The 127,179-nt window shown below is 52.4% G+C and overlaps 14 protein-coding genes and 2 long non-coding RNA genes across 42 annotated transcripts; 9 read left to right on the top strand and 7 right to left on the bottom strand.

Moving 5' to 3' along the window:
* Positions 1–2,440: 2,440 nt before the first annotated feature.
* LOC144084958 (beta-1,4-galactosyltransferase 3-like) lies at positions 2,441–5,949 on the bottom strand. Of its 2 annotated transcripts, XM_077613842.1 has the most exons (7): positions 5,455–5,949; positions 5,168–5,369; positions 4,733–4,971; positions 4,045–4,235; positions 3,589–3,711; positions 3,415–3,543; positions 2,441–3,253 (listed from the first exon to the last, which is right to left on the bottom strand). In XM_077613842.1, the coding sequence occupies exons 2-7, from the start codon at positions 5,364–5,366 to the stop codon at positions 3,115–3,117; spliced, it is 1,020 nt and encodes a 339-aa protein (XP_077469968.1). In that variant the 5' UTR covers positions 5,367–5,369; positions 5,455–5,949; the 3' UTR covers positions 2,441–3,114. The 2 variants fall into 2 exon arrangements, with proteins under 2 accessions (XP_077469968.1, XP_077469969.1); XM_077613843.1 differs by having other exon boundaries at positions 3,415–3,519; positions 5,168–5,945.
* A 2,051-nt stretch (positions 5,950–8,000) lies between these two features.
* LOC144084975 (uncharacterized) lies at positions 8,001–8,725 on the bottom strand. The gene is made up of 3 exons (XM_077613872.1): positions 8,556–8,725; positions 8,267–8,368; positions 8,001–8,124 (listed from the first exon to the last, which is right to left on the bottom strand). Exons 1-3 carry the CDS (start codon positions 8,602–8,604, stop codon positions 8,039–8,041), a joined length of 237 nt encoding a protein of 78 aa, XP_077469998.1. The 5' UTR covers positions 8,605–8,725; the 3' UTR covers positions 8,001–8,038.
* An 835-nt stretch (positions 8,726–9,560) lies between these two features.
* On the top strand, positions 9,561–22,576 carry arfgef3 (ARFGEF family member 3). Of its 2 annotated transcripts, XM_077613779.1 has the most exons (43): positions 9,561–9,710; positions 10,192–10,294; positions 10,508–10,559; positions 10,651–10,732; positions 10,821–10,961; positions 11,028–11,096; positions 11,167–11,283; positions 11,367–11,412; positions 11,653–11,737; positions 11,842–11,946; positions 12,012–12,100; positions 12,291–12,481; positions 12,700–12,815; positions 12,887–13,019; positions 13,111–13,221; positions 13,446–13,672; positions 13,930–14,201; positions 14,314–14,459; positions 14,581–14,737; positions 14,884–14,982; positions 15,137–15,325; positions 15,396–15,473; positions 15,661–15,799; positions 15,906–16,082; positions 16,214–16,586; positions 16,705–16,884; positions 17,198–17,315; positions 17,381–17,503; positions 17,563–17,720; positions 17,796–17,907; positions 18,043–18,171; positions 18,241–18,429; positions 18,580–18,694; positions 18,766–18,868; positions 18,953–19,084; positions 19,197–19,327; positions 19,558–19,636; positions 19,708–19,823; positions 20,157–20,328; positions 20,426–20,539; positions 20,607–20,797; positions 22,018–22,126; positions 22,222–22,576. In XM_077613779.1, the coding sequence occupies exons 2-43, from the start codon at positions 10,210–10,212 to the stop codon at positions 22,411–22,413; spliced, it is 5,742 nt and encodes a 1,913-aa protein (XP_077469905.1). In that variant the 5' UTR covers positions 9,561–9,710; positions 10,192–10,209; the 3' UTR covers positions 22,414–22,576. The 2 variants fall into 2 exon arrangements, 1 of the variants encoding a protein (XP_077469905.1); XR_013303955.1 differs by lacking the exons at positions 20,157–20,328; positions 20,426–20,539; positions 20,607–20,797; positions 22,018–22,126; positions 22,222–22,576 and having other exon boundaries at positions 19,431–19,636.
* A 202-nt stretch (positions 22,577–22,778) lies between these two features.
* Positions 22,779–31,460, bottom strand: eml4 (EMAP like 4). Of its 7 annotated transcripts, none has more exons than XM_077613787.1 (24): positions 31,112–31,460; positions 30,276–30,434; positions 30,012–30,114; positions 29,627–29,758; positions 28,914–29,030; positions 28,766–28,794; positions 28,632–28,670; positions 28,392–28,515; positions 28,099–28,248; positions 27,956–28,025; positions 27,640–27,750; positions 27,456–27,551; positions 26,965–27,099; positions 26,745–26,877; positions 26,494–26,642; positions 26,287–26,412; positions 26,087–26,218; positions 25,200–25,267; positions 25,052–25,140; positions 24,807–24,904; positions 24,577–24,664; positions 24,391–24,489; positions 24,167–24,297; positions 22,779–23,800 (listed from the first exon to the last, which is right to left on the bottom strand). In XM_077613787.1, the coding sequence occupies exons 1-24, from the start codon at positions 31,134–31,136 to the stop codon at positions 23,231–23,233; spliced, it is 2,973 nt and encodes a 990-aa protein (XP_077469913.1). In that variant the 5' UTR covers positions 31,137–31,460; the 3' UTR covers positions 22,779–23,230. The 7 variants fall into 7 exon arrangements, with proteins under 7 accessions (XP_077469913.1, XP_077469914.1, XP_077469915.1 ...); XM_077613788.1 differs by having other exon boundaries at positions 28,632–28,667; XM_077613789.1 differs by having other exon boundaries at positions 28,766–28,791.
* Positions 31,461–33,139: 1,679 nt separating this feature from the next.
* On the top strand, positions 33,140–37,495 carry ncoa4 (nuclear receptor coactivator 4). 3 transcript variants are annotated; one of them, XR_013303957.1, is made up of 11 exons: positions 33,141–33,313; positions 34,718–34,841; positions 35,057–35,197; positions 35,310–35,398; positions 35,530–35,638; positions 35,710–35,835; positions 35,896–35,986; positions 36,023–36,582; positions 36,758–36,883; positions 36,952–37,160; positions 37,229–37,495. XR_013303957.1 is itself a non-coding variant. In XM_077613823.1 (10 exons), the coding sequence occupies exons 2-10, from the start codon at positions 34,719–34,721 to the stop codon at positions 37,232–37,234; spliced, it is 1,500 nt and encodes a 499-aa protein (XP_077469949.1). In that variant the 5' UTR covers positions 33,143–33,313; position 34,718; the 3' UTR covers positions 37,235–37,495. The 3 variants fall into 3 exon arrangements, 1 of the variants encoding a protein (XP_077469949.1); XR_013303956.1 differs by having other exon boundaries at positions 33,140–33,313; positions 35,896–36,582; XM_077613823.1 differs by having other exon boundaries at positions 33,143–33,313; positions 35,896–36,582; positions 36,952–37,044.
* Positions 37,496–38,140: 645 nt separating this feature from the next.
* LOC144084951 (uncharacterized) lies at positions 38,141–42,141 on the top strand. The gene is made up of 4 exons (XM_077613831.1): positions 38,141–38,296; positions 39,532–40,144; positions 40,333–40,651; positions 40,804–42,141. Exons 2-4 carry the CDS (start codon positions 39,579–39,581, stop codon positions 41,212–41,214), a joined length of 1,296 nt encoding a protein of 431 aa, XP_077469957.1. The 5' UTR covers positions 38,141–38,296; positions 39,532–39,578; the 3' UTR covers positions 41,215–42,141.
* A 762-nt stretch (positions 42,142–42,903) lies between these two features.
* prph2b (peripherin 2b (retinal degeneration, slow)) lies at positions 42,904–48,225 on the bottom strand. Of its 2 annotated transcripts, none has more exons than XM_077613839.1 (4): positions 47,967–48,225; positions 46,932–47,526; positions 44,397–44,643; positions 42,904–43,865 (listed from the first exon to the last, which is right to left on the bottom strand). In XM_077613839.1, exons 2-4 carry the CDS (start codon positions 47,510–47,512, stop codon positions 43,671–43,673), a joined length of 1,023 nt encoding a protein of 340 aa, XP_077469965.1. In that variant the 5' UTR covers positions 47,513–47,526; positions 47,967–48,225; the 3' UTR covers positions 42,904–43,670. The 2 variants fall into 2 exon arrangements, with proteins under 2 accessions (XP_077469965.1, XP_077469964.1); XM_077613838.1 differs by having other exon boundaries at positions 48,034–48,224.
* On the top strand, positions 45,344–54,327 carry tspan14 (tetraspanin 14). Of its 2 annotated transcripts, none has more exons than XM_077613840.1 (9): positions 45,344–45,497; positions 51,008–51,088; positions 51,417–51,467; positions 51,537–51,683; positions 51,863–52,033; positions 52,111–52,236; positions 52,317–52,367; positions 52,434–52,547; positions 53,130–54,327. In XM_077613840.1, the coding sequence occupies exons 2-9, from the start codon at positions 51,008–51,010 to the stop codon at positions 53,193–53,195; spliced, it is 807 nt and encodes a 268-aa protein (XP_077469966.1). In that variant the 5' UTR covers positions 45,344–45,497; the 3' UTR covers positions 53,196–54,327. The 2 variants fall into 2 exon arrangements, with proteins under 2 accessions (XP_077469966.1, XP_077469967.1); XM_077613841.1 differs by lacking the exon at positions 45,344–45,497 and adding an exon at positions 49,691–50,015.
* Positions 54,328–54,480: 153 nt separating this feature from the next.
* On the top strand, positions 54,481–59,668 carry yipf3 (Yip1 domain family, member 3). 2 transcript variants are annotated; one of them, XM_077613834.1, is made up of 9 exons: positions 54,481–55,742; positions 56,396–56,608; positions 56,802–56,908; positions 56,984–57,029; positions 57,103–57,192; positions 57,266–57,397; positions 57,619–57,732; positions 58,525–58,648; positions 59,060–59,668. In XM_077613834.1, exons 1-9 carry the CDS (start codon positions 55,449–55,451, stop codon positions 59,158–59,160), a joined length of 1,221 nt encoding a protein of 406 aa, XP_077469960.1. In that variant the 5' UTR covers positions 54,481–55,448; the 3' UTR covers positions 59,161–59,668. The 2 variants fall into 2 exon arrangements, with proteins under 2 accessions (XP_077469960.1, XP_077469959.1); XM_077613833.1 differs by having other exon boundaries at positions 57,100–57,192.
* Positions 59,669–59,783: 115 nt separating this feature from the next.
* LOC144084962 (uncharacterized) lies at positions 59,784–92,282 on the top strand. Of its 9 annotated transcripts, XM_077613855.1 has the most exons (6): positions 59,793–60,064; positions 60,595–60,657; positions 65,966–66,015; positions 66,106–66,267; positions 67,098–67,305; positions 86,672–86,829. In XM_077613855.1, exons 3-6 carry the CDS (start codon positions 65,979–65,981, stop codon positions 86,730–86,732), a joined length of 468 nt encoding a protein of 155 aa, XP_077469981.1. In that variant the 5' UTR covers positions 59,793–60,064; positions 60,595–60,657; positions 65,966–65,978; the 3' UTR covers positions 86,733–86,829. The 9 variants fall into 9 exon arrangements, 8 of the variants coding, with proteins under 8 accessions (XP_077469977.1, XP_077469975.1, XP_077469976.1 ...); XM_077613851.1 differs by lacking the exons at positions 60,595–60,657; positions 86,672–86,829 and adding an exon at positions 91,585–92,282 and having other exon boundaries at positions 59,784–60,064; XM_077613849.1 differs by lacking the exon at positions 60,595–60,657 and having other exon boundaries at positions 59,784–60,064.
* Positions 68,876–71,272, bottom strand: LOC144084390 (selenoprotein F-like). The gene is made up of 4 exons (XM_077612760.1): positions 71,154–71,272; positions 70,429–70,547; positions 70,184–70,233; positions 68,876–69,613 (listed from the first exon to the last, which is right to left on the bottom strand). The coding sequence occupies exons 1-4, from the start codon at positions 71,270–71,272 to the stop codon at positions 69,482–69,484; spliced, it is 420 nt and encodes a 139-aa protein (XP_077468886.1). The 3' UTR covers positions 68,876–69,481.
* Positions 86,163–103,747, top strand: dnph1 (2'-deoxynucleoside 5'-phosphate N-hydrolase 1). Of its 4 annotated transcripts, XR_013303960.1 has the most exons (8): positions 86,163–86,337; positions 99,607–99,628; positions 99,819–99,910; positions 100,167–100,252; positions 101,274–101,417; positions 103,061–103,123; positions 103,189–103,299; positions 103,368–103,747. XR_013303960.1 is itself a non-coding variant. In XM_077613864.1 (5 exons), the coding sequence occupies exons 2-5, from the start codon at positions 101,354–101,356 to the stop codon at positions 103,484–103,486; spliced, it is 357 nt and encodes a 118-aa protein (XP_077469990.1). In that variant the 5' UTR covers positions 100,013–100,252; positions 101,274–101,353; the 3' UTR covers positions 103,487–103,747. The 4 variants fall into 4 exon arrangements, 3 of the variants coding, with proteins under 3 accessions (XP_077469990.1, XP_077469991.1, XP_077469989.1); XM_077613864.1 differs by lacking the exons at positions 86,163–86,337; positions 99,607–99,628; positions 99,819–99,910 and having other exon boundaries at positions 100,013–100,252; XM_077613865.1 differs by lacking the exons at positions 86,163–86,337; positions 99,607–99,628; positions 99,819–99,910; positions 100,167–100,252 and having other exon boundaries at positions 101,258–101,417.
* LOC144084979 (uncharacterized) lies at positions 88,797–89,785 on the bottom strand. The gene is made up of 3 exons (XR_013303968.1): positions 89,707–89,785; positions 89,216–89,326; positions 88,797–88,872 (listed from the first exon to the last, which is right to left on the bottom strand). It is a non-coding gene; the product is annotated as an uncharacterized LOC144084979 (long non-coding RNA).
* Positions 91,006–94,500, top strand: LOC144084965 (transcription factor Sox-2-like). Its single transcript, XM_077613858.1, has 2 exons — positions 91,006–91,079; positions 92,594–94,500. Exon 2 carries the CDS (start codon positions 92,631–92,633, stop codon positions 93,285–93,287), a length of 657 nt encoding a protein of 218 aa, XP_077469984.1. The 5' UTR covers positions 91,006–91,079; positions 92,594–92,630; the 3' UTR covers positions 93,288–94,500.
* Positions 103,748–103,872: 125 nt separating the features above from the next.
* tjap1 (tight junction associated protein 1 (peripheral)) lies at positions 103,873–110,534 on the bottom strand. Of its 2 annotated transcripts, XM_077613819.1 has the most exons (10): positions 110,237–110,534; positions 108,978–109,151; positions 108,118–108,146; positions 107,246–107,407; positions 107,006–107,072; positions 106,291–106,320; positions 106,018–106,125; positions 105,751–105,834; positions 105,012–105,596; positions 103,873–104,712 (listed from the first exon to the last, which is right to left on the bottom strand). In XM_077613819.1, exons 2-10 carry the CDS (start codon positions 109,134–109,136, stop codon positions 104,407–104,409), a joined length of 1,530 nt encoding a protein of 509 aa, XP_077469945.1. In that variant the 5' UTR covers positions 109,137–109,151; positions 110,237–110,534; the 3' UTR covers positions 103,873–104,406. The 2 variants fall into 2 exon arrangements, with proteins under 2 accessions (XP_077469945.1, XP_077469946.1); XM_077613820.1 differs by lacking the exon at positions 106,291–106,320 and having other exon boundaries at positions 103,875–104,712; positions 110,237–110,531.
* Positions 110,453–113,985, top strand: LOC144084978 (uncharacterized). Of its 2 annotated transcripts, none has more exons than XR_013303967.1 (4): positions 110,453–110,638; positions 112,082–112,154; positions 113,708–113,761; positions 113,834–113,985. It is a non-coding gene; the product is annotated as an uncharacterized LOC144084978 (long non-coding RNA). The 2 variants fall into 2 exon arrangements; XR_013303966.1 differs by lacking the exon at positions 110,453–110,638 and adding an exon at positions 110,646–110,833 and having other exon boundaries at positions 112,075–112,154.
* The last annotated feature ends 13,194 nt before the right edge of the window (positions 113,986–127,179 follow it).

Raw genomic sequence — 127,179 nt, 5'->3', positions numbered from 1 at the left:
GACTGGGCTTTCATTTCAAACGATTCCACAAAATGTTGGCTTTCATAAAGAGCAAGGCTTTCCGCAATACTAGTGTCCTGCGAGTGCAATCAGTGGATTGGCGTCAGGTGCTTGTCGCAGCCCAACCCCCGTCGCTTCAAGTTTGTCAGTCAGCTCAGCTCGGTGGCTGCTGGATGACTTGAACGGAAAGCTGCTCTCTCCCCTCCCTCCCTCCCTCCCTCCTCCCCTCCCACAGCGGCCCAACCAACCCCCGTACGGCCATTCAACTTTTCCACCTATGTATGTGCCTTTGTCACCTTTGCAAAGCCAGCCCTGCCTGCCTGCCTGGTGTAAACTGTCAAGAGCCAGTCCAAGACTTTTTCTGGACCTATTGAAAACGTTGGCCATCAAAGCGCAGACTTTGGACCATTTGGACTCATTTAAGAGCACCTTTGTTGAATGATATTTCACCCATTTCATTCTACGCAGCTGTGTATGATGATAATAAAGACTTTTGATTTGATATAAAGGCGTAGCATCCCATAAGACTAGGCTTTCCTTTCAAACGATTCCACAAAATGTAGGCTTTCATAAAGAGCAAGCCTTTCCACAATACTAGTGTCCTGCGAGTGCAATCAGTGGATTGGCGTCAGGTGCTTCTTGCAGCACAACCCCCGTCGCTTCAAGTTTGTCAGCTCAGTCGGCTGAACGGCTTGAACGAAAAGCTGCTCCCTCCCCACCGACACTGACCCAACCCCCGTTGATTCAACTTTGTCAGCTATGTCTTTGCTGAATGACTTGGAGAACACAAAGCAGCCACTTCAACACTTTTTTTGGACCTATTTCAAACGTTTGACCTTTGAAGAGCGAGCGAGCGCCTCGAAGAAATTGAAGCGTTGGACATATGAAGGATGACAAAGCATCCCATAAGACTAGGCATTTATTTAACAGGGCTGGGCAAAATTAAAAAAAAAAAGGGCAAAAGTGAGTGCTTTGGTTTCAACCTGGACAGAGCAAAGCTTTCCACAATACTAGTGTCCTGCGAGTGCAATCAGTGGATTGGCGTCAGCTGCTTCTCTTGCCCAACCCCCGTCGCTTCAAGTTTGTCAGTTCAGTCGGTTGTTGCTGAACGGATTGAACGAAAAGCTGCTCCCTCCCCACCGACACCGACCCAACCCCCGTTGATTCAACTTTGTCAGCTATGTCTTTGCTGAATGACTTGGAGAACACAAAGCAGCCACTTCAACACTTTTTTTGGACCTATTTCAAACGTTTGACCATTGAAGAACGAGCGAGCGCCTCGAAGAAATTGAAGCGTTGGACATATGAAGGATGACAAAGAATCCCATAAGACTAGGCATTTATTTAACAGGGCTGGGCAAATTAAAAAAAAAAAGGGCAAAAGTGAGTGCTTTGGTTTCAACCTGGACAGAGCAAAGCTTTCCACAATACTAGTGTCCTGCGAGTGCAATCAGTGAATTGGCGTCAGGTGCTTCTTGCAGCCCAACCCCCGTTGCTTCAAGTTTGTCAGTCAGCTCGGTCGGTGCAGGATGGCTGGAACGAAAAGCTGCCCCCACCGACACTGACCCAACCCCCGTTGATTCAACTTTGTCAGCTATGTCTTTGCTGACAAAGCAGCCAGTTCAACACTTTTTTGGACCTATTTCAAACGTTTGACCATTGAAGAGCGAGCGAGCGCCTCGAAGAAATTGAAGCGCTGGACATATGAAGGATGACAAAGCATCCCATAAGACTACTATGAAGACCCGAATAATAGTAGGCACTGGAATAATAGTAGGGAGTGGAAAATTCCAAATGAATTAATAATAGTAGGCACTGGAATAATAGTAGGCAGTGGAAAATTCCAAAAATAATGAATATTAGTAGGCACGAGATAATTAGTGTCTAAACAGATTCGATGCATAGAATTAAAGCTATGATGGAATGTTTATAATGTATATTGCAACTCTACCAGTGGCAATTGCATACCTGTCAACTTATACGTTTTTTGATCATTTCAAATTGTGTACGCCGTATAACAACTTTTGTACGGGATTTTTTTAAAGTACGTTTTTTGTAAAACGGATCTGGTTTGACGCATTTCGGCTCTAATCCGGATCGTCTCGGTCACTGGTAGCAGACGAAAACGTCATCGTCAACTGCTAATATAGTCATGCTTTAAGCATGATATGCGCACACGCATTCCCCTTTCACACGAAACAGGAAATGATTAATGATCATTTCCTGTTTCGTTATTTAAGCAGCTATGAGTCATAGTGCTTGGGTCCGAATACATTCACGGTCGCGTCACGACAACGCGGCGCGACCATAACACTTTTACGTGCAACCTATGTGAGTAAATATGTGCCGCGTTGCATTTGTACGGTTTTCTATTGCTTAATACGGGGAATTCCAATCATTAATACGGGGAGGAATTGGCCCAGGTTGACGGGTATGAGTGATGTAGAAATGTAAAATATTACACAAACACATCAATAAACTCGGACGTTTTGTAAACGGTCAAACGTTCCAAAAATTCCCATCACACAAGGAGCCCTTGGCTTTTGGGGGCAGAATGCAGCAAAAATCACAGGAAAGCCATCGAACGCAAAGAGACCGGAAAATGAACAGGTAGTGAAAGTAAACCCCAAACGCCCCGTTTCAATAGGAAGGGAGGACAGCGGAAGGAAGTGTGCAGTGAACGCAGCACGAGGCCACGTCGATCGGGATCGCCGTGGCTTTCGGCGTCTGCCTCGTCGACTCGCAAAATACAAAGACATTTAGGCTCCGTGGAGACATTTCCATGTCACGCACGGACGACGATATTCCCGATAAATGACTAGATGTTTAGCTGTTGGGAACCGAGTCAGTTGGTAAATTCGGTCAGTGGTGTAGCGTTCCCACATCCCATTTCTTAACCAAATGATTGAACGTCCACCCACATCTGCCGCCAGATCTTTGTCTTAAATCCGATTTTGTGGATTTCATGTGCTGTTCGGTTCAATAGTCCTAAAAAACAAAACGACAAGAACCACAATCATCTTTTGTCTCTTCCATCGTCCCAATGGAGAAAAGGCCGGACGTGCAATGACGATGATGACGCCGCCGCCGCCGGCGACCACCACTTTGGATGGCTCACGTGGCGCGCTCTTCTCCAATGTCCACCGTCATCTTGGTGTAGAGTGCTTCCAGCTTCTTGGAGAGGACTTTGTAATTGATGGAGCTGAGGCCGTCCGAGCGCCAGTTGCGCCCACTTTGTCTCAGGAGATTCTCCCTGCAACGTATGGGGATGGGGGCGGCGGCCAAGACAAAAATCCAAATCAAAAAGAAGCCCTTCAACCATCCGAATGGAGTCTTGGTCCCGGGTTCCGACCAGAATTGAGGCGGACGGCGGGACCGCCCTGCCCTCCCTCTCTTTGCCAACGGCTTGCCCACCTTCTTGGGTTGGGTTCGTTGCCCCTGTCGTTTGTGTGCACGATCATTTTGTAGCGACCCACGGCCATCGGGCGTCGCACCACCTTCATGCCGGACAGAGAGAATCTGCTTGCCGGGACGCAAGCGAGGCTTGGGTTAGATTAGGTTAGGAAGTTAACGATTGGCGCTTCTCACCTGTTCCACAGATCGTCATCCTCCCCGCCCCAGCCCCAAAAGCGGTTGGAGTAGCCGTTGATCGTCGTAAAGTGCTCCGGCGTGGCGGCCACCACTCCGCCCAGGAGCGTGACGTACGGCAGTCTGGCGGGCGTTCACCATCGGGAGTGAGACGGCCGGTGCCCGCCGACAACGAGGACATCCGGCGGCGTGGCGGTGGCGGTGGCGGCGGCGGCGGCAGAGGCAAAGGCAGAGGTATGAGTACCGGGTTTACACCAGAAAAAATACATCAAGTGGTCCAAGGTCCAAGATTCATGTTGTCAAATTGCATAGACGCATGCACGCACGCGGCTAAATTAGCCACCATTCGCTAAAGTACGCTCATTCGCACCATTCGCCACGTAGCGGCTACCGCTGCTAAATGAGCCTCAGCGCAGGCTTCTGTCCCTATTTGGTGGCGGCGGCGGCCCATCCTACACGTAATGAAACTTGTCCACGGCCGCCGACATGTGCGTGGGATGGAGCGGGTCGCAGCCGTAAGTGTTGCGGTCGTCCTCGGGCAGCAGGTCCACGTCGTGGGTGATGACGCAGCTCCAGTTGCCGTCTCGCAGGGCTTCCCGCACGCCGGCGTTCAGCAGCTTGCCGCGGTTGAAGGTGCCTCGCCCCCACTGTGGGACGTATCGGGGGCAATTAGCGGGACGTGGGGCCGAGAGAGAGCCGCGGGAAGGCATCCCAAAGCCACGGAAAGCGCCCCTTCCCAAGCGGCGGCCCACCGACGGGAGCCGGAGAGGCCCCCAAATCAAGAGGAGGGGAAGCCCGGAGGAGCGGCGAGGGATCTGCCGGGATCCCAAAGTCAACCTCCACCCAGCCGGAAGTGCCCCGCTATCCACGGCAAGGCAGAAGAGGCCACCTAGCGTTGCCCCCAAATGCGCAGAATGTGGCCTCAAATGAAAAGCAAAGTATACGAGGGCAAAAGCCCCCCCCGAGTGGTCCAAAATCAACAGGAGGTGACCGCTGAAGAGGAAAAGCCCACAAAGTGCTCCCAGAATGGAATGAAAGTGACACCGAGAGCCGGTACCGGAAGAGGCGATTCTTTCAACCGAGGATGAGCGGCAGAGGCGGCGGTCAATCTCGGGACCCCATCCGTTTGGACTCCTTGCCTCACCTGCTCCACGACGTAAATCCTGTACTCAATCTGCTGCCTCTGCAGGAAAAGGTGGAGGTGGTCCAGGAACGCACGCAGGTGGGCCGACCGATCCCGGTACGGCACCACGATGGCGCTGCGGTGGCGAGCTCGGCACTCCGGCGGACTGTACGCGCCTCCCGGAGACAACGGGGAGCTCTTTCTCCGGATCTCCTCCAAGCTAGGCGGCGCCGAGGAGAGGTTGGGGGGGCAGGGCCCCACTGCGCCCCCAAGAAAATCAAAAGAAATGCTCCGTTCAGCTGGGCTCAGCCCATGCTCAAAGGGCCGTGAGCGACGAGCAAAGGGAAAATCCATTCCACTCGTACGAGAATAAATGATGCGAAGATTTCGATTGCCATCTTGAATTCACGGTTGGAGCGGCGGCGTGAAAGCTTTCATCTCGACGGCCGTTCTTACCTAGCAGCGGGGACACCGCGCGGCATTCCGTCGGGTCGGCGGAAGATTGGGCCGGGTGGGCGGCGCTGGGGAGCGCGTGACCGCCGACGGTCCAGGGCGCCAGGGCCAAGACGTAGCGGATGGTCAGGGTCAGCGCCGCCAAGGCCGCCAGCGAAAGTGCCCAGCGCCCGCACTTGAGCAGGAGGCCGAAGCGGGCCATGGGCTGGTCGACGGCACAAAATCACCAGGAATTTAGGTCTGGCCTTCCAAAGTCTTGGCTTGCTTGGCTTGCTCGCTCGCTCGCTTGCCTGCCCCGGTCGTTGCTTTTCCTGGATTTGGTGACCTTTGTCGGGGATTTTCTAGCCTTTCTACTCGAGGCCGTTCACCTTTCGGCGCTTTGTCCCGACGGCGATGGAGGAACTTTTCAGGCGTACTTCATCCTACTGCTTCAACCCATTCCAACTTTTTAACATTCCTTCAACGTCTCGGGGCCTTTTTACATCCCGTTGGGCAGGTCGAGCAGGTCCGGTGACGCGTTTGTCAAAAGTTGAAGAAAAAGCCAGGCAGCCTCCCCGGGAGAAATGGCCAAATGGCCATCTCTCCAGCCTCCTCCACCTTCTTTGGAAAAGTCGACGGACCGACGGACGGACGGACGGACGGACGGACGGACGGACGGATGGGAGAATAGGCCGCCACTCGCGCTTTTGGCGAGGAGGACGGCGCCGTGGAAGAAGACGAGCGCCTCGGGAAATTGCGCCAATGACTTTTTAGCACGCCGCTTATCTGCGGCAGCTGGAATTTGGGCTGGAGGCGGAGCCCTACATCTTGTCTTGATGACCAAAGATGCACTTTGCTGTGGGAATTCTGCCAAGTGAAGGTTTGCATCATCACAAAGAGGAAGTTTGCGCCAAACGCTGGCTCGGCCCGCGGCTCTTTGGGAGTGCTTGATAAACCTGATCTTTTTTGACGGAACAACGGCCGTTGCCTTGCCATCCTCTTCCACCGGGAGGATTGGAGCTACCGAGCTTGCTCCATGTATCACTTTTGAATTGAATTGAATTGAATTGAATTGAATGCTTTTATTGTCATTATACAGGGCTGTCTTATTTTGCCATTCATGGAAAACTACTACACCGGGCAGGATCTATGGCTAAAGTTTGAACACCCCTGCAGTAAGTCACGTGTCGTAGCTACCGATGTGGTATGTGGCAAGTGCAATCAACGGATTGCAATCAGGTGCTTCTCGTTTCATTCAGCACAACCCCCGCTGCTTCAAGTCTGTCGGCTTGGTCCGTGCCGGCCGGATGCCTCAGAACAAAAAAGTTGCACCCGCCCGCCCATAGCGGCCCTCAAAGACCGCTTTGCCCGCCGCCCCTGCCTGGTGGTGGAGAGAATCCAAGGCGCTCCAAGACTTTTTTGTAGACCTAGGCATTTAAAACATGGGCGATCAAAGCGCACACTTGGACCATTTGGACCCATTGAAGAGCGCCTTGATGAAATTGAAGGCTTGGACAGATCTAGCATCCTAGCATCCCATGCGACTAGGCCAGGGCTGGGCAAACGGGTCCTGGAGGGCCGCTGTGGGTGCAGGTTTTTCTTCCAACTGTTCTGTGCTGCAAGCGAGATCCGTGAATTGGGCTCAGGTGCCGCTGGTTGCAGCACCCCGGACCCCTCCCCCCCGTTGCTTCCACTCTGCGTCGGCGCTGGAAGGAAAAGGTGCAGCCACCCGACCGTGGCGGCCCTCCGGGGAGCGCTATGCCCAGCCCTGAATTGCAACCCGGACTACCAAGTAGATGGCGGGAGGTGGGCTCCTTGAAAAGTAGATCTTGAAGCAAAAAAAAGTCCCAGTGCTCCTGAACGACACCCTTCCTTTGGGTGCACAACCCGTGTGCGGGCGATTGGTTGCCGGTCTTTTGGTCGCCCGTTGTTGCGGTCGGGGCGACCAAAAGACCAGCGACCAAAAGACCGACGACCAAAAGACCGGTGACAAAACAAGGTAAAAGAACACGGTCTACGCATGAATAAAAGCCAACAATGGCCATGAGCACTTTCACTGAGCCGACGTGTGAGTGTAGAAGACTTTGTATGTACGTGCGTTGTCCCTTTAAGAAGCGACGTCAGTCAGTCAGGGTCTGAACAAGTTCTCCAACAAAAAACAATACAAGTCCGGGAAATTTGGAGCTTTTCTTTAGCCTAATAATTAATAGGGCATTAAGTATGACTAAATAGTCATTCGCAGTTTGTATTTCTTTCCACGGCAACGTACTCGTAACAGAACAAACACATTTAAATTCACTTGGATTAATATATACAGACACACTCAAGCATACATTTAATGTAACTTTCCACAAAACTGAATTCTAATTTTGTTTGAATGTTTTTTACCTTTGTTTTTTACCTAAAGAGCCTCTCATGTCTTGGCCACCTGGCTTTCTCGCATCTCCAAATTTTTCTCGTATCTAGAGATCATTATTTGCTTGAAATGTTCCTCGTATTTCGAGCTGCTCGTATGTAAAGGTACCACTGTACTAAACGGGCAAATTTCCATCTCCTGAGCGGCCTCGACCTTCTTTGGGAGAAGTCAACGGACTGACGGACGGACGGATGGGAGAAAAGGCCGCCACTCGCGGCTTTTGGCCAGGATGAATGACTACGACACGGAAGAAGACAGGGAGGTTGCCCATCTGATTTTGCACCACGCCGCTTATCGGCCGCGGCTGGAATTTGGGCAAGAGGCGGAGCCGTAGGTCTCGTCCTCCCTCCAACCTCAAGCCTACGCCCCTAACCCGATGCAGTGGATGAGTCCAAATTCTACACCTCCCAAAGACGAGGAAAAAATAAGGCAGACAGCGGGTGAGATGAATCCACGTTTATTGGCCCGGAGGCGCTCGCTCAGTTGTTGCAGAGGTCGGTGGCGCAGCAGCGCGTCCCGGGCCGCGAGCAGTTCTCCTCGGCAATGCAGCCTTTCTCACCGTTTTCTGTCAAAGGAAGAAGGCCATGGTCAAGAGGCCGGTTGGCGGTCGGAGGACGGGTGGCGGCCGTGGGCCGTCAGAGGCCAAAGTCAAGAGGCCCGGCGGCCGGCGGCCGGCGGCCGGCGGCTCCCGGCGAGCGCCCGCCCACCTCGGGTGTAGCAGGACTGCCGTTGGCGGCTGGTGTCGCACGTCAGGATCATGTCGCGCACCATCAGGTGGTCTTCGCCGTGACAGCGGATGGAGTCGGCCGCTGAAGCACAGACGAGGCGTGCTCGCTAGATTTTGGCACCAAAAAGCCATCGGGGCAAGCAAACAAATCCGACAATAACCGGCTCAACCGTTGACCGAGCGACGTATACTTTTGGCCCCTATTATTGGGAAAGGGAAAAAGGCGCGGGCGATCGGCGATCGACGAGCAAACGGGCGGCCGGCCGAACCTGAGCAGACGGGCAAGAGGAGCATCAGCAGGAGCAGGAAGATCTTCATGGCCGCCGACGTTCAGGAAAAGCAGCTGACCTTAACCCAATAATCGGGCCCCCTATTTATGGGCCCCGGCCTACGCGCACGCACGCGCACGCTCGCCGCTGGACAAAGTGTCTCCGCCGGTGGTTTGTTGAACCTTTGAGCATGTTAATCATTAGCTTTGGAAAAGCACCCCCCCCCCAAAAAAAAAAAAAAAAAACAAGTGCGGCCAGCCCGATTTTTGGAGCGAGAAAGAGGGTTAGAGTTAGGCTGAACCTTAACCCGTATACCAGGGGTAGAGAACCAATGGCTCGGGAGCCATATGTGGCTCTTTTGATAGGTGCATACGGCTCTCCGCAAAAATGTGAAGTAAAATATGGTAACCGCTGTTGAGAGCTCAGTCCTGAATGCATCAGTAGGAGCGTTATGTGATCATTGTGGCGCCGACACTACTTCTAGTGCGGCTTTAAACATTTTGAGATTCTTCTGGATGCATACTCCCATTGATTAGCATTGATTAGCAACAGCGCGACAATGTTGTCAAAAGATCTGAGAACGTTTGTACTTTAAAAGTGGTGACATTACTACAAATAGCACACATTTTAGTGTATTTTTCCTTTTACATTTTGAGTATGGCTCTCAAGGAATAACATTTGAAAATATGAATTCAATTGTTTATGGCTCTCTCCGTCAAAAAGGTTCCCGACCCCTGCCGTATACTACGTATTGGAAAAAGAAAGACTTCTTCTGAACGTATTTCCCTGACGTGACACGCTACCTCCAGGCAGAGGCAGCAATCCGCTATCCTGTGTGCAAGTCTACCGTAAGCAGGAAGCAGAAGAAGAAGAAGAAGAAGAGGAAGAAAGGCGGATGTTAGAATACGCCCCGCTCGCCCGCCCGCTCCATCCTCGATTTTGCATCGACACCTGCTCTTTTTCCCCCCCTCGTCCCGGATGCGAACATTTCGACACGTTTATTTGCGAAGCGAGCGCGGACGAAAACACGAATATTGATCTGGACTTTGATAGCGTACGAAATGCTAGAAATGGGCAAAGTCCGAATCGGCGACGTTCGTGGGCGGCGGCCATCTTAAAGCAGTGGCCTCTCTTGATCGAGACAGCCCACCCGAGGTGAGTCATTTTCCCCGCTAATTTAGTATACTCCTTATTCCTAGTTTTTTTTGCAATGCCAACGGCAAATGTCGTTCGAGATGAATAGGACAAAAAAACCCTCGCCCTCGATTTTTGGGGACTAGGCAGTTAGTTCAACGCATCAACACATCTAGAATTGGATAGATTGGTATCCTCCTCATTGTCCTCCTAAGACGTACGTACAACCAAATGAAATTGCCAGGCCAGGGCAGAGCACAGCAGAGCAGTCTGGGGTGACTTGATTTTTTTGGAACTATGAACCTATGAACACAACGTAGCGACTAAATGGACAATTCCTGGAGGCTGGAAATACAGCTTCCTATTTGCGCTAGTTTGAAGAAAAACAACAGAGCAACGCCCCCCCCCCCCCCAGTCCTCCATTAATCACGAATCCTGAGATAAATAGATAGCTAAATATTGAGCATGTGTGTATAAAAAGTGCATGGTTGTCTTGCGATAGAGCCTTTGGCGGACCAGCATGGAGGATGTCCTGCGGAAGATCCAGCGAGACGCGGCCGGACACAAGCACAAGAGCCTCCGCGACGCCTGCGCACACGCCCGCGGTGGGTCTCGGCCGTCGTCCACGCCGCCACCGCCGTCCCCGCCACCATCCGCCACCTTCCGCGACGAGTGGAGGCCACGCGGGGCTCCGTCAAGTGTAGACCCAAAGAGAAACTTTAGTCCGCTTTCCCCAAGGCCAGGGCGGTGGCGTGTTTTGGCGGCGGACGATATTTTCATCATTTGACCCTAAGCCCTTCTCCCTGCTCTCTCCCTAGAAAGTCTGCAGTCCCGGAAGGCGGCGGGCCTCCTCTCCCCGTCGGAGTTGCGGTAAGAACTGGAAAAGCATCGGACGTCCGCCGGTGAAGAGCGTGTCGCAAGACCTTTCAAGTCGTCGTCGTCGTCGTCGGCCCGTTGGCAGGGCGCGTTGTCTCCTTCCCCTTCAGGTGGCGCTAGAGTCCAAAAACCTCAAGCTGGCTCAGACGGCGCTGAGCGGCATGCAGGTGCGGAGGCCCGGCCCGGCCCGGCCCGACCCGGCTCGACCCGGCTCGACGGCTTTGCCGTGACGCCGCCGCTGCCTCTTTTTGGCAGACGCTGCTGTGCGAGGACGGCTTGGCGGGCGGGGCCGGCGAGGAGGCGGAGCCCGCAGAGAGGCGGCCGCTGAGTCAGGTGCTGGCGGCGTTGCGCGCGGCGCCGGAGCTGCACGAGGACCTGCAAGTGGAGGTCATGAAGGTAAGGCTGGCCAATCCTAACCCCATTTGGGACCACTCGCCATGGATTGGCCGTCTTCTCCGACAGGTCCTCCTGTGCTTGACGTACTCGCCCTCCTTCGAGGCCAACGCGGACTCCGTCCTACGCGTGGCCCAGGTAGCGCGTCGCTCGGCCCCGTCGCCGGGGGAGCGCGCCGCTGACGTGTGGCGCGCGCACACACGCGTAGGTTTGCGCGGAGATGTACGCGCGCGGCTGTCATCGACGGAGCGTGGACACGGCCGTCCGAGCCACCCTGGGCCAGATTTTGGGAGATCTCACGCTGCAGCTGCGACGGCGACAGGAGGTAGGAGGTGGCCGGCCGACCCGCCGAAGCTCTCCCGGGATCTCAGCGGATATCCGATGGCGTGTAACGTCTGTCGTCTGCAGGGAGCGGATGGGGAGGAGCTGACTGCGCCCCCTCTGGAGAAAAAAGGTACACACTCAATCCTCTCCTTTCTGTCCAAATCCATTTTTCACAGCCTTGATGACAAATAGCCTATTTTTTTGCGAGCAATGCGTTCGATGGGGAATATTTTTTTTAAAAAAAGGAACATTTGCAAAGGACAATAAGTCAGTCCAATGTTTGGAGCAAAAGGAGCGTTTTAGCAGAAAGCGTGGTGCCGGAGTACCGAGGTAGGTCACGTCGGTGAGCCCTCTGTTGGCCGGCTTTCAGACCTGTCGCCCGTCAGCCAGACGCTCTGCCACGAGGTGGTGACGGTCCTGACGCTCTTTTGCGACAAGCTGGAGTCGCTGGATCGGTAAGTGGCTAATGTCGCTAACGTCGCTAACGTCGCTGGCGTCTCGCCCGCTCTAGTCCGGGCTCAAAAGTGGCCTCGAACGCGGTTCACCTTTTTTTCCTCAGCGACGAGCAGATGCTGCGACTTCTTTACCTGGAGAGCGTCTTGGCCGTGCTGAGCTCCTGCCCTCCCAGCGTGCACCTGTCCGGACGCTTCACCGACCTGGTCTGGTACGTGCTACGTACGCTAACGTTGGCGCCGACGGCGGCGCTAATGGCGCCTCTCGTCCTGACAGGAAGCGGCTGTGTCCGGCGCTGGCGGCCGCCGCGGGAGAGCCGCTAGAGGACAAAAGCGCACCGGGCGAGTGGGAGCGGCTCCGTCCGGGTGATTTCCCGGCCAAATCCGCGCCGCCGTTCGGTCCGGCCGCTTGGCGTGCGCCGCTTCTTCTGGGCCACGTGTCCAGAAGAAGCGAGCGGAGCGTCTCGGCGTCCGCACGCCAAAAAGAGGGTGTCCGTAACCGCGGAGTAAAGGGAAGCGGCCCCGCGTCCCGTGGCTAACCCCGAGCCTTTGGCAGGCGCCAAGGAGACGGCGCCTCCGTCGGGCGGGACGACGGCGGCGCGCGCCGTGTGCTACGCGGCCGCCGAGCTGGTCCGGCTGGTGGGCCGCCTGGAGTCCATGAAGCCCGTCTTGCAGTCGCTCTACCACAGGATCCTCATCTACCCGCCGCCGCGCCGGCGTGCCGAAGCCATCCGCGTCATGAAGGAGGTGCGGCTTAAGTCATCGTCGTCTTTCCTAACCCTCACCCCCCCAAAAAAACTGGAAGCCATGTGACACCACTGGAGTGTTCTTTTGGACTCCAGTGAATTTTGGGGATTGCCGGTTGCGTTTTCACCCCATCCTTTCCCGCAGGCGCCGGAAGCAATATCTTAGCGACACTGGGTGCGGTCTTTTATTTCTTTTTTTTCTTTCTCTCCTGCATTCAGATGCTGGGTTGTCCTCAGAGGCTGCTGGAGCTGGCCGCTCCGGGCCCCCGTCCCGACGGCGAGAGGCGCTCCTTCTCCGGCGGGAAGAAGTGGCCGCGCCTGGACCTGCTCAGACTGTCAGTACGGCTTCCTTCCACGGACACTTTAGCGTCGTATCCAATCCATGGCCAACGGCCCGCCCTTTCAGCATCCTGGACGGCATGACGGAGGCCTGCGCCGAGGGCGGGGCCGAGGCCCGCTACCGGAGCGTGTCGGCCGCCTGCGCTCTGCTCGGCGCGCTGGAGGAGCTGTCGCGGGGACGGGGCTTGGCGCCGGAGCAGGTGCGTGGCGCCGCCGCCGCCGCCGAAACCGGGCCGGGCTCTGCTATTTTCTTCCCTCTAACCGTGACGGGAGAATCCGTGCGGCCCTCAGGCGGCTCTGCTGGACGTCGCCGAGCCCGCCGATCTCGCCGAGGGCGCCGGCCGGTCCGAGAGCGACGAGGCCGACTTCCCGCGGTGGAGATGCGGCCCGTCCTCGACGGAGGTAGGCAATAGATTTACCATGTTGACCCGAGTCACTTTTGGAGGGAAGAAAAAGCCACGATACTTGACACTAACCCTTGATACCGTTGGCATGAGAGGGTTGGGGTTAAATCCCCCTAAGCCCAAAATAGTGGATCCATGACTTATTGTATTGGCCGCTCTATAGCCCGTATGCGTACACGACTTGATTTGAAAAACGTCCCTTTTTTGGCACCACTACCAAAGTGGCGTGATCCCGACGGGCCGCACCGAGACGTCGGCGACGATTGGGATTCGGAGTCGGCCGGCCCCGAAGGGGAGGAGCCGTGGGCGCGGCGGGAGCGGCGCGCGGCCCCGCCCGACGTGGTGCAACGCAGCCGCGCCTCGGTGTACCCCGACGTCACCGGCTTCCTCTCGCTCCCGTCCAGAAGTGGAGGCGCCGGCGCCTCGCGATACAGCGAGAGCAACTTCAGGTGAGTCGCTACCCACTTCCCCATTGGAAATCCGTCAAAAGGCGTCCGGGCTCCGTCCGGACGTAGCGTGGCGCCGTCTCTCTTATTGCTTTGTCCGCGTGCCGTCCATTTGAAGCGGAGGGCCCGGTTAAGCCTCCCGCTCCAGGTGGACCGCACGTCCAGCCGAGACGGAGACCGCTCACACCGGACGGCGAGTCCGGAGCCGCCATTCGTCCGAGGACGCCTTCCATTTTGTTTTGTTTTTTCTGGCCGCGCAGCACGGACGAGCGGGACCTGTCGCGGACCGACTTGGACTCGTGCGACCGCTACTCGGCGGCGGCCGAGAAGGACTCGGGTCGCTCGGACGCGTCGGACGCCGGCTCGGACGAGGAGGACGGCGGCGAGCCTCGCTCGCCGGCCGAACGGCGCGGCGCTCGTCTCCTGGCGCGGGCGCTGGCGGCGCTGCTGCCGCGGCTGCTGGCCCCGGACGCCGCCGCCGCCGCGCAAGTGGACCGCCACCTCCTGGACTTTGCGCACGCCTTCTGTTCCGGTCAGCCCGCCTCCGCAAAGTTGGAATGCTCACGGCAATCCGCTCAAAAGGGCGCACGGACGCAGAAGAGCAAAGTGTCAGACGAGCTGACTCTCGGCGCCGTCCCGCACAGGGGTCGGGGAGGCGCCGTTCGGGCCCGGCCGCCCGGCCGACGCCGAGGCCGTCTACCTTTTGACCTTCTCCGCGCTGCTGCTCAACCTCAAACTGCGCGACTGCGACTTCTACCGGCGGGGGGTGCTACCTCCGGCCCTGGGCCCGGTGAGCCCAGCGCATTGAACTTGTCGGTCCGGGCCACGTCACGCCGGTGGGCCACGTCACGGGGGTGTGCCGTGGTGGCGGTGCCGGCCCCGGCCGGGTCCCACTTCCTTTTGCGCGGCAGGAGGAGTTTGCGCGCGGGATCCAGAGCGCCGGCGCCTCGGTGTCCGCGGCGTGGACGGAGGAGCTTCACCGTCAGCTTCTGGAGCGAGACCTGCTGGGCCAGGCGGGCTACCGGGAGGCCACGGCAGCGCCACCACCTCTGGTGGCCATGCTGATGGGTACACATTTGTTCCATTTCCCCATTTTCATTTGACGCCATCTCCGTAGTGGGCCAACTTACACGAGGACCAACGGCTCCCTCCCCTTTTCCTTTTTCGGCCAACCAAAACCCCCCACGGTTATCGCCGCCCCTTTTTGCTCCCAGACACGGACGCTCCGGGCGGCGGTGGCGCTCGGGCCACGGTCAATTCCCGACGATCGAGCGGTGAGGACGACGACGACGACGACGACGTGGTCGCGGCGGGTAGGTGCCTCTTCCCCTTTTCCAGCGTGGAGGCCACGTTTGATTGGCCCGCGCCGTGTCGCCGCTCTTCTTCCGGCGATTTGCCAAACCGGCCAGCTCGTCTTCGTACGTGGAATGGCGCCGTAAATCTAATCTCTAATCTCTTTTCCCCGAGGCGCCGCCTTCTCGCGCTTCCTGCTGACTGGCTTGTGGAGCGAGCTGACGGAGGTTCTGTCGGCGCCGTTGACGGCGCCCGCGGCGGGCGGCGGCGGCGGCCGGAGCTCGCCGAGCCGGCGAGAGAGAGACGCCGTCTACCTGAGCCTGGACGGGCTCCGTAGGGCCGCGGCGCTCAGCCGCGACCTCGGTAAGGCGGCGCCGGGGTACGCCTCTCGGAGTCCGCCGACGCCCCGGCCTTGAATCTCGCCCGCCTTCAGGAGTGGCCGGCAACTGCGCGTCGGCCTTGGCGCGGATGGCCGCCGCCTCCTGCGCGAGGGAGGAGCCGGAGGCGCGAGGTGAGGAAGGGGCGGCCCGACTCGCTTTTGGGGTTCCCGTAGATAGGTGGATAATACAAGACCCCCGGAATAACGGCAATGTATTTTTTTCCCCTCACGCTGTCACCCCTCGACTAGACGTAACGGCACGTCCCGGGACGTCCCTCCGTTCTCATAGCGCGGCCTTTTTTCTATCACGCCCCTTCAGGCAAGCAACGTCCGGAGCGGACCTCGGCGCCCGCGGGCGTGCGCCTGCACGCGGCGCACGTCTTGTGCATGGAGGCCGTCTTGGACGTGGGCTCGGAGATGGGCGCTCACCACCACCAGTGCTGGACGCACGTCTTCAGGTGAGCGCTGGGCCGGGCGCCGGCGAGGAGTCGCCTCACGGCCGTTTGAGAGACCTCCGCCACGTTGACCCGCCGCCACGTCAGACGACCCTAACCCTATTCACAGGGTGACGGAGTACATCAGTTCTCTGGAGCACGCTCACTTTGGCGACGGCGAGCCCCGAGCGGAGGGCCGGGCCCCGGACCCCGCCCCGTCCGTCCGCGACCGGCCCGAAGGCGGGAGCCTTTTGAGGGGGCCCGCCGCCGCCCGAGCCGCGTGCGCGCTGTCCGCGCGGGCCGACAGGTGGGATTGGAAAAGCGCCCGCTAAGCATCCTGTTCTTTTTTTGGAGGGGGGGCTAGGATTAGCAAGTGGAGGGCTTCGGTGGTGTTTTTAAGGCATCGGGCGCCGTTTTCCGCCTTTGTCTGGCGTGCAGGTTGCTGGAAGACGCGGCGCTCCAGCGCAACCTGCCGTCACTGCTGGGCTTCCTGCAGCAGCTGCGCAAAGCCTCCCGCCGTCAGCTCTTGGGCTGCGTGGACCACGGCGAGGACCTTCGGCCGGCCGCGCCCGGTAGGGCCGCGCCCGGTAGGCCCCCGCCGAGCGAGCGCGGGCCGGCCCGGACGGCGCCCGGCACTCCCTTTCCGGCCAGAGCGAACGACGACGCTCGGGCAGGAGGCGCGGCGTTGACCTCGGGGCACCCGCACCTCTTCCGCTTGGGAGAGGCCACGCTGAGGATCGTGCGCGACGGCGACCGGCCTCTCCTGCACAAGATGCGGGCCTGGAGCGTGGTGGCGCCGCACCTGGTAGAGGTAGGGAACCTCCCCTCCCCTCCCCGCCCCAAACGAGTCCGGTGGTCAAGGGGCCACGGTGAGCCGAGCCGGGAGCGCTTTCCTTTCCCGCCGCGTCTAACCCTCGCCCCGTCCGCAGGCGGCGTGTCACGGGGAGCGGCAGGTGTCGCGCAAGGCCGTGTCTCTGATCCACGACGTCCTGACGGAGGTCCTGAACGGGCCCGGCGAGCCGCCCGGCTTCCGCTACAACGAGGCGCTCTTCCGACCTTTGGAGCACATCATGCAGCTGGAAGCGTGCGACGACGACGTTCAGGACCAGGTACACCCACGCCGGCTTTCCAAACACCTACGATGACACATTGGAATTGGAAGAGCCCGCCCGTCCATGACGGAAAAAGCATAACACGCGGTGACGTTCGGCGCTTAAAGCGGCGGCGGTGGTAGTACGACGGGGGGAAAAATGGTCGCGTTCCGAGTGCCGGAGCAAAAAAAGGAGCTACTTTTGTGATATGAAAGTGCTAAATGTGGTACCAGGAAGGGAAGGACAGATTCAAGTTGAAAAAGAACGAGTTTGAAACGGTAGGATTCAAGTCACACGGCGTCCGTCCTCCGTCCTCCGCTTTATCGCGCAGGTGGTGACGTCCATCGGCCAACTGGTGGAGGCGTGCTCGCCCGCCATCCGCTCGGGCTGGCGACCGCTCTTCAGCGCCCTGGGGAACGTCCGCGGCGGGGCCAAGGAATACCGTGCCGGTACGTAGGCCGCCGCCGCCGCCCGGCCATTTGGGCCCCGCCACGACGTTCCGCGCGCTCCGCAGACGGGCGTCGCCCGCCCGTTTTCGACGTCTTCGAGGCCTTCGTCGGCACCGACGACGTGCAGGTTTTCGCCAACGCCGCCGCCGACTACGTGGCGTGCCTGGTCAAGTTTGTCAAAGGATGGGGTGAGTGGCACCGCGCCGTTGGCCGCTCGCCGTTTGCCACATTGCTCTTTGGACGGCAGGGGAGCCGGACGGCGAGGCGAAGGCGGAGGTCGAGGAGGAGGAGGGGGAGGGGGACGAGGAGGAGAAGGAGGAGGCGGGTGGCGGCGGCGGCTCCGGCTCCGGCGGCTCCCTGGACCTGTGCCTGCCGGCGCTGGACTACCTGCGGCGCTGTTCGCAGGTGAGCGGCGTTCTCTTTTTCCTCGCTCTCGGCGTTGATGTATTTGCTGGCGCTTTTTGCCCGCTTTCTCTTTAGCTGCTGGCTCGCATCTACCAAATGCCCTCCAAGCCCGTCTTCCTGGGGGCGCAGCTCGCCGGGAGGAGGGGCGAGGACGCCGTGGCGCCGGACTTTGACGACGACGGCACGGGTGAGCGCCCCGGCTCGGGAAGCCACGCATAATGACGATAAAATTATTCAGTTCCATTGAATGGAGTGGAATGGAAGGTGCCCCGCCCCGCGGCGTCACCAATGTCGCTTTTCATTTCCTTTTCCGTCCCGTCAGGCCCGATCCAGGTGTGGAGCCTCTTGCTGGAGCGGCTGGCGGCCGCCGCCTCGGACTGCCCCCGCCGCCACCAGCCGCCCGCCCTGGAGACGCTCTTCGGACTGCTGCGAGAGACGGCCGTCGTGCCGGGTGAGCCCGGGGGGGGGGGGGGGGCGCGGGAAAGAGCGCCGGGGGACTCACGACCCGTCCGTTTTGCAGGTCCGCTCTTTGCCATCTGGGCGCTGGCCCGGCTGCTGCTCCCCGTGGCTTCGCTGTGGCTGAGGCGGGTCGGCGGCGGCGGCGGCGCCCGGGGGCCCGCCCGGCGGGACGGGGCCGCCGACTTCAAGCACGCCATCGGACTCTGCTGCGAGCTGGCGGTGGAGCACGTCCGCAACTTTGCGGACGCGGGTGAATTTACTGGCTTTCTTACTTTGAGCCGCTTCCCGTCTTGAAATTGGCACCCCTCCATCGGTGTGCGTTGGCTTGGCGGCGAGGAGTGAGGGCAAAGGAAGGGGCCTTAACGCCGCTCTTTTCTGTCCCGCCCGGCGCGCCCGTCAGACGAAGGCTGCGACTTTTGGATCGACGCCATGTTGAAGGAGCTCTTCCGGTTGCTGGTGGCGTGCGTGTCGCAGGCGTCCGAGACCGTCTCCAGAGCGGGTTGTTCCTGCATCAGGTGACGTGACGTGACGCCGCGCTAGGCCACGTCACGCCACGCCACGCCGGGCTAACGCGGACCGCCCACAGGTACGTTCTGGTGACGGCGGGACCGGTCTTCACCGAGGAAATGTGGAGGTTGGCCTGCCACGCTCTGCGGGAGGCCTTCTCCGTCACCTTGCGACCCGTCAAGGTGAGTCGCCGGCATTTTTCCCGGGGAAGCCAGCGGCGGACGGCGTGCAAACCCTAGGCTTTGCTTTGGCCGGCCCCCGCCCAGGCGCTGCTGGCGTCTTTCCACAGCGGCACGGACAGAATGTGCGGCGACGCCTGCCAAGTGAAAATGGCCGCCCCTTCGCCGTCGGCACGGGCCGAGGCCGAGTGCCGGCGCATCCGAGCCTTGGCGCGCCAGGTATGTCCGCCGCTTGCCCCCTCTTTCCTTTTCGGAAGCCCCGACTCGTGGCGCGTGGCGCGTGGCGTTACTGCCAGAGGTCGGGATGAGTCCGTCCTTCCGTCCCCTTCAGGTCTTTGTGTCGGACGGGCAAGTTTCTCCCAAGACCCCCGACAACGAGGACGGTTTTGAGCAGGCGCAGTCGTGCGTTCTGATCGTGGAAGCGGTCCCGGACCCGCGGGCCCAGACGCCGCCGTACGACAGGTCGGCGCCAATCTCCGCCCCCCCTATCTGAAATGCTCCCCTCGACATTAGGACGCCGACGGCCGTCGGAACCCGATCGACGTTTGTCTTTTCTGTCTTTCAGGAGAGTCAGGTAGGCTTTTTTTCGTCCCCCCCTGCTGTCAGCGAGCGAGGAAACTGGCCACCAGCTCCAGACGCTGTCCATCATAAGCCCGCCAGCCCGCCATTCCTTCCTTCCTTCCGTCTTTCAGCATTCCCTTCCGTGATGTGGTGGTGAGCCTCTTGTCCCATCAAGTTCTGCTGCGGAACCTGGAGGACATCTTGCTCGAGGTACGCGCAAGGACTCGGGTCTTCTGCCGACGGGGCCGCGCCCCTTGACCGCTCCACCTCGTCCGCGCCAGGAGGAGGCGGGGCCGGAAAGGCGAGACGGCCGGCGCCTAGAGGCGGCGGGCTTCCTGCCTCACTTGTCGGCCGCCAACCTGTCCGTGGTCCTGGACCTGCTGCTGGACTCGTACAGGTGGGCCAACTGTCAAGTAAGCGGCGCGCGTCACTTCCCTACGCTTTGCGTCAAAGTGAAAAAGTAGTCCGCCTGCCGCTGCGCCGCCACCGAGGATGTCTGGCGACGTGGGGCGGGGTCAGGGGGCCCTCAAAAGTCCCCCAAATTTTCAAGTACCGAGGAAGCGCCGATGGGCCATTTGTCGGATGTGGGAAAATTGGACACCGGAAAGAGTGGCGTTGCCGCCAAATGGGCTCCGCTCCAAAGCCATAGTCGGTCGGGCTATTTGGGAAAAAATGCAGCGAGAATGCCAGGCATCTCCATCTCCGTCTCCGTCCGTCCGCCCTCCCTCAGGACGGCGCGCGACTTCGACGCCCGCCCGGGTCTCAAGTACCTGCTGATGAAGGTGTCGGGCCTGGGGGGCGCGGCCAACCTGTACCGCCAGGCGACCGCCGGCCTGCGGCTCTACTCGCGGGCGCTGCTGCGCGCCGTGGCCGCTCGCGCCGACGGGCTGACGGCCCAGCAGGTACCGCCCCTTTGTTGGCTCTCCCCGCACTTTTGTTCGCCGTCGCCGTCCCCGCCCCCTTCGCTCTCTCTCTCTCCCACTAACCCGCCGACCTCAGGTCGTGGCCGCCGTCTCCGAGGACCGGGAGCGGGAGCGGGACTGGAGCTCCGACTCCTCGCGTCCCGGATCGCCGTCGGAGGAGGACGAGGACATTTTCGAGGAGACGGCGCAGGTGCGTGCGGCTTAGCGACGACAGACGGAAGCTCCGAGTCTTTTTCTCCATTTGTGCCTTTTCCCAGGTGAGCCCGCCCCGCACACGGCGCCGGCGCCACCGCTGGCGAACCCCGTCGTCCCCGAGCGCGGGCCCCGCCTGCGAGCGGGCGCAGCTGCTCGGGCGTCTCCGCCGGCTGAGCGCCGAGGTGTGCGCGGCCGAGCCGGAGGATCCCGCCGTCATGTCCGAGGCCTCGGCGCTCGCCGAGGGAGCCTTCGGGTAAGGCCCTCGCCGCTCCGGTCCAATTTGAAGCCATTTGCGGACGGCGACTCCAACTCGAGGGAGTGACTAAGTGTAACCCTCTTCTGCGGTAGTGCTTCTATGCCCCGTTTGAGCTACCGAACCTGAGCAAATTTCTTGTGCCCTTTGACCCAAGCCCAATGATGTGGCACAATCAATTCCTCGCAGCAGTGTCGATTGTATAGTAAGGCTTTTTTCTTTAAAAAACGACATAGTATAGTAAGGCTTTTTTCTTTAATTGATTGATTCGATCCCGCTACCTGTCGCATGGCAAGCGAGTGCTCTACTAGTTGAGCTAAGTGTCCCACCGACTTCCTTACTTTGCAATCGTGTGCGGTTGATTGCTCGCCGTCCTTTGGTCGCCGTCCTTTGGTCGCCGTCCTTTGGTCGCCGTCCTTTGGTCGCCGGTCTTTTGGTCGCCGTCCTTTGGTCGCCGTCCTTTGGTCGCCGGTCTTTTGGTCGCCCGTTGTCGCACTCCGGGCGACCAAAAGACCGGCGACAAAACAAGGAAAAACAAGACGGTCTACGCATGAATAAAAGCCAACAATGGCCATGAGCACTTTCACTGAGCCGACGTGTGAGTGTAGAAGAGTTTGTATGTGCGTGCGTTGTTCCTTTAAGACGTACTGACGTACGTCGTCAGTCAGGGTCAAGAACAAGTTCTTCAACAAAAAACAATCAAAGTCCGGGAAATTTGGAGCTTTTCTTTAGCCTAATAATTACTAGGGCATTTAGTATGACTAAATAGTCCTTCACAGTTTGTATTTAGGGAATTTCAGCAACCATTTAAATGGTCATTATCAATAACCTTCCGGGCGACCAAAAGACCGGCGACCAATCGACCGTGTACCCTTTGCAATGGACAGGCCAACTATGTTTCTATTTGACCTGACGAGTTACAACTAGGAGAGTGTGGGAATCGATCCCACTACCATTCACTCTACTTATTGAGCTATGTGTCCGACCCACCTCCTACTTTGCAATGAACAGGCCAACTATTTTGAAGTGACAATAGGGAGCATGTTGGAATGGAACCAACTACTAACCCGCTCTACTGGTTGAGCTAAGTTTGACCTGTAAAGAGGGAACTTGTGTCAATAGACAAATGGTGTGAAAATGGTACATTCCACGCTGGCTGGCTGGCTGGCTGTTTCTTGACATAACCACTCCAGTGTCGTCCCTCCCTCTCCTCCCCGCAGCGGGTCGGGCGAGCCGGGCCGGGTCCAAAGCGGGGCGCGGCCCCTCCGGAGCGCCGAAGGCAGGCGGGGCCGCCACGTCGACGAGGACGAGGCGCGGGCCCGTGCGCAGGTGAGGTCGCTACGGGCGGACGAGAGGTTACGGAAAGCCTCACCTTACCCACCCACGCCACGCAAACGCCGTGCCGCCCGCCCGCCCGCCCGCAGGCGTGGAGCGAAGCGGCGGCGGCGCTGCTGACGGAGGTCCTGCGACTTCCGGACGCCGCCTTCGTGGCCCTTCAGCCGGCGCTCTACCCCGACTTGTGTCGGCTGGCGTGCCGCGCGGGCGACGCGCCACTGCGCCGGGCCCTGCGCGACTGGCTGGCGCGCGTGGGAACGCTCTACCGCATCGTGGCGTGACCTTAGCAATTGTTCCATGATCTGCGGCCAGACACGCGCCATTCTTCAAGTTTGCTGGCTTCCTGTGAAATTGTGGCTCAGCACCTGTACATTTTTTTCCATCATTATTCCTGGTCTTGGAGCTCTTTGTCCATTCATTAAAACAAAAAACAAACCCCCCAAATCTCTCGTTACTATCCAATTGACAAAACATCTTTTGGAAGCGCCTTGAGACCACTTGGACTTGAAAAAGCAGGGCAAATTTAGCAAAGCCATCCAAACGAAATTATAGAAGTTGAAGTTCCGCTTTTATCTACAAAAGTTGAGCGCTCTGACTAAGCAGATGAATGAAAAGAGTCAAATCTGGCAGACAAAAACCCAAGCCGTCATTTTTTGCTGTTCTTATTTGTAAATCAAGGCAGAGTGGGGGGGAAAAACAAACAAACAAAAGTCAAGAAACAAGTTGGGGTCATCAGGAGATAAAATGGGAAAATGGGGAGGCTTTTTGCAATTGATGATTTTAGCACCATCTAGTGGCCCCTCTTACAAAAGCAATTAGCCCAAGAAAAATGACGTTTCTAAAGCAACATTCTTCGAAAAAAGAAAAAAAATCAACAGTCTTGAGAAAAACCCTTTGCCTGCCCTTCCTTCCCCCCAAAAATGATCATCAAAAAGGATGGGAAATTTTAAAAAAGAAAAGAAAAAATATAAAATGACAACAACAAAACCCTCACTTCTGCAAAGTGGGCAACAGAACGGTCGCTGGACCCCACCTAACCCACTCCCACTCCCACCTGAAGGCAAAGCACATTTGTTGGGACATCTCACCGAACCCTTTTCAGACGGTGAGAGCGCCGTGGTCAACGAAGGGCGGGGGGGCGTGGCCGACAGGCTCTCCGTCGGGGGCATCGCCGGGGGCATCGCCGGGGGCGTCGTCAGGGGTGTCGCCAGGGGGGTCACCAGGGCCGTCGCCAGGGCCGTCGTCAGGGGCGTCGCCAGGGCCGTCGTCAGGGGCGTCGCCAGGGGGGTCACCAGGGGGGTCACCAGGGCCGTCGCCAGGGCCGTCGCCAGGGCCGTCGCCAGGGCCGTCGCCAGGGCCGTCGCCAGGGCCGTCGCCAGGGCCGTCGCCAGGGGCGTCGTCAGGGGCGTCGACAGGGCCGTCTCCCGAGGCCTCGCCACCGGGGACGTCACCAGGGGCGTCGCCGCCGAGGGCGTCACCCGAAGCCGCGCCGCCGGGGCCGGACGGGCCGTGAGCGGCGAGCTCGGCGCAGGCGTTGCTCTTGTCCACTAGTCGCCACTGCAGGATGCTGGTGTCCTTTCCGCCCGTCGACACCAGGTGAGCGTCGTCGTGCAGGAAGCTGACGTTGGTCACGTGACTGCTGTGAGCGCTGTACTTGTGACTGGGAGCCTGAAAGAAAGCCGGCAAAGACGGCAAAGACGGCGGGGGAGATGAGGTAGGAACTGTGGCCGGCCCACGCAAATGACTTTTTTTTTTTTTAGCCCCGGCGATGATGGCAAGGCGCGCTTTTTGGCCCACGGGGGTGCCCGACTCGGCTCCTCTGGGGCCCCCCGTCCGCTCCGTTCTTCACCCTCTTTTCCATCTCTACCGCACCTGAATCCAATCGGTCGATCGTTGGATTCGGGTGTGCCAGAGGAGGGTGGGACTTTGGAGAAGGGACTGGGCCACGCACGCAGCGGTCGAGGCACCCCGGGACCGCCGTCGGGCACCCCCGAGCCAGTGGATCTTGAATTCTTTTCCCCTCTTTGAGCTCACCTTGGCCGTGGAGCACGGGTACGAGAAGAGGTGAACTTTGCAGAAGTCGTCGGCCAGAGCCAAGACCTTGCGGTTGTGCGAGCGCGCCAAGGCGTTGATGTCGGTCCCGTCCGAGCCCTCCGGCCACACGCCTGAGGGCGGAAGGGTTAGCGCTGGCTGGCTGGCCGGCTGGCTCGCCGCACGCTTGAGGGAAAGGGGCGGAGCGACGGAGCGGGCGCACCCACCGAAGACGTGATAGCCGAGCACGCACGTGTACGTGGCCCAGTCGATGTCTTTGCAGTCCGAGCGGTTCCGGATGTACTTGCAGCCGTTGGCAACGTCCCCTGAAGCGACGTCAGCGCACTTTAGCCCGGCGCCGCGTGGTGCGGTGCGGTGCGGTGCGGTGCGGCGAGAGCCGAGGCGCCACTCACAGTAGAGAATCTCGTAGTCTCCGGAGTTGGACATGATGAACTTGTTGTCGGGCGACCAGTCCAAGTGGGTGATGTAGCTGGAATGACCCTGGAAGCGGCCGTCGTCGTCGTCGCGCCACCGGGTCCCCGTAAAAGGTACGACCGGGCATCAGGCCCAAACAAAGAAAGAAAACAAAAATTGGATTATAACGAGAGCCATGGCAACAAAGCCAAACGGAGGTCGGACTCACGGAGCATTTCCCGTAGCGGGCGTACTTGCGTCCACGCTCCCCCACGTTGTACACGTAGATCAGGTTGTCGTGAGAGCCCACCGCCAGCAGGGCGCCGTCTGCGTGTGGCAGAACAACCCCAAATTTAGCGGCCCGGCCGGGCGTGGCCGAGCAAAGAAAGCCAGCTCGTCTCGTCTCCGGGTACGGCTCGGAGAATGGAGCCCGCCGCCGCCGCCGCCGGCCATTTGGACGGCCGCCTTCCTCACCTGGCGAGAAGCGCACGACGGACAGCTGCTCGTTGCCGTCCGTGTGGATGGCCACCAGGTCGGCGGTCTGGGCGTCCAGCACGAACCACCTGCGTGGCGGGAGTTAGCCCCGCCTAGCGGCCCGCCCCCTCCCCGGCGACACACTGACTTTCCCGAGTGCGTTCCTATGGCGACCACGCCTCCGCCGGGATGAAAGTCGGCGCAGTGGCCGTGCTCCTGGAGAAAGGGCAGATTGGTTAAAAAAGAAACGTGGCTTGTCAGGAGCGGCCCGTTTGTCCCTCCTGGCTTGCCGTCAAGGCAGAGCAGCTGCAATGCAATCAATCTGGGATTACTTCCTGACTTTGTATTGAAACACCAATGTGTTTTAGTAGTATCGGTGTCGGATCGTCCCGCATGCTCCTGCAAACTCCTGGATGTCACCGCCTAAACGCTACCCTTCTCCTCGATACCACTTGTTTTCCAGTTTCCGGTTTGGTTTCGTTTACGTTTCACAAGTCCTCGTTGTTTTGTTAAAGTCCCTCCTAAGTTAGTAAAGTTGTGGTTTTGAAGCTCATTGCCTCGTCAACACCTGCTTCCCCGCGACTGGGTCCTAATCCTTTCCCCATCATAACATCGCTACGGAGCAGAAGGCCCAAACGAAGGACAAAAAAAAAGACCGCGGAACCCAGGTGGGGTTTTTTAAAGGTGGCATTTGTGATCATTTCCTTTGGGTTATTTATCTGACAGTCACGGTGACGTTGATTCCGTTTTGGATCAGATTCCACTGTGATAATCATTTTGTTCTGGCACTCGAATTCTACACACGCAGTTCCCAGCCCGTCCGCTGGTGGGCGTTAAACCGGCAGATATGGAGGATGTCAGAAAGAGAAGAAAAAAACAGCCAATTTGGTCAACAATGGAAGTTTTGCCTTCCCTGGCTGGCCCCGAGGCCTCGGCCCATTGCTCCGGCGCTCCCTCCCTCTCTGTCTCTCTCTTTCTCTCTTTCTCTCCCTCTCACCCTCCCTCCCTCCCTCCATCCCTCCCGCCAGGGCTCACCTCCACGCTGCGACTCCACTGCAACTTGTGACGGGCGGCGTCCCACAGACACACCAGGCGGTCCTGAGCGCACGTCAGGAACAAATCCTCGGATGGGTGCGAGGCCAGGCCCCACAGCTCGTCCGTGTGGCCCTGCGGGAGACAGCCACCAGGCGTCGTCACGCTCTGGAGGGCCGCTTTGGGGGATGGGCTTGGCTAACCTGCACCTCCGCCGTCAAGCCGTCGCCGAAGGTCCCTCGGAGGATGAAGTTTCGCGAGGTCCCCACCAGGATTTGCTCTCCCTTCCCTTCGGCCACGGCCCTGATGCTGCCGTACTGCTCCGGAACCTTTTGGAGGTATAAAATGAGTGGCCTCTCGGTTTGGGTCGGCGGCGGCAGCGGCGCAAAGGGGCGAGCGGCGAGGCGGACCTCCAGCTCCCGCTGGGCTCGGACGTGGGCGTCCCACAAGATAACTTTGCGGTCCTTGCCGCCGCCGCTCAGCACGCCGCCGTTCCTGGTCCGGCACAAGCAGAAGACGCTGCCCTCGTGACCTCTCAGCTGCCGACTGATCTGAAAGGCTGCCATCGGGCCGAGAGGACCCATTAGCCGGCGGGGCTTTTTGGAAAGCCAGCAAAGAGGGCGGTCTTGCAAAAATGGAAAAGACTTTTTCCCCGTTGTACCTCGAGGGCCTTTCCCGGGGGTCTCTGCCACGTTTCTGGTCCACACCAGGAGGACGCCCCCCGAGTCTCCGGTCAGAATGTCGCCGTTGGTCAGGAAGGCCAAGCACTGAATGAACTTGGGCTTCTCGTATTTCTGGACCGGCGCCCGTCGTGAGAGGAGAGCGGCAAGTGAGCAGCGGGCGAGCGGCGAGCGGCGAGAGCGACGCCCACCGCCACCTACCCCGAAGATGCCCTGCTTCCGAGCCAACGAGTTGCCGCTCCAGGCCCAGAAGAAGATGTGCGACTTCCCGCAGGTGACGATGGTGTCGCCCTCCGCGGGGTGGAAGTCCACCACCAGGACCACGTCGGTGGTGGTCTGGAGGAAGACACGAGCCTCACTTTGCTTACCAAAGGGGGGGAAAGGCAAAAAACACCCGGCAAAAAAAGAAAAATACCAAACTGCGGGAAAATGACGACCCAAAAAAATCTAATCATCTGAGAAAATCATTTTAAAGACCAAAAATATTTCAAAACAAAGAGAGCTAATGAATCCGAGGCAAAGGGCCAAACTAAGATCAGCGTGGAAAAAGAACAGCGAGGGGGGAAAAAAGCCAAAGACTTTGGAAAAAGACCGGTAAAAACAGCACGCAAATGCAAAATGACAAAACGGCAGGTAGAAAAAAAACTCAATGGAAAAACCCTCCGCAAAAAAGCCGACTTTGAGTGGGGCACCTTCATCTCGGCCATCTTGGACTTCTTCTGCCAGTCCCAAACGGTCAACATGTGGTCGTTGCAGTCGTCGATGACGGCCAGGTGCTGACCCGAATCCTGCGCCGGTTGAGTGGCGTGAGCGAGGGAGGGGGAGAGAGGGAGGGGGGGGCAAAGGGAGGGAGGCTGGCTTTGGGTGGGCACTCACGGCTCGGGAGAAGGCCAAGGAGCCCACGCCTCTCTCAAAGGTTCCCAAGCCCAGCACCTGCAGCGTGGACAGGCTGACGCTGTCCCAAACGCGGACGTGTGGCTGCACGGCCTGAGAGAGTGACAGAGAAAGAGAGAGAGAGAGAGAGAGAGAGAGAGAGAGAGAGAGAGAGAGAGAGAGAGAGAGAGAGAGAGAGAGAGAGACAGCCAGAGAGAGAGAAAGAGAGAGTGAGAGAGCACAAAATGGCACTCAAGCACCGGATTTCAAAGAAAAGTCCCACATTTCAGCCATCCCTTTTAAAAGCGGCCCCACTCACCCTTCCGTCTTTGTCCACGCCGGCAATTTGTCCCGTGGCCACGCGGATCTCGTCAGGGTGGAGGGCCAGACTTGGGGCCGGAAAAAGAGCGGCGGTGAGCCAAAGGGTCGGCCGGGGTCAACCGGGCTCGGCTCGTCACCCACCATTTCACGCAGTCGCTGTGGCCCAGGTAGTGACGCTGCGTGCGCTCGTCCTGGTTGAAGAGGACCACCACGGAGGCCACAAAGTAGACCGTCTCGCCGGTGGGCAGCAGGCACACGTTGGATCGGCAATCTCGCCCCCGGTAGCCGTAGCTGAGGGTTGGGCGCTCAGGGACAAAAAAAAGAGGAGCGCCGGGAAGCGCGCGCCAGAGCGGCCGGCGCTGGACAACGGACGGACGGACGGACGGATGGAGATTTCCTTGGCCAAGAGAGCCACGCCACGGAAGAAAGGATACACCCATTCCAGTTTCAGCTTCTCCGGGGGAAGTTCGGTGCGGACGTCGTCGTAGTTTTCCACATCGGACGGCAGGAACATGGTGATGGGGCGTCCGCGCATGAACATCTTGATGTGGTTTCCCTCTGCCCATCCACGCACACACACACAACATTTGCAAAGACCGGTGAAGAAAAATTCAGTTTGGGACGAAAGGCCATTGAAAAGGGTGCCATTTTTTCCTTCCGTCTCTTCCACTCACCCGCTTGGCTGTTTTTCTCCCGGGTGGACAGTTTGGCTGCTTTGAGACAACGAACACGGTCACGGTCAGCCAACGGCCCCCCGGCACCGGGCGCCGCTCCGTTTCGGGCGACGGCGGCCACTTCCCGCGTTTACCTTGACCGAGCGCCACGTCTTTAGTTCTGCTGCAAGCAGAGGTGGCGCCAGCGCCCGGGTCGGGGTCAGAGCAAAGCACACGTGCGGCCAAGCACCTCGCCACCCACCCAAAACCACGGCGGACTTCCCCGCGGGGACGGCCGGCTACCTGTCGGCGTTCTTGCTCGCTTTGGCCGGCGGCCTGGAGGAGGAGGGCGCCTTGACCGGCGCGCTTCGGCCGTCCTCGCCGCCGTCCCGCGCGCCGCTTCGGGAGCGCCTCGGACCCCTGCGGTCGACACGCCCGTGAGAAAGGCGCGGCGGCGGCTCGGCGTCGGGAATCCGGCCAAACACGGTGGAAGGGAAGGACCCGAGGAAAGATGGAAGGAAGGAAAACCGGAAGGACGGGAACTCTCGGCCAAAAAAAAAAATGTTCTTTGCGCTTTTGTCCCATCCATTGGGCCTAGCGACGCGTCGCAAGATTGGAAATCGGTCGATCGATTTTCAGAGGATGGGGGAAATTTAAAAAAAAAAAAAGATTTTTGATGCATTGATTTATTTTCACGTCCAAGTATTGCCCTAACCTCGAGAAAAGAAAAGAAAGACACTCGTCCACATCCCATCCATTTTGAGCGGGAGGATTAAGCTCAAAGTGGATCGGACGTCGCCGTCGCTCCACGCCGAGCTTCCCGGTCCAAAGGGGCGGAAGGGGGATCTCGGCAGGCGGGCCCCCGCCCCGAAGCGAGGAGACCCCTTAACGTGCGGCGGAAGGCCAGCTCGATTCCCGTCAGGGGCGGGAATCGAGCTGGCCGGCAGAAAGAAAGGCGGCCAAGGCGGCCAAGGCGGCCAAGGCGGGTTAGTGGCTTCGGCCGGGTCAAAGGGGACCTTTTGGCCGGGGGCGGCAAAGGCTGGCTTTTACTGGAGTCCCCGGGCCGGTTTCCGTGCGGGGGAGGAGCTTCCTCGCCAGCGCCGCTCCTCCGCGCGCCCCGCGCCTCCTTTCTGGGGTCGGACACTCCGCTGTGGACACACGCAGACGGGGGTGGGGCGGAGCCGCGGGCACGGGCGGCGGCGGCGGCTCAGGGCCCGCCCGGGTTACGGGACCAGCGGGAAAATACGCTCTTCTCCTTTCCAGAATCGGATCTCTCATCCAGTGCAACGCGGCTAGCTTTTGTTCATTTTGGCCATTTTTTTTCCTCCACGATCCTCCGATTTATACTGCGGATCGAAAAAAGCCAAGGCGCGAGCGCGCTCCCCTCTCGCTTTGCGTTACCTCCTGGCGGTGGCGGACGACGACAGCATCTCCTTCCTGGAGTTGGTCTTTCGCAAGGCGGCCGTTCCTCCGTTGGCCACGCACGGGTTCGACGAAGTCCCGCCTGAAGCGCAAGAGCACGTCGTCGGGCACACGGACGGGCTTGGGCCTTCCGGATGGTGCGATTTGGGCACAAACCAAGGGGAGGAGCGATCGCTCGCCCGTCCCGACGATCGCTCCTCCGCAAAAAGGGAGTCCCCCCCCCTCGCCCCTTTGGGCGCCCACCTTTGGCTTTGCCGGCGTCCTCGGAAGCGGCCAATCGGCGAAGGACGTCGGCCAGGGCCGCCTTCATCACCGTCACTTCGTCTTCTTGCTGCTGCACGCGAAGCTCCAGCGCGCAGAGACGCTCGTGGACGTCCGAAGCGCCCGACGCCGCGCTGCCGTCTGCACGCAAAAAACGTAGGCGGGCTCGGTGAAGGGGCGCCGGAGCCGTCGGCCCCCCACTTTCGGCTCGGGGCGCCTCCGCCCGATCCCTGGCTGCATGGGAATTCAACCATTCTATTGGATCAGGGGTCCCCAAACCGGTCCCCGAGGACCGGTGTGGGTGCAGGTTTTTGTTCCAACCGATCCAGCATAAACAGTTTGACCAATGAGATTTGAGCAGAAAACAAGAAGCACCTGACTGCCATCCACTGATTGCACTTGTAGGACACCAGATTGGTGAAAAGGTGTCCTCTTTATGGCTTGGAATGAAAACCCGCACCCACTGCGGCCCACAGTGGAATAGTTTGGAGACCACTGTATTGGATACTACAGGCGGATTCGTTTGGGCCGACGGTTCGTTTCGGTCGGTGGTCGCGATGGATCCGCTCGTCTGGTACCGGGGGAGGGGAGAAGAGGAGAAGAGAGGAAGGGAGGGGAAAGGGAGGGGAGGGGAGGGGAGGGGGCGGAGGTGACACGTGGAAAGGAATGCAGCTCGTCTGGAGTGCGCGTGCGCGCGCATGCACGCACGAGCGAGTGAGCTGGCTGGCTGGCTGGCAGGCAGGCAGGCTCCCTCTCTTCCTCCCTTCCTCCCTCCCTCCCTTTCCCGCGCGCGCGCGAACTTTGACCCTTGGACTCACCCAAACTGCCGCCGAACGCCTCCATGTCCCCTCTTCGGACGGACGGAAACGGGGGAGCCCCGGAGTGGCGCGTCCCAAGCCGAGCCGACCCACCGGCTTCCCCCCTGGCTTCTGTGGTGGTGTGGTCGACGCTTTCTTTCCCTCCGGTCGGAGAGGAGCCAAAAGGCCAAAAGGCCGAAGGGCCGAAGGGCCGAAGGGCCGAAGGAGCGCGGAAGGAGCGCGGAAGGAAGCCGCCCCTGCTGGCGACGCCTACGCTAGCTAGTTGCGTCGACTCGAGCGGGAAGACGGACGGACGGAGCGAGACCAACCAGCGAGCGAGCGGGCAGGGAAGTGCTAACTCGGGCTTCCGACTCCTCCCGCATCCGGGAGGGGGCCAAGCGCGCGGCTGGCGCCCCCTGGTGCCCGGCGGTGGGAGAAGGCCTTCTCGACGGAGCTCCCACCGACTCACCGACTGGCCAGACGGGAAAGGCGTACGTGTTTATATATATAGAGAGAGATATATTTATATCTCTCTATATATAATGACATTTCCCGAATACAGGATGAATAAAGTTATCCAATCCAATCCAAACCAATCCAACTCCTTCAAAACGACCAAAATGTTCTTTCTTACATTAAGTCGGAAACGAGTACCATGAGTTAAGCAGGCCAGGGATCTTTTTTGTTTGTTTGTTTGTTTCAATAAACGCCGGCGTCAGTGATGCTCTGGGGATTCATGTGAATTGTTCTTTCCAAGACTTCTTTTTTTTACAGTCAAATTGCCAGTCTTTGTTGAGGGAGAAAATGAGCAAGCGTGCCCGCCTCTGACGGGATCGTTGCCCCCGCCAACATGGCCCACTGTGGGCACGTGCCAAGAGCCAGGAGAGGTCAAAGTATGCAGCTGATGGGGGAGGGAGTAAGAGGGATGTCAGGAGCAGCGGCCCGTTTGTCCCTCCTGGCTTGCCGTCAAGGCAGAGCAGCTGCAATCAATCTGTTGATTACTTCCTGACTTTGTATTGAAACACCAATGAGTTTTAGTATCAGTGTTGGATGGTCCTGCATGCTCCTGCTAACTCCTGGATGTTACTGTGTAAATTCCATTGCCATGCAGCCACGCTACCCTTCTCCTCGATACCACTTGTGTTTGTTCCTGTTTCCGATGTGGTTTCGTTTCCGCTTTCACAAGTCCTCGTTTGTTTTCTAAGGTCCCTTCTGAGTATTAAAGTTATTTTTGTTTGAAGCTAACTGCCTCGTCCCCACCTGCCTCCCCACAACTGGGTCCTAATCCATTCCCGATCGCGCCACGACGCAGCAGCGCCATCATAACAAATGTATGCACCTGATGGGGGAGTGAGTAATTGGGATGCCTTTTACGACGGAGCGATACTTATTTTCTTTCTTTTTTTAAATGAAGTTTACAAATGCACGGTGAAGACTGGGACGTCTTTTAATCGTGTGATTTGTTCATCGCAGTGAAGCATGGCTGCCCCCAAACTGACCCCTCTGCACCCCCGCTGAGCACATAAATCATCATCATCATCACCACAATGAAGCAGGGGGCTTTGTATTGCTTTCGTTTGGTGACACGCGCGAGCAGAGGGTTAGCCTTTGATGGATGCGTGCACAACCACAGGTGCATGCGCGAGCCGAGTGTTACGGACGCATCTGGAAGGATCACAGGAGAGGGCGGAGCCATTGGATCGTCGTGGACCATTCAGCATCATTTATTTCATCCGTTCATGCATTATTCATGTTTGTATTATAAAACTGGACGACAACTCGTTTTAAATGTGTTCTTTTTGAACCAGAGCTTTGGATGGGATCAGCTCTGAATTGGATTTATATATATTAGGAATAAATATTCTGTGGAGTAACCCAGCGTATTTTGGTCGTCTCTGTTCGAATTTGAGCATGCCCTTTTGTTAAGACGACAAGTCAGTTCTAGTTTCATATAGATAAAAACAGTTCGAGTCAGATACCAGGGCTTGTCGTCTAACAATGGCTGTCAAAAACAGGCCTCCCTCAAAGGCGTTTCTTTCCGGGCTCGGGCCGGAAAGGGAGAAGAAGAACCGCCCCCTCTGCCTCATCGTCATTTCCGGACGCGATCTTGATACGAGAGGCTAGCACAGCGCAAGTAACACGACGACGACGACGGCGGCGACGCGTCTCCAAGAGCAGCCCCTGACGTTTTACCAAACTTTAAAGCCAATTATCACCGGCTAAGTAAGTAAGCGAGCGACTGACAACGTTCTTGATCGGTGAATCATTGTGAGTCGCCGCGTGGGTCGAATTTCTCTCGGTCCGTCCACTTGGTTCGGTTCGGTTTATTGACCACGACGACAGCAGCGGCTGACCGATAGGGGCCAGCCTCCGCTCCATTTATTTCATCGTTTAGCTTGTTTTTATTGATGATTTACAAATGTATTTTTGTTTGGGTGGACCCCCCCCCCCCCTGATGTGACGTCACGAGGTCGGGCGTACGTGCAGGCCGCCGCTAGATCATGGCGGCCGTCGGTCGAAAAGCCGAGCCGAGCCGAACCGAAGCACCCCATTCGCCTGGCCCTTTTCTCAAACATACGGAAACGCATCAAGGGATTGGGATCATTTCCAAAAAATTCCGTCCGAAAAAGTGTGGAGTCATGACAACCGATTTCACCGAGTCTTCCCTTTCTCAGTCGGCTTGGCTCCTCCCACTAAAAGTTTCTTTGGAAACAGACATTTTATATGACATGTAGAATATGGCATTTCGGCAGCGAAATTGCGCGAGTACGGGAACGTTCGCCATCCCTTCCTGTAGATTGTCATTCCTTTTCTGTAGATTGCCATTCCTTTTCTTACGAATTCGGACGTGCTTCATTGATAACGCCTATCTCAGTGACATTGACGGCGCTATGGCGTCCAATCCCCGTTGACTTCCTTCCACCTCAAATGGATTGGACGTCTACTAATGATCAACCAGAGATCAGATAGCAACGACTCGCTTCACCTTTGCCGGCAAAGTCGGCAAGCTGCTAGCGAGGCGCTGGCCCCGAGGAGGTCCTATCGCGACGCCTAAAATAACCTCCTCGACGGCGCCAGACGTCGGATCCGTTTGACGTGGGATTTAGTGGATGACGCGTATTATTGACCTGGCTGCTTTCGAGAATGGAGAGGATCCCGATGGGCCTTTGGTTAAAGAGCACGTGGATGGATGGGATACGTAAACAGAAACATTGAAAGTATGGCGTGCGGCCGCTTATCTGTCAGCTGGCTGTTGACGGGCGATAAGAAGGCCCGCCCGTGGCCGGGGCGCCCCATTGAACTTTGAAACGTCAACAAAGCCCTTCCGCCAGATCAAATGAATGCTGCTACGGTGGGGCCCGAAAATAAGCGCCGCAAATGTTTTGGGGAAAACTCAAGTTCCCCGAAAAGTCAATAAGCCGTGATCCAAAGTTGAGAAAGAAAAAAAAACACACACATTGAAGTGGACGGAAGGGATGGTGGCAAATGGAGTGTTCATTTGCTGCCGCCTCCCCATTTCAAAAGGATTGGGCCTTTTCTAGCGATGAAGTCGCTTCAATTGAAGCCAGCCAGCAGTCTGAAAAGCATTTGAGCGGCGTCGGGGTAAAAGTGGCCTTTTTGCCGCAGGATGCCCGCGGCGGGCGGCGGCGGCGGCGAACTGAAGCGGTGCCTGCTGGCCCAGGATCAGCTGGAGGATGCCATCGGCGCCATCGGAGACGCCGAGCGACAGCTCCAGGACAACGCCAGAGAGGTAGATCCCGTTTGAGCAGAACCTTGGTTACCTGTGCTTATTTTTGCCAACGCTGCTTGTGGCTCCCTTCTTGTCAACATGACCTTTGCCACTGTAAATAAATTGGTTCGTTTTGTACATTTATTTATTTTCTTTTTAATTTTGTTTTTGAGAAGCGGCTAGGAGTCAACCGGCCGGCTCACCCCAATTTCCTTTTTCCATGGTCTTTTTGTCAGGCGCGCTGGCAGCTGCAGAGTTGCGTGAGCCGCCAGCAGGAGGCGCTACGCTGCAGGGAGATGTGGCTGCTGGCGCAGATTCAGCTGCTGGAACACGTCAAGGCAGAAACGCTGCAGCAGCAGTCGCAGCGGCTCCAGCGGGTGAGCTCGGCCGACCCTGCGCTCCTCTGGCCTTTCTTTCCTTCCTTCTTTCTTTCCTTGGATGACAAAAGGCCTTTGTTGCTTGGGCTCAATCTCCTCCTTGTGCTCTCAGACGCTGGGACAATTGGAGGCCATGTCTCAGCAGTTGCAGAGCAGCAACAGTAGCGACCTCAGCAACCAACTGACCAGCTGCCTTGACAAGTGAGAATCTTACTTGGAACTGAGTCCAACCAACGGCGTCCGCTTGAGCGAGTCGATGGGGGGGGGGGGAAACTTTGTGCAATGCCTCGGTCATTTTCTTGACCATGCCGCCGCCTCCTCCCCTCCGACAGGTTTTCCCGTTTGAGTCTGATGCCGGAGGAGACTCCCGAGATGACTTTCAGCGCCGATTCGCGTTCCCTGAGGGACGCCATCACCTCCTTCGGCAGCGTGGCTCCCCAGGTCCGGGCGCGCGCCGACGCCGTCCCGCCCGTCGCCGCTTTCGCGCCGTGAACCCGACCTTTGGTGTCCAGGGCGAGGCTGAGAAGTTCCAGCCGGGCTCTCGAAAGTTCTGCGACGGGACCCCGAAGTTCCAGGGCGGGGATCTGGCCGACTGGCTGCTGGAAAGCGGGCGCCCCGCTCCGGCGGGCCGGGACCAGGTCAGGCTGCCCGTCGCGCTCCTTGCATTTGGCTCGCTCTGACCGCGCGACTTTGTTCAGGCTGGCCGTGACGCGCCGGTGGATTTCCTCAAAGCGTGGGGTCAGCTGCGAGACCTGGAGACGTGGCTGCCCCGAGACCGGCCGCACGGAGGCGGCCGGGGCGAGGGAGGCGGCCGGGGCGAGGGAGGCGGCCGGGGCGAGGACGCCGGCCGCGACGAGGACGCCAGCCGCGACTTGAGCCGGTGGCTGCCCCGAGACCGGGAGCACGGAGGCGGCCGCGAGGAGGACGGCGGCCGGGGCGGCGACTTGAGCCGGTGGCTGGCCGCCACCGCCTCCCCGGCCGTCGGGCCCCCGCCGGCCCCACGCCTGCTCCTGCAGCCTTTTTCCGAAAGCCGCTCACCGGACCGGTGGCTGGCGGGCTCCGGCTGCTCCTCCTGTCCGGGCCAGAGCGCCCCGGCGTTGGAGATCGAGAACCTGGGCCGGCTCAAGTGCCTGAAGACGCCGTCCCCGGGCGACCTGCACGCCTGGCTTCACCGAGTGGCGCCGCTGCCGCAGACGTGTCGCGCCAACGAGCCCTGCGGCAGCTACTCGGAGTGCGTCTGCGACCAAAACTGCGGTCGGGAAGCGCTGGACGCCTGGCTGATGAGGCGCGGCGACCGGGACAAGAACGGCGTCCCTCTCCGTCTCTCCGCCGACGGCGCCAAGAATTGCCCGCCGCCGCTACGCCACATAGAACGAGAGCAAAAGGTAAACGTTAGCGTGGGGTCCCCCGATTCCGCCACGCGCCCGTCTGGCCTCCGCCGGCGCCGGCGTGCCGATAGCGCGTGGTCCTTTTTTTTAATGAGCGAGTGTTCATTTGAATTTCTCTTGACCGTACGTCTGTCGTTGAGTTCTAAGCCATTGGTGGGTGTGGTCTCTGCAGGTTGAAGCCATCCTGGAGGCGTGGCTTCACCCTTCCGAGCCCCAGGGACGCCCGGATGCGCCGTCGCCCGGGGAGCGGGAGGAAACGGCCCAGCGGGATGACAAATGGCTGGCGAAGAAGCGTCAGGTAGCGCCCACGAGCGAGCTAGCGCGGCGACCCGACGCGACGCGACGTAACGTGACCTTTTGTCACAGGAGGGCGCGGTCTCTACCCGCGACGCCTTCTCCGTCTCCAGAGTGGTGGGCGGCGGCGGGGAGAAGTGGACCCGTGGGCCTCCTTCCGTTCAGGTGAAATGAAGATTTAGTTGACCTTGTCCTAGTCTGAGCCCATTCCCTTGCGCCATTTGACAAACGAGAGGAGCCTGGCTCGTTTTCACTCGGTGTCTTGCCTTTTGCCTCAACCGGTCGGTACTCACCTAGCTAGCGGCGGATGGAGTTGGCGCTGAAGTTGACTTGCTTTTTGCTCTTCCAGGTTTGAGGAAGGTGGCGTGGCGCCCGTGCCGCTTGGATCCATCCACGACTCTTCCCAGATGAATTGCTTGAACTCCCACATTTTAGTCACCTAATTATTTTTGGCATGGAATGCCTCACTTTTTAACTTCTACAGATGGAATTGTTTGAATGGGCAAATCAACTTCTACTTTTAACACAATTATCCAAGAGTCAATTTGATTTTTTTTGCCAAGTATACGTTTGTGTTTGGGGGGAATCCCTGCTAATAAAAATTCCTGCTAATGTGGCCACTTGTGTCTTTAATTGTGCCCAACGAAACATTTATCGGGCTTAGGAAATTCTTTTCCAATACGATGGAAACACGGACAAACGGAGCTCTTTTCTTCCTTTGGTCCTCAATTACAATGAGTGTGTCTAGAGGACGTGTCATCCATTTCAATCCGGAACAAACATTCACAGGAAGTGAGCCGTGATGGTTGCGAAAGAGATAGTAAGTGTCCTACGAAGGCCCCCAAAATTCAAATGTAGAGACCCATATCCAATCATGGTGTGATGGGTTGGCGGATGTTTAGTAGCATCAATGAGCAAGTGACCCAAGCCAGGAACGGCCCAATACACACTGCACTCACTTGGACTAAAATTCAAGGGTTCCCGTGTTTTTTGACCATTTAAGGCCACTTTTCAATCTGTACATCACTTTTACACGTTTGGATTGGCGTCCCAAACCCCAGTTTCGAATGTTCATTCAGTCTCGTGCCGTCAATAGCAGCTAATGACTTAACTGGGCACGGTATCACCGGCGCCCCTAAACGACAGTCAACGAGTGGCTAACGATGGTTAACGGATTTTTTTTTTCTTTTGTGGTTTTATGAGCTGCTTCTTCCTCGGTTTATTTTGTTGTTTTGCCATTTTCCAAGCTTTTCCGGAACTCGGAGTCTGCCTGCTTTTATTTTGACAAAGCGCTTCCGACGCTGGCGACCATTTCATCCTTTCCCACAATGCTTTGTGTCCACGTCCGCTTCTTCCTGTTTATTGTGAACGTCTCCGCCGGCAAGCTTCAGCTCGGACTTTGACGTTTTCCTGCTCGGTGAGTTGCCCGAAGGCCGAAGTTCGCCGCCGGACGTGGCGTTTTTGTCCGTTTTGCGAGTCACCGCGTGCAACAAACGGCGAGACGGGGAGAGGGCAGAGGAGGGAGGGAGGGAAGGAGGGAGGGGGGTTGGTGGTGGTGGTGTTCGGTGTTGCTCTATCATTCCGCCGTTTTCGTCGAGCTCTGGAACTTGACTGGCGCGAGAGGGATTCAGCTCCAGGGCGACGAGCCCCGTCTTTAGCAGCGTTTTCTGGAACGTTCTGTCGGAAACGAGAGTCGCCCACCCGAACAAATCCAGCTAGGCTTTGGCAAGCCGCCCCCCTTTCCTCCCCCCGCGCCTTTGTCATGACGTCACGCCGCCTGGCCCTGGCCCGGGGATGTCTTTTGGTTCGTTCGTTCGTCCGTCCGTCCGTCCGTTTGTCAGTTCCTCCGTTCCTCCGTTCGTTGGCTTCAGCGAGAGACCGCGTCCAAAGGCCTCGAAGCAAGCATCCAGGCAGGCAGGCAGCCAGCCAGAGAGGGCTACGCGACCCCTCGCCCCATCCCAAAAGCTCTCGCCGGTCGTCTGATTCACAGAGAGCAGAATACTTCTATGTTACTAGAGGAAGCGTTACTTGTAAATAGTCTGAGTTGCTCGCGTACAAGTAAAAGAAAAGGTACTCAAGTTAAAAAAGAAAATATTTATATTCACTGAAAATCATACTAATCATACTCTTTATAATCAGTTGAGTAGCCCAAAATTGTGCTGGACTAAGACTAGCGACACGTGCGAGTAATAGGACTCCACTTGGATTGGTTGTTGGAAGAAGCATTAGCTGACAAGAATACTCAGTCATTGCTCAGTATGTCATATTTCATTTGATAAGGACGTCCAAAGCCAGAGAGAGGCGCGTGCAGTGGTCCAGCGTGGCTCTAAACTCGGAGTAGCCCTACTTATAGTCGAGGAAGAAGGGGAAAAAAAATGGACTCTGGCGGGCGCAGGTGGAAAGAAAACTCCCGAGATTCCTGGTCTGAGCCTAAGCCTTTTTTTAAAAGCAAGGCAATCAGTAGAGCGGGCCCAAAAATGCCCCACCATTTCCGCTCGCTGGCGTCCACTCGACGCTAAAGGGGGGCCTTTTTTAGCCCGGGCCGCCGCTAGCCACCGACCGACCTTGCGGCCTCTTTGCGGGCCTTTTTTTTAGCCCGGGCCGCCGCGAGCCACCGACCGGCCTGACGGCCACTCTGCGGGCCTTTTTCAGCCGCCCGCCACTGAGATCGGCCCGGCCCGTCCCGTCCGGGCCTCGCCATGGAGGACCCGGAGGCGCAGCTGACGGTTTCCGAGGCGGACGCGCTGGGCGCCGACTTCATCACGGTGGAGCTGGACACGCAGCCCATCGAGTACGTGGTCAAGTGGGCCGAGGCGGGCTCCAAGTTCACCATCTCCTGCGTCAAGAAGGACTCGGACGACGGCGCCGAGCCGTGCGGCGAGCAGCTCAAGGTGGACGCCGACGAGGCCTTCTTCGCGCCCTACGAGGAGGTCTACCCCTGCGAGGTGACCGAGCAGAGCGTGGAGATCAAGATGGAGTCGGACGAGGGGGAGGAGGTCGAGGAGGAGGAGGAGGAGGACGAGGACGAGCGGCAGATCCTGCTGGAGGTGGGCGCCGGCGAGGCCGACTCGGAGCCCGAGGAGCGGCGCTACCGTTGCGGCTTCTGCGGCAAGTGCTACAGCCACGCCTCCAGCCTCTACCGCCACCAGCAGACGCACGCCGCCAAGATGGCCGCCGGCGCGCCCGCCCGCCGCGTGCCCGACCCCACGCGGCAGGACGCGCGCTACGCCTGCCAGCACTGCGGCGTCACTTTCAAGGGAAGCAGGTGGGTCGACGGGATGGCCGGTGTTGGGGATGGGGAGGTGCTCGGTCTCGGGCTCGGTCTCGGGCTCGGTCTCGGGCTCGGGCTCGGTCTCGGGCTCGGTCTCGGTCTCGGGCTCGGTCTCGGGCTCGGTCTCGGGCTCGGTCTCGGGTGGCTTTTTACTCTGAGGCTCTCTCTGGTTTGCGTGTCAGGATGTTGGGGAGCCACCTGCGTCTGCACGGCAAGAGGCGCATCCACCCGTGCAACATCTGCGGCAAAGAGTTCAACCACAGCTCCAGCCTCTCGCGCCACCGCCTCATCCACAAAAAGGCCCGCGTGGAGAGCGGGGGCGGCGGCGGGCCCCCCCACGGGCCATCTCTGGCGCCGCCCCCCCACGGGGTCCGTCGCCCGCCGCTCAAGGGCAAGAAGGCCAAGCGGCGGAGTCGGCCGCCGGCGTCCGGTGACAAGTTCTACGCCTGCCCGCAGTGCGACATGAGCTTCCGCACGTCCACGCAGCTCTCCAAGCATCAGGTGGGCTACTAAAACAATGAACAATTGGGTGGCAGATTTTGTCCGCTAACGTTTGGGCGGTAGATTTTGTCCGCTAACGTTTGGGCGGCTGATATTTGGAGGCTTGACTTGAGTGTGACGGTCCTGAATTTTTGGTCCGTGCGTACGTGCAGGTGACGCACGTGAAGGAGCTCCTGGACAGCTACGCGCAGCCGGGCAAGGAGAACGTGGCGGAGAGCTCGTCCGACCTGAAGATCCGCCTCAAGCTGTGCTCCCGCGACAAGCCCAACTTTTACACGCTGTGCAAGAAGAATCGGCGCCGCCGTCGCGCCAGGCGAGGGGGCGAGCGGGACGCCGAGGACGAGCAGGGGGAGGAGGAGGAGGACGACGACGACGAGCGCTCGGGCCGTGCCCCCGGCGGCGCCAAGCGCTGCAAGAGCAAAGCCAAGAGCAAGACCTTCACCTGCGCCATCTGCGGTAAGACCTTCATGCACTCGTCCAGTTTCTCCCGCCACAAGAAGGCCCACCTGCCGCAGAGGGCCGTCTTGGACGAGACGGCGCCCATCGAGTCCGACTCCGACTGAAGACCAGCCGCTCCTCGCCGGAAGAAGAGCCGGACCGCCGTCCGCCCTCCTCCCCGTTCGTTGGTTAGTTCTTCGGTCGGTCGGTCGGTCGGTCGTTCGGTCGTTCGGTCGTTCGGTTCGTTCGTTCGTCCGCTCCGCGTCGTGGTATGCATGAAGCCGATGGGACGGACACCTTTCTCGGGTCGGACTGCACGCCGACGCGCGTCTTCCCCCAGTTATCTTGTCAAGTTCGCCGGTAGGAAGGAAGGATTACTTAAATGTGGCCAAATTGGCGGTCAAGGGGAACGAGGACAAATGCGGGGCTGCCAGATCAAAGTCGCGTCGTGACGGAAAAGGGTCGTCGTCGTCGTCGTCGTCGTACTGGGAAAAAAAATGCTCATGTGACCGGATGAATAGCATCCCATTGATAACATTACGGCGAAGATGAAATCCTATTTTGAGAAAGTCCTTCCGCCTTGTAATATTACAAGGAAAAAAAGTCCTACAAATGATTGGCAATAACTGCCAGAAAATGTTACATCGCCCCACAAGATCAAAGTCGTTTGACGACGACTCTCGCGCCGTGATACTCGCCGACCGAACTATGTTATCTTATGACTTGATTCCGGTGGTACGATGACATAGGACGACTTTGATGTGGTAGTCCCGCCGTGGGTTTGGCCCGTCGCCGCGTTGCCGTCGGAAGAAAAAAAGGAAAGAAACCAAACCACTTTGCCGGCGCGCCAGTTTTTTTCCTGGCGTCGGAGGTGTCAATTCGGCCGAAGAATTGCGATTGTCGTCGCGGTTGAAAGTTGGGTTGAAAAAGACACAAAAAAGCCCGTGGTTGTCCTTAAGCCTCTTTGTTGTGTATTGTATCTGTGTCGTGTTTGCTAACTAGCACAAATCCTGGACGTGTTGATTTTGTAATAAAGCGTTTGGGCGAGGAAAGGACTCGTTCCATTTGTTCACTCGAGAAAGGAAAGGATTGGAGCAACCGGCGCCTTTCTAATCTCAGAACACAGATTGCCTGGCCGGGTCCTTCCGTTGCAGTGCACGGAACCCATTTCAACCTGACGCCACTTTAAAAGAATGTATACACGGGTGGAATGCCTTTTCCCATTTGACTGCACCGCATTGAACGTCATTTTTGGGTTGTTTTCCCTTTTATTTTTCGAATGGCAGCGTATCTACGCTGCCATTTGATGTGTTGTTTTGTTTTTTGGGGGGAGAGGGTTTGTCGACTTTAACTTCGAAACGACAGACGACACGCGGTAGCCAGCTCCCGCCAAAAGGCCAGGTAGGACAAGAATGATCCAAGAAAGGCATCTCGGGGAGGGGTGCCCAACTGCGCTCCTCCAAGGCCCCCTAAACCAGTGGCCCTCCTCTTTCCCAAGCTGAATCAAATGATCAACTCATCAGCCAGCTGTGCACGAGTCCGAGAAGGAAGAGGTTCAAGTTGGAGCCTAACATAACCGCCCCGATGACAGAGTGGATAGCAGGGCGGTTAGGGGCCCCTCCGGGACCGGAGTTGGGCAGCCCCGATCTGGGCCCCGCCAGACGGCCAATTGAAGCCGGCCAAAATGGCAGCCGCGACAGATGTCGTTCAAAGTTGCCCCGATTTCCACCGAGAGCGGAATCCGCGACACATCTTGTTCAAAGTTGTCCCGATTGGAGAAGAGGGAGTCTCGGAAAAGAGCGCCCCATGGGAAATGACACCATGTAGCATTTTATTCACATTGGAAAAGGAACACGGTGGATGGCGTATCAAGGGGTTTAAATAACACATGATCTCAGGGGACTAAAATCTCGGAAACATCACAAGAGTTACCAGAAGGAAACAGAACAATGAATTGCACATCTAGACGCATTTGCTTTTGCTGCGTGTGTATGTATGTGTACGTGTGCGCGTGTGCGTGGCTGCAAATGGCTGAGCCTTCCGTGACAGGGCACTCCTTTTATTATGCCATGGACGGCACTGGACGTCCTAGTCCAAATGGAGTGGACGTTTAGTGCCGACCGTGGCCCTGAAAGATGAGCATTCCCGCTCCTTCCTCCCAGTTTCAAAGAATCCAGCGTCGGTCTTTGTCGGTGCAATGCAGCGAGTTCAAAACTAGAAATAAAATCGACTTTTAATGGGTCAGCGTCTAAGGGTTGCTACCAGGGTTATTCTACAATTGTAATATGTAGTGTATGTATCGTAACCATGTTTAAGATGGGTTTTTTTTTTGTTAAATGAACGAAAGTCCATTGCATGCATCACTTGAACAGCTCGCCGCTACGAGGGGGTTTGACTTTGGGCTATCGCCCAGGGGTTAGGTTAGGGTGAGGGTCTTTCGTGTGACCGATATACCGGGCCTTTGTTTCGAGATGGGTCGACGTGTCGGGATGGGCCTAAGTCTTCCGTTCAACATTTGGAAGATCCAAGGTCGAGCGCCGGCCGCTCGCTCGCTCGCTGGCTCGCTGGCTCGGTCGGCCGCTCAGCCGGCCGTCTCCTCCCCCTCGTCCACGTGGTTGGACTTTCCCAGCGTCTTGATTTTGCTCAACGTCTCCATCAGCGTCTCCTTGACGCCCTTCTCCAGCAGCCAGCCCTCGCTCTCGCACTCGGGGTTCTCGGGGTCGGCCATGGTGTCCAACGCCGTGCTCAGGTACTTCAGGCCCGCCATGTCCGCGCACTACAAAATAGGAGCGACGGCGAGGGATGAGTCGGCCGGCTGCCTAGTCGAGGGCCACGGCGTTAGCTCGTCCAAGTCAGAAATGCCCCCAAATGGACGGGAAGCCAAGCGCGGACCCCGAGGGCAAAATAAACCTAAACAAAACATCGTGCCGAGTGTGGGAGCGAGCCCACGCTGCGGCCGGCCGGCTGGATTAGGGCCTCCAGAATAGTCCCTGATCCTTTTCATCCTTTTCATCCCCTCCCTCTCCAGGGTTTATCTACCACGGAGTATTAGGGACAAACAAAGAAAGGTAAAAATGGGGGGATTAAAGCCATAATCTTACCAGATTAAAGGCACGGTATCACCTGAGCCAAATCTTACCTTGTCATACGCCCTCATTTCGAGAGAAAAATAGCGCTAACGCTAGCAGGATCAAATGGCTTTATGGGGGCGATACGACCCGCCGGCGCATTCCCTCTCTCTGTCGACGACCCGATTTTTGCGGCAATATTGCCCACGTGGACCGACCCCCTCGGGGGACCTTCTCACCTCCAGCAGCGCCACGGCGACCACCAGGACACCGGCGGAGCTCATCAGGCCGCTGAAGTAGGAGAAGAGGGCCTCGCGGCAGCCTCGCGTCCAGATGTTGAGCTCCTCGCTGCGGTGGTCGTAGTCGTAGTGGGCCGAGTTGTTGGTCAGATGGTGCTGGATGCAGGGGCGCGGCGAGCCCGGGTTGCAGCAGCTGAAGGGAACGCTGTCCATCAGGAACTTGCCTTCCACGTTGCTCAGGAGGCGACTGCGGCGGGGGGCCCCCAAAAAAAGAGAAGAGAGAGAGCACGTGGCCCGGATGACCCCCGTCTCAGATTAAGGCCCGCCCGCCCGCTCCCCAATTAGGCTCTGAATTGGGACTCCAACGGAGTGAGACCAAGACTCCAAAGTGAGTTCCAAATGCAACTGGCTGAGAATCCTGGAGGCGGCCGATGCGCAGCGACTGACCTGGAAATGCCACCAAAAACCCCAACTAGTTTTTCCCGTCGGATTGACCGTGCGAAGCCGGTCCTCGCGGCCTCCCTTTTTTTCCCCTCAAAAGCGAAACCCCCGTTGAGTCGTGACACCCTGGCGCAGGGGTGGGCAAACTATTGCACTGCGGGCCGCCCGCCCACAGTGGCTGCGGGGGTGGAGCTTTTCCTTCCAAAACATAAGAGAGACACTTGTTTACTTTTTTAACCAATGTGGTGTCCTACACGTGCAATCAGTGGATTGCAGTCAGGTGCTTGCTGTTTTCAGCACAACCCCCATGGGTTCAACTGTCAATTGCAGAGGTGTGCAAACTATTCCACTGTGGGCCGGCCGCAGTGGGGGTGGGTTTTCATTCCAACCTATAAAGAGGACACCTTTTCTTCCACCAATCGGATGTCCCACAAGTGCAATCAGTGGATGGCAATCAGGTGCTTCTTGTTTTCTGCACATATCCCATTGGTCAAAGTGTCTGTGCTTGATCGGTTGGAACAAAAAGCTGCAGCCACGGCGGCCCCCGAGGACCGGTTTGGCCACCCCTGGTCTATTGGATGGCTTGGACCAAAAAGCTGCACCCACCCGCAGTGGCCCTTGAAGACCGCTTTGCCCAGCCCTGGTGTAGTAGACTTTTTGGTAAGTGATCAAAGTGCAGACTTTTGACCATTTGGACCCATTTAAGAGTGCCAAAAATTCAAGGGTTGGACATATGAAGATGTAGCATCCCATAAGACTAGGCCTGCCTTCATTTAACAGGGCTGGGCAAACTATTCCACCGTGGGCCGCCCAGCCCACCGCAGGTGCAGGTTTTGCTTCCAAGCCATAAAGAAGTCACCTTTCCACCAGTCTGCTATGTTACAAGCGCAATTTGTGGATTGCAGTCAAGTGCTTCTGGTTTCAGCACAACACCCGGTGCTTCACCCGCGTCAGCTTTGTCTGTGCAGGAAGCTGCACCCCCTACCCGCCGGCCCTCCAGGAGCGCTTGGCCCACCCCTGCCCTGGCGCCAAGACGTTTCCTCTCGTGACCCGTTGCCTGCTCTTTTTGGGTCGGCGCCACCTTTGCTGACGTGACAGCGTCGGCCGCGTCACGTATCGGTCGGAAGACATGACACCATTAAGGACTTAAGAGAACTCTCGCCTCCTAATCGGCCTTCATCCCCCACTGACCTCCTTCTCGCGTTAGCTCATTCCCAGGGGCACATGGAAACGCCTCTTGTTGACTCGCTTACATTTGCTGGAGTCCCTTTTGGGGGGGAGATTGGGGGCAAAAGTAGTTTTAGCACGCCACGCTCGCTAGCTGTACTTGTAAAGGTTTCTCTTCCTCGAATTGAATTGACATTGGACGCACGATCGATTCAGATGGCCAGACGACGATGGCGCGGCGCCAATCGGCTAAACTGTCACGCCAGCTCTCGGCGCCTTAATCGATCTTTGCGTAAAGCGCTTCAAAAATCCCAGCCGGCCGCGGGTAATCGAGGGTCCCGTCACGGCACGTTGGAAAATAACCCGGCTGACCTGTCTTTTATGTACAGAATGGCAATTCCATTCACTTGGTGGAGTTTTTTGCCCTCACGTCCTAGCTTATAGCTCCTTCGTAATAACAACTGAGCCGCATGACGTTGCGCCGAAAAGAAAAGAAAAAAAAACATCCCCCCCCCCGAAGGTGGTCTTTTAGGCCGAGGACCTTTTCACTGGTCTTGAAGTAAGCTTTTGCCATGACCTCGCGGAGCGGAGCGCCGTCTCTCGGAAGCGACGCTACTCTTGCGCGCGTAGCATTTGGGCCCGCCCTACCGACGAGGCCAATGGCAAGCGCGCCAGCGAGTCTAGTCTGGCTCTCGTCCGTGACGACGACTATTTGCCCCACGGAGTGAGGCTTACTCTCGGCCGACCCCAATGTCGTACGGGCTCGGCGAAAACCGTGGGCGACCGCGGCTCACGGACGACTTTCTCGGCGAAAATGCCATCGGACAGCGGAGGTACGCGCGAGAGAGCGAACGCCCGCAAAACAGCCGCCTCCCTCCCCCTCCCCCGCTACTCCCACGAAACGCCGGCCGTTTGCGAAGGACTCACTCTTTGACCTGGCCGTCGCTCATGTCCAGGTATCGGTTGCTGATCCACTGGATCTCGAACCAGTCCCTGAAGTTGAGGTTGCCGCAGCAGCGGAACTCGATCTGCGTCAGGTCCAGCGTGCGCTTCATGAAGCAACGGCCCGGCGTGTCGGTGTCCTTGTAGAAGCGGATGCTGTTCTTCAGGCCGCGCGACAGCGTCAGGTAGACGGCGAACTGCATGAGGAAGCAGAGCAGCGCCAGCAGGAGCAGCAGCAGGTTGAAGAGGCAGCAGAGGAGCAGGAAGCGCCGCAGCGCCGACTTCCACTTGGAGTAGCGGACGGGGTCCAGCGAGTCGTGGCAGACTTTGGCCCCGAAGGCGTTGAGGCCGACGCCCAGCAGGCCCGCCGCGATCAGCAGGTTGGGCACCAGGTGGCTCTCGCTCTGGTCCATCAGCTCGCTCCTCTTGCGCAGCTCCACCTTGAAGAAGACGCCCAAGCCCAGGAGGAGGACGCCGGCCAGGACCGAGAGCCAGTACAGCATCCACAGGCCCTGGGCCAGCTTGACCCGCTTCTGCGGGTCGAACTTGACCGGCATGAAAGGCATCTCGCCGCCCTGCGCTGCTGGCGACAAGGGTTAGGGTTAGCGTCGGGGTCGGGGTCGGCTTTAGGGTTATCCCGCCGCTCGGGCCGAGACCGACCACTCCGCCCCCGCGCTGGGCCCAAAGGAGAAGAACCGTTGGACCCAAACGGCGGAATCCGGAGAGTGGACCAAATCGGGGGAGAAAGCAGCGAGACTAAGTCCAAGTTATCGTCCGGAAAAATTCAGCCGGTCGAAAAGAGGTTTCGGGCTTGGGCGTAGGGTTAGTACCGAGTAACTGCTTTCCCTTTATTGGGAGAACAACCTCGTCGCTACTAGTGTGGGCAAAAACCCTACTCGAGTAAGAATAGCATTTAGGACTTTGGTCTAGACTATCGGTCAAAGTAGTGGTCAAAAAAACAAACGGGTTGATAAAAAGTGGTGGCCGAAAACAATACTTCCGTACCGAGTTAGCGCTTACGTTTTTTTGTCGGACGAGCACACCGGCGGAGCGGCCCGAAATGGGGGTCGCTGGAGTTCCTACCCACCTCTGGCTGCCAACGGGGTGGGGGCAGGCCTACGCTAATGAACGGGCCGGGCCGCGACCGGCCAGCGGGGCTCCCATGGTGGACGTCCACGAAAGTCAAGCGAGCTCTGGGGCGGCGGCGGTGGCGGCGGGGGCGCGCCTTCTCCTCCCGGGCCGGCGGCGCTAAGTGGCCCGTGCCTGCTCCTGAGCCTTCCGGCCCGTGAGCCAATTAGCCCTAAGCGGCCTTGCGCTAATTTGGGGGCGGGGACGTCCACGCCTCCATCCAAAAGCCCCCCCCCCCCCCCAACCCCACCCCGTCCCTCCGCTTGAGAGATTAAAGGGCATCTGCACGAGCGGGCGCGATTGCGGGCCTTCGGCTAAACAAATTATTCTCAGTGCCGGGATTAGCCATCGGTAGGCTGTCCACCCGCGTTTTCCCCAGAGCTGGCTTCCCCGCTTCGCATGACCAACATTGCTCGTACCCTCACTTTACTTGATCCTTTCGTGGCCCCTTCCCTCAATAGTAGGCGCAGCCAAAACAAGGTCACACGGTGTCCTCTTGTTTTTCCGTCCATTGCCGGACAAGGGTTATATCTAGCCCATGGTCCGAAAAACAAAAACAAAAAAAACGACATGGTCTAAAGAACCACGATGGGAGTACACCAAACTCCCATGCGGCACATTGAAACTCTTTGGGTGTGTTAGACGTAAAGTTTTAGCTTCTGACTCCAATTCCTAAATTTGTCTTCTCCCGTCTAACAATGGTGCGTGTTCAGCATCGGAGGAAGGAGACTGGGGTTGAACGGGTTCATCCACAGATGATTTATTCCTAATAAATGGATCCTTACAGAGCTTCGGCTCCCCCTCCCAAATATAAACCAGCTGAGCGCCGCCGTGCACAGTGGAGGATGAGAAAGACAAAAGTCCAAACCCGAGTTTGCCCACTTATAGTAATACAAATATGAATATTCATTCGCTGATTCTAATGAGATGCGGAGCGGTCCACGACGGTCTCGAGGGGTCTCCGTATCTCCCGGCCCGGGAATACACATGGTCCTAGGTCTCCGTCTCCGCTGTCTTTTGAAGTCTGCATCTTCTGTCTCGCACCTTGTCTCCGCTGTCCCTTGGAGCCCACCAGCTGTCTTCTTATCAGCGTGAAATCAACCTCAAAGAAGAAACTCAGAAAGACAGAGAACCTTTGTTCATTGTAATCGAGTTAAGAACAAGAGTTTTAATCCTACAGTGGTAATATATCAAAATGAAACAGCTACAATAAAATGAATGAGTAAAATATGTCCTATTTTTCAGGTGGATGGTACAGGACAGGCTTAAAAGGAATGCCATGAATGTTCTCTCTTCATTCATTCATTCATCTTCCGATATAGCGCGCACGCTCTTGTAAGGGTTGCCGGAGCCTTTCCCATGCCAGCCGACCCTAACCCCGACAGCGGCAAAATGCAGACCACATCCTAGACTGGTCGCCAGTCAGTCGTAGGGCACACGGAGAGACAAGCGACCATCCGCACCCCCAATCATAGCGTCACCAGCGGGAATTGAGCCCGCCCCTGCCCACACCAAAGTGAGGGGAGTGAACCAGTAGACTACGAGGCGCCCATCTCATTCCATTCAGGGCTGCTCAATAGGACGCGGCTCCACTGAGCGAGTCCCGGCCGGCCACACGGTGGCGGTGTCGTTCGCTCAATGCCAGCTCCCTGCGCCCCAAACAAGGCCAGAGCGAGAGCGAGAGCGAGAGTGAGAGCTAAATCGAGAGGTTCCCTTTCCTTGGACTCGCCCGCCTCGCCTCTTTTGTTTTTCTTCTTCCATCTTCTCGAGCGAGCGCCTCCAAATGAGCCCGACGTTGCGGACGTCGGCTCGTCACTCTCTCGTCGTCCCTTTTCGTCAGTTTGACTCACTTCTCCTTCCCCCCCGTCGACTTTTCAACTTAAAGTAGTCTTGCTGACGGGAAACATAAAAGTTCGGCAAAGTTTCGCTCGACGACACGAGGTGAGACACACGCACACACCGTTTTATATGCCTTTACTAATGTATTTTGTTGTTTTTGTGTTTTTGTTTGGTTTTTTGCCCCGTTCATTTATTGACTTGTTCGACGCTTTCGCCGTAGCTAGCTTACATTAGCAAACGAAGTCAGCCGTTTCCGGTGAGCTGCAACAAGCTCAAAGACGATCCTAAAAATGTATTGTTGAAAACAATGGAGACTGCTGGGGATGCTTTGATCTCCCGTGGGTCTGCCCGTTTCTTTTCAACGAATTGAAAGTAGAGGTAGTAAGCTCTTGAGCCCGAGCCGACCCGAAATTCGGTTGAAATCGTCAAACATCTATATTATTATTATTATTATTATCATCATTATTATAAAAACGATGTAAATGTTTATACAGGTCTTGTTTAAACTAGATTTCGTTACAAAAGACAGGCTTTAATCTGTTATCATAAATCACCCCTCCTCCTCCTCCTCCTCCAGACTAGGGTCGGGAGTCTTGAGTCCTCACAAATAAAATATTATATTTCGGGCTTGCATCGGGCTAGGGCCTGCAAATCAAGTTACTAATTCACCGGCTCGGGTCATGCCGGACTCTAAAATCCGCGGGCCGGGTCGGGCCGGATTTTTTTCGGCCCGATCTTACATCCAATTGGAAGGCATTTTCGGCTGGCTTTTGAGTGGACTTGTTGGCTGCCAGTGAGGGCGATAGACGTCCAAAGACGTCCAGACCGTTTTAGGACTCACTCGCAATTCAAAGAGATTGATGGATGGGTTGTCCACCGCCGTCAGTGGCACGGGGTGATGAGCATCCTCGCAGCCACTTCACAGCTCAAGTCAACTGTCACTGTCACCGTCCGTCCGTCTTGGGCCTGCCGGCTCGCTGCGCATTTTGGGAGCCACGCCATGCGTGTCCATTTTGGACCATTTGCTGTTGATTTGACGTGATGCAATGAACGAAAGTGGCCTTTTCACCCGCTGGATTCTTCTTTGCCCACAGATGTATTATTATCGCTACGACAACGCCGAGGTCAGCTGCTGCTACAAATACCTGATGTTTACCTACAATGTCATCTTTTGGGTGAGCCCGTCCGTCTCTTCTCTCTGCCTCGCGAGCGAGCGACCCAGAGTCGGACAAATGGCGTCTCTCTCGCTCTGGCGGGCTGCCGAGTGGGGTCGGATTTTTAGTGCCGCCCAACAATAAGGCGTATCGCCGCTCGGCTCCGCTCCATCGCGGTCGCTCGGCTCGGGCGTTTGAGTGGAAACCCCATGGGTTAACGCGGGAGCAAAGACCCGACCGACCGTGCCGCTCGGTCACCGTTTCGTACCGTCGCTTTGAAGCGGAGGGAGGCTGGGTCGGCCTAACCCCCCCCCCCTGTCGACTCGGTCATTTCTTTGTTGTGCGGCAGTTGGCCGGCGTGGCGATCGTCGCTGTGGCGTTTTGGGCCTGGAGCGAGAAGGTAAGTGGAGATGGCAACCCCCCCTCCCAAATGTTTTGCCAGACGTCAAGGGTCCGTCCTTTGCTTCAGGGCGTCCTGCTGGACCTGACGCAGGTCACCCGTCTTCGCGGTTTGGACCCGGTGTGGTTGCTGCTGTTGGTGGGCGCCGTCACCTTCGTCCTGGGATTCGCCGGATGCGTGGGAGCGCTCCGAGAAAACATCTGCCTGCTCAAGTTTGTACGTGTCCGACGCCAGAGGGCGCGCGCCCTATGGATTTTTCTTCCGCGCGCTCAACTAGGCTCATTTCCTCCCGCGCTTCGAAAAATCCACCGAACGCCCGTTAACTGGCGCCCGCGGAAGCACGACGAGAGCTTTCCGCCCATTCCAATTTTGAAGGTTTGTTTTGCGGCGCCCAGTTTTCCGGCGCCATAGCCCTGATCTTCTTGGCGGAGCTGGCGCTGGCCATTCTGGCCGTGGTTTTCCAGAGTCAGGTGCGCCAGTGGATCAACGACTTCTTCTTGGCCAACGTCAAAGCCTACCGAGAAGACATCGACCTGCAGAACCTCATCGACTCGCTGCAGAGGACGGTGAGGCGGAACGGGCGCGGGCCGCCCCCGGGTGGACCCGTCTGACGGCCGGCTCTTTTGCTTGGCGCCGGCCGCAGAACCGCTGCTGCGGAGCGCAGAAACCCGGCGACTGGGACGTCAACGTGTACTTTAGCTGCAACGCCACGCACCGGAGCCGAGAGAAATGCGGCGTCCCCTTCTCCTGCTGCGTGGACGATCCGGCCGTGAGTGGGCGCCTCTTCCTGCGTCGGTCGCCGCTCGCCGCCCACGTGCTCGGCTCACCGCCAATGTGCTCCACTCGCAGGACTCGGTGGTGAACACCCAGTGCGGCTACGACGTGAGAAAGAAACACCCGGTGAGCGCCCGTCACGGCCGTCTTTCCTCCTGGCGCCCGGGGACTGAAACTGGTCATCCTTTTCAGGCCGAGTGGTCGGATCACATCTACGTGAAAGGCTGCATCGCGGCGCTGGAGGACTGGTTGCCCGCCAATCTTTACACGCTGGCCGTGGTTTTTGTGGTCATCTCGCTGCTGCAGGTGCGAAACAATATCGCACTAGAGCCGTGGTTCTTAACCTTGTCGGAGCTATCGAAAAGCCACCAGTTTCATATGCGCATTCGGTGAACTCTACTTTAGTGACAAATGAACTAGGATTTTTTTCCCAAATTGAAGTCCTATAAATTCCCCGCAACACTGATTGGCCAAGCCGTGTCAGCCGGTGATGGTCAAGTGGGACACGTTATCGTGTAAAGACGTGACAATGTGTCTCGACCTCCGTGGCAGAGGCTCCGCCAAACTGACCGACTCTCGGGGTTCGATCCGACCCAGGTTAGGAACCACTGCACTAGAGTATTTGTCCAGAACGGAGACGGACGGGCGGGCAAAAGGAGAAAAAAAGGGCTGCCGCCGCCACTCCCAATTTTTGGGGCCAAGTGTAGCGTGGGTTACAAATAGCGCATTTCCCGGACTATGAGTCGCTCTGGCACAGTGGTCACAAAGGGGCCGGCGGGCGGAGACAAAAGGTCGAGGTGTGTCACGCCGGCCGCGCTCCCGCTGCTATTTTGCCAGACCAACGTATGGTATGGACTTGCACAACAGCATGCGTCTTGTGCCCCGCAGATGGTGGGCATCTACCTGGCCAGGTCGCTTGTGTCGGACATCCAGAAAGTGCGATTCTCCTACTGAAGCCGGGCGGGGGCCACGCCTACTTGCCCTTGACCCCTGCGGAAATGCCGCCACGACAGATAAGAGGTCTTGGCTCGCTAGCGCCCCCAACCCCCCCCCCCCCTCCCCGGTGCATCCTTCCTGCCTTTCTGCTAGCTACGTCAATCTTTTTGTACAATTGGGCGTCACGCCTCGCACCAAACGGAGGGTTTGGGCCAAAGGAAGTAAAAATAGGACCTCCGGGTCAAAACAGGGTATTACGACTTCAAGGTCAAAAGATTCGGGAAATCAAGTCACGCACCGGTGTTGGAATAAAAGGCTTACTAATTAAAGTCACACCGATATGGTATTTGTGAGAATATTTCAATTCCAAATCTTGTAATATTGCCACTTTGTCTAGTAGCGTGACTCGCCTTGTTCATATTCTGACTTTATTCATGTGGTGTTTTTAAAAAAAAAAAAATCCTTTGACCCTAATACTCGCCCGTCTGCTATAGGCTGAAATGCTGTGCCAATGCCCCCACCTGTCTTGTATGCCTCGCGTTGCTTTTCCCGATGGTAAAATTCAAACGGCACACGCTGCACGGACATTCCAGTCCCAACTCTGTGTCTTAAAAGTGAGCCCAAAGCTTATTGATCAAGGTCAAGGTTAAGTCCCTGATGCGGTAGCCGTTCATTGAGTTGAATTGAATTTTGTAGCTGTTTGCTGAAGTGGTGTGCCAATTTGTGCCTTTAATACTTTTGTATATAATGTTCGTACAATGTTTTGGATTGCATGTATATTTGATTCCTTTTCTTTCTATATTTCCACATAATGTCAACCGAGAAGTGCCATTTTGAGTTTAGAAAAGATGTCAGGACATGTAAGAGTGGATATGTGACCAGCACAGAGGGCTGGTGGGAAGGACGTGCTTTCACTTGAAAGATGCGTGCGACAACTTGTAAAGGCCTTAGCGGTTCCTAACTGTCCAGTCAGAAGGTGCAGACGGTAAGAGAAATTGTAGTTGTCTATTGTGTTATTTTTCCTGACAGTTTCTTTAAGTGAAATATTTTAAGTTACACAAAGAAAGGCCACATCCAAACTTACGGACGGTAAAGGAACAATAATGGCCTAAGATATTCCTTTGTTGTAAATATAACAATGTTCAGTTGTTTCGACTTTGTCACGTTGCTTGATGCTTGGAGGAAATCAAAACATCACTCCCGTCATACATCAGCTGATGCTTGGTTTAATTCTGACCAGAGGAATAGCGTGAGGGGCGGCTAACAATTGAATGCTTTTTATTGTCATTGATTGTCATTATACATTGGTTATTACCATGGTACATTGGCCTGACTTAACGCTCGATTTTGGGTTAGGGTTAGTTAGCGACCATTGGTCATTTGTCTCCATTGGGGCGCGCTCCGAGGCCGTCGTGTGGCCTCTTTTCTTTCTTGGAGCGGCCGGGGGTTGTCGCTGTGATGTGGCCGGATGGCCACAATATATACATATACATACATACATACACATAGATGTACATGTATACATACGGTAGGTCTTAACATTCAGCCATTTGCTTTGTTAAAGAGCCGGACAACTGATGGGAGGAAGGATCTGCGGAAGCGCTCCTTCCTTCCTGCAATGAGGGTGCCGCCGTCTATTGCTGAAAGAGCTTTGGGGGTACTCCACTCAGACTCATGCAGCGGGTGGGAGGTGCTGTCCATGATGCACATCATCCTGGTCAGCATCCTCCTCTCCCATTTCCTCCACACAGTCCAGAGGACAGCCCAGAACAGAGCTGGCCCTCCTGACCAGCGTATTCAGCCTGTTCCTGTCCCTCTCCGTGCTGCCGCATCCCCAACAGACTACTGCATAAAACACTGTAGGTGCCACCACAGTGTCGTAAAAGATCCTCAGCGGTGTCCTGCACAGTCCAAAGGACTCAGTAGGTAGAGAGAGGCTCTGGCCCCTTTTATACAGGGCATCTATGTTTGTGGACCAGTCTAGTTTGTGGTTGAGGTGAACACCCAGGTACTTCAAATTCTCCACAATTTCAATGTCTGTAGCCTGGATGTTCACCTGAGTGGTCTGTGGAGGATTCCTCCGAAAATACATTCGGTTACATTCTGTTTAATATTGAAACCATTACACGCGCGCAATGCAAAACAGACGAGACAAAAATACAATATTGGCCATTAGAACACAATAGGTACATAGAAAACACGAAAGGAAATCGTCTCATGTAGAAGGGGAGGTTTTACTGTGCTGCTTTTAATCGAACTAGCCCATTTTCTATGTCCATGCGACGGATTGTTTCTTTGCGATGTGGCAACCCCGATGCCTGGCCCCCGCTGACGTCGACGCGGACGCTGACGAAGTCGCTGCTGCGAACCGAGCCTCGGGCGAGAGCTCCCTTTCGGTGGACGCGACGCGATAGCCTTTGGGACAGCGAGACGGGTGTGCGGGCAGACAGACGGGCGGAGTACAGTGAGAGCACGGCGTCGCCACGAGACATGTCTGCGGCGGCCCCCACGCGCGTCAACAACAACGCGGAAGCCTGGGCCAGCTTCGATGAACACATCGTCCACGTAAGCTAACGTGCTAACTTGATTAGCCGGCGCAGAAAGGCACACGCTGAGCCCTAGCGAGAGCCCGTCACGTTCACGTTGTCAACTTTGTCAACCCGCACCGACAGCTAATGTTTGTGTTTGTGCGCATACTTTTTGTTTACATCATGAAAAGGTGACTCGATAAAATTATATTTCTTCGCGGCCCCAATCTGGCAGTATCATGCCGCCTTCACATGCGCTGGGAAAAAAGATGCTTGGTAGTCATTACGAATGCGTCCCTTGTTTGTGTTCTTTTTTTCATCGTCGGGGTAAAAGTCAGGTTGTTGTTTTAGCCCCTGGCCTAGTTTATTTATAGAAGGCAACGGAAATGCGGCCCACGCGCAGAGTGCCTCCTCGTCAACCGCCGTCAACGAGAACGTACATAACATTCGCGAGGATGAACTCAGAGACTGGCAACCCATCGCGAACTCGCGCCTCTCTGAACTGATCGCAAACACTTGGTCGAAAAAGAATCATTTTCGCACTGACTACTCTGTGTTATTATTCTAACCTGACAAAGATCATACCAGCTTATTATTTCCATCCCACCCGGCCGATCTCGGAGGAGATATGGTGGTCGAAGGTCGGTAGGTGGCAAAGGTTCATTAATGACGCGGCGCGGGTCGTCGCAGGGCGGAGGCTCGGCGGTGGTCGACATGGAGAACACGGACGACACGTCGGGCTCCAGCTTCGAGGACGTGGGCGAGATGCACCAGAGGATGAAAGAGGAGGAGGAGGAGGAGGAGGAGGAGGAAACGGAGGAGGCAGAAGAGGGCGATGCCGAGGCCGACTTCTTGGGCGTCAAGGGCTTCAAGGGCCAACTGGGCAGGCAGGTGGCGGACCAGGCGAGTGACTCGAGCACTTCGCCTTATCACATTGACTCGAGGAACTTTGTTTCACCCCACGCCACATTTAATACTTTGACTTGAGGAGATGTGAGGGAAAAAAAGAGGCTACTCTTATGCCGCCACTCTTTTCCCTCTTTAGTCCAAAGTCAGTCGTTCTACTTTAGAATGACTGGAGGTGTAATTTGCGCAGGTTTGGCAGGCGAGCAAGCGTCAGGCCTCTCGGGCCTTTGACCTGTATGCCAACATCGACATCCTGCGGCCCTACTTTGACGTGGAGCCCGTTCAGGTGCGCGGCAGGTAGGAGGCGCTCCGGCTCCAATAGCCCGGCCCCCATTCGCCCCCCCCATTTGACTGCGGCTGTTGCGCACGCAGGTTACTGGAGTCGCTGCTTCCCGTCCGTGCGATCCACTTCCCTCAGGTACCCGAATTCGCCAACGTGACGCCGCCGCCGCCGGCTAACGTGTCTCCCCCGCCCCCTCCGTTCTTAGAAGATTGCGGGCGAGCTGTACGGACCGCTCATGCTGGTCTTCACTCTGGTGGCCATCTTGTTGCACGGCATGAAGACGTCGGGGACCGTGATTGTGAGTGTGGTTCCGAGGCCGGCGCCCGAGTGCCGACGTGGCTAACGCGGTCGCCCCTTCCGCGCGTTCGCAGAGGGAAGGAACCCTGATGGGAACGGCCATCGGGACGTGTTTCGGTTACTGGCTGGGAGTTTCGTCCTTGCTGTACTGCCTGGCCTATTTGCTGAACGCCCAGATCACCATGTTGCAAACGCTCTCCTTGCTGGTGAGAATGAAATGGAATGCCTTCATTGTCATTCAAAGACGACGCCAACCGCGGCGTGCTGCTTTTACCCTCAAAAGAGAGGAAATGGCTAGCATGTTAAAACGCAAAAATGGCTGCTAACTTCATGTGTCACTTTTTTTTAGATCCCTTCCGCTTGGAAAAAAAAAGGAACCAATGCAAAAAATAATAATCTTGGCCTTTGTATTTGTCTGTGCGCTCAGGGTTACGGCTTGTTCAGCCACTGCGTGGTTCTCCTGGTGAGCTACAACCTTCACTTCCACCTGCTTTTCTACACCCTCTGGCTGCTACTGGGAGGACTGTCCACGCTGCGCATGGTGAGAGCTCGCCGGGTTCGGGCTGCGACCTCCGGGAACTTTTCCGTAGTGTAGCATAGCTTAGTGCAGAGGGGAAGGGGGGGGGGCAAATCATTCCACAAAGGGCCTGCATGGGTGCAGGTTTTTGCTCCGAGCCATAAGAGGAAACCTTTCCACCAATCTGGTATGTTACAAGTGCAATGGGTGCATTGCAGCCAGGTGCTTCTTGTTTCAAGCAGAAAGCTAATTGGTTCAACTGTGTTGGAGCGCTTGGAACAAAAACCTGCACCCACCCGTAGTGGCCCTCGAGGACCGGATATCCCACCCCTGGCTTAGGGTGTGGGTTGGGGGCTACCCTCAAGGCTGACGGTCACCCTGATCCCGCCAGCCACAGGAAAAGGACGGCAGTCGGGAAACGGGTCCGCCACGCAATCCGCGAACGAGGTCTTTTCTAACCTAACCCTTCTCCTCCCTCTTCCCGCACGGATTGAGATGAACAATGGCGGCGAGGGAAGCCACGGACGACAAATTCATTTTGGGGCCTCTCGGCTCATTTGCCGCCGGCTCCCCCCCCCCCGTCGGTTCGGGGCCGTTTTCTCGTCCCTTCCCGTCGTCGTCGGGTGACGGAAGAGAAAGGGACGACGCCGGGACGTCCCGGCGACTCGACGAGCGGACGGAGGGACTCCCGTGAACGTGGCTTCGCTCGCCGCCATTCTGGCTCGCTTGCTAGGGGCGACCTTCCCGTCCTTGCGCTCGCGAGCCGGCAACGTCCCGTCGGGTGGAAACCACTCACCGGCGGCGTTTTGCTCTCAGGTGACGGCCCTTTTGTCGCGCACGGTGGGTCCCACGCCGCGCCTGCTGCTGTGCGCCACCGTCTCCCTTCTACACATGCTCTTCCTGCTCTACCTTCACTTTGCCTACCACAAGATGGTGGAAGGTAGGCCTCTACTCGCTGGCGGTACCGGACCGGGCCTCTCGGCCCTGTCCCGCCAGGCGTTCGTTGTTGGGAAAGTGGAGCTCTTGCGGCTCCCCGGACACCGAGTGTCAGAGTCAAAAGCCTTTATTGTCATTATACAACAGGTGCATATAACCAAATTAGTGGTGCTACTTCACAAAGTGTGTGTTTCATTATAAACATCAATAAGTCATTGAAAAAGTCACGTCGGGCCGGGCAAGGTCATTCTAAAATATTACACAGTGGCACGATGGCTAGTGGAAAAGAAAATGATTTTGTGGGGGGTTCAATTGTCTCCATCTTCCAAAGAAAACGGGCTGAACTTTGAAGCCTGAAAAATGGTCCGATTCCCAGGGAATTGAGCCGTTGGACCGCCTGCCTCTGTGCTTCCAGGTCTCCTGGACACCCTGGAAGGATCGGACGTGGGTGCCGTGCAGCGCGCGACCAGAAACATGGACCGACCTGGACCTGGCGACGACGTCCGAGCCGCGTGACCTGGCGCCGACGTCCGAGCCGGAGCCGCGTGACCTCTCGGGTGGGGGTGGGGCGCCGGCCTTTTCATCTCAGAAGCGCCCGTCAAAGAAAGTGACTTTGTTGGGACTGCGATTTCTCACGGCAGTGCGGAATGCAAAACTAGAAAAGCGGGCGCTTTTGCCCATTGGCTGAATTTTCCCGAGGCCATCTTTCCGAGCCACGGCGGTGAAAATCTGATTGAATTTGGCCTGCTTCACCGTTCTAACACTGAATATGTTCTCTTCAACTGCGGACCTGTTCCATTTGACGTAGGGAACTAGAATGGGGGGTATTTTCTTTGACATAACCAATGCGACAAACGGACCTATCTGGCTTGGGTTTTGGGGGACTTTGTTGCACCAACTCATGAGCACTTCTAGTCATCCAATCTGTTCAGCCTTTAGCGCCTCAACTTTCCAACTGTTTTTCGGAACTTTGAACGCTTCTTGCCGACCTTGTTTTCAAAATAAATTCCAAGCAGTTACTCGATACTTGCCTATTCTTTTTTTGTTTTCCTTTTCAAGGCCAAGACGACTTGGACGAATGCAATTTCTCTCCCCTCTGTCCATCGGCGTCCTGTTCCGTCGAATGACTCCGACGCCAAATGGCCGACAGCCGCCCGACGCCCGGTCCCATTGGCGCGCGGCGCGCGTCAGGCATCTATCCTGATATACAAGATGTCGCCTCCGTCCTTTACGCATGCGCCGTTATAGTCACTGGCGCCTCCCGCCAAAAACGAAGGCACGGAGATGAAGATATATTTTTGCGCGAGCATCCGAGGCGGAAGGGAAGACGCGCCCGTGTACGAGCGCATCGTCAAGTCGCTCGCAAACTTCGGCGAGGTCCTGACGGAGCACGTCGGAGACATCCAGCTCGGCGACAAAGGTCAGAGAGCGTCCTCTTCGGTGGCACAGAGACGCTAGCCTCAGGACTAGCCGTGTGCCGTTCGTTGTATTTTATTTTTTGGGAGGGGTGCGGTGAGGTGGAGGGTTACCGGGACGCCACCGGGGTGCCACACCGGGTGGCACAGAGACGCTAACCTCAGGACTAGCCGATTCGGTTCGCATAGGCGTGTACGTCCGTCGGGGGCGGCGGCGGTGGGTGCCACCTAACTTAACTGGCGTCAACGCAGTGCTGGTTACCTTTTTGAAAACGGACCAAGTGGACGTTTGTGCTTAAAAGTAGTGCCTTTTGGGGGTTCGGCTAAGGCTAACCCAAATTCTCAGAAACCACCCCGCTTAACGTGTTGGTTGGGACCCAAGATTCTAGGAATCAATCCGCTAGATCAGGGGTAGGGAACCTATGGCTCGGGAGCCACATGTGGCTCTTTTGATGGTTGCATATGGCTCTGAGTTAACCCTGTCAGCTCGTCCCGAAAGGCCAGGAAGTCAACGCCACCCCTTTCCCTTTGACAGGCGAGGAGCGGCTTGACCGTGACATCCACGACCGGGACCTGACGTGGCTGGGCCGTGCCGACGGTGAGTTCCCCTCTTTAACCCACCCGCGCAGCCTGTCGTCGACTAACTCCCAGCCTAACCGGCAGCGGAATCAGGAATCGTCAAGGTCAACCACGGGAGCCTAAACGGCAAAACCCCACCCTAAGTCGCGCCTCGATCCTATTGGAAGCCGGTCGACCTCCCAGTCCGTCAGTCCATCTCCATCGTCACTCCTTAATCCACCCCAGTGCACGGACGACAGTTCTGACAATAAAGAAGAGAAAGACGCACTTCCCGAGGAGAAGGAAGGGTCCGTATCTTTGGAGCCCGACGGGGATAACCGGATGACCACCGAGAATTTCTGCTGCGGGCACTTTTTTTTCTTCTAAGCCAGGGGTGGGGAACCTATGGCTCTGGAGCCACATGTGGCTCTTTTGATAGGTGCATCTGGCTCGTTGCTAACCTGTGAGCTAAAATATGGAAATTGCTGGTGACAGAACTGAGATATTACATCTAGAACTGCTTTCATCTTCATTTTTTTGGGGCAGTAGACTCTTCTGGAATGCATCCTCTCATTGATTAGCAAAAGCATAAGAATCTTTTAAAAAATATTCATTTTTTCCACTTTAAAAGTGGTGAAATGACTAAAAAAAATGAAAAGGCACTCGTTTACATGTATGTATTTTGACTTTTAAATTCGTAGTATGGCTCACAAGGAATAAGATTGGAAAATAGGAATTGTTTGTGGCTCTCTTCGTCAAAAAGGTTCCCCACCCCTGCGCTAAGCCATTTCAAAAAGCTGCGACGACCCCGGGCGGGGGTGGCCAACCAAATACATGCGCTCTTTTCCTGGGCTTTTAGCAAGCCCAGCCGTGTCTGTTATTTTTCCAAGAAGAGGAGTCCAAGATTAAGATAAACCCGGTCGGTCCGGCAAAGTGGCTCCGAGACCAGCATTAGAGTTGACCTGAAAAGGAAGCACGGTCGTGGCCGGAGCCCTATCTGACCACTCCAGATTTGGCTTGGATTTGAAAGCGGCACAAAAAAAAAAGAAGCACGTTGGCACACAAGTTCTCTTTGCACTTTTCAACCCCCAAAACAAAAGAGAAATGACACCAAGTAAAGACAAAGTACGTATATGATATTTTGCAGCTCCCGCGTGTTCCGAGAGGCCTCGGTAAAGATGATTTTCTCCCTTTTTGGCATCTCATCGGAGATTTCTTAAGCTTAAGTATCAAAAGGAGCGACTGTCGCAAACCTTGGATTGGAGTGGTTTTTTTTTCTTTCTTTCCCCACTTGAGGGGATTACAGGGCTCTCTTCTCCTCATTGGTTTAGCAGCCCAACGTGACTTTGGAGCAGAAACGAGCGCTGCGCTTGCTGGCTTTCTTCTCTTCACTTGTCCTCTGCGCAGGCAACAGCTAGACGTAGCTTCTCTCTCCGTCGTCTTTCTCTTTCTACCGTTTGGGTCTGGAGGCCACTGGAGCACGCGCCGGAGCCCGCAAATGGCCAAAGCCACGGCGAGAAGCGCCCTCACATGGACGAGGCCGAGAGGCTCCGCGACCGCCACCTTCGAGAACACCCGGACTACAAGTACGGGCCCCGCCGCAAAGTCAGGGCGGAGGCACCGGCGGGGAGTCTGCGCTTCTTGGCCGAGGAGGCGACTTTGGCGACCTGGACGAAAGCCACGGGCTGGACAAAAGGCCCACCCTCCCGGCGCCTCACCTCCGTCGGATGGCCCAGTTCCAGTGGCCGGCCTTCGGGGGGGGGGGGGGTCTTGCTTGGTCCCCCGCCCGGCTGTGCCCGCAGGTGGCGGCTTATATTCTCCTCCCGGCCGCTGCCTGGGCGAGTAAGAGCGGCGCCGGACGGCGTCGTACGCGGCGCCGGGAAAAAAATAAGCATCAGCTTCATTAGCGGCGGCTAGCCGCTCTGGACGGAGGAGCCCGCCGGCCGGCCGTCTTTCTACTCGGCCGCCCCGGCAGAGTCATTTGGATGTTGCATTTTAGTAAGCCAGAAGTGCCACGGGTTTTGGTAAGATTTGGCCAAAAAACAACAACAAAAAACTCACCCTGGACTTGGGGGAAACCTCCCCAATTTTCATCCGCACACCTCCAGGATGGCCCCGGCGTAGAGCTGCACGCCGTAGAAAAAAAAGAAAAAGAGACCGGCTCATCGTTAATGCTTTTCCTTCCAAGTCATACAGCCCCAACCGAGCTGACTGACAAAGTTGAAGGAGCGGGGTTTGGCCTGCAAGAGAAGCACCTGACGCCAATCCACGGATTGCACTTGTAGGACGCTAGTATTGTGGAAAGCTTTGCTCTTTCGACGTTGAAACCAAAGCTCTCATTCTGACCCTTTATTTAGTCTGACCAGCCCTGTTAAATAAATGCCTAGTCTTATGGGATGCTTTGTCATCCTTCATATGTCCAATGCTTCAATTTCTTTGAGGCGCTCACTCGCTCTTCAATGGTCAAAAGTTCACACTTTGATGGCCATGTTTGAAATAAGTTTTAAAAAATGTATTGAACTGGCTTTTGACAGTTTATACCAGGCTTTGCAAAGCCATCCGCCACATAATAATAATAATAATAATAATAATAATAATAATCGGACATAGGCCATGTCGTCATTACCACAACACAAAAAAGCCTACTTGTCATCACACGCAGAAACTGCGTGTGACGAAATTGATGGTGCTTCTCCATAAGCTACGTTTAGTCGGCAAAAGACCTAAATAAGTGTAAGTTACGGACTTGTAATTTGTCATTCCGCTGTTGTGGATACAGGTCGCTTACCTCGCGATTACATACAGGTCGCTTACCTCTCGATTACCGCACACTGTCTGCCACTTACCTTCCTTCAAGTCAGCTAGGAGGCGGCAGATCACCAACCAAACATCTATTCATATGCCGCAGAAGGGAATGTGTGTATGTTAGCGCGAGTTTAGATGTCTGATGGATGTGGGGAAAAAGCTATCCTTAAGCCTATTTGTCCGAGCTTTGTGGGACCTATAGCGTCTGCCAGAGGGCAGCAGCTGGAACAGATTGTGACCAGGGTGGTAAGGGTCCCCTATGATGTGCTTGGCTCTGCTGAGGTAACGCGGGCTGGCAATGTCTTCAAGTGAGGGCAGAGAGCAGCCGACAATCCTCTGGGCAGTGTTAATCACTTTCTGCATGGCCTTTTTGTCTGCCGCCGTGCTTCCAGCGTAACATACATAGGTGACGAAGTTGAATCAATGGGGGTTGGGCCAACGTGGGTGGGGAGCGAGTAGCTTTTGGTTCAAGTCATCCAGGACCGAACGAGCTGGCAAAGTTGAAGCAGCGGGGGTTGGGCTGTGTGAAGCAGCTGACTCCAATCCACTGATTGCACTTGCGGGACACTAGTATTGTGGAAAGCTTTGCTCTGTCCAGGTTGAAACCAAAGTACTCACTCTGGCCCTTTATTTAGTTTGCCCAGCCCTGTTAAATAAATGCCTAGTCTTAGGGGATGCTACATTTTCCTTCATATGTCCAATGCTTCAATTTCTTTGAGGTGCTCGCTCGCTCTTCAATTGTCAAAAGTTCACGCTTTGATGGCCCATGTTTGAAATAGGTTAAAAAAAAGTCTTGAAGTGGCTTTTGACAGTTTATACCAGGCAGGGAGGGGTGGCTTTGCAAAGGTGACAAAGGCACATACATAGGTGAAAAAGTTGAATCGACGGGGGTTGGGCCAACGTGGGTGGGTGGGGAGCGAGTAGCTTTTCGTTCAAGTCATACAGCACGGACCGAGCTGACTGACAAAGTTGAAGCAGCGGGGGTTGGGCTGTGTGAAGCAGCTGACTCCAATCCACTGATTGCACTCGCAGGACACTAGTATTGTGGAAAGCTTTGCTCTGTCCAGGTTGAAACCAAAGTACTCACTCTGGCCCTTTATTTGGTTTGCCCAGCCCTGTTCAATCAATGCCTAGTCTTAAGGGATGCTACGTCTTCCTTCATGTGTCCAATGCTTCAATTTCTTCGAGGCGCTCGCTCGCTCTTCAATGGACAAAAGTTCACGCTTTGATGGCCCATGTTTGAAATAAATTTTAAAAAACGTATTGAACTGGCTTTTGACAGTTTATACCAGGCAGGGAGGGGTGGCTTTGCCAAGGTGACAAAGGCACATACATAGGTGAAAAAGTTGAATCGACGGGGGTTGGGCCGCTGTGGGTGGGGAGCGAGTAGCTTTTCCTTCCAAGTCATACAGCACCGAACGAGCTGGCAAAGTTGAACCAGCGGGGGTTGGGCTGTGTGAAGCAGCTGACAGCAATCCACTGATTACACTCGCAGGACACTAGTATTGCAGAAAGTTTCCTCTTTAGAAGTTGAAACCAAAGCTCTCATTCTGACCCTTTATTTAGTTTGCCCAGCCCTGTTAAATCAATGCCTAGTCTTAAGGGATGCTACATTTTCCTTCATATGTCCAATGCTTCAATTTCTTTGAGGCGCTCACACGCTCTTCAATGGTCAAAAGTTTGCACTTTGATGGCCCATGTTTGAAATAGGTTAAAAAAAAGTATTGAACTGGCTTTTGACAGTTTATACCAGGCAGCTTTTCATTTTCGAAGCCACCCGGCACGACATAGCTAACAAAATTGAATCAATGGGGGTTGGGCCGCTGTGGGTGAGGAGGGGGGAGCTTTTGGTTCAAGATATCCACCACCGACCGACCGAGCTGACTCACAAACTTGAAGCAGCGGGGGTTGGGCTGTGTGAAGCAGCTGACTCCAATCCACTGATTACACTCGTAGGACACTAGTATTGTGGAAAGCTTTCCTCTGTCCAGGTTGAAAGCAAAGCACCCCTGCCCGCACCCACATTGTGGAATAGTTTGGCCATCCCATGACACATTCAACAGGAATCCCCCCCCCCCCCCCCCCCCCCCCCAAGCCAGCAGGAGGAGAGACTAGAATGCCCTTAAATTGTCAGGATTTGACTGCAAAAAATGACAGTGACCTTTTAACCTCCTAAGACCCAGACTCTTGCAAGGCATGCATTTGTATTTTCTCTTTGATAGTTCGGCGAATTGGGACCGGGTGAGTGTAAAAAGAAAGAATGATCTTTTTACATGAGGTCCTTTCTGAGGAAAATGATGTCCACATCATAAGCGGACGCCAGGCCCTTGGAGTCCAAAATGTAACATTGTAGTCTTGCGACAACCAAAAATATGACATGTGGACGCCAGGTCCGAAGTGACCACTAGTGACCCAAAATGAGACCCAGGGGGAGTGCACTGACTCCATTTTTTGGTGTGTGTGTGCCAAAATGGCATTTTCTATTTCCCGACATGGCTGCTTTTGTTCACCAATCTCCTTATTTTGTCTCTCTCCCTCCCTAGTTACGCCATCATCATGTGGGAGGTACTCTCCCGGCAAATTCCGTACGATGGTAAAACGTAGTCGCCGTGGTACAAAGGTGGCGTTTTTTTTTTCTTTCTTCCTAACTAACCTGAGCGACGTGGCTTTTTGTGTTCATCAGAAGTGAGCAACCCCATGAAAATCATGTTCAACGTGCTTCGCGGGATGCGCCCCGACACCGGCCCGGACAGCCTTTCCCAGCAGATACCCGGCAGGGACACGCTGGCGTGCTTGATGACGTGCGGCTGGACCGCAAATACTGACCAGAGGCCTTCCTTCCTCGGTAAGTGGACGTGGGCAGGTCGGTGGGCAGGTCGGTGGGCAGGTCGGTGGGCAGGTCGGTGGGCAGGTCGGTGGGCAGGTCGGTGGGCAGGTCGGTGGGCAGGTCGGTGGGCAGGTCGGTGGGCAAGTCGGTGGGGAGGCCGGCCAAAGGCTTCATTCAGCAAGGAGTAGGCAAGAGAAGCCGTGTTCAGAATATTTCATATTCAATGTTCCATTCAAGTTCAGAAAGTTAAAGGTTAAAGAGCTGTTAATACAGACATTTGAAACGGAATAAAAATCATTCATTTTCTCTACTTAGGCAGCCAGTGTATATCTCTCATTATTATTATTTTATTTTTGTATTACTGATTGCTTGATTTTTTATTCATCTTTAAGTTAATTTATCTAATTCATTATTTTTTTGTAAAAAAATTAAGATATTTGATAACGTTGGAATGTTTTATCAGCGCTTTTCTTGTGGAAATCCTGATGCGGCCCAGTCTCACCCAGACTTGGCCTCTAGCGGCCCCCAGGTCAATTGAGTTTGAGACCCCTGATGTATAGTAAGGCTTTTTTCGAAAAATTTGAAATAGTATAGTAAGGCTTTTCTTTTAACAAACAACATACTATAGTAAGGCTTTTTTCATAGAAAAAACGACATAGTATAGTAAGGCTTTTTTTCTTTCAAAAACAACATAGTATAGTAGGGCTTTTCTCTTAAAAAAACCACATAGTATAGTAAGGCTTTTTTTTTGTTAAAAAAATGACCATGTATTGTATACGGTTTATTGCTCTTTATGTCTGTCAAGTCAACTAAGCAGAAGATACGTCTGCCCTCTTCCACACCAACAGGGGGCAGAAAAAACCCAATCAGACTAAACTCTCCTCGCTTCCTGCCTGAAGTCATAGGTCATAACCAGTATGAGATCAGTAGTCTAGCCTTGAAAGTACAAGACAAGACAGGCAACCATGGAATCAAGGAATCAAGGAATCAAGGAATCAAGGAATCAAGGAAGCAAAGAAGCAAAGATACCCTTCAGTTCCCAATCATACGCAACTGGTAGGATCAAATTTAAGTACCACTTTGATTCCAGCTGATTGATGCTCCGTTTGTTTCTCACAACCATAAGTTGTATAAGTGGCATTGTTTGTGCTTTCCTTTCACTTGGATGACTCTTACTATCAATCTCTGTCAAGTGAATATCAGTATTCATTGACTCAATCAGTTGATATGACAATTGACTTGCACTTCCTTCCACTCTATCATTTGAACTCCCTTCTATATTTCTGTAGTAAATTGAAGATGTTACAAGTAAACTCAAGAGCAAACATTTGTTCAACATAATAGTAACTTGAAACTTGAATGATGTCACATGCTTCCTTCTTTAAGCTTTTCAACCTAATCCTTTCCTATCACCACAAACTTCAAGAAAATGAGAAAAGAATTTGAGTTGTTCATGCTGTGAGAAGATCGGGGCCTTTTTCAAGTGGGGCCAAAAAAAAATTGAAGGAAGTACACAACAACTGGACAATGTCAAAGTCACCAACATACACTCTTTTTCCAGCCGGAATACTGCCTCATGGACCACTGGCTTTCAAGTCTCCAAAAACCTGGGTTAGGATTAGGGTTCGTGCCAGGGAGGGAAATCAAGAGGGAGGGAACTGTTGAAATCAAGCGGAATCAGGAATGGTCAAGGTCAACCACGGGAGCCTAAACAGCAAAACCCCACCCTAACCCTTCCCGAGGAGAAGGAAGGGTCCGTATCTTTGGAGCCCGACGGGGATAACCGGATGACCACTGACTGAGAATTTCTGCCGCTGGCACTTTTTTTTTCTTCTAAGCCAGGGGTAGGGAACCTATGGCTCGGGAGCCACATGTGGCTCTTTTGATGGGTGCATCTGGCTCGTTGCTAACCTGTGAGCTAAAATATGGAAATTGCTGGTGACAGAACTGAGATATTACATCTAGAACTGCTTTAATCTTATTTTTTTTGCAGTAGACTCTTCTGAAATGCATCCTCTCATTGATTAGCAAAAGCATAAGAATCTTTTAAAAAATATTCATTTTTTTTCCACTTTAAAAGTGGTGAAATTACCCAAAAAATTGAAAAGGCACTCGTTTACATGTTTGTATTTTGACTTTTAAATTCCCAGTCTGGCTCACAAGGAATAACATTGGAAAATAGGAATTGTTTGTGGCTGTCTTCGTCAAAAAGGTACCCGACCCCTGCGCTAAGCCATTTCAAAAAGCTGCGACGACCCCGGGCGGGGGTGGCCAACCAAATACATGCGCTCTTTTCCTGGGCTTTTATCAAGCCCAGCCGTGTCTGTTATTTTTCCAAGAAGAGGAGTCATACGCGGCGCCGGGCGCCAGCGCCAGCGCCTGAGCGGAACGTAACTTCATGTGGATTGGCGGGAGCGACTGCTGACATTTCAAGTGGGAAACTCCCCTTGTCAAAGAACATTTTAGAAATAGCATTCACTACTTTATTGATTCAAAAAGGTCTTCAGAGAAGAGTACAAGAAGCTATTCTGGATTCCGAGCAAAATAGAAGGAATTTCTTTGATACGTGGCCAATCTTGAAAGTGACTTTGGCGACCACGACACGCAAAGAAGACTCCACAAAGGCTCGGACACACGGCTTTCTTTATTCATTGCCCATTCCAATCTCATCTTCAAGAACAAATCAAGTCAGCGTCCAGAGTCAAGAGTCAGACCAAGCCGTGGAGACGCTAAACACATCGGAGCGCACTTTGCCTAAAAAGGCTTTAAGGTGAGCTCTTCACAAACGGACCCCGCCGCAGCGTCCGCTCCGACTTTTCAGACGCCAACTCGCCATTGTTCCTTCCACCGCCATCATCTCCTTCTTAAACATGAGGGGAAAAAAAATCTATCGAATCCAAGTATGTAGAAATGAGAAATTGGGACCACGCACTTGGCAGGGGGAAAAAAGAAGAAAAAAAACACCACTTTTGTCATCGTTGACAGCAATAGGCCTCCAATCGGTTTGAACAGAAGATCGCCAATCAGCGCATGGGAACGCCGGCCAAACGGATCGGACGTCTATCGCCCGTCAACGAGTCCGTCGGGTGAAAAGACACCAAAGCAGTGTCAAAAGTAGGAAGTTTCCTTACTTAGCATATTTTTACATGACCTTAACCCAATGAGAAAAAAACAAACCAAGTTGAATCCCCCGTCAATGGAGGCCAAGCAGTCCATTATGAGAAAGCTGCGATTAAATTGGATCTAATTTTTCACTCAAGAACTCCTCCACGCTGTCCGTGTTCCACTTGAGGATGCTGAGCTCCTCGGAGATGTTGCCGTTATCGTCCAAAAGCTTCAGTACGAGATCGGATCCTCGGACGTACTGTTGGGTGGCCAGGGGGAATTTTCCAGAGAGAAAAAAATAAGAAATACTTAATAAAAATGTCTCAGGATTTCATGTTCAAACATTCGCAGATAATGGCCAAGAATCTTTTTAGGAAAAGGTCAAACTAATCAGTCACTAGATTTTATTCATTTAGTTTAATTCATTCTCACTGTTTTATCAGTGGCGGATGATTAAAATGTGTGTATATGTTGTTGGGAAAAATCAGTTGAAATTCTTTTCAATCATCTCTTGTGCTCTTTGTCACTCGAGCACATTCAACATTTCAATGGATATGACTTTGTTTCGCTTTCAAAGGAAAGTCATATTTTGAAGAATATTAAAAGACACAACATTGTTGGTGATTTTTGTGTCTTTGTTTGTTTGGGTCACTCGACGATTGGTATACGACACGCCGGCTGTCCGATGTCATGTGTTCTGGCAATTTGCATTTTTCGCTCAAGGATTTCCTCTGATCTTAACAGAGGTTAGGAGCCCCCTTCCTGCTGCTTTTTTTCACAGCTGGGTGAAAAGTCAACTGCTTTGGTCCTCTAGACTACCCTCACTCACCTTGATCTGTAGACCCTTGAACATCTTTGGCTTGTCACCCTTTACAAAAGCTAGAGAGAGGGGGAAAAAAAAGAAGCATCAGCTTCATTAACGGCGGCTATCCGCTCTGGACGGAGGAGCCCGCTGGCCGGCCGTCTTCCTACTCGGCCGCCCCGGCAGAGTCATTTGGATGTTGCATTTTAGTAAGCCAGAAATGCCACAGGTTTTGGTAAGATTTGGCCAAAAAACAACAACAAAAAACTCACCCTGGACTTGAGGGAACCTCCCCAATTTTCATCCGCACACCTCCAGGATGGCCCCGGCGTAGAGCTGCACGCAGGTGAAAAAAAAAGAAAAAGAGACCGGCTCATCGTTAATGCTTTTCCTTCCAAGTCATACAGCCCCAACCGAGCTGACTGACAAAGTTGAAGGAGCGGGGGTTGGGCTGCAAGAGAAGCACCTGACACCAATCCACGGATTGCACTTGTAGGACACTAGTATTGCAGAAAGTTTCCTCTTTAGAAGTTGAAACCAAAGCTCTCATTCTGACCCTTTATTTAGTTTGCCCAGCCCTGTTAAATAAATGCCTAGTCTTACGGGATGCTACATTTTCCTTCATATGTCCAATGCTTCAATTTCTTTGAGGCGCTCACTCGCTCTTCAATGGTCAAAAGTTCACGCTTTGATGGCCATTGTTAGATTCACAGTTTTAACACCTATCCCTAATTCCTTAACTCAGTCTGATCTTATCTAACAAATGTGCGCGTTCAGCATCGAAGGAAGAAACCAGGGTTTGCGAGTTACTCCACAGATGGTTTATTCCAGAAATTGATCCTTACAGAGCTCTGGGCCCCCTCCCAAATAATAGTAAACCAGCTGCGCGTCGTAATGCACAGTGGAGGATGAAAAGGCAACGGTCCACACCCGCGTTTGCACAGTTATAGTTAAACAAAAATGAATATTCATTCGCTGATTCTAATGATATTCGGACTGTCCCACGACGATTCTGGAGGGGTGTCCTCCCCTGAGATCTGCTTGCCCGCGAATCCACGTCTGGCTTGGTCGCTCCCTCCGCAGGAATTTCTTTGTTTCTGGTATCATCTGGACCATCGCCCTCTCCGCGGGGATCCCTTTGTCTCTGGTTTCATCTGGACCACTTATCACCGGGACCACTTGTCACCTGGACCACCTATCACCTGGACCACACCTTGAAGCAGAAACTCAAACAAAAGACCTTTTGTTCATTGTAATTGAGTTGAGAACAACAGTTTTAATCCTACTGTGGTACTATATCAAAAATGCAACAGCTACAATAAAATGAAGGAATAAAATATGTCATATTCTTCACCATGTTTGAAATAAGTTTTAAAAAATGTATTGAACTGGCTTTTGACAGTTTGTACCAGGCTTTGCAAAGCCATCCGCCATATACATAGGCGACGAAGTTGAATCGACGGGGGTTGGGCCGCTGTGGGTGGGTGGGGAGCGAGTAGCTTTTCGTTCAAGTCATACAGCACCGAACGAGCTGGCAAAGTTGAACCAGCGGGGGTTGTGCTGTGTGAAGCAGCTGACTCCAATCCACTGATTACACTCGCAGGACACTAGTATTGCAGAAAGTTTCCTCTTTAGAAGTTGAAACCAAAGCACTCACTTTTGGCCTTTTTTTAGTTTGCCCAGCCCTGTTAAATAAATGCCTAGTCTTAGGGGATGCTACGTCTTCCTTCATATGTCCAATGCTTCAATTTCTTTGAGGCGCTCACTCGCTCTTCAATTGTCAAAAGTTTGCGCTTTGATGGCCCATGTTTATAATAGGTTAAAAAAAAGAGTCTTGAACTGGCTTTTGATAGTTTATACTAGGCAGGGAGGGGTGGCTTTGCAAAGGTGACAAAGGCACATACATAGGTGAAAAAGTTGAATCGACGGGGGTTGGGCCGCTGTGGGTGGGTGGGGAGCGAGTAGCTTTGGGTTCAAGTCATCCAGCACCGAACGAGCTGGCAAAGTTGAAGCAGCGGGGGTTGGGCTGTGTGAAGCAGCTGACGGCAATCCACTGATTGCACTTGCAGGACACTAGTATTGTGGAAAGCTTTGCTCTGTCCAGGTTGAAAGCAAAGCTCTCATTCTGACCCTTTATTTAGTTTGCCCAGCCCTGTTAAATAAATGCCTTAGGGCAGGGGTCGGGAACCTTTTTGACAGAGAGAGCCATAAACAATTAATATTTTCTAATGTTATTTATTGAGAGCCATTCTCGGAACTGAAAAGTAAAAATGTATGAAAGTGTAATTTTTATTTTTTTGTCTCTTCATCACTTTTAACGTACAAAAAGTCTGATTTCTTTTGACAACATTGTTATGTGGTGGCTTACAAAATCAGTATCAACGATATCATGCATGCAGAAGAGTAATACAAAACAAAATGATTAAAATAGGGGTGCAGGTAGTGTCGACGCCGCAGTGACGCTCTTGTTAGTGCGTTCGGGACTCAGCTCTCTCAATGATTTCCATATTTTACCTCACAGGTTAGTGGAGAGCCATATGTACCCATGGAAAGAGCCACATATGGCTCCCGAGCCATAGGTTCCCTACCCCTGCTTTAGGGGATGCTATGTCTTCCTTCATATGTCCAATGCTTCAATTTCTTTGAGGCGCTCACTCGCTCTTCAATGGTCAAAAGTTCACGCTTTGATGGCCCATGTTTGAAATAAATTTTAAAAAACGTATTGAACTGGCTTTTGACAGTTTATACCAGGCTTTGCAAAGCCATCCGCCACATACGTAGGCGACGAAGTTGAATCAATGGGGGTTGGGCCGCTGTGGGTGGGTGGGGAGCGAGTAGCTTTTGGTTCAAGTCATCCAGCACCGAACGAGCTGGCAAAGTTGAAGCAGCGGGGGTTGTGCTGTGAGAAGCACCTGACGCCAATCCACTGATTGCACTCGTAGGACACTAGTATTGTGGAAAGCTTTGCTCTTTCGAGGTTGAAACCAAAGTACTCACTCTGGCCCTTTATTTAGTTTGCCCAGCCCTGTTAAATAAATGCCTAGTCTTAAGGGATGCTACGTCTTCCTTCATATGTCCATTACTTCAACTTCTTCGAGGTGCTCGCTCGCTCTTCAATGGTCAAAAGTTTGCGCTTTGATGGCCCATGTTTATAATAGGTTAAAAAAAATCTGGAACTGGCTTTTGACAGTTTATACCAAGCAGGGGTGGCTTTGCAAAGGTGACAAAGGCACATACATAGGTGAAAAAGTTGAATCGACGGGGGTTGGGCCAACGTGGGTGGGTGGGGAGCGAGTAGCTTTGGGTTCAAGTCATCCAGCACCGAACGAGCTGGCAAAGTTGGATCAAGATTGGAAGAGACTCCTCCAATAACTTTGCCCCAGCTACCAGATGCTGCGGACCATCAAGGGGGTGTGTCTGTCTCCCCAGCCCCAGCCAAGCTCATACTGGCGCAAGGACTTCAAAATTGCCGGCCAAATAGGTGAACCCGGCCAGAGGGACAAGCTGACATTCTCCAGCCTTGTTCATCAAATTGAAAATGGACTGAATAGGGGTTACCTAGATGTGGAAATTATTGATGCAGTTATCAGAGCTATCTCCCCCAGTTTGCAGCTACGTAATTATTTGGAAGAGAAACCTAACCTCACTCTTCCCACACTCAAATGCATCCTACGCACTCACTTTCAGGAGAGGAGTGCTACCGACCTCTATAAGCAGTTAGCTTCAGAAGTGCAGCAGATCAAAGAGACTCAAAGTTTCTTAATGCGAGTCTTGGGTCTTAGGCAGAAGGTACTGTTTGCATCTCGAGAATCAGAATCAGAATCAGGACTCCAGTATGACCCAAGTTTAGTCCAGCGTATGTGCTTGCACACAATACTCACTGTTCTCCAGAGTGACAGTGTTAGGGTAGATATGCAGCCTGTCTTGCTGGACTGTAAGACTTCAGATGAACTGTTACTAGAGCGCTTAAATATAGCCTGTGCTAATGAAGTGGAAAGGAGAAATAAAAAGAAGTGTAGTACCCCACAGGCAGCGACACAGGTTAGCAAGGTGCAGTCAGAAAGAACTACGACCTACCAATTGCCCTGTAGAAGAAAAAGCAAAAGTGTCCCGTGAGGTACGAGCGGAGTTGACTGAACTTAAGGCAAGTGTTGCTTCTCTTAAAGATCTCAGTGCAGAAATAGCTCCGATAAAGGAGATACTACAGCAGTCTACATTTCAGCCTCACTCCCACTGTTCCCTCTAAGCTGCGCGCGTGCGCAATTGCGCAGTGCTCTCGTGCTCTCTGCGCACAAGAAAATCTATCCAGCGCACAAACAACACCAACATAACGTATTAATTAATATCTAATATTAGACTTAGTCTAATTAATTCGCACAATAATATTGTTTTCTTTTTTGTTTCTCACTCAGTGAGTGACAGTGTCCACTGTCCAGCCAATGATACGATCCGGTTCACTTACGGTACGAAGCCAATCACGGCATTGACGGGGCGTGCGTCTGGAACCTGCCCATATGCGCCGTGCAGGTTAGCTAGCAGGTTAATAGATACTAATACAAACGTCGTATCACTATTACAAACCCCGTATCATGGCGAAACGAACAGGCAGCGACACATCCACTTGCCAAGCCACAGTAAAAAAGAAATGCAATTCTTTTAAGATGGAATGGTTGTCGGAGCATGCGACAATAGAAGAAAAAGCGGTGAAATTGGGTGATATTTTTTTTCTTTTTCAAGTGAGAAAGGTCTACTCTGCAAAATATGCAGAGATGCCAAAGTTGCAAGTGAGTTTTCAGATGGAAAAATGTGGATTGAATGGAAGATGGACTATCTCAGGCGTCACATTCGGCATAAAACTCATTTAAAAGCTGTCGAAATTTTACCAAGACTCAAGATGGGACAGGGGATTGGTACATTATTGCGGGAGAGCGCAAAAGACCGAGGGAAAAGGAACGAGCTGTCACACAAAACAAAATCGGACCGTGAACAAGTTAAAGTTCTCATTGACAATACTTTACTTGCCATCAAAATGAATGCATCAATGCTGTCTGTCAGTTCAAGAAATCCACGATCACATGGCAAAGTATGTGAGTGTATACCAGAAAGCTAGCGAAGCAAAAACTATGCCTTTGAATTTGTGAACTCAATCAATGAGATAGTGCTGAATGAGACTATGTGCAGTATTAAAATGCACCCTGGCATACCCTGATAGTAGATGAGAGCACAGACATATCAGTACACAAAATGCTAGTCATATTTATTAAATACAGGGAGGAAAATGATGTTAACTACAAAACTGTGTTTGGTGGCATCATCCAGCTGACAGCATGCACTGCTCAGGATATTGTGCAAGGAATAACTCCGTTTTACTCCAAACATGGACTGGACATGCAGAAAATGGTGATGCTGACCTCGGATGGTGCCTCAGTGATGCTAGGAAAACACAACGGAGTTGCAGCTTTGTTAAAGCGCCAAATACCACACTTAACTGAACAACATTGTGTGGCCCACAGAGAGGACTTGGGCATTGATGATGCCTGGAAAAATGTGCGTTCGATGCGAGATGTTGAAACTCTTCTTAGAACCGTCTATTCCACTTTCTCTCGGTCCGCTGTGAAGAGGGCCAAAATGGAGGACCTGGCAAAGATTCTTGATGAAGATGCACTGTCTGTCATTCAGGCCTCTGAACGAAGTTCGATGGCTGTCGCGGCACCAAGCTGTCAATGCTGTTCTGAGGAACTACACTGTGCTTACAGAATTCTGTAAAAGAGAAATCCCCAATAACAGAGATCCAGTGGCAAGGTACTGCTACAAAAAGCTGAGTCATTCAAAATTCAAGGTTACTATCACTGCTCTGGGAGATGTTTTGGGTGAGCTAGCACAACTCTGCCTCACTTTACAAAGACGCAACCTGACTGTGATGGAAGGACACTGCTTTTCTAGAGCAACAATTGAGAAGTTGCGTTCCCAATACTTGAAGAAGGATGTACAGTGGAGCGACCGTGTCAAAGAGGCAATGGGGACCTCATCAGCTGATGGCAGAAATACTGGTGAGATTATTCTTTTTATTAGTAAGCTGTGTGATCACACGGATGCTCGTTTTCCAGAGGATGAATTAAAGGAATGGTCTGCATTTGATATTGAAACATTGAGCTCAGACATCAGTTTTGACTATGGATCAGCAGACATTGCCACATTGGCAAAGAAGTATGAGGCCATTCTCCACCACCCACTACAGTCTCTATGGAGACCATTAACAGTCAGTATGCTGAATTCAAGTACATAATGAAGCAGAAACTTAAACAGAGGTCAATCAGAACATTCTCAGATATGGTTGCTGCAACACTTAGATGTGAGGATCTAAAGGAGATCTCACAGCTTGTGGATATTTGTGCTACATTTCAAGCTTCCAGTGCCGACTGTGAAAGAGGATTTAGTTTAATGAATCGTATCAAAACAAAATCCAGAAATCGTCTTGAAGTGACACATTTGGATCAGCTGATGCACATAAAGTCCAAGCAAGAAGCAGACGAAGCCATCAACCTGGACAAAGTGTACAACCATTGGAGAAGTGAGAAGGACAGACGTGAAAAATAAGGTCAAATTTAAGTCAGATTTGTGCATATTCTAGTGACGTTTATTAAGATTTTGTCTTTACGGATATTAATCATTAAATGTTGTTACTATTACATCATTTATGGGTAGTAGAAATGCTAAGAAAAACTGTGTAATTAGATATTTTACAGACAAAGTGTTACAGGAATTTGCACTGCATCACAAGCTACAGCACAAGTCATTGTGCAAAATGTGAATGTTTTAAGGTGACCAAAATGTTATGTCTGAAAGGTGGATAAGTCTCATATCTTCCAGAACAGGACCCTCAGCCAGGCCAAAGCAGGACTCTCACATACTGTATAACATTTGTACTTCCCATTTTTCAGATTTTTGTCTTTTTTTAAGTGGACCAAATTACTTATTTGAAAATAAAAGGTGCCTATCTGATGTTGCTCACAGTAGTCCTCCGTTTGCTCAGGGAGCTTGTGTGTATGCCCCAGATACATGAAAAATTAGAGGGAACATTGACATGCACCTGCTTATGGCAGGTGTGATACTGGTGTGTGCCCGTAGCGAGCAATGATGATGTCGCTCACACTGGTCGGTACTCAGTGCGCTCAGGTAGGTTGTCTTTCTGCTCAGACAAACGAAAAATTAGAGGGAACATTGCTCACTCCTACCCCCCACCCTCCGTTAGAAGACCAGTTGGGGACCCCCAGCCACCTTCTGCTCAACAAAATTACTACAGCCAGCGCCCAGCCCCCAGCACCCAGCACCCCACTGGAACACTAGCCGCCCTGCCTATGTCCCAAGGAGGTGTGTTGCGTGTCAGCGAGGAGGGCGAGATGTACAGTGCACACACTGTTATCGCTGTGGGAGTGGAGAACATTTCCAAGTTGGATGTAAAACACGAATTGTAAGGCCGCTAAGAGAAGCCCCTTTAAACGACTAGTGGTTGCCCCTGCGGGACGAGTGTCAACCATGAAGAGAGAGAGAAGTCTCAACTATTTTTACACGGTGAATGTGGGAAATTTCCTAGCAGAGACAAAGGCACGTCCTACCGGCCACCCCCGGCAGCAATAGGTCATCAACATAAAATTACCTCCCTAGTTGGAAGGCAATGTCGTCGAGTCCAGTGTTATTTGAATGGCCACCAACTACAAGCATTATGGGACACGGGTTCGCAAGTTTCAATTATTGACGAAAGGTGGAAAGAGGAATATTTACCTGGCGTGCGACTGAGAAATGTCTCAGAAATATTAGAAACATCTGCAGCTCTGACATTGATTGCAGCAAATGGGATTGGGATTGAGATGCCTTATATTGGGTGGGTTGAGACAACATTTCATTTGGTCTCAGGGGTACACAGAAAAAAACCATTGACAATTCCAATGCTTGTGACAAGCGGGCATCATCTGTCCCATCCCATTATTGGTTTTAACGTTATTGAACACATTCTGGCACAGACCCAAGTGGATCAACAGTACCTTGCTGTGAGGAGGGCTTTCCCAAGTCTCAAAAGAAACGAGGTGAGGACTTTTATACAGGCCGTCAGTGCGGAACAGATAGACCAGTATGTAGTGAGAGCTAGGAAAAACAGGGTTTTAGTACCAAAACACACCATTATTCAGATTGAATGTCGTATAGCTGCCAAACCTTTCAAAGAGGGCACGAGTGTGCTTTTTCAGCCAGATGTGAATGCCCAGTGGCCAGAGGGTCTCAAGTTCAACGACACCTTGGTCAGGGTAAGAAAGGGTGTTTTCCCTGTCATCACAATTGATGTCTCGAATCCTACAGGCCATGATATTCTTTTACCCGGGCGCACTGTAATTGGCACAGTACAACAAATTTTGACTATACTTCCCGCTGAACTGATTTTTGAACCAACCCCAGCACCAACTGCAGTGAATCATACCAGCATTCGCACCCCATTCAATACAGGTGAACAATGGGACCCACCTGTAGATGTAAGTCACCTGACAGAGGAGCAGAGACAGGTAGTCAAAAGAATGCTGAGAGAAGAGTGTCACTCCTTCTCAATCTCAGACAATGACATTGGCTGTATTGACCGATTACAAATGACTATCTCTCTCAAAGATTCTGAGCCAGTAAAGCGTTCATATATGTCAGTGCCCCGACCATTGTACCAAGAGATGAAGGGTTATCTCCATGACTACTTAATAGCACAGGGCTGGGTGAGAAAGTCAAACTCATCATACTCCTCGCCGGCTGTGTGTGTCAGGAAAAAAAGATGGAACTCTTCGGTTATGCGTAGACTATAGAGACCTAAATAGGAAGACACATCCAGATAGACAGCCGATCCCCAAAGTTCAAGACATCATGGATAGCTTGGGCGGGAACTCCTGGTTTTCCCTCCTAGACCAGGGGAAGGCATATCATCAGGGGTTTATGTCTGAGGAATGCCGAGCACTGACTGCTTTTGTTACACCATGGGGACTGTACGAGTGGATCCGTATCCCTTTTGGCCTCATGAACGCCCTTGCATCGTTTCAGCGTTGCATGGAGGAATGTCTGGAAGGACTCCGGGATAATATCTGCATCCCTTACTTGGATGATACGCTGGTTTTCACTAAGACTTTTGAAGGGCATGTAGAAAATGTGAGACAAGTACTTTGTCGCCTCAGAGAGTATGGCATCAAACTAAAACCCAGCAAGTGCAATCTCTTCAAAGCTGAGGTTCGCTATTTGGGCAGGATAGTTTCTGCAGAGGGCAGCAGGGTGGATCCTGCAGATTTTGAAGCTGTTCGATCACTGAAAGACATCAAACCACACACTGTGGGTCAACTCAGAAAGATGCTTGGTCTACTGACTTATTACAGACAATATATCAAAGACTTTTCCAGAAGAGCGAGTTGTCTGTATGACCTTCTGAAAACAGACCAGAGTAATGCCCCAAACAAAGCAAAGACAAAGAAAAAGAAATCAAGCCATGTGGTTCCCTCAAACGAGCCGATCACATGGACTGACGAGCACCAGCAGACGCTTGAACAACTGATTGAATGCCTGCTCCATCCACCAGTATTAGGATTCCCAGATTTTACCCAGCCATTCATTGTACACACTGATGCCTCCCTCACACCAAGGCTTAGGTGCAGTGTTGTGTCAGAAGCAGGATGGCAAACTTAGAGTCATTGCCTACGGCTCCCGCACATTGACAGCAGCTGAAAAGAATTATCACTTACATTCTGGTAAACTGGAATTTTTGGCTCTAAAATGGGCAATCACTGACAAGTTTTGAGATTATTTGTACTATGCCCCAGCATTCACGGTATATAGCGACAACAACCCGCTCACATACATTCTATCCACTGCAAAATTAAATGCAACCACTTCCAGGTGGGTTGCAGAATTGGCTGATTTCCACTTTACAATAAAATATAGGCCAGGGAGGGAAAACAATGATGCTGATGCTTTGTCAAGGATGCCGCTGGATGTTGAGTCGTTGATGAAAGAATGTTCTGAGGAACTACCACCCGATGCCATCGTTGCCACCATCCAAGCAATCCACGGTACAGGAAATGTTCCCTTTGAGTCTGCCTTCATTACAGATGTGTTGTTCAGTGACAGATGTAGATGAGACAGCTGCTGCGTCAATCAGCCCTATACCAAAAGAAGAGGTAAGGAAAGCACAACAATCTGACCTGTTCATTCATCCTGTGTTGAATTATAGACTGTCAGGTTGTAAGCCATCAGCGGAGGAGTTGAAGTTGCTCAGCCCAAAGACAAAATGTTTGCTCAGGCAGTGGGACAAAGTGATAACAGACAGTGACGGGATTCTGTACAGAACCACCACAACCCGTAAACAGTTAGTCTTACCAGAACAATATCGAGGAACAGTAATGAAAGAGTTCCGTAATAACATGGGGCACCAGGGTGTCGACCGCACAGTATCCCTTGTGCGTGATCGTTTCTTCTGGCCGTATATGCAGTCTGATATTGAACATTATGTGACTAAAACCTGCCCTTGCCTAAAACAAAACAAAAAAATATGCCAGGAACTGAGAGCACCATTGACAAATATTGTGACAACACAGCCCTTTGACCTGGTTTGTATTGACTTTCTTCATCTTGATCGATGCAAAGGCGGATATGAGTATATCCTCGTTATTGTCGATCACTTTACACGTTTTGTCCAAGCATATGCCACCACCTCCAAGTCAGGAAAGGCTGCTGCAAACCTTATCTTCAATGACTTTGCCCTGAAAGGTAAAGGGCATTCCAGAGTTCTGCACAGAAATCTACTGATGTCCTGTGATCATTTACCTGTTGAGGCAACACTAGAAGAAGGAAAAATTGGCAAAAGTATGCAGAGAAAGAAACAGCAGCCCGTATCTCATCTTCAAGAGTCAGACGAAGACAGTGGTGACGAATATGACTTTCACTACGAGCCCCTCCAGGTGCTAAATGAGAGAGATGCCCAAGGGATGGAGTCTGAGCACAGGCCACTGCCAGCGAATCAGAGACTCGAAGTGAAGGGCCCTGCTTCCGGACCAGTACAAGCAGAAGATGACTATCAGCTGGAGGACCTGCCTGGTGAGGGAACAAATCTGGCTGTTGAAGATCCTCGTGATGATCATTTATCAGAGACCTCTCCGCCAACCGCTGTGAATGAACCTGAGGCGTTGACTTATGAACGGCCAAGAAGGGAGAGACATCCACCACGACCAACGACCTATGATCAGCTTGGTGTCCCCTCCTGTTATTGTACTCAGTCACCACATCAGCTGCTACCTGCTTACCCTGTACCAGGAGTGGTTCCTTGGTTAGTACACCTGCAGCCATATTACATTCAACCATCCTTTATGTATGGACTCCAACAGGCTTGAGCCTACAAGGGTGACGTGTTATGCGAACATGGACTGTTACGACTGTGATTACAGTTTCCATCCAGTGAACGTGGACCGTACGAGTTGTGGATTATATTTGAACTGTGGCCCTTGCCGTCTGGAGTTTTTATGAGTATCAGCTTACAGAAGAGGATGTAAAATGACAAGTTCGCTAGACTGTTCAGCATTACAACCAACAAGGGGAAGATATTTGGAATACTATACTGATGTCGGGACGACATTTGTTTTTGTGGGGGAGAGTGTGACATACTAGAGCAGGGGTCACCAAAGTACGGCCCGCGGGCCGGATACGGCCCGCCGGCACATTTGGACCGGCCCTCTGAACAATACCAGAGACCCTATCGGATTTTTTTCCTATTTGGCCTTGAAGACTGGGACGTTTTAATCTTGTGTTAGGTTCATTGCACCCCTGCTGAGCCCACAAATCATCCCAGTGAAGCGGGCCTTCGCATTGCTTCTTTGGTGACATGCGCGGGGAGAGTGTTTCCCTTTGATGCATGCGGGCAGAGTGTTAGCGAGACATCTGGACGATTGCAGGTGAGGGCGGAGCCCTGGGGCCATCGCTATTGCGATGCTATTCAAGCATATAAAAACTGTGCAACCTGAGCCTGTTCGGGAACGGAATAATGGCAAAAAGGTTAGTTAAGAGAAAAATTGATTCAGAATGCAGGGTATTTAACCTGCAGTGGACAAACGATTATTTTTTGTTCAATGTAAAGAAAAGGCTGTTTGTCTCATCTGTCAAGAGACGGTGGCAGTATTCAAAGAATACAATCTTCGCCGGCACTACGAATCCCGTCACAAAGACAAGTACGATAGCGTGCAAGGCCAAATACGAGCAGACAAACTCTCAAAGCGAAAAGTTGGACTATTATCTCAGCAGACTACATTTCTACGTCAAGCTCAGCTGAAGCAGGCATCCGTTGGGGCCAGCTTTCGGGTTGCTAAACTGATAGCAAGCAACGGTAAGCCTTTCACTGACGGAGAGTTTTTTAAGAAATGTATGGATGTTGTCGTGGAGGAAGTGTGTCCCGAGAAGAAAGATGCATTTAATTGCCGTAAGTCTGTCGGCGAGTACAATCACGAGACGCGTTGAAAAAATCTGGACTAATGTATATGCCCAGCTGCAGCAGAAGACGAAAGAATTTGACTTTTTTTCATTAGCACTGGATGAAAGCACGGACGTGCAAGACACAGCGCAACTGCTCCTTTTTGTTCGTGGAGTTAGCGCAAACTTTGAGATTTGCGAGGATCTGGCAGCCCTCCAAAGTCTCAAAGGGACTACAACGGGAGAGGATATTTTTCACAAAGTGTGCCAAACCATGGAGAAGTTGGACCTGGACTGGTCAAAGCTAGCTAGCATCACGACTGACGGGGCTCCTAGCAAGGTGGCCGAAACTTGCGGTCTAATAATGGGACGCATGAAGCGGGAGTTGGAAAAAAGGGGTCTCACCGCCCCGCTACGAGTCCACTGCCGAATTCACCAGCAAGCACTGTGCTGCAAAATGTTGACCTGGGATTCTGTAATGACGGTTGTGGTGTCGTGCATAAACTTCAGAGCAAAGGGAGAAGATTGTGCATGGCACAACAGAAAGTTAATGTTCCATGGCTTTTTTTTTCTATGAAGAACCCAGAGAGAGTTATTATTTATTTCCCTAAATAGTGTTATTTATTTCCTGTTTTTTCTGTGAAGAACTCAGAGAGGGTTATTTAGTTATTATTTATTTCATTAATAGTGTTATTATTTGTTTCCTGACTTTTTTTCTGTAAATAACCTGGAAAGGGTTATTTGGTTATGTGTGGCTTCCTGGAAAACAATAAATTTTTTAAGCTTCCCTACCATCGTCACTTTTTCTGTTACAAACTGACACCGGCCCCCCATCAGAGAAGGGAAAGGTTATGTGGCCCTCACAGGAAAAAGTTTGGGGACCCCTGTACTAGAGTGTTTGATTTATTAACGATTGCATGTAAAGAAGGTATAACGAGTTTGGATTGAATGGGTGTATCGGTGGTCGATTGTTGATCCTTGGATCCACATGGCAAGTGTGGGGCATGTTAAAGAAGATCGGTATTCCATTATTGATGGCTTAACAAATAGCTTGAGGCACGGGAGATGTGTTGAATCATTACAGTAAAAGTTGGATTGAAGTAACAACAACATCTCACTGTTCTGATTATTTCCCCCTGTGTGTCAAGATCGAAGGCAGGGTGTAACATAAGCACCTGACTCCAATGCACTAATTGCACTTGTAACATACAGGAGTTGCAGAAAGTTTCCTCTTTAGAGGTTGAAACCAAAGCACCCCCGCACTCACTGTGGCCCCTATTTTGCCCAGCCCTATTAAATATTATGGGATGCTACGTTTTCCCTCATATGTCCAATGCTTCAATTTTTTTTGAGGCACTCGCTCACTCTTCAATGGTCAAAAGTCTGCACTTTGATGGCTCACATTTGAAATAGGTCCAAAAAAAGGCAGCTTTTTGTTTTGCAGGCCACCCAGCATTGACAAAATTGAATCAACGGGGGTTGGGCCGCTGTTGGTGGGAGGGAGCTTTTTGCTCAAGCTATCAGGCACGGACCGAGCTGACTGACAAACTTGAACCAGCGGGGGTTGGGCTGTGTGAAGCAGCTGACTCCAATCCACTGATTACACTCGCAGGACACTAGTATTGTGGAAAGCTTTGCTCTTTCGACGTTGAAACCAAAGCACTCACTTTTGGCCTTTTTTAGTCTGCCCAGCCCGGTTAAATAAATGCCTAGTCTTAGGGGATGCTACGTCTTCCTTCATATGTCCAATGCTTCAATTTCTTTGAGGCGCTCGCTCGCTCTTCAATGGACAAAAGTTCACGCTTTGATGGCCCATGTTTGAAATAAATTTTAAAAAACGTATTGAACTGGCTTTTGACAGTTTATACAAGGCAGGGAGGGGTGGCTTTGCAAAGGTGACAAAGGCACATACATAGGTGAAAAAGTTGAATCAACGGGGGTTGGGCCGCTGTGGGTGGGGAGCGAGTAGCTTTTCGTTCAAGTCATCCAGCATCGATCGAGCTGACTGACAAAGTTGAAGCAGCGGGGGTTGGGCTGTGTGAAGCAGCTGACTCCAATCCACTGATTGCACTTGCGGGACACTAGTATTGCAGAAAGTTTCCTCTTTAGAAGTTGAAACCAAAGCATTCACTTTTGGCCTTTTTTTAGTCTGCCCAGCCCTGTTAAATAAATGCCTAGTCTTACGGGACGTTACATCTTCTTTCATATATGTCCAATGCTTCAATTTCTTCGAGGCGCTCGCTCGCTCTTCAATGGACAAAAGTTCACGCTTTGTTGGCCCATGTTTGAAATAAGTTTTAAAAAACGTATTGAACTGGCTTTTGTCAGTTTATACCAGGCAGGGGGGGCTTTGCCAAGGTGACAAAGGCACATACATAGGTGACGAAGTTGAATCGACGGGGGTTGGGCCGCTGTGGGTGGGTGGGGAGCGAGTAGCTTTTCGTTCAAGTCATACAGCACCGAACGAGCTGGCAAAGTTGAACCAGCGGGGGTTGTGCTGTGTGAAGCAGCTGACTCCAATCCACTGATTACACTCGCAGGACACTAGTATTGCAGAAAGTTTCCTCTTTAGAAGTTGAAACCAAAGCACTCACTTTTGGCCTTTTTTTAGTTTGCCCAGCCCTGTTAAATAAATGCCTAGTCTTAAGGGATGCTACATTTTCCTTCATATGTCCAATGCTTCAATTTCTTTGAGGCGCTCACTCGCTCTTCAATTGTCAAAAGTTTGCGCTTTGATGGCCCATGTTTGAAATAGGTTAAAAAAAAGTCTTGAACTGGCTTTTGACAGTTTATACCAGGCAGGGAGGGGTGGCTTTGCCAAGGTGACAAAGGCACATACATAGGTGACAAAGTTGAATCAACGGGGGTTGGGCCAACGTGGGTGGGTGGGGAGCGAGTAGCTTTTCGTTCAAGTCATACAGCATCGATCGAGCTGACTGACAAAGTTGAACCAGCGGGGGTTGTGCTGCAAGAAGCAGCTGACTCCAATCCACTGATTGCACTCGTAGGCCACTAGTATTGTGGAAAGCTTTGCTCTTTCGATGTTGAAACCAAAGCACTCTCTTTTGGCCTTTTTTTAGTCTGCCCAGCCCTGTTAAATCAATGCCTAGTCTTAAGGGATGCTACATTTTCCTTCATATGTCCAATGCTTCAATTTCTTTGAGGCGCTCACTCGCTCTTCAATTGTCAAAAGTTTGCGCTTTTATGGCCCATGTTTATAATAGGTTAAAAAAAATCTGGAACTGGCTTTTGACAGTTTATACCAGGCAGGGAGGGGTGGCTTTGCAAAGGTGACAAAGGCACATACATAGGTGAAAAAGTTGAATCGACGGGGGTTGGGCCAACGTGGGTGGGTGGGGAGCGAGTAGCTTTGGGTTCAAGTCATCCAGCACCGAACGAGCTGGTAAAGTTGAACCAGCGGGGGTTGTGCTGCAAGAAGCAGCTGACGGCAATCCACTGATTGCACTCGTAGGACACTAGTATTGTGGAAAGCTTTGCTCTTTGGCGGTTGGAACCAAAGCACCCCTGCCCGCACCCACTTGCCCCCCCCCCCCCCCCCCAAGCCAGCAGGAGGCGAGACTAGAATGCCCTTAAAACGTCAGGAATTGACTGCAAAAAATGACAAAGTGACCTTTAACCTCCTAAGACCCAGACTCTTGCAAGGCATGCATTTGTATTTTCTCTTTGATAGTTCGGCGAATTGGGACCGGGTGAGTGTAAAAAGAAAGAATGATCTTTTTACATGAGGTCCTTTCTGAGGAAAATGATGTCCACATCATAAGCGGACGCCAGGCCCTTGGAGTCCAAAATGTAACATTGTAGTCTTGCGACAACCAAAAATATGACATGTGGACGCCAGGTCCGAGGAGGTTAAACGCCCCCAAATGAAGTGAAGTGACCAGTAGTGACCCAAAATGAGACCCAGGGGGAGTGCACTGACTCCATTTTTTGGTGTGTTTGTGCCAAAATGGCATTTTCTATTTCCCGACATGGCTACTTTTGTTCACCAATCTCCTTATTTTGTCTCTCTCTCTCCCTCCCTAGTTACGCCATCATCATGTGGGAGGTACTCTCCCGGCAAATTCCGTACGATGGTAAAACGTAGTCGCCGTGGTACAAAGGTGGCGTTTTTTTCATGGAGCCTATGGTGAGGAAGTACACCGAAATCGACTTCCTGGTGGCGGTGCTCCAGATTAAGAAGTCCAAGGTGAGAGCTGATTCTTTTTTTTCTCTTCTTTCTTCTTCTCCTCCTCCTCCTCCTCCCTCCTCCCTCCTCCCTCCCCCCTCCCTCCTCATCCTCCCTCCTCCTCCTCCCTCCTCCTCCTCCTCCCCCTCCTCCTCCTCCCCCTCTTCCCCCTCCCCCCCCTCCCTCCTCCTCCTCCCTCCTCCTCCTCCCTCCTCCTCCTCCCTCCTCCTCCTCCCTCCTCCTCCTCCCTCCTCCTCCTCCCTCCTCCTCCTCCTCCTCCTCCGTACCGCCGCAAGGCAATAAGACGCTTTGTTCTACACGTATTGCCATTTCTTGAAATGTTTTCCGTCTTCTTATACTTATATTGGTTATCGTTCCTTTTTCAGTTGAATTTCCATACATGCACATGTATAGTTGAGTACTAAACTAAAGACAGAACATTCTTTCAAATGTATCTTCACAATACATTCAAATGAATGAAATGATATGGAAATCCTCTTAAGTTTCTCAATTGAAAGAAGGCATTTGTTCAAAAAATCCTCTTTTTTTTCAAACAAGCGGCGGCGCTTTTGTTTAACGTGAGGACTTTGGGCTCCGTCCGTCCGTCCGTCCGTCCCTCCCTCCCTGGCGGCCAATTGAGCGTTCCTCTGGCATTTGGCAGGGCGCCATGGCGCTGATTTTTCTCTGCGTGGAGGACGTCTTCCAGCTCATCAACTATTTCAGCTTCAGCTACTGGCTCTTCGTGGGGCTGTCCGTGGCCGGTCTCATCCACCTTCGCCTCACCCAGCCGGACAGACCCAGACCCGTCAAGGTGCCGGAGATGAGAGAAGGGCCCCGCTCGTAGTACTCCCTTCTTAAGTTGGCTAGCTGGCTAGCTGGCTAGCTGGCTAATTAGCCAGCAGCTCTCCTAAGCGTGGACTCCGCTTCCTCCCTGTCAGCTGACCTTGTTCTTCCCCGTGATCTACTGCCTGTGCAGCCTCTTCTTGGTCATCGTCCCCCTTTACGGAGACACGCTCAACTCTCTGATGGGCGTGGCCGTGGCCCTCTCCGGGGTGCCCGTTTATTTTGTGGCCGTGCAACTGCCCGAGGAGAGACGGCCCAAATTCCTGCGGGCGCTAAACGGTGAGCGGCCGCCGCTGTTCTTTTCCCGTCTGCGCTCCTTCTTACTCTTTCTTTATAATTCTCTCTCTCTCTCTCTTTTGGCAGTCCTTGCCACTAGAAACACCCAGAAGCTGCTCTACTGCGGCAAAACGCAGTGAGCTGGGCTCGGCGCCGACGTCTCGTCTCGCCCGAGGGAGGGAGATGAACGGGGGCCGGCACGCGGTCGCGTCGCGGACGTGGTCTCGCCGCGGTGGCTCCCCGGGCCACCGTTTCCTATGACGGACGGACGGACGGCGTTTGAACGCCGGCGCTTGGGATTAAACGGGGGCAGACTGACAGGCATTAAGGCCCCGATAAATTCACCATTCCACGTGTGGGTGCATTGGATTGGATTGGATTGGATAACTATATTCATCCCGTATTCCCGACGACTTTTTCTTTTTTTTGGGCTCCTTTTTCACGTCCCGATAGCGCGTAGAGAAGAGAGGCTTCAATGAGCAGAGCAGAACCTTGTTTTATTTGACTGAAAAAGCCTTGTTGGATGCATGGATTGCATTTTTATTCAATGTTGATTGTGTGCATTTTGAGCAGCGTTGCGCCCAGAACCATTCTTGCCCTCCGACACCGTGTTTAGAAAGTGTAAGAGGAGCCAACGGGGAAGGATGGATGCTCTCGGCGCGTCCGTCCATTGGCGTCAGGGCCAGGAGCAGTTGGCGTTCTCGAAGCCGGCGCAGATCCACTTGTTGGTGAATCGTTTGTAGCCCTCGGCTTCAATCAGGTGGCTTCCTGGCGAGAGGAAAGATTGACCATTTATTTGAAAGGTCCACGCACGCCTCGCCAATGTTCTCCCCATAAAGTGAGCGTCGGCGGCGCGCTGACCATCCATCAAGTTCTGGAGGCTGCAGAAGTTGGTGCCGTTGTCTGCCGGATCTTTGGAGGCCACGGAAATTCCTTCTCCCTAGAATGGACGCAACATTGGGGCAAAGGAAGGCCAGACTGAGACCGCTTTCCATGAAACTGGAAAATCATTGGACTGTTCTTTGAGGCTATTTTTTGGGGGGGACCTGACTGCACAATCCAAAATGGAGGAAAGTTTTGCTTACGGGCTTGGTTTGTTGTGACTACAGAACATTTTGTAAAAAAAAAAAAAAATGAATTCAATAAACATTGCAGTCATGGCTGCTTTCATATTTCCTTGTCTATCAATATTTATTATTTTGGGTTGTATTTAGCTATTTTTGTCTGTTTTTCATACTACTTCTATTTGATTTGTTTTTTGAAAGATGTGGATGACAACATACGGTGACTTTGCAAACGGTGGACTGCTCCAGAAGAAAGTGCAGATCGTTCACCAGCTTGCTTTTGGGGGACGTGTGCGTGGCCGCGATCTCGTACGGCCCCGTTGATACCAACTGCAACCACACACACACACGCGCACACACACACGCGCACACACACACACGTGCACACACACGCGCACACGCACACACACACACAAACACATGCACACACACGCACACACGCACATGCACACATGCACACACACACAAACACACGCACATGCACACATGCACACACACACAAACACACGCACACGTGCACACACACGCACACGTGCACACACACGCACACGTGCACACACACGCACACACACACGCACACGCACACACGCACACACGCACACACACGCATCAGGTCATTAGACACTTGATTTTATTGTCTGGGCCTCCGCTGAGACCAATGTAGTAGTATTGTAGTAGTATTTGTTTTGTTTGGAGGGCGTCTAACTTACTTCATAAGAGCATTTCTCTCCCTCATCCAGGCAGCTCTGCTGGATCTGCCAAGCCTTGATCTGCTCCACGAGTGTTCCGTAGACATCTTGGCACGGGATGCCGAACAACCTGCGTGCGAGCCGTCCCCATCCCCCAAAAATGGGCTTTCCTTCACTCACTCCAATACTCAAAACGGACAAAGTTAAACGAGACAAGAACGAAACGGACAAAGAATGGCTCGGCCACGAACTGAGCGACGCCTTTACGCTCAAATGCATTTTGTAGGCTTTTGGTCAGGCATTGGATCCACTTTTGGTCACGTGATCCTTTCGGGGATGGTCCACGTGTCCAAGTGTGACGAGCCATCAACAATACGGAATGGACACTTTGAATTGAAAGAAGGCTTTTAAAAGAAAAGATGCTCTGACCACTTGATCTTGCATTGGGCCGTGCCGAAGGCCAGCGAGACGGCGCTCAGCGTTGCCCCCGCGACCACGGCCAGCCAAAGAAAAGTCGACGCGCGTTTGGGCTCCATGGCCAACCAAGAGAGGAGGAGGAACGGTCGCCGGCGGTCGGTCGATGGACTGAGCGTCAGCTCTGACTGACCACGGAATGACCGAAGGAGCGAGCGACTCCCACTCCAAGAGTGCCTTCTAAATCCATTGGCCTTGCTTGGGACCGTATCAAGTGAGTACACAAAAGGCTTTTATTGCTTCCAACAAAAAATATCCATGTATAGCCCTTTTTCCTTAAAAAAAACACCAACTACAGTAAGGTATTTTTCCTTAAAAAACAACCATGGGCAGACCGTAGGGCACTTTTTCCTAAAAAAAAAAAAAAGACCATGTATAAGGAAGGCTCTTTTTCATAAAAAAAATGACCATGTATAGTAAGGCTTTAAAAAAAAAACGACCATGTATAGTAAGGCTTTTTTCGAAAAATTTGAAATAGTATAGTAAGGCTTTTCTTTTAAAAAACGACATACTATAGTAAGGCTTTTTTCATAGAAAAAAACGACATAGTATAGTAAGGCTTTTTTTCTTTCAAAAACAACATAGTATAGTAGGGCTTTTCTCTTAAAAAACGACATAGTATAGTAAGGCTTTTTTTGTTAAAAAAAATGACCATGTATTGTATACGGTTTATTGCTCTTTATGTCTGTCAAGTCAACTAAGCGGAAGATACGTCTGCCCTCTTCCAGACCAACAGGGGGCAGAAAAAACCCAATCAGACTAAACTCTCCTGGCTTCCTGCCTGAGGTCATAGGTCATAACCAGTATGAGATCAGTAGTCTAGCCTTGAAAGTACAAGACAAGACAGGCAACCATGGAATCAAGGAATCAAGGAAGCAAAGAAGCAAAGATACCCTTCAGTTCCCAATCATACGCAACTGGTAGGATCAAATTTAAGTACCACTTTGATTCCAGCTGATTGATGCTCCATTTGTTTCTCACAACCATAAGTTGTATAAGTGGCATTGCCCGTGCTTTCCTTTCACTTGGATGACTCTTACTATCAATCTCTGTCAAGTGAATATCAGTATTCATTGACTCAATCAGTTGATATAACAATTGACTTGCACTTCCTTCCACTCTATCATTTGAACACCCTTCTATATTTCTGTAGTAAATTGAAGATGTTACGAGTAAACTCAAGAGCAACACTTTGTTCAACATAATAGTAACTTGAAACTTGAATGATGTCACATGCTTCCTTCTTTAAGCTTTTCAACCTAATCCTTTCCTATCACCACAAATTTCAATAAAATGAGAAAAGAATTTGAGTTGTTCATGCTGTGAGAAGATCGGGGCCTTTTTCAAGTGGGGCCAAAAAAAAATTGAAGGAAGTACACAACAACTGGACAATGTCAAAGTCACCAATATACACTCTTTTTCCAGCTGGAATACTGCCTCATGGACCACTGGCTTTCAAGTCTCCAAAAACCTGGGTTAGGATTAGGGTTAGTGCCAGGGTGGGAACTTTAGAAATTAAGCGGAACCAGGAATGGTCAAGGTCAACCACGGGAGCCTAAACAGCAAAACCCCACCCTAACCCTTCCCGAGGAGAAGGAAGGGTCCGTATCTTTGGAGCCCGACGGGGATAACCGGATGACCACCGAGAATTTCTGCCGCTGGCACTTTTTTTTTTCCTTCTAAACCAGGGGTGGGGAACCTATGGCTCTGGAGCCACATGTGGCTCTTTTGATAGGTGCATCTGGCTCGTTGCTAACCTGTGAGCTAAAATATGGAAATTGCTGGTGACAGAACTGAGATATTACATCTAGAACTGCTTTCATCTTCATTTTTTTGGGGCAGTAGACTCTTCTGGAATGCATCCTCTCATTGATTAGCAAAAGCATAAGAATCTTTTAAAAAATATTCATTTTTTTCCACTTTAAAAGTGGTGAAATTACCAAAAAAATTGAAAAGGCACTCGTTTACATGTTTGTATTTTGACTTTTAAATTTGTAGTATGGCTCACAAGGAATAACATTGGAAAATAGGAATTGTTTGTGGCTGTCTTCGTCAAAAAGGTACCCGACCCCTGCGCTAAGCCATTTCAAAAAGCTGCGACGACCCCGGGCGGGGGTGGCCAACCAAATACATGCGCTCTTTTCCTGGGCTTTTATCAAGGCCTCGATAAAGATGATTTTCTCTCTTTTTGGCATCTCATCGGAGATTTCTTAAGCTTAAGTATCAAAAGGAGCGACTGTCGCAAACCTTGGAGTGGTTTTTTTTCTTTCTTTCCCCACTTGAGGGGATTACAGGGCTCTCTTCTCCTCATTGGTTTAGCAGCCCAACGTGACTTTGGAGCAGAAAGGAGCGCTGCGCATGCTGGCTTTCTTCTCTTCACTTGTCCTTTGCACGTTGCTTCTCTCTACGTCGTCTTTCTCTTTCTCACGTTTAGGTCCGGAGGCCACTGGAGCACGCGCCGGAGCCCGCAAATGGCCAAAGATCCGGAGCACGTCAAGAGACCCATGAACGCCTTCATGGTGTGGTCCAGGGGACAACGGCGCCAGGTGGCCCGGGAGCACCCCGAGAGGCCCAACTCGGAAATGGGCAAGCGACCGGGCGCCGAGTGGAAGAAGCTGGGCCACGCCGAGAAGCGCCCTTACATGGACGAGGCCGAGAGGCTCCGCGACCGCCACCTTCGAGAACACCCGGACTACAAGTACGGGCCCCGCCGCAAAGTCAGGGCGGAGGCACCGGCGGGGAGTCTGCGCTTCTTGGCTGAGGAGGCGACTTTGGCGACCTGGACGAAAGCCACGGGCTGGACAAAAGGCCCACCCTCCCGGCGCCTCACCTCCGTCGGATGGCCCAGTTCCAGTGGCCGGCCTTCAGGGGGGGGGGGGCTTGCTTGGTCCCCCGCCCGGCTGTGCCCGCAGGTGCCGGCTTATATTCTCCTCCCGGCCGCTGCCTGGGCGAGTAAGAGCGCAGCCGGTTGGCGTCGTACGCGGCGCCGGGTGCCAGCGCCTGAGCGGAACGCAACGTCATGTGGATTGGCGGGAGCGACTGCTGACATTTCAAGTGGGAAACTCCCCTTGTCAAAGAACATTTTAGAAATAGCATTCACTACTTTATTGATTCAAAAAGGTCTTTAGAGAAGAGTACAAGAAGCTATTCTGGATTCCGAGCAAAATAGAAGGAATTTCTTTGATACATGGCCAATCTTGAAAGTGACTTTGGCGACCACGAGACGCAAAGATGACTCCACAAAGGCTCTGAGACACGGCTTTCTTTATTTATTTCCCATTCCAATCTCATCTTCAAGAACAAATCAAGTCAGCGTCCAGAGTCAAGAGTCAGACCAAGCCGCGGAGACGCTAAACACATCGGAGCGCACTTTGCCTAAAAAGGCTTTAAGGTGAGCTCTTCACAAACGGACCCCGCCGCAGTATCCGCTCCGACTTTTCAGACGCCAACTCGCCATTGTTCCTTCCACCGCCATCATCTCCTTCTTAAACATGAGGGGAAAAAAATCTATCGAATCCAAGTATGTAGAAATGAGAAATTGGGACCACGCACTTGGCAGAGGGGAAAAAAGAAGAAAAAAGACACCACTTTTGTCATTGTTGACAGCAATAGGCCTCCAATCGGTTTGAACGGAAGATCACCAATCAGCGCATGGGAACGCCGGCCAAACGGATCGGACGTCTATCGCCCGTCAACGAGTCCGTCGGGTGAAAAGATATGAAAGTAGGAAGTTTCCCTACTTTGCATATTTTTACGTGACCTTAACCCAATGAGAAAAAAACAAACCAAGTTGAATCCCCCGTCAATGGAGGCCAAGCAGTCCATTATGAGAAAGCTGCGATTAAATTGGATCTAATTTTTCACTCAAGAACTCCTCCACGCTGTCCGTGTTCCCCTTGAGGATGCTGAGCTCCTCGGAGATGTTCCCGTTATCGTCCAAAAGCTTCAGTACGGGATCGGATCCTCGGACGTACTGTTGGGTGGCCAGGGGGAATTTTCCAGAGAGAGAAAAAAATAAGAAATACTTAATAATAATGTCTCAGGATTTCATGTTCAAACATTCACAGATAATGGCCAAGAATCTTTTTAGGAAAAGGTCAAACTAATCAGTCACTAGATTTTATTCATTTAGTTTAGTTCATTCTCACCGTTTTATCAGTGGCGGATGATTTAAATGTGTGTATATGTTGTTGGGAAAAATCAGTTGAAATTCTTTTCAATCATCTCTTGTGGCTCTTTGTGACTCGAGCACATTCAACATTTCAATGGACATGACTTTGTTTCGCTTTCAAAGGAAAGTCACATTTTGAAGAATATTAAAAGACACAACATTGTTGGTGATTTTTGTGTCTTTGTTTGTTTGTGTCACTCGACGATTGGCATACGACACGTCAGCTGTCCGATGTCATGTGTTCTGGCAATTTGCATTTTTCGCTCAAGGATTTCCTCTGATCTTAACAGAGGTTAGGAGCCCCCTTCCTGCTGCTTTTTTTCACAGCTGGGTGAAAAGTCAACTGCTTTGGTCCTCTAGACTACCCTCACTCACCTTGATCTGTAGACCCTTGAACATCTTTGGCTTGTCACCCTTTACAAAAGCTAGAGAGAGGGGGAAAAAAAAGAAGCATCAGCTTCATTAACGGCGGCTATCCGCTCTGGACGGAGGAGCCCGCCGGCCGGCCGTCTTTCTACTCGGCCGCCCCGGCAGAGTCATTTGGATGTTGCATTTTAGTAAGCCAGAAGTGCCACGGGTTTTGCTAAGATTTGGCCAAAAAACAACAACAACAACAAAAAACCTCCCCAATTTTCATCCGCACACCTCCAGGATGGCCCCGGCATAGCGCTGCACGCAGGTGGAAAAAAAAAAAAGACCGGCTCATCGTTAATGCTTTTCCCTCCAAGTCATACAGCCCCAACCGAGCTGACTGACAAAGTTGAAGGAGCGGGGGTTGGCCTGCAAGAAGCACCTGACGCCAATCCACGGATTGCACTTGTAGGACGCTAGTATTGTGGAAAGCTTTGCTTCTTCCAAAGCACTCACTTTTGGCCCTTTATTTAGTTTGCCCAGCCCTGTTAAATAAATGCCTAGTCTTAAGGGATGCTACGTCTTCCTTCATATGTCCACTGCTTCCCCCCTCAAGCCAAATGTGACTCAGCTATGTGAGAAGAAGCGCTGCCAGGTCTCTAGCAGCAAGGAGTAGGCAAGAGAAGCCGTGTTCAGAATATTTCATATTCAATGTTCCATTCAAGTTCAGAAAGTTAAAGGTTAAAGAGCTGTTAATACAGACATTTGAAACGGAATAAAAATAATTCATTTTCTCTACTTAGCCAGCCAGTGTATGTCTACTGTATGCTCATTATTATTATTATTTTATTTTTGTATTACTGATTGATTGATTTTTTATTCATCTTTAAGTTAATTTATTTAATTCATTATTTTTTTGTCAAAAAATAAAGATATTTGATAACGTTGGACTGTTTTATCAGCGCTTTTCTTGTGGAAATCCTGATGCGGCCCAGTCTCACCCAGACTCTGCCTCTAGCGGCCCCCAGGTCAATTGAGTTTGAGACCCCTGACTTAAAGGAAAAGCTACTCGCTCCCCACCCAACGTTGGCCCAACCCCCGTTGATTCAACTTCGTCACCTATGTATGTGGTGGATGGCTTTGCAAAGCCACCCCTCCCTGCCTGGTATAAACTGTCAAAAGCCAGTTCAAGACTTTTTTTTAACCTATTTCAAACATGGGCCATCAAAGCGCGAACTTTTGACCATTGAAGAGCGAGTGAGCGCCTCAAAGAAATTGAAGCATTGGACATATGAAGGAAAATGTAGCATCCCGTAAGACTAGGCATTTATTTAACAGGGCTGGGCAAACTAAATAAAGGGTCAGAATGAGAGCTTTGGTTTCAACTTCTAAAGAGGAAACTTTCTGCAATACTAGTGTCCTGCGAGTGTAATCAGTGGATTGGAGTCAGCTGCTTCACACAGCACAACCCCCGCTGGTTCAACTTTGCCAGTCAACTCGGTTGGTGCTGTATGACTTAAAGGAAAAGCTACTCGCTCCCCACCCACCCACCCACGTTGGCCCAACCCCCGTTGATTCAACTTCGTCACCTATGTATGTGCCTTTGTCACCTTGGCAAAGCCCCCCCTGCCTGGTATAAACTGACAAAAGCCAGTTCAATACGTTTTTTAAAACTTATTTCAAACATGGGCCATCAAAGCGTGAACTTTTGTCCATTGAAGAGCGAGCGAGCGCCTCGAAGAAATTGAAGCATTGGACATATATGAAAGAAGATGTAACGTCCCGTAAGACTAGGCATTTATTTAACAGGGCTGGGCAGACTAAAAAAAGGCCAAAAGTGAATGCTTTGGTTTCAACTTCTAAAGAGGAAACTTTCTGCAATACTAGTGTCCCGCAAGTGCAATCAGTGGATTGGAGTCAGCTGCTTCACACAGCACAACCCCTGCTGGTTCAACTTTGTCAGTCAGCTCGATCGATGCTGTATGACTTGAACGAAAAGCTACTCGCTCCCCACCCACCCACAGGGGCCCAACCCCCGTCGATTAAACTTTTTCACCTATGTATGTGGTGGATGGCTTTGCAAAGCCACCCCTCCCTGCCTGGTATAAACTGTCAAAAGCCAGTTCAAGACTTTTTTTTTAACCTATTTCAAACATGGGCCATCAAAGCGTGAACTTTTGTCAATTGAAGAGCGAGCGAGCGCCTCGAAGAAATTGAAGCATTGGACATATGAAGGAAGACGTAACATCCCTTAAAACTAGGCATTTATTTAACAGGGCTGGGCAGACTAAAAAAAGGCCAAAAGTGAGTACTTTGGTTTCAACCTGGACAGAGCAAAGTTTTCCACAATACTAGTGTCCTACGAGTGCAATCAGTGGATTGCTGTCAGGTGCATCTCATTTCAGCCCAACCCCCGCTGGTTCAAGTTTGTCAGTCAGCTCGGTCCGTGCCGGATAGCTTGAGCAAAAAGCTCCCTCCCACCAACAGCGGCCCAACCCCCGTTGATTCAATTTTGTCAATGCTGGGTGGCCTGCAAAACAAAAAGCTGCCTTTTTTTGGACCTATTTCAAATGTGAGCCATCAAAGTGCAGACTTTTGACCATTGAAGAGTGAGCGAGTGCCTAAAAAAAAATTGAAGCATTGGACATATGAGGGAAAACATAGCATCCCATAATATTTAATAGGGCTGGGAAAAATAGGGGCCACAGTGAGTGCGGGGGTGCTTTGGTTTCAACCTCTAAAGAGGAAACTTTCTGCAACTCCTGTATGTTACAAGTGCAATTAGTGCATTGGAGTCAGGTGCTTATCACAGCACAACCCCCGCTGCTTAAAGTTTAAGTCATACAGCACCAACCGAGTTGACTGGCAAAGTTGAAGCAGCGGGGGTTGGGCAAGAGAAGCAGCTGACAGCAATCCACTGATTGCACTCGTAGGACACTAGTATTGTGGAAAGCTTTGCTCTGTCCAGGTTGAAACCAAAGCTCTCATTTTGACCCTTTATTTAGTTTGCCCAGCCCTGTTAAATCAATGGCTAGTCTTAAGGGATGCTACATCTTCCTTCATATGTCCAATGCTTCAATTTCTTTGAGGCGCTCGCTCGCTCTTCAATGGACAAAAGTTCACGCTTTGATGGCCCATGTTTGAAATGGGTTAAAAAAAAGTCTTGAACTGGCTTTTGACAGTTTATACCAGGCAGGGAGGGGTGGCTTTGCAAAGCCATCCACCACATACATAGGTGACGCAGTTGAATCAACGGGGGTTGGGCCTACGTGGGTGGGTGGGGAGCGAGTAGCTTTTCCTTTAAGTCATACAGCACCAACCGAGTTGACTGGCAAAGTTGAACCAGCGGGGGTTGTGCTGTGTGAAGCAGCTGACTCCAATCCACTGATTACACTCGCAGGACACTAGTATTGCAGAAAGTTTCCTCTTTAGAAGTTGAAACCAAAGCTCTCATTCTGACCCTTTATTTAGTTTGCCCAGCCCTGTTAAATAAATGCCTAGTCTTAAGGGATGCTACATTTTCCTTCATATGTCCAATGCTTCAATTTCTTTGAGGCGCTCACTCGCTCTTCAATTGTCAAAAGTTTGCGCTTTGATGGCCCATGTTTGAAATAGGTTAAAAAAAAAAAGTCTTGAACTGGCTTTTGACAGTTTATACCAGGCAGGGAGGGGTGGCTTTGCAAAGCCATCCACCACATACATAGGTGACGAAGTTGAATCAACGGGGGTTGGGCCAACGTGGGTGGGTGGGTGGGTGGGGAGCGAGTAGCTTTTCCTTTAAGTCATACAGCACCAACCGAGTTGACTGGCAAAGTTGAAGCAGCGGGGGTTGGGCAAGAGAAGCAGCTGACAGCAATCCACTGATTGCACTCGTAGGACACTAGTATTGCAGAAAGTTTCCTCTTTAGAAGTTGAAACCAAAGCTCTCATTCTGACCCTTTATTTAGTTTGCCCAGCCCTGTTAAATAAATGCCTAGTCTTAAGGGATGCTACATTTTCCTTCATATGTCCAATGCTTCAATTTCTTTGAGGCGCTCACTCGCTCTTCAATGGTCACAAGTTTGCGCTTTGATGGCCCATGTTTGAAATAGTTTTAAAAAAAAAGTCTTGAACTGGCTTTGACAGTTTACACCAGGCAGCTTTTCATTTTCGAATCCACCCGGCACGACATAGCTAACAAAATTGAATCAACGGGGCTTGGGCCGCTGTGGGTGAGGAGGGGGGAGCTTTTGGTTCAAGATATCCACCACCGACCGACCGACCGACCGACCGAGCTGACTCACAAACTTGAACCAGCGGGGGTTGTGCTGCAAGAAGCACCTGAAGGCAATCCACTGATTGCACTCGTAGGACACTAGTATTGTGGAAAGCTTTGCTCTTTGGAGGTTGGAACCAAAGCACCCCTGCCCGCACCCACTTTGTGGAATAGTTTGGCCATCCCATGACACATTCAACAGGAATCCGCCCCCCCCCCCCCCAAGCCAGCAGGAGGCGAGACTAGAATGCCCTTAAATTGTCAGGAATTGACTGCAAAAAATGACAAAGTGACCTTTTAACCTCCTAAGACCCAGACTCTTGCAAGGCATGCATTTGTATTTTCTCTTTGATAGTTCGGCGAATTGGGACTGGGTGAGTGTAAAAAGAAAGAATGATCTTTTTACATGAGGTCCTTTCTGAGGAAAATGATGTCCACATCATAAGCGGACGCCAGGCCCTTGGAGTCCAAAATGTAACATTGTAGTCTTGCGACAACCAAAAATATGACATGTGGACGCCAGGTCCGAAGTGACCACTAGTGACCCAAAATGAGACTCTGGGGGAGTGCACTGACTCCATTTTTTGGTGTGTGTGTGCCAAAATGGCGTTTTCCTGACATGGCTACTTTTGTTCACCAATCTCCTTATTTTGTCTCTCTCCCTCCCTAGTTACGCCATCATCATGTGGGAGGTACTCTCCCGGCAAATTCCGTACGATGGTAAAACGTAGTCGCCGTGGTACAAAGGTGGCGTTTTTTTTTTTTCTTTCTTCCTAACTAACCTGAGCGACGTGGCTTTTTGTGTTCATCAGAAGTGAGCAACCCCATGAAAATCATGTTCAACGTGCTTCGCGGTATGTGCCCCGACACCGGCCCGGACAGCCTTTCCCAGCAGATACCCGGCAGGGACACGCTGGCGTGCTTGATGACGTGCGGCTGGACCGCAAATACTGACCAGAGGCCTTCCTTCCTCGGTAAGTGGACGTGGGCAGGTCGGTGGGCAGGTCGGTGGGCAGGTCGGTGGGCAGGTCGGTGGGCAGGTCGGTGGGCAGGTCGGTGGGCAGGTCGGTGGGGAGGCCGGCGGTGAGGCTGGCGGTGAGGCTGGCGGTGAGGCTGGCCCGCCGGCCGGCCAAAAGCTTCATCCCTCCCCCCATTTGGACTTGCCGTTTAGCCACGAACGCTTTGGGCTCTGACGCGAGGCCTCCTCGTTCCGTTTGACCGCTCTTTCAGAGTGTCTGCTCAAACTGGAGCCCATGGTGAGGAAGTACACCGAAATCGACTTCCTGGTGGCGGTGCTCCAGATTAAGAAGTCCAAGGTGAGAGCTGATTCTTTTTTTTCTCTTCTTTCTTCTTTCTCCTCCTCCTCCTCCTCCGCCTCCTCCTCCTCCTCCGCCTCCTCCTCCGCCTCCTCCTCCTCCGCCTCCTCCGCCTCCTCCGCCTCCGCCTCCTCCTCCGCCTCCTCCGCCTCCTCCTCCTCCGCCTCCTCCTCCGCCTCCTCCTCCGCCTCCGCCTCCTCCTCCTCCTCCGCCTCCTCCTCCGTCGTACCGCCGCAAGGCAATAAGACGCTTCGTTCTACACGTATTGCCATTTCTTGAAATGTTTTCCGTCTTCTTATACTTATATTGGTTATCGTTCCTTTTTCAGTTGAATTTCCATACATGCACATGTATAGTTGAGTACTAAACTAAAGACAGAACATTCTTTCAAATGTATCTTCACAATACATTCAAATGAATGAAATGATATGGAAATCCTCTTAAATTTCTCAATTGAAAGAAGGCATTTGTTCAAAAAATCCTCTTTTTTTCAAACAAGCGGCGGCGCTTTTGTTTAACTGGTATATAATATATATAATCGGACATAGGCCCCTGTTGTAGTTATCACAACACAAAAAGCCTACTTGTCATCACACGCAGAAACTGCGTGTGACGAAATTGATGGTGCTTCTCCATAAGCTACGTTTACTCGGCAAAAGACCTAAATCTAGTATGGACTTGTAATTTGGCATTCTGCTGTTGTGGATACAGGTCGCTTACCTCTCGCTTACCTCTCACTGTCTTTCACTTACCTTACTTCAGTCAGCTAGTAGGAGGCAGATCACCACCCAAACCTCTTTTTATATTACCGCAGAAGGGAATGTGTGTTATGTTACTGTGAGTTTAGATGTCTGATGGATGTGGGGAAAAAACTGTCCTTAAGCCTACTTGTCCGTTCTTTGTGGGACCTATAGCGTCTTCCAGAGGGCAGCAGCTGGAACAGATTGTGACCAGGGTGGTAAGGGTCCCCTATGATAGTTACTCGATACTTGCCTATTCTTTTTTTGTTTTCCTTTTCAAGGCCAAGACGACTTGGACGAATGCAATTTCTCTCCCCTCCGTCCATCGGCGTCCTGTTCCGTCGAATGACTCCGACGCAAAATGGCCGACAGCCGCCCAACGCCCGGTCCCATTGGCGCGCGGTGCGCGTCAGGCATCTATCCTGGTATACAAGATGTCGCCTCCGTCCTTTACGCATGCGCCGTTAGTCACTGGCGCGCGGCGCGCGTCAGGCATCTATCCTGATATACAAGATGTCGCCTCCGTACTTTACGCATGCGCCGTTAGTCACTGGCGCGCGGCGCGCGTCAGGCATCTATCCTGATATACAAGATGTCGCCAACGTCCTTTACGCATGCGCCGTTAGTCACTGGCGCCTCGCGCCAAAAACGAAGGCACGGAGATGAAGATTTATTTTTGCGCGAGCATCCGAGGCGGAAGGGAAGACGCGCCCGTGTACGAGCGCATCGTCAAGTCGCTCGCAAACTTCGGCGAGGTCCTGACGGAGCACGTCGGAGACATCCAGCTCGGCGACAAAGGTCAGAGAGCGTCCGCTTCGGTGGCACTGAGACGCTAGCCTCAGGACTAGCCGTGTGCCAGAGACGCTAGCCTCAGGACTAGCCGTGTGCCGTTCGTTGTATTTTATTTTTTGGGAGGGGTACGGTGAGGTGGAGGGTTACCGGGACGCCACCGGGACGCCACCAGGACGCCACCGGGACGCCACCGGGGTGCCACCGGGGTGCCACACCGGGTGGCACAGAGACGCTAACCTCAGCACTAGCCGATTCGGTTCGCATAGGCGTGTACGTCCGTCGGGGGCGGCGGCGGTGGGTGCCACCTAACTTAACTGGCGTCAACGCAGTGCTGGGTACCTTTTTGAAAACGGACCAAGTGGACGTTTGTGCTTAAAAGTAGTGCCTTTTTGGGGTTCGGCTAAGGCTAACCCAAATTCTCAGACCCCACCCCGCTTAACGTGTTGGTTGGGACCCAAGATTCTAGGAATCAATCCGCTAGATCAGGGGTAGGGAACCTATGGCTCGGGAGCCACATGTGGCTCTTTTGATGGTTGCATATGGCTCTGAGCTAAAATATGGAAACCGGTGGTGAGAGCGCCGAGTCCCGAATGCACCAATAGGAAGGTCACATCGGCACTGTGGCATTGACTTTTTTTTTCATTAGAGTCTTCTGCATCTATTCTCTCATTGATACTCATTGATATTTATTGATTTGCAACAGCGTAACAATGTTGTCAAAAGAATTCAAAGACTTTTTGTACTTTAAAAGTGGTAAAATGACTAAAAAATTGGCACATTTTCATGTATTTTGACTTTTAAATTGTGAGTATGGCTCTCAAGGAATAACATTTGAAAATAGTAATTGTTTATGGCTCTCTCTTTCAAAAAGGTTCCCGACCCCTGCGCTAGATTATACAGGTGTCTCAAACCGATTCCGCCGAGGGCCGCATTGGGTCCTGGTTTTTGTTCCAACCGATCCAGTGCCGACATTTGAACCAATCAGGTGTCTTCTAAAATAAGTAGCACCTGGCTGCGATTAACTGATTACACTTGCAAAAGGTATCCTCTTGTTGAGTTGGAATGAAAACCTGCACCCACTGCGGCCCTTTGAGGACCGCTTTGAGACCACTGCCGGCGGCTAGAAAGTTAAGAGTTGTAACCAGTGATGCACACAAAGTCCTAATTTAAGTGGGGAAGTCCGTTTGAAACATTGACCCCACGTATCTCGGGGGAGGGGCCTGTCAGCTCGTCCCGAAAGGCCAGGAAGTCAACGGCACCCCTTTCCCTTTGACAGGCGAGGAGCGGCTTGACCGTGACATCCACGACCGGGACCTGGCGTGGCTGCGCCGGGCCGACGGTGAGTTCCCCTCTTTAACCCGCCCACGCAGCCTGTCGTCGACTAACTCCCAGCCTGACCGGCAGCGGTGGTCGCTGAGGTGACGCAGCCGTCGCTGGGCGTGGGCTACGAGCTGGGTCACGCTCACCTGCTGCAGAAGAGAATCCTCTGTCTCTTCCGACTGTCGTCGGGCCAAAGTGAGTGCCTCCTTGTTCCTCGGCCCCTAACCCCAGCCCCTTCTAAAATGCCCTCCGTCCCCCCCCAGGGTTGTCGGCCATGATCCGAGGAGCGGCGGACGGCGAGCGCTTCCTGGTGGAGGATTACGGCGGCCCGGAAGACGTGGACGAGATCTTGGCGCGCTTCTTTCTAACAGCGGCTCGCTGAATTCAACCCGAACTGCCACCCGTCCTCGCCACTGAGCTGTTTATCAAGCGTCCCCGACCGAGCCTTTACGTCGGGCGTTTTTTTCCTTCGACTCCAGAAAGATCAAAGGACGTCGCCGTCGGAGGATGGCCGTCGAGGTTCCAGCCCATTTGGCCGCTGGCGTCATTGACTGATTCCAGCTCTCCGCTGGTGAAAAATAAGCCAATGTACCTTGTGTATACCTAGACTTGAGCCACAGCATAAAAGTCCCCAAAATCCCAACCGAGACGGTTTCTTTCATCGCGACCATTGATCACGCTGACGCTGGGTTATTTCCTCTGCTAGTTTATTTGTGTCAAACAAAGTAGTGACATTCTACGTCGACTTAAACATCTCGTGTGGTTACGTGCTCATGTATTTGGCGGAGATTGGCCAAGGCGACCTCACCCTGACCCGTTTCCATGTAGTGAAGAAGAGAATTTTGCATTAGTGGGGAAAAGACCAAAGGATCGACGACACTCGGGGCAGCCCTTTGAAAGAGCGAAAGTAGCGACAGAAATTGCCCCGCCTGGTGCCCTCGCTTGGCTGGGATAGGCTCCAGCACTCCTTCAAAGGAATGAATTCCAAAAATAGAGAAACCACGCGAGGATGCTTCGCTCTCCCGTGCGTCACTTCAAACTTACTTGGACCTTTTCCCAACTCGTCGGCGCCGGTAGACCATTTTGAGCGGGAACGTTCTTTCGGTCCAAAAGCCACCCTTTTGACGCCACCGCAAAATGTGAGGGACGGTCGCAAAAGAGAGCTGTGAATTTTTGGAACCTTTCAAAATTGGCCCGGTGAGATTTGCTCCAAATTAAGGAGGGGGACAAGGCGGGGACCGCGGTAAAAGCAGAACACGCCCGTCAAACCCAAAAGTGTCACTCGGTCACGGTGGCTGCGCGTTATTGCTGTTGTCTGTGTAGGTGGTGCACCCCCATCCTCTTGGGGCTCCTGTGAGGCCGCGGCAGCGCGGCGGCGGCGAAGGCGGGGTCAAAGTCCACGAGGCGGGGCGAAACGTCCGGCGAGCCCCGCGCCGGGCCGTCCTCCTCGCCGTCCGGGCTGGAGGCGGTGCCCTCGTCCTCCTCTTCCTCGCCGTCGGAGAAGGCCGCGGCGGAGAGCGGCGCGGCCGTCTCGTCCGCCGACATCCGCTGCCAGTTGGCCAGGAGGTCCTCGGAGGAACTGGCCGAGCTGGCCCCCGCGCTGGGTCCCTGGCAAAACAAAAAAAGCGTGAAAAACCTCAAAGGAGCTCCCGCCTCCCCGTCTCATCGGATACTTTGGGTTAGGGAACCCCGACAAATGGACCCCGACGACCGGACTTTGGATCCCGAAAGGCTCTCCGTACACTCCGGCCAACAACCCAGACGGATATCCTCCAAAGCAGGTCGCCGGCCACATTTCCCAACGGAGCTTCCTAGTTGGCGGGAGCGTACGGGATACAAAGCACGGGACGCGGGGTCCCACTCCCGTCGGTTCGCCCCGAACGATCGAGGACCACCGGGCCACCCACCTGGGGCGGACTGCTGAAGGGGCTGGACTGAGCCGAAGGCGCGTCGGTGTCGCGAGGGGGCGCCCTGGCGGCCGCTCGCTCGCCGCGTAGGCCCAGCGAGATGGCCTGCCGCGTGGCGTAGGTGCAGTTGGGCAGAGGGCCGTTCTTGGGGATCTTGACCTTGTCGTCCGAGGAAAACTCGATCACCTTGCGTCCCGGGCACAGCGGGTTGGGCGGCGGCGGCGCCGGGTACGGGTCCAGCTTGTCGAAAGAGGCCGTCGCTGCTGCCGCCTCCTCCTCATCCAACTCCCCCTCCCCCCCACCACGGGCCAGCTCCGGCGGCGCGATGTCCTCGCCCCCCGCCGTCATGTCCACGTGCACAAAGACATCCTCGCCCGGCGGGCGGCCCCCGCTGCCCGAGCGCGCCGAGTTGAGGAGCAGCGGCTCGGGTTTCTCCAGCACGCGGGCGATGACGGAGGTGGGCACGGCGTCGGACGGCGTCAGGCTCAGCGTGTCGGGGTCCTGGCCGCAGGAGGCGGGGCTCGGCCAGGCCAGCCCGCCGCTCTTCATCTGTTTCTTCAACATGTCCTGAAGTTCGCACGGCAGCTGTGCGGAAAAGAAAGTCACGTTGGCTTTTTCCGGCCAGACCCCGGCCCGTGCGTGTCTCGTCCCGACAAAGAATGTGACGTAGAATGTGGGACAAGATACACTTTAAAATGTTGCCGCGGACGGACGGAGACGGCGACACGGCGCTACTTACGTCGGCAAACTTGTGGTTCCGGAAGTGCGACTTGTTACATTTGAGCAGCTGCACGGCCAGGTTGCAGTCCAGCCGGTAGCGTTCCTGAAAGGAGGGGGAGAGGCCGGGGTTATTTATTTGTCAAGAACCAAGAAAATGGAGCCGGCTCCAGGTGACTTTGTGCCCGTCGTCCGCTACCACTCGGGGTTTGAGTCGCCAAAGCCCTGGCTCCCTGACTTCTTTGCCCCCCCAAAAAAGGGCGGTCGGTGCTCAGCCACAGAATCTCACGTTGAGTTCCTCCAGGCGGTCTACGGCGTTCTTGGCCTCCAGCAGCTTGTTGGTGAGCTCCACCATCTCCCGGTCCATGGTCTTCTTGTCTCGCTCCACCGTCCGCAGCTGCAAGCGTTAAAAAAAAAAGACTGGCTCAGCGGGGGCGAGGGCGAGAAAGAGGAGGCCCGGGCGGTGGGATGATAGAGAGGGGGCAAGGGAGGGGGAGAGAGAGAGAGGGAGGGAGCAAGGGTGTGGCAGGGGGAGGTGAAGAATGAAAAAGATGAAGCCAACCGCATGGACCCAGGTCTGACTGACGGCGGCCTGATGATGGCGACGGTGTGGTGGCGGCGGCGGCGGTGATGACGGCGGCCGCGCATCGTCGAGACGCAGCGTGAAAGGAAGACCAAAAATCATGCGATTGATGACACGAGGCTCACCGGACCGACCATCTCGCGACGGTGAGTGAAAAATTTTAGTGGTCATTTTGTTTGCGAAGGGATACGCCAAGAAGCTTTGGGAGGCTACCCTCACAAAGACCCCCCAGCCCAGCCCAGCCCAGAACGCAGACCGGCCCGCCCCCCGTTCTCGCCTCGTCGGCTCATCGATCGATGGCTCACGCGCGTGGGCCCCGTTGCGCTGGAATGATCACACAACGCAGGGCGGTCAATTTGTTCGGGGTCGGGTTTTCGGGCTTGCCTTATTTGCCGTTACTCTTGACAGATTTGTGTTCTTTTGCGGGATTGATTGATTTTTGTCCAAAGCTAGGTCACTTCCTGTATATTTGGGCACTTTTTCCAGGCACTTTCTGCAAACGTATCGGCTGATGAATGGGACCGCTGGAAAGAAAGGTTGGCCAATTTTGCCACAAGTGTTATCATTTGGGGGAGAAAACCAAAAAGATGCTGAACCGAAAAGCGCAGAGCAAAGCATCCTAGCCACGAATAATTCCACATGCGTCTTGCGAGAGGAGGAGGAGGAGGAGCAGAAGGCCCAGTATGCCACTTACCAGCGCGTGAAGTTTCTCTTCCAGGTCCTGATTGGCCCTTTGAGACGCCGTGTAGCTGTTCTGGAGTCTGCGGACGGAAAAGCGCAGTGCCACGTCAGGTAAGGGCGCCGCTTGGGTTAGGGCTTAAACCTAACCCTAGCCGGCGTGGAGAAATGCTGGCTCGCCGCTTTGGCCTCAAACACGCCTAAAGGGGAGGTCACGCGCCGCGCCGCGCCGCCTTGGGAGCGAGGGCTCACTCGCCTGCGAAACTTGTCCCTCATCTTGTCCAGGTCGTCTCTGGTGCGGCTCAGCTCCGCCTCCATGTAATGGCGGCTGCCGTCAAACTCCGCCTCCATGGCCTCCATCTTGCGAGCCGAGAGCGACAGGCGCCGACGCAGGTCCTCCTTCTGCCGCTCCAGGAGCCTGCCGTGGACAAACGGCGTCCTCCGTTAAAGGCGCTCCACCCCAAGAAGCGCCGGCCAAAACTAGGAAATGCCTTTTATGGAGAAACTGCGCCAGGATGCCTTTCCTCCCGTTGTCAGGTTCCGCTTAGGTTGTGATTTCCCCCCCCCCCCCCCCCCCCCCCCCCCCCCAAATTTCAGAGCTTTATCATGGTTTTTGATCAAAGATTCCAAAAAGCTCCAACCAGATGTCAACCTTTCTGGCATTTTCTTTTTTCTTTTCGCACAAATGTTTGTTTAGCCACCATCGTAAGCGTCAGGGGCGAAATCTAAAGCCAGCCTGCATGCTGCCAACATTTGGAAGTTACTCACTCGACAGTCTTTAGAATACTCGTAGTCAAATACTAGTGGGGAAAAAACCTCTTGTATTTTAGGGTAGCTACTACAATGGCTATTTCTAATGGCCAGAATGGGACTAAAACCTTTCCTGGCTCGAACGCAAAATGACCAGAAAGTGAGCCGTGGGTCACTTCCTGTATATGTTTGGTCACTGCCCGCTAGAATGGCGCAGTCAACGGCAGCTCAAGGGGCAATTTGCCCCCACGCCGTTTCTCCACAAACGGCGTGTTCTAGTTGGTCGGCCTCCTTCTTGTGCGAATGTTGCGTTTTGCTCAGAGCTGAGCCGGCGGGGCAACGGCCCGACGGACGGCTCTTTCCTCGAGCTCATCTCACCTGATGCGATCCGAGTCGGACAAATCCTCCTGAAAGAGACAAAAGCGCGTCAAGCATAGCCCGTGGCCAAGGAAACCTTCTTCCGTGCTTCAGGTGACAAGTGAGAGCACGGCCAATTGGTGCCAATCTTATGCCAGAACGGACCAAACTCCTCCCCTCGCTCCGACCATCTAAAGGAAAATAAAGCCAGCGCCGACGCCGCCCCAATCTGCCTCCATTGGTCAGCTGAAAAGACCGAGGAAAGGGGGAGCGAGCGAGCGAGTGGTCGGGCTGTCGACGGCACCGCCACCACCCCCGCCTCCTCCTCCTCCTCAACCTCTTCCTCCTCGTCGTCACCTCCACCCACCTACCTTCACGCGTGAGTCAACTTCCCATTTTGTTAGAGCCGGTCCGGTTGGGCGGCCTCCGTTTACCTCGGAGGACCGGCGCAGATCCGCCACCCGAGCGTCCCAACGGCGCCTGCGATGGGCAGACTGGCCGTCCGACGGCGGCTTTCCCGCCGGGACGGGGACAAACGCCACGGGGCGGGCGACCCGTCGGGCCATTTGGTCCAGGAAGTCGGAGAAGCCGGCCTTCTCTTCCGATAACGCCGAGCGCCGCGGAGGAGGCGGCCGGCGGTCCAAAGGGGGCGGGCAGCCGTCCAACCGGGACTTGCCGATGACGGCGGCCTTCTTCAAGATGCTCTTCGGGGTCGGGGCGGCGACGCCGAGAGATTCTCTCGCCGGCTCGTCGGCATTCCGCAGCGGACGGGCCGCAAAGCCGGCCTCGGCCTCGGCCGTCGCCGGGCACGGGCCCCGCGAGCGCTCCGGGATACGCCGATGACATTTGTAGACAACGGGAGGAGGCGCGGGTGCCTTTACCTGACCACGGTCCGTCCCTTGCATCGGAGGCGGCGGCGCCGAGAGCCCGTGAGGAGCCTCGCGATGCTGCGGCGGCGGGGCCGGGGGCCCGTGACGAGCTTCGCGATGCTGCGGCGGAGCTTTGCGGTACGGCTTCCTGGACGGGGCCACGCCGCTCATCCTGGGCCTCTCTTCCTGTCACAGAAGAATTCCGCAAAAGCGCTAGCATCGGCGACCCCGACCCGCCTCCGACGCGAGCGAGCGAGCGGTCCAAGCTTGGGGTGGCCTACTGGCGTCTGGTTGGCGCGGGCCGGAACCTGACGCCAGCCCGGGGCCGAGCATTGATCTCGCAATGTTTCCACAACAGGAAATGCGGCCGCATCGATCGGAACCGGGACGACCGTGACCGTGGCCGCGGCTCCGGCTTTAGGAGCGGGCTGACTTCTAACCTTCCTTACGTTTGATTTCATTATTTGTATTTCCACTGACATTTCCCGTCCCGTCCCTATTGTAGAGGTCGACACCTAGCCACGCGGATTTGTTTTCAGCCAGCCGTATAGTACGGACAGGCATTAAGGTTATGTTGGCTGAAGATTTTTGTTCAACCACCTTTGGTACCACCTAAAGGCCATTCTAACAAAGCGGAGGCGCGGAAACAAAATGGAATTTTCAACTGACGTGAAGTTGTTCTTTTTCAATGGCTTTTCGGGGCACATCATTGGGAGGTTTATGTGTGTGTTCTGTACTCAGGAGGGGGAAAAAGTGGCAGGTCAATGACCGAGTGTGCTTTTCGGACGAAGTGACAGTCAAATGGAGTGCATTCCAAAAAAGCACAAGGATGATGGGGTTACGTTAAGGATACATTGAAAATGGAGCATCTGCTTTTCAATGTTTGCAATGCTTCAAAGTTGAAAGTGGGGAGGGAATAGAAAGCAATATCAAACACGGAAAGAGCATTCTGACTATTCAAATAGAAAGCACGAAGGTGCCGGCTTTCCTCGCCGAGATGGTAGGTGTTGCCACGGCAACGTGTACATTCCGCTTCAAACTTTAGCGCGCACTCGCGCGCACTCGCGCGAGCTGTATAGGGGCGGCTCTCTGGATTCGGTGGTGTCCGAACCGAATGACAAGTGCGAACTGAAAACGCTGCCGTCCCGGAAGCAAGAGTGGTAAACCGCGTCCACCTGGACGCATCCGCAGCCCCCTACCCCCACTGTCTTCGTCCCTCTCTCTGTCCACCCCCACCACAACCCCCCACTCCCACTCCCACTCCCACTCACCTCGACGGGCGGACGTCGGTCGGGGGGCCGGGCGGAGCGCCGGCCCGTCGGCAGCTCGGCCGGCCGAGCTCAAAGTTCAGCCCGATCGGAGTGGCGGCTTCCAACGGAGCCGCGAGCGGCCCGAAATAGTAGGCCGGCGCGGCGGTTGCCTTTCGGGACGCTCGAATGACCGCTTTCCCCTTCTTCCTGCCTTCCTTCCTTTCTTTTTTCCTTCCTTCCAGGCAGCCGAACGCCCAAATCACTGGGATAAAGTTGAGGAGCGCTTAGCTAGAGCAGTTGCCATCTTCGGCCGCAAGGCACGACGGGTATAATCCTCCACCGAAATCCCGCTCCCTCGCCGCGCCTCCTGCCCAGTGACGTCATCAACGCGACGTCTACACGAATGCGGATCGTCGCATTTAGGCAAGTAGGCAGACTGGCTGCCACAAACAACGTGTTTAATCCTTTCCTTTCCCTTCCGATTTCAATTGGGTTTGAGATCTCATTTGACATGTGTAGGTATAAACAAATACAGCCGTTCCCGTACTTATGAAATGGATTGGTTTCGGAACTTTTTCCGTAACTTGAACATTTCGTGAGTAGAGCAGTACTTTGGAGGTAAATTCTTTCATTTGTTTGAACAAAAAATTAGCTCATCTTCTGTACCATTCATTAATAGCTTATTATTTCTTGAACCTGCAAGGCTAAATTTTTGATTCATCAGTTAATCATCACACAGTCAACACAAAAGCCAAAAACGCAACCTGGGCCTCAGTAGTATGATCATGAGATCATAAGTTTGTTTTCCCGTGTGCTAAAGAGATTGCCTTCGAGGGCACTGTTTCCCAACCACTGTGCCGCGGCACACTGGTGGTGTGCCGCGGGGAATTGCAAGAAGTCATACAACGTAAAATTCTGAGAGAAAAATTCATATGAATATAACAAGATTAAAATTGAACTATTACAAGGTTAAAATCAAAATATGATGAATGTTAAATTATAGATGATACTATTACAAGATTCAAATTGTGAAAACGTCATTTTGTTGCTTATTTTTCTCTGACATCAACAAGAAGTTCTTTGGTTTCTAGGGTATCAACTTTTGGCGACGTAAAGTCGGTGTGAGCACAACATTTTTTGTGTAATATTAGGATATTTTAGTAATATTTGGAGAAAAGTCATAAAATGATCCCATTAAAAAGATGACATTACTTATTTTTGCATCACTCGAACCGGAAGTTGTTCAGGGTCCGCAGTAACTTTTGGTGGCATTAGGTCTGTGTGAAAAATTACATTTTGGAATAATTTTGGAGGTTTATGTGATTCCTGCTGATAAAACTTTGATGAGAATGACTATTGGTAATACTATAGGTGACATCATTTTAAATTAAAAGATTTTCAGATGGTGGTGTCCCTTGAGATTTTTTCAATGCAAAAAGTGTGCCGCAGCTAAAAAAAAAAAGTTGGGAAACACTCTCACGGGGGACTAATAAATATCCACAGAAGTTGACATGTGAAATGTAATTTAAAAAAAAACATACAGATGAAATGGTCTCGCACTCTTCCAAGTTTCACTACGTTCTTCAAGTCATCATGACGAAGAACTTCTCTGCAGCATGTATCCAAGCGACCGTTCACTACTTTAGCCATTTTGCTCCATGGAAAAAAGCAAGTATAAAATCTAAAAACCTTTAGGCATGTTGGAGGGTTTATTTGATTCTTGTTGATAAAGGTTTAATGAGAATGACACTATATTGTTAATTTTAAATTATAAGATTTTCAAATGTTGGTGTGCCTTCTAATTTTTTCAAAGTAAAAAGTACCGCAGCTCTAAATAGTTATGGAAAAACGGGGTTAAGTCTACAGGTGCTTCTGCAGACCCTTAATCAACGCCACGTGTGGACGCCATCTTTGAAGTCGTCTCAAGCTGTCGTCTAATGTAAGTTTCTTGTAATTGATTAATGTTTTTCTCCGTTCCGCGTATTCTGGCATGTTTATTTGGCGTTAGCATCTTGTGCTGAAACTAGTTTATTACTCCAAAGTAACACAACGAACGCCCCGGAGTGGAGCGTGGCGGACCGGGCGTCAGGAACCCCTCTCGTCTCTCCGCCTTGTCGGACCCGCCGTTTCCGAACCTCTGCGGCTCCCTGTCAGGGCGCTCGGGCGAAGGTCGGGCGCCGCCCCGTCGGCACGCCCGCTACGTCCCCGCGCCCTGGCCCCAACTCCGAGGGCACTTTGGCTTGGCTTGCTTTGATTTTTCAAACACCCCCCTGACCCCCACGCTCTCCTTAGGTGTGGCAGATTCCCGATCACTCGATGATCCGACCCCGTCCACTCAAGCGGGTAGTATTGAAAGCGAGCGACGATAGTCCAAAATGCAAAGTGATTTTGGACAATTAAAGGAAATGGCATTTGACCTAGGGCAACGACCCACCACCAGCCTAAAAGTGCTGCTGCGTCTAATGGCTGAATGGAAATGACTTTGGTGGACTTGAATGAATCTTTCACATTGAACACCTGTAAAGTTTGCAATTTCCACCCTCTATTTGACACCATAAGCCATTTTTCCAACTGCGCCCATTTAGCACATTTTTTCCGCCACTGGCCCAAACCTTTCTATATACTTGCACGATGGTGAGGTGATCAAGGTGGGCTATTGTTTTCGGCTTGCTAACTCGTGAATGTCAGCCTTTCCATTTTCCAAAAAACTTGACATTGCTTCAGTGTGTTTTTGTTGTTGTTGTTGTTGTTGTTTTGTTTTGTTCACTTCACACTGTTTACTATTTTACTTTTTCCGTCTCTGCTTTCTCAGCAAGTCTGCAGTGTTGCCTGAAACTCTTTGGTGTCCAGCAAAAGTTACTTACTACCCTTACTAAAAATGCATTTTTGTGGTCAAATGAGCGGACGTTCAATAAGTCAGCCCGCTTAGTCCAAGCATTACGCTAATTCCATTCAAAACAGAAGAGTGACGAAGCAGTGGAGACTTCCGTGTGTTTGTGGAGCTTTTAAAACATCAAAAATACAGTGATAAAAGCACCGTATAGCTCATAATTTCAAAATGAAAAAAGTTGCTCCATTAAAAAACACACTTCACTCCACAAGTACAATATTATGTGAATCCCCCTGAATGTTTTTTTATGTGATACTGTAACTGTAAATCAAGGTTTTTTTTTCATAATTTCAAGACAAGGTGTGTCAATCCTAGCAGTACACATATTCAAAATTATGCAATTTAACTGATTAAATTTGGAGAAATTTGAAATTAAAGTTGCTACATGGGTACTTTGTAATGGTTGCACTTCCCATATTTGTGGTACTGTAAATAAAGACATTTTCATAGTTCACAGGCAAGGGCGGTCAGGTTTAGGGTTTGAGTCAGTGTTTTGCCTTGAGTGATGGTCCGGTGTGCCGCGGGAGATGACACTTTCCTAGCCTACATAATCCCTAATTGAAGTACGGCAATGTTGACGTTGAGTGGTCTGTGTCAACCAGGGTATGGACGGACACAAAGGAGAAAAAGGCGACTGCCGACTGGATGACAACTTGGTCAGTGGAGCGCACTTGGAGTCCACATCATGACATCTTGATATTGGGCAACTTTGTTTTCTTTCCCATCAGGTTCAAATGATTTCCCAGCCAGGGCCCCCTGGCCCACCAGGAGCTCCAGGGTTAGCTGGATCCACTGTGAGTGACCCTCGCAATTCCGATGAAGTGGGGATTTGCGTCAAACCTAAATAAAAGCGGACAGAAAGATGCTCATTTGCAAATCACGTGAACTCTCCAACCTTCATTGACAATAATAGGCCCCAAATCCATTTCAATTACAGTGGTACCTCGACATACGATATTAATCCGTTCCGGGACTGAGATCGTACGTCGAGCTTTTCGTAACTCGAGTGGACGTTTCCCATTGAAATGAACTAAAAACAAATTAATTTGCTCCAACCCTCTGAAAAAAAACACAAAAACAGGATATCGGATTGGATTTTTTTTCCTTCTAATTTGCCATCAATTAACAAAGTAACACATAACTAGTGGTTTAATAGTAATAACATGTTTAATAGAAGTAAAATTAGACGAATTTCGAAGGGGGAAGAGAGAGAGACGGACAGAGAGAGGGGTGGGGGCGTTAATTCGTTCCAACCCTCTGAAAAAACACACCAAAAAGAGGATATTGGATTGGAAAAAAATGTTTTATTTCTTCTAATTCGCCATTTATTAACACATAACTAGTGTTTTAATAGTAATAAAATGTGTTTAATAGAAGTAAAGTTAGACGCATTTCGAAGGGGGAAGGGAGAGAGAGACGGACAGAGAGAAGGGTGGGGGCGTTAATTCGTTCCAACCCTCTGAAAAAACAAAAAAATAGGATATTGGATTGGAAAAAAATGTTTTATTTCTTCAAATTCGCCATCTATTAACAAAGTAACACATAACTAGTGGTTTTATAGTAATAACATGTTTAATAGAAGTATAATTAGACGAGTTTCGAAGGGGGAAGAGAGAGAGACGGACAGAGAGAGGGGTGGGGGCGTTAATTCGTTCCTACCCTCTGAAAAAAAAAACCAAAAACAGGATATTGGATTGGAAAACATGTTTTATTTCTTCTAATTCGCCATCTATTAACACATAACTAGTGGTTTAATAGTAATAAAATGTGTTTAATAGAAGTAAAGTTAGACGTATTTCGAAGGGGGAAGGGAGAGAGAGACGGACAGAGAGAAGGGTGGGGGCGTTAATTCGTTCGAACCCTCTGAAAAAACACAAAAAATAGGATATTGGATTGGAAAAAAATGTTTTATTTCTTCTAATTCGCCATCTATTAACAAAGTAACACATAACTAGTGGTTTTATAGTAATAACATGTTTAATATAAGTAAAATTAGACGAATTTCGAAGGGGGAAGAGAGAGAGACGGACAGAGAGAGGGGTGGGGGCGTTAATTCGTTCCTACCCTCTGAAAACCCCCCACCAAAAACAGGATATTGGATTGGAAAACATGTTTTATTTCTTCTAATTCGCCATCTATTAACACATAACTAGTGGTTTAATAGTAATAAAATGTGTTTAATAGAAGTAAAGTTAGACGTATTTCGAAGGGGGAAGGGAGAGAGAGACGGACAGAGAGAAGGGTGGGGGCGTTAATTCGTTCGAACCCTCTGAAAAAACACAAAAAATAGGATATTGGATTGGAAAAAAATGTTTTATTTCTTCTAATTCGCCATCTATTAACAAAGTAACACATAACTAGTGGTTTTATAGTAATAACATGTTTAATATAAGTAAAATTAGACGAATTTCGAAGGGGGAAGAGAGAGAGACGGACAGAGAGAGGGGTGGGGGCGTTAATTCGTTCCTACCCTCTGAAAACCCCCCACCAAAAACAGGATATTGGATTGGAAAACATGTTTTATTTCTTCTAATTCGCCATCTATGAACACATAACTAGTGGTTTAATATTAATAAAATGTGTTTAATAGAAGTAAAGTTAGACGTATTTCGAAGGGGGAAGGGAGAGAGAGACGGACAGAGAGAAGGGTGGGGGCGTTAATTCGTTCCAACCCTCTGAAAAAAACACAAAAAATAGGATTTTGGATTGGAAAAAATGTTTTATTTCTTCTAATTCGCCATTTATTAACAAATAACATATAACTAGTGGTTTAATAGTAATAACATGTGTTTAATAGAAGTAAAATAGGGCGGTGTTGTGTGCACGAGTAGACTTCATTACCCAGAAAGCCCTCTTTTTGCCCGCGTATGCGCGTTGTGCGTTTCCTGGCCGAACAAAGACAAGCCGCCACGTGTGGTACGCCATTTTACAAGTCGAACGCCGTCCTAAGCAGTCGCCCAATGTAAGTGTATTGTGATTGATTAATGTTTTTCCTCCCCTTTGGCGTATTCTGGCACGTTCATTTGACGTTAGCATCTTTTGCTGAAACTAGTTTATTATAACTATTTATTGTGGCGCTTCGTCGAAATTGTTGAATTAAATGTTAACGTTCCAAACCCCCGTAAGTCTTAAATTTTATTCAAAGTGGCGACTACTGGCTGTTCTATTCACTTATATTAGACGTTTTAAAGAAATTCCGTTTTGTTTGGTAGCTGTTTTTCCCTTGTGGTATTGGGTACAACTTTTTGCGACAATGGTCAGTGTCACTTGTAATTTTTTTCAAAGTAAAAACTACCGCAGCTCAAATAGTTATGGGAAACGCTGTTAAGTCGACAGGTGCTTCGGCAGACCCTTAATCAACGCCACGTGTGGACCCCATCTTTGATTTCGTCTGAAGCTGTCGACTAATGCAAATTCATGTGTTCAAAGTGGCGAATATTAGAAGTTTTATTCACTCATATTAGACGGAGGTGTCCTTTTAAAGAAATTCCGTTTGGTTTGGGTGCCGTTGTCCTTGTCATGGTATTAGGTGCTGTTATGAATTATTTATTATAAAAAGTAACTTAAAAGTTTGAGCCATATTCGAAATCTCCTACTGAAGTTTAGTGCCTGTTACTATCTGATCATGGGGTTGGTAGGGTTAGGATAGGCGATAAGTCCTTCTTCACAGCGGTCAGCAATAAATAATTGATAGAAAATTATTGCAGTATATTTATTGCCATTGGCCATTTAGGCTAAGGTCATATGGTCTCTTGCTGCCACCTTGTGGCTATTTAGGCACAGGTCCCTTGTCGTGGTATTGGGTGCAACTTTTTGTGACAATGCTCACTGAACATTTGAATTTGAAATATTTTTTGGAGGGTTTATTTAATTCTTGTTGATAAAGGTTTAAAGAGAATGACATTGTTAATTTTAATTTGTAAGATTTTCAAATGTTGGTGTGCCTTGTATTTTTTTCAAAGTAAAAAGTACTGCAGCCCTAAATAGTAGGTTACAGGATATTCTACCGACCCTTAATCACGTCACGTACGGGTCTAACTCGTCCAATTGACGACATGCGTGCAATAGCAGAATGCATCAGGTATCACAGAATGCAAAGTGTGGATGCCATCTCTTAAGTCGGCAAAACTAAGATACTACTTGTAATTGATTAATGTTAGGGTAAGGATAAGGGTTTAGGGTCCTACGGGGTTAGGGTGTTATTTCTGTCCCATTGCACATTTAGAAATTTGAAGGTAAAATTGGCCATTGAACTCAAAATCGTCAGAGGGTAAGGTAAGATTTAAGATTTGTTAACTGATCGTGCTTCCCGGGGTAATTTTTGGAATGTGTTTTTGATGGCCAAAAGTAATCCTGAGATGATAGTGTGCCTTGTAATTATTCAAAGTAAAAAGTACCTCAGCTTTAAATAGTATGGTAAACATGAGGTTTGTTTACAGGTTCTGGCCCCTTAATCACGTCAACTACGGGTCCAACTTGTCCAATTGATGACATGCGTGCAATCCCAGAATGCATCACGTATCCCAGAATGCATCACGTACCTCAGAATGCATCACATAGCCAAGAATGCCTCACGAATCCCAGAATGCAAAGTGTGGACGCCATCTTTGAAGTCGTCAAAAGTAAGCTACTTCTTGTTATTGGGGGTTAGGGGTAGGGGTAGGGTTTAGGGTTAAGAGTTTATGGTTAGGGTTTAGTGGTTATGGTTTAGGGGTAAGGGTTAGGGTTAGGGTTAGGGTTAGGGTTAGGGTTAGGGTTAGGGTTAGGGTTAGGGTTAGGGTTAGGGTTAGGGTTAGGGTTAGGGTTAGGGTTAGGGTTAGGGTTAGGGTTAGGGTTAGGGTTAGGGTTAGGGTTAGGGTTAGGGTTAAGGGTTAGGGTTAGGGTTAGGGTTAGGGTTAGGGTTAGGGTTAGGGTTAGGGTTAGGGTTAGGGTTAGGGTTAGGGTTAGGGTTAGGGTTAGGGTTAGGGTTAGGGTTAGGGTTAGGGTTAGGGTTAGGGTTAGGGTTAGGGTTAGGGTTAGGGTTAGGGTTAGGGTTAGGGTTAGGGTTAGGGTTAGGGTTAGGGTTAGGGTTAGGGTTAGGGTTAGGGTTAGGGTTAGGGTTAGGGTTAGGGTTAGGGTTAGGGTTAGGGTTAGGGTTAGGGTTAGGGTTAGGGTTAGGGTTAGGGTTAGGGTTAGGGTTAGGGTTAGGGTTAGGGTTAGGGTTAGGGTTAGGGTTAGGGTTAGGGTTAGGGTTAGGGTTAGGGTTAGGGTTAGGGTTAGGGTTAGGGTTAGGGTTAGGGTTAGGGTTAGGGTTAGGGTTAGGGTTAGGGTTAGGGTTAGGGTTAGGGTTAGGGTTAGGGTTAGGGTTAGGGTTAGGGTTAGGGTTAGGGTTAGGGTTAGGGTTAGGGTTAGGGTTAGGGTTAGGGTTAGGGTTAGGGTTAGGGTTAGGGTTAGGGTTAGGGTTAGGGTTAGGGTTAGGGTTAGGGTTAGGGTTAGGGTTAGGGTTAGGGTTAGGGTTAGGGTTAGGGTTAGGGTTAGGGTTAGGGTTAGGGTTAGGGTTAGGGTTAGGGTTAGGGTTAGGGTTAGGGTTAGGGTTAGGGTTAGGGTTAGGGTTAGGGTTAGGGTTAGGGTTAGGGTTAGGGTTAGGGTTAGGGTTAGGGTTAGGGTTAGGGTTAGGGTTAGGGTTAGGGTTAGGGTTAGGGTTAGGGTTAGGGTTAGGGTTAGGGTTAGGGTTAGGGTTAGGGTTAGGGTTAGGGTTAGGGTTAGGGTTAGGGTTAGGGTTAGGGTTAGGGTTAGGGTTAGGGTTAGGGTTAGGGTTAGGGTTAGGGTTAGGGTTAGGGTTAGGGTTAGGGTTAGGGTTAGGGTTAGGGTTAGGGTTAGGGTTAGGGTTAGGGTTAGGGTTAGGGTTAGGGTTAGGGTTAGGGTTAGGGTTAGGGTTAGGGTTAGGGTTAGGGTTAGGGTTAGGGTTAGGGTTAGGGTTAGGGTTAGGGTTAGGGTTAGGGTTAGGGTTAGGGTTAGGGTTAGGGTTAGGGTTAGGGTTAGGGTTAGGGTTAGGGTTAGGGTTAGGGTTAGGGTTAGGGTTAGGGTTAGGGTTAGGGTTAGGGTTAGGGTTAGGGTTAGGGTTAGGGTTAGGGTTAGGGTTAGGGTTAGGGTTAGGGTTAGGGTTAGGGTTAGGGTTAGGGTTAGGGTTAGGGTTAGGGTTAGGGTTAGGGTTAGGGTTAGGGTTAGGGTTAGGGTTAGGGTTAGGGTTAGGGTTAGGGTTAGGGTTAGGGTTAGGGTTAGGGTTAGGGTTAGGGTTAGGGTTAGGGTTAGGGTTAGGGTTAGGGTTAGGGTTAGGGTTAGGGTTAGGGTTAGGGTTAGGGTTAGGGTTAGGGTTAGGGTTAGGGTTAGGGTTAGGGTTAGGGTTAGGGTTAGGGTTAGGGTTAGGGTTAGGGTTAGGGTTAGGGTTAGGGTTAGGGTTAGGGTTAGGGTTAGGGTTAGGGTTAGGGTTAGGGTTAGGGTTAGGGTTAGGGTTAGGGTTAGGGTTAGGGTTAGGGTTAGGGTTAGGGTTAGGGTTAGGGTTAGGGTTAGGGTTAGGGTTAGGGTTAGGGTTAGGGTTAGGGTTAGGGTTAGGGTTAGGGTTAGGGTTAGGGTTAGGGTTAGGGTTAGGGTTAGGGTTAGGGTTAGGGTTAGGGTTAGGGTTAGGGTTAGGGTTAGGGTTAGGGTTAGGGTTAGGGTTAGGGTTAGGGTTAGGGTTAGGGTTAGGGTTAGGGTTAGGGTTAGGGTTAGGGTTAGGGTTAGGGTTAGGGTTAGGGTTAGGGTTAGGGTTAGGGTTAGGGTTAGGGTTAGGGTTAGGGTTAGGGTTAGGGTTAGGGTTAGGGTTAGGGTTAGGGTTAGGGTTAGGGTTAGGGTTAGGGTTAGGGTTAGGGTTAGGGTTAGGGTTAGGGTTAGGGTTAGGGTTAGGGTTAGGGTTAGGGTTAGGGTTAGGGTTAGGGTTAGGGTTAGGGTTAGGGTTAGGGTTAGGGTTAGGGTTAGGGTTAGGGTTAGGGTTAGGGTTAGGGTTAGGGTTAGGGTTAGGGTTAGGGTTAGGGTTAGGGTTAGGGTTAGGGTTAGGGTTAGGGTTAGGGTTAGGGTTAGGGTTAGGGTTAGGGTTAGGGTTAGGGTTAGGGTTAGGGTTAGGGTTAGGGTTAGGGTTAGGGTTAGGGTTAGGGTTAGGGTTAGGGTTAGGGTTAGGGTTAGGGTTAGGGTTAGGGTTAGGGTTAGGGTTAGGGTTAGGGTTAGGGTTAGGGTTAGGGTTAGGGTTAGGGTTAGGGTTAGGGTTAGGGTTAGGGTTAGGGTTAGGGTTAGGGTTAGGGTTAGGGTTAGGGTTAGGGTTAGGGTTAGGGTTAGGGTTAGGGTTAGGGTTAGGGTTAGGGTTAGGGTTAGGGTTAGGGTTAGGGTTAGGGTTAGGGTTAGGGTTAGGGTTAGGGTTAGGGTTAGGGTTAGGGTTAGGGTTAGGGTTAGGGTTAGGGTTAGGGTTAGGGTTAGGGTTAGGGTTAGGGTTAGGGTTAGGGTTAGGGTTAGGGTTAGGGTTAGGGTTAGGGTTAGGGTTAGGGTTAGGGTTAGGGTTAGGGTTAGGGTTAGGGTTAGGGTTAGGGTTAGGGTTAGGGTTAGGGTTAGGGTTAGGGTTAGGGTTAGGGTTAGGGTTAGGGTTAGGGTTAGGGTTAGGGTTAGGGTTAGGGTTAGGGTTAGGGTTAGGGTTAGGGTTAGGGTTAGGGTTAGGGTTAGGGTTAGGGTTAGGGTTAGGGTTAGGGTTAGGGTTAGGGTTAGGGTTAGGGTTAGGGTTAGGGTTAGGGTTAGGGTTAGGGTTAGGGTTAGGGTTAGGGTTAGGGTTAGGGTTAGGGTTAGGGTTAGGGTTAGGGTTAGGGTTAGGGTTAGGGTTAGGGTTAGGGTTAGGGTTAGGGTTAGGGTTAGGGTTAGGGTTAGGGTTAGGGTTAGGGTTAGGGTTAGGGTTAGGGTTAGGGTTAGGGTTAGGGTTAGGGTTAGGGTTAGGGTTAGGGTTAGGGTTAGGGTTAGGGTTAGGGTTAGGGTTAGGGTTAGGGTTAGGGTTAGGGTTAGGGTTAGGGTTAGGGTTAGGGTTAGGGTTAGGGTTAGGGTTAGGGTTAGGGTTAGGGTTAGGGTTAGGGTTAGGGTTAGGGTTAGGGTTAGGGTTAGGGTTAGGGTTAGGGTTAGGGTTAGGGTTAGGGTTAGGGTTAGGGTTAGGGTTAGGGTTAGGGTTAGGGTTAGGGTTAGGGTTAGGGTTAGGGTTAGGGTTAGGGTTAGGGTTAGGGTTAGGGTTAGGGTTAGGGTTAGGGTTAGGGTTAGGGTTAGGGTTAGGGTTAGGGTTAGGGTTAGGGTTAGGGTTAGGGTTAGGGTTAGGGTTAGGGTTAGGGTTAGGGTTAGGGTTAGGGTTAGGGTTAGGGTTAGGGTTAGGGTTAGGGTTAGGGTTAGGGTTAGGGTTAGGGTTAGGGTTAGGGTTAGGGTTAGGGTTAGGGTTAGGGTTAGGGTTAGGGTTAGGGTTAGGGTTAGGGTTAGGGTTAGGGTTAGGGTTAGGGTTAGGGTTAGGGTTAGGGTTAGGGTTAGGGTTAGGGTTAGGGTTAGGGTTAGGGTTAGGGTTAGGGTTAGGGTTAGGGTTAGGGTTAGGGTTAGGGTTAGGGTTAGGGTTAGGGTTAGGGTTAGGGTTAGGGTTAGGGTTAGGGTTAGGGTTAGGGTTAGGGTTAGGGTTAGGGTTAGGGTTAGGGTTAGGGTTAGGGTTAGGGTTAGGGTTAGGGTTAGGGTTAGGGTTAGGGTTAGGGTTAGGGTTAGGGTTAGGGTTAGGGTTAGGGTTAGGGTTAGGGTTAGGGTTAGGGTTAGGGTTAGGGTTAGGGTTAGGGTTAGGGTTAGGGTTAGGGTTAGGGTTAGGGTTAGGGTTAGGGTTAGGGTTAGGGTTAGGGTTAGGGTTAGGGTTAGGGTTAGGGTTAGGGTTAGGGTTAGGGTTAGGGTTAGGGTTAGGGTTAGGGTTAGGGTTAGGGTTAGGGTTAGGGTTAGGGTTAGGGTTAGGGTTAGGGTTAGGGTTAGGGTTAGGGTTAGGGTTAGGGTTAGGGTTAGGGTTAGGGTTAGGGTTAGGGTTAGGGTTAGGGTTAGGGTTAGGGTTAGGGTTAGGGTTAGGGTTAGGGTTAGGGTTAGGGTTAGGGTTAGGGTTAGGGTTAGGGTTAGGGTTAGGGTTAGGGTTAGGGTTAGGGTTAGGGTTAGGGTTAGGGTTAGGGTTAGGGTTAGGGTTAGGGTTAGGGTTAGGGTTAGGGTTAGGGTTAGGGTTAGGGTTAGGGTTAGGGTTAGGGTTAGGGTTAGGGTTAGGGTTAGGGTTAGGGTTAGGGTTAGGGTTAGGGTTAGGGTTAGGGTTAGGGTTAGGGTTAGGGTTAGGGTTAGGGTTAGGGTTAGGGTTAGGGTTAGGGTTAGGGTTAGGGTTAGGGTTAGGGTTAGGGTTAGGGTTAGGGTTAGGGTTAGGGTTAGGGTTAGGGTTAGGGTTAGGGTTAGGGTTAGGGTTAGGGTTAGGGTTAGGGTTAGGGTTAGGGTTAGGGTTAGGGTTAGGGTTAGGGTTAGGGTTAGGGTTAGGGTTAGGGTTAGGGTTAGGGTTAGGGTTAGGGTTAGGGTTAGGGTTAGGGTTAGGGTTAGGGTTAGGGTTAGGGTTAGGGTTAGGGTTAGGGTTAGGGTTAGGGTTAGGGTTAGGGTTAGGGTTAGGGTTAGGGTTAGGGTTAGGGTTAGGGTTAGGGTTAGGGTTAGGGTTAGGGTTAGGGTTAGGGTTAGGGTTAGGGTTAGGGTTAGGGTTAGGGTTAGGGTTAGGGTTAGGGTTAGGGTTAGGGTTAGGGTTAGGGTTAGGGTTAGGGTTAGGGTTAGGGTTAGGGTTAGGGTTAGGGTTAGGGTTAGGGTTAGGGTTAGGGTTAGGGTTAGGGTTAGGGTTAGGGTTAGGGTTAGGGTTAGGGTTAGGGTTAGGGTTAGGGTTAGGGTTAGGGTTAGGGTTAGGGTTAGGGTTAGGGTTAGGGTTAGGGTTAGGGTTAGGGTTAGGGTTAGGGTTAGGGTTAGGGTTAGGGTTAGGGTTAGGGTTAGGGTTAGGGTTAGGGTTAGGGTTAGGGTTAGGGTTAGGGTTAGGGTTAGGGTTAGGGTTAGGGTTAGGGTTAGGGTTAGGGTTAGGGTTAGGGTTAGGGTTAGGGTTAGGGTTAGGGTTAGGGTTAGGGTTAGGGTTAGGGTTAGGGTTAGGGTTAGGGTTAGGGTTAGGGTTAGGGTTAGGGTTAGGGTTAGGGTTAGGGTTAGGGTTAGGGTTAGGGTTAGGGTTAGGGTTAGGGTTAGGGTTAGGGTTAGGGTTAGGGTTAGGGTTAGGGTTAGGGTTAGGGTTAGGGTTAGGGTTAGGGTTAGGGTTAGGGTTAGGGTTAGGGTTAGGGTTAGGGTTAGGGTTAGGGTTAGGGTTAGGGTTAGGGTTAGGGTTAGGGTTAGGGTTAGGGTTAGGGTTAGGGTTAGGGTTAGGGTTAGGGTTAGGGTTAGGGTTAGGGTTAGGGTTAGGGTTAGGGTTAGGGTTAGGGTTAGGGTTAGGGTTAGGGTTAGGGTTAGGGTTAGGGTTAGGGTTAGGGTTAGGGTTAGGGTTAGGGTTAGGGTTAGGGTTAGGGTTAGGGTTAGGGTTAGGGTTAGGGTTAGGGTTAGGGTTAGGGTTAGGGTTAGGGTTAGGGTTAGGGTTAGGGTTAGGGTTAGGGTTAGGGTTAGGGTTAGGGTTAGGGTTAGGGTTAGGGTTAGGGTTAGGGTTAGGGTTAGGGTTAGGGTTAGGGTTAGGGTTAGGGTTAGGGTTAGGGTTAGGGTTAGGGTTAGGGTTAGGGTTAGGGTTAGGGTTAGGGTTAGGGTTAGGGTTAGGGTTAGGGTTAGGGTTAGGGTTAGGGTTAGGGTTAGGGTTAGGGTTAGGGTTAGGGTTAGGGTTAGGGTTAGGGTTAGGGTTAGGGTTAGGGTTAGGGTTAGGGTTAGGGTTAGGGTTAGGGTTAGGGTTAGGGTTAGGGTTAGGGTTAGGGTTAGGGTTAGGGTTAGGGTTAGGGTTAGGGTTAGGGTTAGGGTTAGGGTTAGGGTTAGGGTTAGGGTTAGGGTTAGGGTTAGGGTTAGGGTTAGGGTTAGGGTTAGGGTTAGGGTTAGGGTTAGGGTTAGGGTTAGGGTTAGGGTTAGGGTTAGGGTTAGGGTTAGGGTTAGGGTTAGGGTTAGGGTTAGGGTTAGGGTTAGGGTTAGGGTTAGGGTTAGGGTTAGGGTTAGGGTTAGGGTTAGGGTTAGGGTTAGGGTTAGGGTTAGGGTTAGGGTTAGGGTTAGGGTTAGGGTTAGGGTTAGGGTTAGGGTTAGGGTTAGGGTTAGGGTTAGGGTTAGGGTTAGGGTTAGGGTTAGGGTTAGGGTTAGGGTTAGGGTTAGGGTTAGGGTTAGGGTTAGGGTTAGGGTTAGGGTTAGGGTTAGGGTTAGGGTTAGGGTTAGGGTTAGGGTTAGGGTTAGGGTTAGGGTTAGGGTTAGGGTTAGGGTTAGGGTTAGGGTTAGGGTTAGGGTTAGGGTTAGGGTTAGGGTTAGGGTTAGGGTTAGGGTTAGGGTTAGGGTTAGGGTTAGGGTTAGGGTTAGGGTTAGGGTTAGGGTTAGGGTTAGGGTTAGGGTTAGGGTTAGGGTTAGGGTTAGGGTTAGGGTTAGGGTTAGGGTTAGGGTTAGGGTTAGGGTTAGGGTTAGGGTTAGGGTTAGGGTTAGGGTTAGGGTTAGGGTTAGGGTTAGGGTTAGGGTTAGGGTTAGGGTTAGGGTTAGGGTTAGGGTTAGGGTTAGGGTTAGGGTTAGGGTTAGGGTTAGGGTTAGGGTTAGGGTTAGGGTTAGGGTTAGGGTTAGGGTTAGGGTTAGGGTTAGGGTTAGGGTTAGGGTTAGGGTTAGGGTTAGGGTTAGGGTTAGGGTTAGGGTTAGGGTTAGGGTTAGGGTTAGGGTTAGGGTTAGGGTTAGGGTTAGGGTTAGGGTTAGGGTTAGGGTTAGGGTTAGGGTTAGGGTTAGGGTTAGGGTTAGGGTTAGGGTTAGGGTTAGGGTTAGGGTTAGGGTTAGGGTTAGGGTTAGGGTTAGGGTTAGGGTTAGGGTTAGGGTTAGGGTTAGGGTTAGGGTTAGGGTTAGGGTTAGGGTTAGGGTTAGGGTTAGGGTTAGGGTTAGGGTTAGGGTTAGGGTTAGGGTTAGGGTTAGGGTTAGGGTTAGGGTTAGGGTTAGGGTTAGGGTTAGGGTTAGGGTTAGGGTTAGGGTTAGGGTTAGGGTTAGGGTTAGGGTTAGGGTTAGGGTTAGGGTTAGGGTTAGGGTTAGGGTTAGGGTTAGGGTTAGGGTTAGGGTTAGGGTTAGGGTTAGGGTTAGGGTTAGGGTTAGGGTTAGGGTTAGGGTTAGGGTTAGGGTTAGGGTTAGGGTTAGGGTTAGGGTTAGGGTTAGGGTTAGGGTTAGGGTTAGGGTTAGGGTTAGGGTTAGGGTTAGGGTTAGGGTTAGGGTTAGGGTTAGGGTTAGGGTTAGGGTTAGGGTTAGGGTTAGGGTTAGGGTTAGGGTTAGGGTTAGGGTTAGGGTTAGGGTTAGGGTTAGGGTTAGGGTTAGGGTTAGGGTTAGGGTTAGGGTTAGGGTTAGGGTTAGGGTTAGGGTTAGGGTTAGGGTTAGGGTTAGGGTTAGGGTTAGGGTTAGGGTTAGGGTTAGGGTTAGGGTTAGGGTTAGGGTTAGGGTTAGGGTTAGGGTTAGGGTTAGGGTTAGGGTTAGGGTTAGGGTTAGGGTTAGGGTTAGGGTTAGGGTTAGGGTTAGGGTTAGGGTTAGGGTTAGGGTTAGGGTTAGGGTTAGGGTTAGGGTTAGGGTTAGGGTTAGGGTTAGGGTTAGGGTTAGGGTTAGGGTTAGGGTTAGGGTTAGGGTTAGGGTTAGGGTTAGGGTTAGGGTTAGGGTTAGGGTTAGGGTTAGGGTTAGGGTTAGGGTTAGGGTTAGGGTTAGGGTTAGGGTTAGGGTTAGGGTTAGGGTTAGGGTTAGGGTTAGGGTTAGGGTTAGGGTTAGGGTTAGGGTTAGGGTTAGGGTTAGGGTTAGGGTTAGGGTTAGGGTTAGGGTTAGGGTTAGGGTTAGGGTTAGGGTTAGGGTTAGGGTTAGGGTTAGGGTTAGGGTTAGGGTTAGGGTTAGGGTTAGGGTTAGGGTTAGGGTTAGGGTTAGGGTTAGGGTTAGGGTTAGGGTTAGGGTTAGGGTTAGGGTTAGGGTTAGGGTTAGGGTTAGGGTTAGGGTTAGGGTTAGGGTTAGGGTTAGGGTTAGGGTTAGGGTTAGGGTTAGGGTTAGGGTTAGGGTTAGGGTTAGGGTTAGGGTTAGGGTTAGGGTTAGGGTTAGGGTTAGGGTTAGGGTTAGGGTTAGGGTTAGGGTTAGGGTTAGGGTTAGGGTTAGGGTTAGGGTTAGGGTTAGGGTTAGGGTTAGGGTTAGGGTTAGGGTTAGGGTTAGGGTTAGGGTTAGGGTTAGGGTTAGGGTTAGGGTTAGGGTTAGGGTTAGGGTTAGGGTTAGGGTTAGGGTTAGGGTTAGGGTTAGGGTTAGGGTTAGGGTTAGGGTTAGGGTTAGGGTTAGGGTTAGGGTTAGGGTTAGGGTTAGGGTTAGGGTTAGGGTTAGGGTTAGGGTTAGGGTTAGGGTTAGGGTTAGGGTTAGGGTTAGGGTTAGGGTTAGGGTTAGGGTTAGGGTTAGGGTTAGGGTTAGGGTTAGGGTTAGGGTTAGGGTTAGGGTTAGGGTTAGGGTTAGGGTTAGGGTTAGGGTTAGGGTTAGGGTTAGGGTTAGGGTTAGGGTTAGGGTTAGGGTTAGGGTTAGGGTTAGGGTTAGGGTTAGGGTTAGGGTTAGGGTTAGGGTTAGGGTTAGGGTTAGGGTTAGGGTTAGGGTTAGGGTTAGGGTTAGGGTTAGGGTTAGGGTTAGGGTTAGGGTTAGGGTTAGGGTTAGGGTTAGGGTTAGGGTTAGGGTTAGGGTTAGGGTTAGGGTTAGGGTTAGGGTTAGGGTTAGGGTTAGGGTTAGGGTTAGGGTTAGGGTTAGGGTTAGGGTTAGGGTTAGGGTTAGGGTTAGGGTTAGGGTTAGGGTTAGGGTTAGGGTTAGGGTTAGGGTTAGGGTTAGG

This window comes from Stigmatopora argus, chromosome 11 (genome assembly GCF_051989625.1).
Source record: "Stigmatopora argus isolate UIUO_Sarg chromosome 11, RoL_Sarg_1.0, whole genome shotgun sequence".
Classification (NCBI taxonomy): domain Eukaryota; kingdom Metazoa; phylum Chordata; class Actinopteri; order Syngnathiformes; family Syngnathidae; genus Stigmatopora; species Stigmatopora argus.
The sequence above is the reverse complement of the archived record's forward strand: the minus strand, read 5'-3'. Positions and strand labels throughout refer to the sequence as shown.

What these genes read in the sequence shown, in the direction of transcription:
- LOC144084962 (XM_077613849.1), top strand. Translation starts at nt 59,784, where the DNA reads ATGGCCGACAGCCGCCCGACGCCCGGTCCCATTGGCGCGCGGCGCGCG. An exon ending in CCGGCAAATTCCGTACGATG is followed by an intron (nt 66,016 to 66,105) that starts GTAAAACGTAGT and finishes TGTGTTCATCAG; the next exon opens with AAGTGAGCAACCCCATGAAA. An exon ending in CCAGAGGCCTTCCTTCCTCG is followed by an intron (nt 66,268 to 67,097) that starts GTAAGTGGACGT and finishes CCACACCAACAG; the next exon opens with GGGGCAGAAAAAACCCAATC.
- yipf3 (XM_077613833.1), top strand. Translation starts at nt 55,449, where the DNA reads ATGTCCATGCGACGGATTGTTTCTTTGCGATGTGGCAACCCCGATGCC. An exon ending in TCGATGAACACATCGTCCAC is followed by an intron (nt 55,743 to 56,395) that starts GTAAGCTAACGT and finishes GGGTCGTCGCAG; the next exon opens with GGCGGAGGCTCGGCGGTGGT. An exon ending in GTGCGATCCACTTCCCTCAG is followed by an intron (nt 57,030 to 57,099) that starts GTACCCGAATTC and finishes CTCCGTTCTTAG; the next exon opens with AAGATTGCGGGCGAGCTGTA.
- arfgef3 (XM_077613779.1), top strand. Translation starts at nt 10,210, where the DNA reads ATGGAGGATGTCCTGCGGAAGATCCAGCGAGACGCGGCCGGACACAAG. An exon ending in GCGGCCCGTCCTCGACGGAG is followed by an intron (nt 13,222 to 13,445) that starts GTAGGCAATAGA and finishes CCACTACCAAAG; the next exon opens with TGGCGTGATCCCGACGGGCC. An exon ending in TACCTCCGGCCCTGGGCCCG is followed by an intron (nt 14,460 to 14,580) that starts GTGAGCCCAGCG and finishes TTTGCGCGGCAG; the next exon opens with GAGGAGTTTGCGCGCGGGAT.
- LOC144084951 (XM_077613831.1), top strand. Translation starts at nt 39,579, where the DNA reads ATGGAGGACCCGGAGGCGCAGCTGACGGTTTCCGAGGCGGACGCGCTG. An exon ending in GTCACTTTCAAGGGAAGCAG is followed by an intron (nt 40,145 to 40,332) that starts GTGGGTCGACGG and finishes TTTGCGTGTCAG; the next exon opens with GATGTTGGGGAGCCACCTGC. An exon ending in CGCAGCTCTCCAAGCATCAG is followed by an intron (nt 40,652 to 40,803) that starts GTGGGCTACTAA and finishes GCGTACGTGCAG; the next exon opens with GTGACGCACGTGAAGGAGCT.
- ncoa4 (XM_077613823.1), top strand. Translation starts at nt 34,719, where the DNA reads ATGCCCGCGGCGGGCGGCGGCGGCGGCGAACTGAAGCGGTGCCTGCTG. An exon ending in TCCAGGACAACGCCAGAGAG is followed by an intron (nt 34,842 to 35,056) that starts GTAGATCCCGTT and finishes TCTTTTTGTCAG; the next exon opens with GCGCGCTGGCAGCTGCAGAG. An exon ending in AGTCGCAGCGGCTCCAGCGG is followed by an intron (nt 35,198 to 35,309) that starts GTGAGCTCGGCC and finishes TTGTGCTCTCAG; the next exon opens with ACGCTGGGACAATTGGAGGC.
- prph2b (XM_077613839.1), bottom strand. Translation starts at nt 47,512, where the DNA reads ATGCCTTTCATGCCGGTCAAGTTCGACCCGCAGAAGCGGGTCAAGCTG. An exon ending in AGCGACGGCCAGGTCAAAGA is followed by an intron (nt 44,644 to 46,931) that starts GTGAGTCCTTCG and finishes CCCCCGCCGCAG; the next exon opens with TCGCCTCCTGAGCAACGTGG. An exon ending in TCGCCGTGGCGCTGCTGGAG is followed by an intron (nt 43,866 to 44,396) that starts GTGAGAAGGTCC and finishes CCTATTTTGTAG; the next exon opens with TGCGCGGACATGGCGGGCCT.
- eml4 (XM_077613787.1), bottom strand. Translation starts at nt 31,136, where the DNA reads ATGGAGGCGTTCGGCGGCAGTTTGG. An exon ending in GGAGAAAAACAGCCAAGCGG is followed by an intron (nt 28,516 to 28,631) that starts GTGAGTGGAAGA and finishes GTGGATGGGCAG; the next exon opens with AGGGAAACCACATCAAGATG. An exon ending in GCTCGGCTATCACGTCTTCG is followed by an intron (nt 24,298 to 24,390) that starts GTGGGTGCGCCC and finishes TTCCGCCCTCAG; the next exon opens with GCGTGTGGCCGGAGGGCTCG.
- LOC144084975 (XM_077613872.1), bottom strand. Translation starts at nt 8,604, where the DNA reads ATGAAGATCTTCCTGCTCCTGCTGATGCTCCTCTTGCCCGTCTGCTCA. An exon ending in CCTCTTGCCCGTCTGCTCAG is followed by an intron (nt 8,369 to 8,555) that starts GTTCGGCCGGCC and finishes TCTGTGCTTCAG; the next exon opens with CGGCCGACTCCATCCGCTGT. An exon ending in GCAGTCCTGCTACACCCGAG is followed by an intron (nt 8,125 to 8,266) that starts GTGGGCGGGCGC and finishes TTCCTTTGACAG; the next exon opens with AAAACGGTGAGAAAGGCTGC.
- tspan14 (XM_077613840.1), top strand. Translation starts at nt 51,008, where the DNA reads ATGTATTATTATCGCTACGACAACGCCGAGGTCAGCTGCTGCTACAAA. An exon ending in ACATCTGCCTGCTCAAGTTT is followed by an intron (nt 51,684 to 51,862) that starts GTACGTGTCCGA and finishes TGCGGCGCCCAG; the next exon opens with TTTTCCGGCGCCATAGCCCT. An exon ending in TCGACTCGCTGCAGAGGACG is followed by an intron (nt 52,034 to 52,110) that starts GTGAGGCGGAAC and finishes CGCCGGCCGCAG; the next exon opens with AACCGCTGCTGCGGAGCGCA.
- dnph1 (XM_077613863.1), top strand. Translation starts at nt 101,655, where the DNA reads ATGAAGATTTATTTTTGCGCGAGCATCCGAGGCGGAAGGGAAGACGCG. An exon ending in GTGGCTGCGCCGGGCCGACG is followed by an intron (nt 103,124 to 103,188) that starts GTGAGTTCCCCT and finishes CCTGACCGGCAG; the next exon opens with CGGTGGTCGCTGAGGTGACG. An exon ending in CCGACTGTCGTCGGGCCAAA is followed by an intron (nt 103,300 to 103,367) that starts GTGAGTGCCTCC and finishes GTCCCCCCCCAG; the next exon opens with GGTTGTCGGCCATGATCCGA.
- LOC144084958 (XM_077613842.1), bottom strand. Translation starts at nt 5,366, where the DNA reads ATGGCCCGCTTCGGCCTCCTGCTCAAGTGCGGGCGCTGGGCACTTTCG. An exon ending in CGCGGTGTCCCCGCTGCTAG is followed by an intron (nt 4,972 to 5,167) that starts GTAAGAACGGCC and finishes TTGGGGGCGCAG; the next exon opens with TGGGGCCCTGCCCCCCCAAC. An exon ending in GATGACGATCTGTGGAACAG is followed by an intron (nt 3,544 to 3,588) that starts GTGAGAAGCGCC and finishes ATCTAACCCAAG; the next exon opens with CCTCGCTTGCGTCCCGGCAA.
- tjap1 (XM_077613819.1), bottom strand. Translation starts at nt 109,136, where the DNA reads ATGAGCGGCGTGGCCCCGTCCAGGAAGCCGTACCGCAAAGCTCCGCCG. An exon ending in TCCGACTCGGATCGCATCAG is followed by an intron (nt 107,408 to 108,117) that starts GTGAGATGAGCT and finishes TGTCCACGGCAG; the next exon opens with GCTCCTGGAGCGGCAGAAGG. An exon ending in GTCAGACCTGGGTCCATGCG is followed by an intron (nt 106,126 to 106,290) that starts GTTGGCTTCATC and finishes TAACGCTTGCAG; the next exon opens with CTGCGGACGGTGGAGCGAGA.
- LOC144084965 (XM_077613858.1), top strand. Translation starts at nt 92,631, where the DNA reads ATGGCCAAAGATCCGGAGCACGTCAAGAGACCCATGAACGCCTTCATG.